The sequence below is a fragment of the Antechinus flavipes genome, chromosome 3 (assembly GCF_016432865.1).
Source record: "Antechinus flavipes isolate AdamAnt ecotype Samford, QLD, Australia chromosome 3, AdamAnt_v2, whole genome shotgun sequence".
In the NCBI taxonomy this organism is placed as follows: domain Eukaryota; kingdom Metazoa; phylum Chordata; class Mammalia; order Dasyuromorphia; family Dasyuridae; genus Antechinus; species Antechinus flavipes.
In genome coordinates this window covers 161,954,812-162,098,990 of record NC_067400.1, presented here as the reverse complement: position 1 = coordinate 162,098,990, position 144,179 = coordinate 161,954,812, and the positions used below count along the sequence as shown (strand labels likewise).

At 33.7% G+C, this 144,179-nt stretch overlaps 1 long non-coding RNA gene across 2 annotated transcripts; it reads right to left on the bottom strand.

The window, feature by feature from the left end:
• Positions 1–36,346: 36,346 nt before the first annotated feature.
• Positions 36,347–94,988, bottom strand: LOC127553446 (uncharacterized). 2 transcript variants are annotated; one of them, XR_007951742.1, is made up of 3 exons: positions 94,926–94,988; positions 39,034–39,119; positions 36,347–38,626 (listed from the first exon to the last, which is right to left on the bottom strand). It is a non-coding gene; the product is annotated as an uncharacterized LOC127553446 (long non-coding RNA). The 2 variants fall into 2 exon arrangements; XR_007951741.1 differs by lacking the exon at positions 94,926–94,988 and adding an exon at positions 79,840–79,936.
• Positions 94,989–144,179: the final 49,191 nt, after the last annotated feature.

The following is a 144,179-nucleotide window of genomic DNA, read 5'->3' as shown; positions in this document are numbered from 1 at the left end:
CTGAATGGATAAGTAACTTGTCCATAAATACAAATGTGCCAATATGTGTCATATGTGAGATTTGAAACCAGTTCTTTTTTACTTTAAGATCAGTTCTTGACTCAAGAACTTTGCATTATGGAGGCATCAGTTTGGAGGCTAAAAAAATTCTAGATAGCATGCAGATCCAATTCTAATATAGGAAACCATAGAGAAGGGATAGTTGTGGGAGTTGGCATAGGAAAAATTTGAAATGTTACTGGGATCATATAGAATTTTTGTATAAAGTTGGGGACGACATAGAACTTTGGAAAACTACATGAGCTTCAGAAGTGACTCATGAGGCTAGTTTGTACTAAGATTTTTTGCTTCTGTTTCCAAAGTATTTATCTTCTTTATTTATAAACCCAATTTCTTTAGTAAATTTGCTGGGCTTAGTAAATTGGCAGCCATTCTGAGGTTCAGAACTGAAGTCAAATCTATAATCCAGTGACCCACAAAGATGCTCTTTTAGTAAACGAGTTATAGAAAAATAATACATTTTCAGTCATAGTTAAAATTTACTCCAGCAGGTTAGGGTGTAGCAAAAGTAAAAGGGAAAGGAAAAGAAATAGCCAACTGAATGTAAAATTCTAGAAAATAACAAGGAGAGATAAAAAAAGATTTTCTTTATTGATCAGTGAAGAAGAAGATAATAAAATGTGAAAGACAAGAGATATCTTCAAAAAATTAGGAATATCAAGGGAACAATTCATGTAAAAATAAGGATGATAAAAATGGTAGGGACTTAACAAAAGTAGAAGAGATAAAGAAGAGGTGGCAAGAATATAAAAAATATATATATATACAAGAAAGCTTATCAATAACCAGGATTGTGTGATTACTGATTTATAACCAGGCATCCTGGGAAATGAACACAAATGTATCTTAGAAGTATTGATAACAATAAGTTTAGTGGAGGTGATAAAACTCCAACTGAATAAGTTAAAATTCTAAACGTTGCTATGCATTAAACATGTCAGAAAATTAGAAAAACTCAATAGAGATTACTAGGTTGGAAAAGACCAGTTTATATTCCAATCCTAAAGAAGGGCAATGTCAAAAAATGTTCAAATTACCAAACAATTATGCTCATTGCACACATCTATAAGTTTGGTCTTATGATTCTGTGAGCTAGGCTTTGGCAATATGTGAACTGAGAATAACTTGGAAAAGCAGGTTGGTTTTCAGATAGGCAGAGGAACTAGAGACCAAATTGCCAACATTCGGAAAATTCCAACATTTTGGAAAAAAGCAAGCAAGTTCCAGAAAAACATCTCCTTTTGCTTCATTAACCACACTAAAGCCTTTGACTCTATGGATTACAACAAAATGTGGCAAGTCCTCAAAGAGATGGATATCACAGTATCTTATTTGTCTTCTGAGGAACCTGTATGTGGGCCAAAAAGCAACTGAACTGAACATGGAACAACTGCTTAGTTATGGAATAACTGGTTGGTTTAATTTTTTTTAATATTTTATTTTATTTTATTTAATAATAACTTTATAGTGACAGAATCCATGCCAGGGTAATTTTTTTTACAACATTATCCCTTGCACTCATTTCTGTTCCGATTTTTCCTCTCCCTCCTTCCACCCCCTCCCCTAGATGGCAAGCAGTCCTATATATGTTAGATATGTTACAGTATATCCTAGATACAATATATGTTTGCAGAACTGAACAGTTCTCTTGTTGCACAGGGAGAATTGGATTCAGAAGGTAAAAACAACTGGGAAGAAAAACAAAAATGCAGATAGATCACATTCGTTTCCCAGTGTTCTTTCTTTGGGTGTAGCTGCTTTTGTCTGTCATTTATCAATTGAAACTGAGTTAGGTCTCTTTGTCAGAGAAATCCACTTCCATCAGAATACATCCTCATACAATATCGTTGTCGAAGTGTATAATGATCTCCTGGTTCTGCTCATCTCACTTAGCATCAGTCCATGTAGGTCTTTCCAAGCCTCTCTGTATTCATCCTGCTGGTCATTCCTTACAGAGCAATAATATTCCATAACATTCATATACCACAATTTACCCAGCCATTCTCCAATTGATGGGCATCCATTCATTTTCCAGTTTCTAGCCACTACAAACAGGGCTGCTACAAACATTTTGGCACATACAGGTCCCTTTCCCTTCTTTAGTATTTCTCTGGGATATAAGCCCAATAGAAACACTGCTGGATCAAAGGGTATGCACAATTTGATAACTTTTTGGGCATAGTTCCAGATTGTTCTCCAGAATGGTTGGATTCATTTACAACTCCACCAACAATGCATCAGTGTCCCAGTTTTTCCGCATCCCTTCCAACATTCATCATTATTTTTTCCTGTCATCTTAGCCAATTTGACAGGTGTGTAGTGGTATCTCAGAGTTGTCTTAATTTGCATTTCTCTGATCAATAATGATTTGGAACACTCTTTCATATGAGTGGTAATAGTTTCAATTTCATCCTCTGAAAATTGTCTGTTCATATCCTTTGACCATTTATCAATTGGAGAATGGCTTGATTTCTTATAAATTTGAGTCAGTTCTCTATATATTTTGGAAATGAGGCCTTTATCAGAACCTTTAACTGTGAAGATGTTTTCCCAGTTTGTTGCTTCCCTTCTAATCTTGTTTGCATTGTTTTGTTTGTTTTCTATTTTGTGATCAGTAATGGTCTCTAGTTCATCTTTGGTGACAAATTTCTTTCTCCTCCACAAGTCTGAGATATAAACTATCCTATGTTCCTCTAATTTTTTTATAATCTCGTTCTTTATGCCTAGGTCATGGACCCATTTGATCTTATCTTGGTATGGTGTTAAGTGTGGGTCCATGCCTAGTTTCTGCCATACTAATTTCCAGTTATCCTAGCAATTTTTATCAAATAATGAATTCTTATCCCAAAAGTTAGCATCTTTGGGTTTGTCAAACACTAGATTGCTATAGTTGACTATTCTGTCTTGTGAACCTAACCTTTTCCACTGATCAACTAATCTATTTCTTAGCTAATACCAAATGGTTTTGGTGACTGCTGCTTTATAATATAATTTTAGATCAGATACAGCTAGGCCACCTTCATTTGATTTTTTTTTCATTAATTCCCTTGAGATTCTCGAGTTGGTTTAAAATTGAAAAAGGAATATGACACAGTTGTATACTGTCACTTTATTTAATAATTATTTAATAATCATATGAAATGTCAGGTTGAATAAATCAAAAGCTGGGCTGCTGGGAGAAATATAACTAATCTCAGATATGCCTATGATAGTATTCTCATGGCAGAAAGTAAAGAAGAATTAAGAAGCCTCTTAATGCAGGTAAAAACGAAAAGTATAAAAGCTGATTCAAAACTTAATACTAAATACAAACAAACACTAAGATCATGGCAACTGCTCTCATCACAGGGAAAGAAAACTGGAAACAGTGATTATAGTCATTATATTAAAGGATACTTGCTCTTTGGAAGAAAGGTATATAGCATACTAAAAAGCAGAGAAATAACCTTTCTAAATAAAAGGGCCATAAAGTCAAAACTATGATTTTCCCATTTGCAACATATGACTGAGAAAGCTAGACTATAAGGACAGCTGAGTGCTACTTTCAAATTGTGGAGCTGGAGAAAACTTTTGAAAGTCTCTTGAAGAACAAGGGGATCAAGTCAATCAATACTTGAATTAATTCAGTTTACAATTCATGTCAGTAGGGCCCCTAGTCCAATTAGAAACAGGACATTTTAAAATTCAAAGTTATAAATTTTAAATTGTATCTATAGAAATATATAAATAAAAAATAATGATAGAGAAAGAGAGATAGATCTAGACTCAAAGAGAGAGAGACAGATACACAGAGAGTCAGAGAGAAGTAGCCTGTGGCAGTGGATTGAGAAGTGACATCTTAACTCTGACACCCATACACACACACACACACACACACACACACACACACACCCCAGCTGTTTGATTCTAGGAAGATCAGTCAACTTCTCAGTGCCATAATCAACTTTTTAAGATTATATTTAGAGAATATTTGGGGAACTTATATGTACTGGTAGAGTATATTTGCTCTCTATTTATGACTTTATGCTTACAAAGCACATAAAATAATTTATTTGACTATTATTGATGAATCAGTCCAGTTAAGTGATTTTGCCATTACCTGCATTTTAAGTTTTCGTTTTACTTTTGAAAGGAACTCTAGAGTAATTTCATTCCTTTTGCACTAAAAATTTCCTTTTACATTTTCCCCCTTACTAATAGTGCTAGTATCTCAGTGATGAAAATCTTAAAAAGCATTTTTCTAAATAATTCAGTGGTATAGATAATAAAGAACTTTTTAAAATTAGGCTTTGTATATACACACACACACACATATATGTATATATGTATGCAAAGCCATTGCTACTTCACATTGTCCTTATTTTTTTTAACCTTTTATAATATCACTTAAGATTACAATTTATCCTGCAAGGTGATTTTTCAGTATTTTTAATTGGAGAAAGATTTTGCATTTTTAGTGCAAAAAAAATACAATCTGGAGATACAAGTTCTGATATTTTTGTGTGAGAGGAATTCATAATGATGCAGTTAGCACTATTAGTAAAATATTTCTTACTTTGTATGTATCAGCTTTCAGAGACATAAGTGAAGCCAATTCATTTTTCATCATTACTATGTATGAAATATGAATTGTGATCAATCTTTCAATTTTCATAGACATTCTTCCTCCCTCTTCTCATTTCCTCCTTCCTTTGTTCCTTCATTCTTTCCTTCATTTCTTCCCTCCTTTCCTCTTTCCCTTTTTTCTTTCTTCCTCCCTCCCTCCCTTTCCTCCTCCTTCTTCTTCTCCATCTCTGTCTCTCTGTCTCTGTCTCTCTTATTCTCTTTCTTTTTTTTTTTTTTTCCTGATTGCCTATCTATTGTAAAGGAACTTTAAAAAACAGATATTTGCAAACAATGTATGCCTAGGATAACATGTTCAGAGTCATTTGACAGAAGAGACATTATTATACTGATACTAGGTGATGCCTTCAAGTAAGTGGAGCATGTTGATTTAGTAAAAACAAAACAAAACAAAACAAAAAAGATTACCAAAGCCCTTCTTTTATGTCAGGAATACTAAAACCACTTAATTTACATTTTTGGAGAGAGGTATAGAATGAAATTTCTTTGAACCAGCTATTCAGTTGTTGCAGGAAGTTATTATTTTGATCAGGCTGTTAGTTTCTAAAGTCTCTTGGCAATAATACAAAAATAGCTTTCCCTTGTTAATAAAGAACGACCTGCAAAAACAAATTAGAAATGTGTTAAGAACAAAATAAACAGACATTTTATTTTTCAAACTTCGGAACCTCTAAATTCACAGACTTCTGGAATCTGTGGGGCTCCACCCAATTACTTCACATTTTACTACCCTTTTGGTAGTCCCTACTATTCCTTTTTGTACTTTAGCACAAGAGAAAGAATTTTCCAAATGTTGGAACAGTGTAGATTCACATTTTTTCCAGAGGAAAAAGTCTCTATCTTATGTCTTAAATTCCTAATAGAGAAATAGTGTCTGTATCATTCTTCCTGTTTTATAGTGGAATTTGAGATCCTAGGGGAATATGGCATATCAGTTTATAGTGGAACCCTACATATGGTGAAAGGATTTCTAAATTTGTGTAGAAAACTCAATCCACAGAGCTAAATTCTCCTGGTCTGAAGTCCCAATATTATAGTCCCTACAGGCCAGTCAGTCACTTGGGATTTGTTGAAATAGGACTTAAGTCTAACTTGTGTGTGTATGTATGTGTGTGTGTGCATATACACAATGCATACACACACACACACATACACACACAGAGCTAACAGCTTTGTAGAATCCTGACATAAGCCAGTCTTAGAAATATCCAGTTGCTTAGAATTTATCCTAGGTGACTAGAAAGTAGCACAGATTTAATATTACAATGACTATCTTTTCTTGAGAGATGCTAGGTAGGTGAAAACAATTTTTTAAAAAAGTAGCTTGTCTATTTTTCATCCCTACATATATGTTTTATGCATATATTATGCAAAGGAAAGTAAGTACTCCAAAAAGCATTCTTCCAATGTATGTTACAGAAAATAATAAACAGCATGTGGTTTTTCTTCAGATTCTATAAATTGTCTGTTATGATAAGCTAAATTGTAATTTTACCTGGGTATTTGGGAAAACAGAATAATAATAAAAATTCATACTTAGAGCACTTTGGAATTAATAAAGGGCTTTCCTCAAAATAATTCCATGATATAGGTCATAGGGAAAAGACTTAGATTTCTGATTTCACTGGTACTACAACTGTAAGGTAGTAATTAGACCTAGGCTGGGGAAAAAATTCCCTCTATTAATGCAGGCAAGGGCCTTCTCTGCAGTTTATAGTCTTAGAGAATTGCCTGGTGCATTGAGAAATTAAGTGTCTTTCCTGGGTTTTGAAGCTAGCCCTCTAATCTACAATGCCATGCTACCTGTCAATTAGCTGTGCTGTTATTATTCTTATTTGATAGAACCACATATACTTTGTAGTTGGGGAAACTGGAAGGCACAGTGGATAGAGTGCTAGGCCTGGATTTAGAGAAATTCATCTTCCTATATTCAAATTGGGTCCTGGGCAAGTCATGTAACCCAGTTTGCCTCAGTTTTCATCTCTGTAAAATGAGTTGGAAAAGGAATAGCAAACCACCCTAGTCTTTGCCAAGTAAACCCAAAATAGAGTTACAAAGAGTCACACCTGTTTGAAAAACAACTAAACAACATGCTGTTACGTCCCTTAAAAAGATAATTACACGTGACATTTATATCATGCTTTTCTGGTTTTTCTTCTTGGATATTATCTCATTTATTCCCCCAAAACTCAGAGGTAATGGTGCAACTATTATCATACCCATTCTACAGATTAGGAAATTAAGGTTTAAAGAGATAAAATAATTCATCACATAACTACAAAGTGGTACAGTTGAAACTGTAGATATCAGGTTTTAATCACTATATTATTATAACATACTACTTGTTTTTGCTAAGTACTACAGATGACCCCAATTTGTGTAGCCTTTGGACAGAACAGAATGTGAATATATGACCCTATGAAACTCCATTAGTTTCTAAGGATAATTTTGTTAGTTCACCTATAGGACTGAAAATAATTTTGTATTTTTGAAAACATTTTCTATAAATTACTTCATTTGTCCTTCATGACCACCCTGAAAAGCAAGACAGGTTTCAAACTGTAGTAACAGATGTTCTTGATTTCATTAAACAATAAATAATTAAAAATAAACAAAAATTATTTTTGGTATTGGATTATTTGCATTTATTCATGATTGTTAAATTCAAAACAAAAAGAAATTACATTCAGAAACAAAAACCAAAACCTACATTATAAAAAGGGAGGCAGGATGTGGGATTTCATATGAGAATACCTAAGTTCAATTTCACTCTCTGACACTAGCTAAGTAAGCTAGTAGTAAGCTAAGGTAATATATTGTAGCTAACATTTATGTAGTGCTTATTATGTGTTAGGCACTGTGCTGAGTGCTTTACAATAATTATCTCATTTTGTCTTTACAACTCTAGGAGGTAGGTGCTATTATTATCCCCAATTTACAGATGAGGAAACTGAGGCAAAAAGAGGTTAAGTGACTTTGCCAGAATCAAACAGCTGGTATTTGCTGTTTTTGAGCTGAACTAGATTTGAATTCAGGACTTCCTGATTCCGAGCTTATACTCAAATAATCAAAATCAGCAGGGCCAAGGCAGAACCAGAAGCTGTTTCCTTGTTAAACTTAATTCAAATGAATGGTTTAGGATCTTAGGCTAAAGATCTTCTAAAAGAATGTCAAGGACAACAAAACCCCAAACAAAACAAAAACTCAGCAACAACAAAATGCAAGAAAGAAGAATATCTGGAGGTTTTTAATACCTGGCCACACTTATTGATATTTGCTCTTCCAACTGGAATACTGCAATGTAGATTTTAGCCAATGCACCAGCCCACTGGTGTCCCTGAAGGTTCTCAGGTTCTGAAATTGTTAGTCAAGGTGGAAAAGCCACCTAGTGACCAATGTGGAAAGCTCCTTGTGATAAAGTCGGCTTTGATAGGGATAATTTATGGAGATAGATGTTAAATGATTTGCCCAGAATTACACAGTTAGGACGTGTTTGAGGTAGGATTTGAACTCTGTTGCAGACTCTATGTGTCCTTAGTAACACTATAGATTGTTGTTTAGTGATTTGATGTTATATCTGACTCTCTGTGATCCCATGTAGTTTTTTCTGGTTTTTTTTTTTTTTTTTTGGTGGTGGTGGGTGGTTACTGTTTTATATTTGTTTTTGTTTCTTTAATTTTTTTTTTTTTGACAAATATACTGGAGTGCTTTGCTGTTACTTTCTCCAGCTCATTTTAAAGAGAAGAAAACTGAGGCAAATAGCACTTAAATATTAAGTAACAGAGGGGTTCTGAATGGGTTCCCATGGTGGGAATCACATACCTTCTCAATACTCTCTGAGAGTATTGTAAAGATGAGAAAATTGAGGCTCAGAAAAGTTAGGTTTGCACAATGAATTGGTATCTAAGCATCTAGCACTCAATACAATGCAGCATTAGTTCTCAGTAAGTTTCTGTTATTTTAATTTATTTGAGTTAACATCACTTCAGGATGCTTTTATGTGTCAATATGCCTAAGGATGTAGAATTATCAGTGTATATGAGAAAAGTAATGATATTACATCTGCTGCACAAGTGTGTTTTCTTAAGTACTTCTATACAGATAGTGAACCTCTCATCCTTCATTTTATGACAGGAGACATGTTCTCATTCATGGATGACATCCGCGGTTACTGGAATGCTTTCTCCATGAGTGAACAAACTGGTTTCTTTCTGGCATGACCTCCCTACTTTTACACATCTACATTTCTGCCTCTGTTCTGTATCTGTTTTCTCTCTCTCTCTCTTTTGTGTGTCTCACCCTGGGTCCTTCATCTCCTCCTTTCCCACCCTCCCTACTGAGCTGCCTTTACTTCTTTTGGTCTCTTGTCTGCTTCTCTGCTGCCAGCCAGCCTGCCTGCTGCTGATGTTGCTGAGAGTGCTTTCCTCATATTCGTCATAGCAGGGGGGGCTTGACTCAAAGTACCACTCCTGCTGTGAAAGACATGAACAGTGCATTGTTAGGTGTATCAGCGGCATGCATTCCATCCAGCTGGGAACAAGGAATAAAGTTAGAAGCTCTGTGATGAAGATGACAGGTCACAGAGGGGAAAAGCAATTGAGAGAAGAGATTTACTGAGTTTTGAATTTTTTCTCTGGGGAGGTAGGTATGGTTAATATCACAGATCTAAAAAGTGTAAGAGACCTCAAAAAATTAGCCAGTCGAGCCCCTTTCTTCAGTTAGTTTAGCTATTATTATCCCCATATTACAGATGAGATAACTGAGGTTAAATGAATAAGATAATATCCCACAGTTTGTAGCAGGGCTGGAATTATTGCTCATTTCTCCTTCTTTCCTTCCTTTCTTCCTCCTTCTCTTCCTTCCTTCCTTCTTTCCTTCCTTCCTTCTTTCCTTCCTTCCTTCCTTCCTTCCTTCCTTCCTTCCTTCCTTCCTTCCTTCCTTCTTTCCTTCCTTCCTTCCATCCTTCTTTCCTTTCTCCCTGTCTTCTTTCCTTTCTTCCTTCCTCCCTGTCTTCCTTCTTTCCTTCCTTCCTCTCTATCTTCCTTCCTTCCTTCCTTCCTTCCTTCCTTCCTTCCTTCCTTCCTTCCTTCCTTCCTTCCTTCCTCCTTCCTTCCTCCATCCCTCCCTCTTTCCCTCCTTTTCTTCCTTCCTTGCTCCCTCCCTCCGTTCCTCTCTCCCTCCCTCTCTCTCTTCCTCCCTTTCTTCCTTTCCTTCCTCCTTTCCCTCCTTCCTTGCTTCTTTCCTTTCTTACAATTCACATTCACTTTTTTAATTAACAGAAATCTATTTTCTCTCCCTTTCATGTTACCCTCCAAACACACACACACACACACACACACACACACACACGAAAAAGAAAACAAGATTTCTAAAGAAATATGTAGAATCAAACAAAACAAATTCCTTTCTTGACCACAATAATATACGTGTATGTATATACATACATATATATATATATATTTAAAATTTTAAAACAAGTTACTGAATCTTATTTTATTTAAATCGTCTTCACATCCCCAAATATTTTTCCCTTTCTTCATTCTAAAGAGCTATCACATATAATAAACAGTATTTTTAAAGATACAAAGAGGAAAACAATCAGCATAACTGATCATGACATCAGTTACAACTAAAAATACATCCATACATTTGAATGCATCAATATATCTGACAATATATGCAATGGGCAATACTTGTGGACCTTTCACCCTTGTAAAGGGAGGGATGGGAATATCTTCTCATATTTTCTTTCAAGTCATGCTTGTTCTTTATAATTTTGCCTAATCACTTTTGGTTTTTGTGGGTCTGGATAAAGGGTTAGAAAACACACACACACACACACACACACACACACACACACACACACACACTCCCTTTTCCCCAGAACTCCTTCTGTCTCTCTCTTTCCCTCCCTTTTTCCCTTCCTCCCTTCTCTCTCTCCCTCCTTCCCTCCTCTCTCTTTCTTCCTTCTCTCTCTCTCTCTCTCTCTCTCTCTCTCTCTCTCTCTCTCTCTCTCTCTCTCTCTCTCTGTCTCTCTCTCTTTCACCTCTTTTCCCAGAGCTATAACAACTATTGAGGAATGGACCAGCCAAGACCCTTTTTCTGAATCAAACACTAGAAGTGAAACTCTAGCCTTGCACACTCTCCTAGGGAAAGATAACACTGTTCAATTGGTGGAAGTTTCCCTTATACTTGAGTTGTCCATGTCATTATTTATTACTAAAGCATCTGCCTGGAGTAAAAACCTCCATTTTCCTTCTCCAATAAAACTCCTAACAAGCCAAACAAAAAGTGAATAAAAAGATGAAGACAAATAAATTATGTTTTCTTTAATACCATTGACCTATTGTTGATTCAGCCCACCCTGATTTCATTCTATGACCTGCCAACTAGGCAACCACTAATTTTCATGGTGGATGTGGATCTAGATTTCATTTACTCCTCAAAGGGATAATTCATAACCTGTATAAATAAAAAGGCATTCAAGAAACACAAAGTACTTTCACAATCCTTTATTTACAAGCCCAGAATAGTAACATCTGGACAAGATGGAAGGAAATCAGGAAAGAGTCTTGTGGAAAGAAAGCATTGCTACAGATGCCTGAAAAAAATGTGCTAGTGAAGTTGTACTTTGAGAAGGAGAGAATTTTTTTAGCTATGTATTTCACTTTAAGATGATGTATCTACCAAAACAAGTTTTAATCCAATTTCATTCAAAGCACATTTATTAAGTGCCTACTATTTGCAACACACTGTGTTAAGGTTTGAGGATACAAAATTAAGATGAAAAATGGTCTCTCCTCTTAGTGAATTTATAATCCTACAAAGTGGAGCATACTGTAGGAAGATAAAACATGTGAAAAGAGAAGTTTCTACTTGTAAAAATAAAGTCATTAGAGATTCTGAGGAAAATTCCAATATAGTGTGACTTCTTGATAAAAATGAACTAATACTACAATCTATAGTTAATAGAAGCAAAAACAAAGGGAAGAAAATAGGTTAAATTGTGTTTCTTCTGCTGTTGGTGATTAATATAACCTATTAGATAAAAAAGATGCTTTCTATTTTTCTTATTCTCCCCCACAAAAATGTCCTTTTCTTGTTACTTATAAGATAACATTTAGAATACAGTACACCACTCTATCATATTTTTAGGTGTTAGGAATGTCATATTAATTGTAGCCAAGTAACAAAACTGAAGGTATTGATAGATGCAGAAGTGTAAAAGAACCGAAATAAATGCTCTAAACAGACTATTTATAAGAATAGCAGTATGTGGCTATTTATATGTATTTAATTTTTACTTATTTAATTTTTAATTCATCAAATAAAGCAAGCATGTTCAAATCATAGTATATAAAAATGATTATACATGAAACTTCATATCTATTATTTGCAATTTGCTATTCCTTTTAAATATATTATAGTTATGATGAAAATTTCTTTCTTTTCTTTTTTCTTCATACCCTGCCTCCTGATCTAGAGATGGCTACTATTAGACACAAATATGTATATAAGTAAAATCATTCTTTATATAGTTATATTTATCAGTTCTTTCTCTGAGTGCAGATAGCATCTTCCTTAATATGTCCTTTGTAGTTAATTTGAATATTTATAATAATCAAAATTACTTAGTTCTCAAAGTTGTTCTGAAACCAATATTGCTTTTGCTGTATACAACGTTCTCTTGGTTCTGCTTGTTTTGCTCTTCATTGTTTCATGAAGGTCCATTCAGGTTTTTCTAAGATCACTGAGGTGGTCACTTCTTAAAGCACAGTAATATTCACTCAAAGTCATATACTACTCACAATCAGCCATTCCCCAATTGATAGACATCCCCACAATGTCCAGTTCTACACCACAACAAAGAGTATGTATTTAGAAGTTGAAACAAAAAATCAAGAACTTTAGGTTCAAGGGACATTTTTAGGAGTAATAAGCGTAAATTGGAAAATAGCAAATGTATGTCAAAGTAACAGGGAAGTTAATTAGGTTGTAGAATAGTCTCCCAAGGAAGAAGGTATTCTCTAGTTAAAACAACTAGACTGAACATGGCATTTTAGAATTTGGCATAATTGTAGGATGAAGGCAATATACTTTCTTTTTCTGACTCACCATTCTGGTGTAATACAATAGGAATTCTATGCCATTGTTCATAAATAATAGCTAAGTTTGAAAGAAGAAATAAGGAACAATTTTCCCATATTTGGAGATTGGTAATTGGTAAAAGAGCACAACTAGCACTTAAGAAGAAGGGTAGGGGATTTGTAATAATAATTAAATGCTTCTTACTCACCTGAAAGCTAATGCTTCCAACTTCATAGTGTCACCTTGTGCATGGCATGGAGAAATCATTATTATACAGTATTTATATGGCATATCTCTAACATTCATCAAGCATTATTTTGCCTGATGCTTCATGCTTTATGTGGGTCACAGTTCAGCATGATGTTCTTTTACAAAATAGTTTTACCCATGACTTTTGTTTTCATATTACATTCTTTTCTATTCCTACTACCTCACCCCACTTCCTTCTACCCTACCATTCATCCCTTCCCAGTGAAAGAAAACAGTTAAGTGGAAATCATCATAGATATTGCCTTGTCTGACAATTCATGCTATATTCCATAACTGTAGATCCCACCTGTCTGCCCAGAGGAGGGAGATACATTTCATTATCTACTTCCTGGAACCAAAATTGATCATTATGATAACTTGGAATTCAATTTCCTTTTAAGTAGTCTTTTTATTTACATATTGTATATATTGTTCTGTCTTTTCCCACTTAAGTCTGAATTACTTCTAATGGGTATGCTAGCAAATGTTTAACAATAATATCTCTAGAAAAAAAGTACATTGCCCCATATATTTTTAAATTTAATCTACATTATTAACATATTCTTTAGTTTAGAAAATTAACAAAATAATCAATCAAGACTTGATTCGTAGCTTTGCCAATTTCTGAGGTATAAATTCTCACACTGAAAATTTAACAGTTCGTTCCCATGAAACAGTTTGAGCTGACTCTAGGATACCTACCCTTGGTTACTTCACACAAATCTTATATTTCTCTGAATCTCTCATAATTATCAAAGTACAATGCTAATGTAACATGTTCTTATACTCACATGGCACAATTGATTCAACCATTACTTGGTCAACAGGAATCCATTTTGTTTCTAGTTGTTATTAGAAAAACAAAAGGAAAACTTTTTATGACTATTGGAATGGCCTTTTCAAGTATATCTGGCTACCAGTGAAATCACTAAGTCAAAGTTTATGACTAGTTTGGTGAACTTTCTGGCACAATATATATAAAAATTAGTTTTTGGAATGATTATACCAGTTCACAGCTCTATCAACAGTGACTTAATACAGCTCTCCTTTTTGAAGGAAGTCAGCCAACAACTCCATTAGAAGCAGGTCTGATGCAAAAGATGCCTTTGTCTAAGCATTACCTAGTCTGGATAAAGCTTAATTTGTAAGCAGTGATTTTCTCCAAGACAAGGGGTTAATCACCAATTTGTAAGGAAAAAACAAAACCTAGTATAATAGTAGGTGACTAATTGGTATTTTTGAATTAAAAAAAAAAAGTCCTTCAAGTCCTGTTCCTTGATTCTTGATTGCAACATTTCTCTGTTTTTGCCACTTCCTTCAGTATCTGTGACTTCCTTGCTGGAAAATCTAATTATATCTGTGGTCTTTTCAGTCAGAATATTCCAATGTGAAATATGTCCTCATTCTCCAATTGATGAATTTTTCCTAGGACCTCCATTTTTGGAGAGCCAAGGTTGACCTTTATTCTTTTGTCAGAACTGTTCCTGAGTTCATGACTTCAAAGCTATGTGCCCACACTGGGTACCCTCATTACCCTCCACTCCTTTTTGAATGTTGTCTTTTTATTAGAATGTAAGGCCCTTTGGAAATAAGAAGAGTGTTTCTTTTTTGCTCTTAATGTTATCAGCCTCACTTAGTACAGTGCCTACATATGATAAGTACTTAATAAATTCTTCCTTCCTCCTTCCTTCCTTTTTCGCTCTCTCTCTTTGTTTATTTGTTTCTTTTCTTTCTTTCTGTCTTTTTTCCCCTCTACCTGTCTACCTGTCCCTATTACTACCTTGTTATAATAATTAACTAATGTTAAGCTTGGATATACTATTGTGATCTTCCTTTCTCTTTCCCTCCCTTCCTCTTCTTCCTTTCCTTCCTACTTTCTTTCTTCCTTACCTCCTTCCTTCTTTCCCTCCCTCCCTCCCTCCCTTCCTTCCTTCCTTCCTTCCTTCCTTCCTTCCTTCCTTCCTTCCTTCCTTCCTTCCCTTTAATTATAGTACCTTTTCCTAGGTAGTTGATTAAGAAGTTTATGTTTCTCAGAAGATGTAAGGAAAAAGAAAATAGTGAAAACTTGTTTTAAGAACAATTTATTATATATAATATAGAGAAGTCTTCAATGGAAAGTATATAGTTTTGAAATTCAGAAATAAAATCTACAATCAACAGGGAGAACAAATCAAGCATTTGCCTTTTTGTTATAATTGTTACCAGCATTCACAATGTTTACTGTATTTATGGCATGAATTTAATTAAAAATAGTGTCAACTAATTACTTTATGTAGAACAAATTCATTAAAGTAAATGGTGTTTTGTAGAATCTTGGTTTCACTTGAAAATCATATTATAGGTTATAGTTTAGGACCATTCAGGAGGATCTATTAAGTTATTTTAATTTTTGCTCAGATCTTTATTTCTTAAGGAAGAAAACTACTATGTCCAGAGTATGGAATAGGTTCCAAAGTGAAAGGGTTGAGAGACTAGCAATTACACTCATTTAAAACTAAAGCGGATAAAGCATTTGAGATTACTATAAAGGATATTTCCCTGCAATAAAGGATGAATCAGATGCCCTAACAAGTTTTTTTTCCTTTTCTGGTTTTGTAATTTCCTATGCTATCACAATTCCTAACTTTTCTGATGAAAAAAGAAAGGCCAATATGTAACAGTTTTGTCAGTACAGATTTTATTTATATATTAGAAAACCTACCTGAATTATAGACTACAGATTGGTTTGGAAATATGATCATTACATATAAAACAGTATATCCAAGGGGTGGGGTGGAAAAAGATGACCACTGAAGATTTAGCCTAAGAATATTATGTTTTAAAAGTCCTATTTCATTTGATTAAAAAACATTCCAATGTTCCTTTCCCCCTTTTTTGGTTAGGGGAAGGTTTGACATCTGTACCCTGTTAGTTCAGGTTCAATTTTGGTAGGAAATGAAGTACTCTTAAGTCATTTAACAACAGTTAACAAAGGGAGGTGGACTTTGACTAATAGCAAAGATATATTGTCTAGGGTGTGGTGATTCAAATTATCTTCAGATTCCCACTAAGTAGAAGTGACTGAATTCAATAAGGGAGGGATTATTTTATGATCTTAGATGATCAGGAAGCTGAAAATGAGGCAGGCTCCAATAAAATCTCTGGGACAGGTTTGTCAACTTTTAGTTATTTAGTTAATAATTAAGTGCCTTCTACGTGCCAGTGCTGGGGATATGGAAATGAAGGGGACATCATATGAAAGCAACTATTTAGAATCGATAACTATATCTATGTCTATAGACATTTATCCTGTGAATAGATATAAACATGCAGAATAAATCTGAGATATTCAGTAGAGGGAAGGTACAAGCATTAAGAGGGAATCAGGAAAGATTTGTTGGACATAGGATGTTAGCTAAGATTTGAGGGAAGGTTTGGAATCTGGGAGTTATAGATGAAGAAGGGAATATTCTTGCATGAAATACCTCAACCAAATATCTTTAGAGAAACTAATCCTTGGTTGAGGATGTCAATACAAAGAGAACTTTAGTAGAGATTGGTCTTGTCATCTTTATTAACAAATTAGGATACATAAATACACATAATATTTATATGAAATTGTGCAAAAATCTCATAAAAATCGTGTATCATCTTTACTTGCCATGCTCTTTTTTTGGCCAGCATTTCTATGAAAGCAGTATTAAATAAAATACAATGGTTTATACAATATTTCAGGTTATTTTTCTGTAGCTACATTGTAGGAACTATTTTATAATAATAGCATCTTAGGTACTAGACCCTATTATGAATGGAAATATCCCTGGTGGAATGTGTGTGAAATAATAATTCCCAGGGAGAATACAATTTCTACCATGCCCTGCAATATTTGTAATTTTTGCTTTCCTCATTTTTATCAATTTATACTGGTTATTTGCACACTTCAATTGTGGTAAGACTTCCCTGCCTGGCGATAACAGCATTCCTGTGAAGTATAAATAAAGATGACACATATACATGCAAATATTTATACTTACCTCACTCAAGATTTTCCCCATTATCACAGCTAGAACAAGAAAGAAGATTTGGAAGTTTTCGAATCATCAAATTTTAGAGCTGGAAAAGTTACTAGAAATAACCTAGTAAAAGTATTTCATTTTACAGATGGGGAAACTGAGGCTCAGAGAAAGTAAACAATTGAAAATAAACAACTATGTGAAGTCACACAGTTAGCTCTTTAGCAAAGCATGGACTAAATTCCAAAGCTCTTTCTATCATGTAGAACTGCATTTATCTCTTCCTCTAATTAAACTGGAATCCCATTTCCCAACTAAAATGCTGTATTACTTTGTCAAGAAGAAAAAGGCACTCAGCAACGGTAAATTGCTGGGCTATAATTCAAGAGGAAAAAGGAAAAGAAATATGTGAACTAATCTTGCTATTCAAAATGTTTTGGATTTTAGTAAGACATACTGCTTTTATATCTTTGAGTGCTACCAAAGCTTTCTGGCACTGTGTAATTAACAGTAAATGCATGGACAACTCTTGTACTTTGGCCTTTCCCCTACTCTCTTTGGCTGAAAAAAGGCACTTCCTCCTGTGATCCTCAACTATGCATTAGTGAAAGGGTCAATGTTTCTTTAAGAGGAAGAGGAAGTTGATTTTGGAAATGGACTGAGCATGGAGCTGGATTGTTGGACTACTACCTAGTGAGGAGTGCTCTCTGCTGTGCTGGAATCATATGAGCTCTTTGTAATGGGTTGAAATATTCATATTTTGGCCTCTGGTCATGGTTAAGTTTTCCTATAACTGTCAAGCTCAATCTAATTGAGCAAATAAAAATATTTCCGTAAGCCATATAAAATCTTATTTTTTTTTTTTTTTGCTAATATTGCAGCTGCTTGTCAGAACTATCCCTATAGTAATTGGCTCCTAAAATATTTTTAGTTCTTTGCACAGATTATTATTTTTTTAATTTCTGCATGTAAATTAGTTTTATGTAGATTGTGACTTTTGGAGAGATCAATCAAATAGCTAAGATACATAAACTTGATCTATGTGTGTATGTATATACATATTACATATACATATATGTGTGTATGTGTGTATATGTACATAAATGTTCGGTTATCTATCTATCTATCTAACAGGAGGCAAACAGACAAGTGTCTGTCACTCTCTGCAGGATATATGTAGCCCACTGGAAGTGATCCAGGGGTCTGGATATCAGGAGCAAGGAAAACTCCTACCGTGATCTACACAGCTTCCTTGGTGCTACATCTAATGGGCCACATAGTCCCCTAAATCAGGGGGCTATCTTGCTTGTCCCCATTGTATAAAGGTTGAGCACATAGCCTTCAGAATACCCCATTCTCAATAAAAAAAGTAATATCACCAGTACCTCTGACAGACAGTTACATAATATCTTGGGAAGTATGTTATAACCTCAATGTTTCCTATCAGACTCAGTTGCCCCCTCTTTTATTCCTGTGAATGCTATCCTATTTATATTTCTTATCTATATTGTAAGCTAGAAATGGTGTTTCCAAGCAGACATTTCTACACTGTCATAAAGGAAAAAAAAAAACAGTGTCAGTTTGTATCATCAGGGGCTGCTGTAATCTACCATGTTGACAGTTACACTTGTTAATGGACTGATGCTGTTATTGTAGGAGGGGCCAAAACCAGACCAGCTATTCAATCACTGGCAAACCAGGCAGACAATTGAGAAGAAAAAACAGAATGGAAATGTGTCGACTTGTTTTGCCTGACTGCATTGTATTTATTTGTTATAATGTAGCATTTTAGTGTGTATGTAAGGAGAGGGTGATGAAGGGAGGAATGAGTCATTGGAAAGAGACAGTAATGTTTTTTTAAAAGAATATGAATAAAAATATTAATAGAATAGAGATTAGATTTGGTTTTTTTCATTGACAAATGGATCTCCCAAATTACCTTTTCATTCTAAGAGGTTTCTAGCATATAAAGGATCACTTGCCCAGGATTAGACAACCAACAGGAGTCAAAAGCAGGGTTTGAATTTAATCTTCCTGACTCCAAGGCTAATTCTCTCTCCACTATACCATGGCAGATTCAAATTTTCATACATAAACACACATATATGCAAATGTTTGTATATTGCATTGTATATATATATACATATGTATGTATATACAAACATATATATACACACATGTTGTTCAGTTGTTGCAGTTGTATCCAACTATTTGTGGTCCTATTTGAAGTTTTCTTAGCAAAAATACTGAAGTGGTTTGCCATTTCCTTCTCCAGTTCATTTTATAGGTGAGGAAACTGAGGCAAACAGAGTGAAGTGATTTGCCCAGGATCACATAACTAGTAAGAGTTTGAGGTCAAATTTGAACTCAGGAAGATGAGACTTCCTGACTTCAAACCCTATTCACTGTGTAACTTAGCTTCTATCTATATCTATATCATTTATACTTTTATCCATAAAAACAGGGTAATAAGTTTGATTATTTTCTTGACTTCTTTTCTTTCAGAGTCATTTGGCAACCAAGTATTTCACACTCTTCTAGGAGTTTTGAGGAATTGAAAAGTTGGTACAGTTAGCAGATGTGGTCCTTTCTTTGAAAAAAAAAATGCTCATTATCTGAGAGAGAAGAAAATAAGATAGAGGTCAAAATACTAAGGAAAAATAAATAAACTGAAGAATTGAAGGCAGACATATACTAAAGCATTGCAGAAGTAGGGTTGTAATAGAAGGACAAGGGAAGTCAAGTGAGATTTTACTGATAGTTGACTTTATATAGGAAAGTGAGGTGGATCTGGGGTGGGATAGAAGGAGTAAATAAAAAGAGGAGGGGAAAGTTACATGGTAAGTTTATTATATATTGTTATATATAATTGGATTTCAGTTTCATGTGCAATCATCTTTTTTTCCTATGCCTCAGAAATGCTTGTTTTATTTCTTAAGTTCAGAGTTCAATAAATAAAATTTAAAAAAGAAGAAAATGCAGAGGGAAGACCCTTGCATTTGTAATAAGAGGACATAGACTTGAATCATGGCTCTCCCACTTACTTTGTGATCCTGGGGAAGTAATTTAACATATCAGGGGCTTATTTTGTTAACTGTAAAATGGGGGTATTGGATTGTGTGACCTCTTAGACCCCTTCTAGTTCTAAAGGATGTGGTTCCATAAAGAAGAAGGAAGGAAGACCAGAATAGGAAGTGCTGGAGATTCATCCTGAAGAGAAATCTCTCCCTTAATGAGAGAAAAATGAAAAGAAAAAGTCTTTTTGACTATTGAGATTATAAGATATCCATCCTAAACAAATGTGGTTACAAGAAAAACATACAGCTTTATATACTTGGTATGGGAAACCCACTATATATTTCAAAATGTATGATTTTAAGTATTTCGTGTGTGCATTGACTTCCACATGAGGCCCCTGTTTAAGCTTACTACCTCTCAGTATCTGTTTCTAAACTATGCATTCTGGGCACCTTTTCTTTGTTAGAAGGGACATTAATGATTGTTAAATGGGTTGTATAGTTGAAGGCAACTTAAATATCATCTATTAAGGGTAGCAGAATGGCACTGATTCTGAAGCAAGAGAGGCTGAAATCCTACCTCTGACACTGATTTTAAACAATAATAGTAATTATTTTTAATGATCATGCCAGCAAATTATTTTATTAATATTATTAAATAATATAATGATTATAATTATTATTTCATTACAACAACTCTGGGGAGGAGGTAGCTGCTATTATTATCCCCATTGTACAGAAGAGGAAACTAAGGCAAATAGTTAAAATGATTTGCCCAGAGTCACACAGCTAGTGAATGTCTGAGACAGGATTTTTTTTCCCCTGAGGCAGTTGGGGTTAAGTGACTTATCCAGGATCACACAACTAGGAAGCTTTAAGTGTCTGAGACCAGATTTGAACTTAGGTCCTCCTGACTTCAGGAGGTAATCTATCCACTGCGCTACTTAGCTGCCCCTCTGAGAGAAAATTTGAATTCAGGTCTTCCAGACTAAAAGTCCAGATCTTTCTCCCATTCTACTACCTACTTGTGGAATCTATTGGTGCTGGTTCAAATTCTTCACTTTATGAAGAGAGCAATTCAGAGGTGTCCAAGCTTATATGGGCTTCCTGACTCTCAAGCCAGTGTTTTTTTTCTGATATCATGTCAAAGATATAATAAAACCTATTTGGGGCTTATTAATTTTGGGACAATAGTGATGGGATTAGGTGACACAATGGATGGAATGTCAGGACTGGAATCAGTGTCCTGAGTTCAAATCTGTCCTCAGATATTTAGTAGTTGTGTGACCCTGGGTCTTGTATGCCTCAATTTCTTCATCTGTAAAATGAGCTGGAGAAGAAAATGGCAAACTACTATAGTATCTTTGCCAAGAAAACTCCAAATGGGGTCATGAATATTTGTACATGAATGAAAAACAACTGAATAATAATCTGAAATATTTTGTACCAGGAATGCTGAGGAAATTCTGTATTCCTTTTTCTTCATATAATTGTTTACTGAGTCATGGTTCTAAGTACAAATGAATAAGTACAGTTTTTTTCTCTTCGCAATAACTTGTGTTTAAATGAGCATGGGTGGGAAATGAAGCAAAGTGTCATTTTGCTTCTTTCATGAGGTCCTGAACCATTGAATAAACTTGCCAATTAAATCTGAGCCTGTGGATAAGTCATCCCAGTTTGCTATCTCTAACGGAAACAATGTCAGAGCCATTTCTCTGCCCTAATTTCAGATGACCCTAATTTCTGGAACAAGAAATAACATGGCTCCCATGAAAGTCAAAATTACTTTAAATATAGCTAGACAAAAATATGTACAGAACAGATTTCTGTTTCAATTTTTATCTGCCATCCAAGGTGCAAAAGAGTTGTGATTTCATCTCTCCTTTTTATTTGCTTATAAGAGTAATTTGCAGAGTGAACCTCAGGCCTATTATCCTGGAACAATTTCTTTTGCTTTACTCACAGAGATTCCATTGACTTCAAAGGAAACTCCACTTGCAGATAGATGTCAGAAGAAATGGACCCCAGATGGGGATGTTATCATTGTGCAAGTGTATGCATCTCTGGAAATGTGCATGGTTTAAAATAGATGAGGGAAGAGGCACCAGTCACCTTTTTGGAGTGCTCTTTGAGGTGTATAGTTCAACTATTAATTCTCTACTTCAAAGAGCTTGCTATTCACAGAGGCAGCTGTATGGCATTTAAAGTATTATGCCGACCACTGTGGTCTCTTCCTTCTTTTTTTCCCTCCTTGTTTAAAATGATCAAGAAAATCAAACGTAAAATCTATTTTTATGAAAAGATAGTAACATTTCAACACTCCAACACCAAACTAGCCTGTTACTTAATACTGAAAACACCAAGATATGATTTTAAATAAAAGACAATGTCCTCTTACATTTGTGATTACTTAAGAAACCATTCAAATCTGTTCCCCCAAAGTAAAGTGACCAAGAGAGACCCTAAGAAATAAACAATCTGAAAAGCATCTATGGTCTATATTCATAGAAAAAAGTGTGTGGGAAGAAATGAAAAGTTGGGCTTTTAATTTTTTACAAATTAAGTGCCTAGCTCTGGTTTATATAGGAGTGAAGCAACAGTAACCAAAATAGAGGGTTAAGAAATCATTTCTTTTCTAAGGAATGTGTATTTATATGAGCAAAAACACTATAATTAATGTTCAGAACAGTGCATTATTTCCCAGAGCACACTTTTGAAGAGTTCAAAGGCCTTACAAACTGTCTCTATCAGCCACACAATATTAAAGTTCTCTCATGTTTGTCTTCATGTTGGCAAGAATATAATTACATATAGGCTATACAATTAGGTAACATTGTCCTTGGATAATAAAGAGCAATTGTTACTGAACAGTAATGTGAAAAAAAAAAGCTAGAGACAAGAGAAATATTATTATCAAGATGCTTATGGATACTTAATGCTGCAAATATATAATAATTCTGACTAACTAAAAATAGAGGATTAGATTTAAGTTAGAATCTGTAGATATATTTTCAATTTAGAAGATGAATATTATATAGTCATGAAATAAAAGATGATGAAAAGTCCAATAGAGAATTTTTTTTTTTTATTCTGGAAAAAGTAGTCCAGGGGTTTTACACAAATTGGTTTGTCATATGGTTATGTAACTTTCTTTTCTCCTTTTCTTTTCTCCCAAGAGATAGGAGGGACGGAGAGCACAAAACTCTTATAAAGACAAAAGAAATAGCTTTCCTTTTGTAAATTACCAGTGCTGTTGCTAGTGGGGTTGAAGTATCTAATAGAAAAAAGACTGCAGTCCCACTGACATTTTGTAAAACTGTAAAAGCTAAAGTGGATCAAATGATTATATGACTTCTAAATTTTAGCTTTCAATCAAAAAAAATTCAAGATGATTAAGCATGAAGAGATAGGAGAATAAAACAAAGCAATGACCAACATCAGTTAAATATTTAGAAAATAAAATACCTCCTTGTGTCTAAGCTTGATATTTCTTTAAACCTTACTCTAAATTGTGTGCACTCTATTTAATAATACTGATTAATATTATTAGTAAATATTCATAGTATATTTCTTAATAGACTTATAAATATGAAAATAGTAAATTGTGTTTTCATCATAATCAAAAGACTAATATCTGCCTGGTAGCACTTTATCCTAATTGCAGGCAGAGGACCTTGAAGAACATATCTTGACTACTCACATAAAAACCAAGTCTACAAAGTGTAAGATAGAAAACATCACACAGTTTTTCAGATGAAATGAGAAATGTTACAAGATTTTTTTTCCTTTAATTTTAGGGGAGGAGATAATAAAGAATCAGAAAAAATTTGGAGCTTAAAATAATTCTTGGGAGAACAAGCAGGAAACAGAATGTGACATTAAATGAAGAATCAGAATACAAGGGCCATGGTGGGACAAGCAATAGAGAGGACTAAAGATACATTTAATTAAGTTGGCAGTTTTGCATAGGAATAACTTGGATCAGAGGGGAATTATAAGCACAAATTCTCCATTTCTACATGGAATAAAATTAATGAAAATAGTCTAAATTATTACAGAATTTTAAAAGTTCTAAGCAGAAATTAAATCAAGCAAACTCTTTAATTGTTAAAACTATGGAATTATTTTAAAGGAAAGGTTAAAAATAATATTGGGAATGTCTTAGGCAGAAGTAGATGCATTCCTCTTTTTCTTTCATATTATTATACTTATAAAATGCTTTGGTATCTCTCTGAGGCTTTATTCATTCTTCTTTCTGTTTTCATCACTTTTCTACATTTTACCTTTTTCTAAGATAGATTATTATTTAAGTTTTACTTTTTGATCTTTTGGTATTTCAGCTTTTTGCTTTCTTTCCACCTCTGGTGATATTCTTTAGTTTTAAACCTCTACTTCTGTTACTATGGCCCAGACATGTGTGTGTGTGTGTGTGTGTGTGTGTGTGTGTGTGTGTGTGTGTATACATATTTATATTTATATTTTTTTGGTCCATGTATATATTGTTGGAGTCCAGGTTCTTGCCCCGAGTAACTTTAGAAAATAGGACTATTCCCACTTGGATTTTTAGTCCCCCTTTCCCTGAGATTCACCCTCATTGTGCCTTTGTTGTACCCTGTTCGAGTTTTTCACATTCTTCCCGCCTCTTTCTCTTCCTATGACACAAGAAAATAATAGCCTCTTTAGCTTCTTGTTCAATTGGCATATATCAGGTTGAACTAAAGCTGTTGGGGATCCTTATATCTGGGACTACAATCACAAGCCTGTAAACTTTCTTGATTTCACTACTTTGGTTTTATAGTATATGTGGGATTAGCTGCTGGAGCAGTCTAAGTATTTACATTGTCTAGTGTTAATTCATAAGGTTTCTTTTGTTTTTCCCATAAGTTGCACGATTCTGAAGAATTTAGTTGTATTAGTGAACCTAAATCCTTTCTTTTGAGATTATAAGATTAAAAAAGCTTGCAGAAAAAACTATTCCACCATCTTGCTGGCCTTGTGGTTTCTCTACTATCTCTTTTTTTCTTAATACAGTTATAAAGATTCAAGTATTAGGATCTGAATTGTGGTTTAAAAGAAACCTACAAAATGTCTATCCTCAGAACTCTTTTAAATTTGAAGAGATTGTTATTCCTTTTGGATGATTATATGCAATATTGCTAGGAGGCAGGAGAATGAGCTACTTGACTTAAATATGTTTCTTTTAGATTGTGATCTTATCTAGTTGTGCCATTTTCCTTATTCATTCCATGATTATTCAGGGAAATATTTTCACACATGTCCAAGACTTGCCAGGAACCCACGTAAGTTGGTTTTCCCACATTTTTTAAGATGTCAAAACAACCAAAGTAATGACCCTAAAGCCACTTGCAAATATACTAATGTAGTAAGATATCCAATTGTAGGTCTCCTTATATTTCACAAAATAAGAATTATAATTGCATTAAAGGAAAATTAAAGGAAGATGTATACTCCTTTCATTCAACCCAGATGATAATTTTCTCTCAAGAAACTAAATATTGTACACAGAACAATTTATTAATAAAGGGAAACCCTTCTTGAACATAACTACCACATGCCTAAAGCCAACCAGAGCATTACCTTCATTTGGGGATAATTGAATCTCAGTGGTGGTAGCTTATCCTATCAGGGTCACATCTATGTTGTTAAAGAAAGGAAATTAAATGTACTAACCAAAAAATCATTCAAAGTACATTAAGGTTGTGACAGAAACTAATAATAAGGAAATTCACAGTTCAGGCTGACCTCCAATACATAGACTCAAAGGAACATATAAAGGAAGTGGTTAAGAAGACACCCTGTTGTGCCTAGGTATTGGAAGTCAGCTTTAACTATAAATTTCCTTGTTTTTATTAGCTTAGGTTACAACCTGAACATTCTTTAAATGCCCTTTTTGGTGAATGAATTTCCTTTGTTTTTCTTACATGTTTCAAAGCAAGCAAAGGAGGTTCTGTAATCAGTGGCTGCACATTTTATTTATATTTTATGCAATTTCATAATGAAAGACAACCTAATTCACTATCTCATAATGACATATCTTGCCTGATACAACAATACTTTCTTTGTGTGACAAAACATTCTTTTTTAGTTTTAAGGGAAACCAGTTGAACAGGTCTAAATCCAGCAAAATCGAATTAGGACAATAGTGAAAAATGGAATGAAAAGTATTTATTTTTAGTTGTGAATGTCAATTTAATATTAAGGATATAAACACACAAAAAGAGATTTGTTTCCTTTTCAGAGAGAAATACTTGTACGGATGGCATGAAATTAATATCTGGGAATAAAGGAAAAAAAATCAGGGATTTTAAGAATCAGTCACAACTGAAAAATACAGTACTGCAAAATTTCATGACAGAATCTGATCTCCTGAGATTTCAGACTAAATAATTGTGGATACTTATCTGAACTGTGCTTTGTTGAGTGTATTTTGGAGGTTTACCTGTGACTAGCGATGCTCTAGTCTTTGACTATTTGTTAGATAAGATGACTAAGCACTGTTTCAGTAAAGACATTTATTTATTTTTAAGGAAAAGATGCAGATTAAATACATAATTTGCAAACCTGACTGAGGATTATCTAACTTATTCTGGCATTGGATTTTTTTATTTTTATTTTTTCTATTTACAAGACCATTTAGTCATCATTTGAGTCCTGATTGACTCAGATTGAAGATAAATACCAGTCATTGCTGCTTTGGCCAGAAACCCTGAGTATTACCCCTCCCAGTTTCATTCATTCATTTATTTATTTAGATTTTTTTTGATTTTTAGACTAGATTAAAGAGGAGATTCTTTGCCTCGATTGCCAATTAGCCTTAATCACTTAATCAACCTCAATCAAACTGAGACCTGTTGAAGATCTTAGCTTAAAAAAGCCAAGGTCTCGCGTCGCATCCAGGACCATCTCTAGTGGTCTTGGTCTATATCTGACTACTGGACAGCTCCAGAGGGGAAAGTAAGGCAGGTAACTCTGCACAGCCCTCCCTCACTTCAATGCAATTCACTTACATGCTATGATATCATCTCTCTGATGTCATGGTTCTCTTTGAGAATGAAGGACAAACAACAACCTGGTATATATGTGTGTGTATCCCTGTATAGATTGTTTTTCTTGAATCATTTCAATAGTGTCTGATTCTCTATGGCCATTTCCTTCCCCAGCACATTTTACAGGTGAGGAAACTGAGGCAGACAGGATTAAATGATTTACCCACAGTCACATACATAGATCCAGTTCCTCCTGACTCCAGGGTCAGAGCTCTATCCACCACAGTAACTAGTGCCCTCTAGATTGTTAGACTTCTTGATCTCTTTTGAATAATTATGGCTCTCATTAAAAAAGACCTTGTAACAGATAGATGGTTCAGTGACTAGAGCACTGGCCCTGGAGTCAGGAAAATTAATCTTCATTAGTTCAAACCCAGCCTCAGGCAATTACTAACTATGTGACCTTGGACAAATCACTTTACCCTGTTTGTCTGTTTTTGAACTCGAGAAGGAAATGGCAAATCCTTTCAATATCCTTGTTAAGAAAACTCAAAAGGGATCACAAAGAACTGAACATTTCTGAAAAATGACTAAACAACAACAAAAATATTCTGAGGCTTACTGTAGTCAGCATACTATTATCTATAAACAAAAGCCTTTAGGAGACTGCTTTCTATAACAAATTTCTTAATCTTGAATCTAAAGACCTTCTGGATTCTTGGGGGATTCATAGATATACTTCAGGGAAACCATGAACTTGGATTTTCAATATTCACCTTTGCAAAATCTTATGTTTCAATTTTTTTTCCTTCCTTTCCCCTAGATGGCAAGTAATTCAATATATTAAATATGTGTAATTCTTCTATACCTATTTCCATAATTATCATGCTGCACAAGAAAAATCACATCAAAAAGGGAAAAAAAGAGAAAGAAAACAAAATGCAAGCAAACAACAACAAAAAAAGTGAAAAAAACCATGTGGAGATCCACATTCAGTCCCTGCTGTCTTCTCTGGCTGCAGATAAATCTCTCCATCATACGACCATTAAAACTGTTCTGAATCATCTCACTGTTGAAAAGAACCATGTCCATCAGAATTAATCAGTGTATTATCTTGTTGTTGCTGAATCACAGATGTGTTCATATCACATTTCAGCTGTTGAAGATATTTCAGCACATTATTTAAACCTATCATAATTTAGAAATAATTGTAGTTACCAGACCTGCTGCTAAGTATATTACTTTATCACAATTTTAAAAATACTACTTCATAATCACATGTATTTTTTATTCATTTAATTCATTTAAAAATTATTATTCTGAAAAAAAGTCCATACTGCCAAAGGAGACCATGATACAAAATAAAGTCAAGAATGCCTGATATGTAGGAAATCCTTTTTTCACCCATTCAAATCTTTTTGCCAAACAGAATTATCACAATTCTTTAGCTAATAAGAAGCAGTGTAGTCAATAATGTTAATTTTTATTATGAGGATAAAATATTGAATATCTGCAGAATTCATGTTCACTTAATTCAATATATGGGGAAATTTTGGTGTTTATAAATTATTTATGCATTTAGTCTATTTTAACCAGATTGATAGTCCTTTCTATAAAATAGGGTAGGAAATAGTAGCAACATGAGCATTGATCTCTTCTATCAAGAGGCTGTGATGGTTTCTTCACTTATATTTCTCCTGTGAAGTTTTCCTAAAATGTCAAAATTCTAGGCATTTCTATCCCTCCTGTTCTTTCCACTGCTGTGAATTGCACTGCTCGTTATGCAGGGTATGTGTACCATTAATGCAGTAGCTGACTTTGATTCTATGTTTGTCCTCATTGAAGGTATTCAACAACATGGCTGAAAATATCATATTAAAAAGCATGGTAGCAAGCATATAGCCTTGTTTCATTCCATTGTGACTGATAGACTGAGCATCGTTCATTGTTCAGAATCTGGGCAAGCATGGTATCATAAAAATGACATAATATACTGATGAGCTTTTCTGGGCAACCAAATTTTGACATAATTTTCCATAAACCTTCTCAACTGACAGTATCAAAAGCCTTAGTCAGATCTATAAATGTTTTATATAGAATTCTGTTCTGCTCTTGGCATTTTCCCTGCAGTTATAGGGCAGTAAACATCATGTATATATCTGTGAAATCTGGACAATATACTAGCGCCATGCCAGGAAATTAGATCACTTTCATTTGAATTGTCTTAGGAAGATTCTGAAGATCACCTGGCTGGATAAGATAGCAGACAGTGAAGTCCTTTTTCGAACTATACTGATAAACATTTTTATTGCAGAAGCACAACTGCATTGGGCTGGCTACAAATGCTCAAATACCAAATTTATGCCAAAAAGATTATTTTATGGAGAACTCACACAGAGCAATCTCTCACAAGATGGTCAGAAAAAGTGATATAAGGATACTCTAAAGGGTTTCTCTTAAGAACTTTAGAATTTATTGTGTAACCTGGGAGACACTGGCATAGGATCACTCATCAATGCAGGCCCTCATGAAAGAAGGTGCTGTGCTCTATGAGCAAAGCAGTATTGAATTGGTGCAAAAGAAACAGGAGATGCACAAAGTTAGAGAGTTCATCCCAAATGTTCATTTTTTGTGTCCTAACTATGGCAGAGCATTCTACATATATGTGTGGGTGCTTGCAAATGTGCATACTTCAATGTGTATGTGTGTATATATATGTGTGTATGTAGTGAGATTCTAGACTTCCTTTCCAAAACCCAAACATGTCCTAGAAGGGTAGATTCCCAAAGTGAGGCTGCCTTCATTTTTTCTCTTAGAGTTCTGGGATTCTTGGATCAGATTTAGTATCTCTCTATAATACTGTTGGCTTGAACTCCCATTCTAGTGTGTTCTCTTAATATCAATCACCACTAATTACTGTCTCAACATCATTTTCCAGTGTCAGTGTATTCCCAATACTATTGACTGTTTAAGTTGTTATCTCTTCAACATTACCAATGTCATCAACATCAATTTAATTTTACAAAAGGATACTTGAAAAGACAGAGTAATAGCCAAAGTACAAACCAGTGCATACTCTTCCTCACCACTCTGGTCCCCAGGAAGAGTGGGTTCAAATTTAAAGTAGTTGCTAGTAAACATTTCCTCTTCCCAGAAAGCAAAAGAAATTAGACTAATGGCCCCTTTACTTGCCAGATGTTATGTATCAGTTTCTGGGATAATCCATTGCTGAAATGGCTTATCAGGAACAAGTGCCACAATTATGTCATGGACCTTAGCAATTGGATATCTAGTAGTTCTTCCAACATTTTGCATCTAATAGGGTTGTTCTATCTTCAGTACATGCTCACCTAAGTGAAGGAAAGAATGAAACACAGCAGAGATCAAAAAGCAGAAGTGCCATGTGATCTAGGTTCCACAAGGACTGGGCAAGAGAGGAACTGGAATTTTTTTCCCACCCAGAGTAATTTGTGCCTTTTGTAAAAATACTCAATTTATACCTACCCAGATATTTAACATCTTGGCAAAATAGATATTTAATACCTGTTCTTTCCTTCCTTCCTTCCTTCCTTCCTTCCTTCCTTCCTTCCTTCCTTCCTTCCTTCCTTCCTTCCTTCCTTCCTTCCTTCCTTCCTTCCTTCCTTCCTTCCTTCCTTCCTTCTTTCTGCTTAATGGGGAAAAAAAAAACAACACCAATGGATTTTTAGTTAGAAGAGACCTTTTTGGTATAATGAAAAGAAAACTGTATTTGGGGGTCAGAGATTCTCAGTTCAGATATGCTTTATACTCTATCTGGTTTAGGTAATCTTGTAAATCTCAATGATTTAATCATTTTAATCAACACAATTTTAATCAACACACAGTAAGCAGACAGAAAACTGCTATAGTAATAAGCACATGTGTTGAACGAAGGAACAGAATACTTGTGCTGCATTTCATCAGAAGTAGGCTCACCAGTGCTCCTGTTAGGTATAATTCTAGGTCTGGGTTCTATTGGCCAGTCCCTATATATTCATACTCGCAATACACAACATGTTTATGTATACATTGACATATGTATGTATGTTTATTATTATGCATACACATATATAAACATATTGTGTGTAGGTATATTAAAATTATATTTGAGATCTACTATAGAGGTCATTAAGTATTGGCTTTGGAGTCAGGAAGACCTGAGTACAAAGCTGACCTCAGAAACTTATTAACTGTGATCTAGGACAAATCACTCAATCTTTTATTTGCCTCAATTTTCTCAATTAATAACATTGAGACAATCACAGTGATTATATATCAAGGCTTTGTAAGAATTAAATGAGAAAATTTGCAAAATACCTACCCAGATAGATATTTAAAATCTTGACAAAATAGATATTTAATAACTGTTGTTTTAATAACAGTCACACAGTTAGTAACAGGGTTTTGTAAGGAAAAGACTGTAAACTTAAACCCTATAAAATGTATCATTACCATTTGGTTCATTACATTGTAGGGTTAAAAAGAGTAAAATATAAAACTATGGAAAGAAGTCTTCTGCTTAGATATCTTGCACAATGAGTATCAAAGATGCCATTGTGATAATGGTGAAAAAGTAAGAAGAAAAATGGTTCCCATAAAATGTAAAAGTATAACTCTTATTGGCTAAAGAACATTACTAGGATGTGTTAGAAAAGGACATTTCAGAAGAGAATTTAGGAATACACTAGAAGACTAGACATTTAGTCAATGTAGTCACTAAAATGAATGTAATTCTATTTTAAAGAAACTCCAACATTTATTCATAATCTTTGGGGGAAATAAATGAGCACCCCTATTTTAATATGCTCTTTAAAAATAAATAAGCAGTTGCTGGACTTTAGCAACATTTAGAAGTTTTCTTGCATTAGAAGAAAGTTTAGTTATAAAGCCAGTAGTACCTATTGATTTAGTGTCTCTGGAAAATGAAGTTTAGAATGGCATGTGTTGAAAGAAGATCAGTATTGAATGATGTAGGTGAGGTTAGTTCCATAAACCAAAATACAAGTTACCCTTTTTAAAGATGAGGGAGAAGAAGAAGGAGGAAGAGGAAGAGAAGAAAAAAGGAAGAGGAAGAAGAGGAGAGGAGGAGGACAAGAAGAAAGAAGAGAAGGAGAGCAGGAGGAAAAAAGAGGAGGAGAACAGGGGAAAAAGGAGGAAGAGGAGGAGGAGAAATACCAGTAGCAGTAGTAGTAGTGATGGTGGTGATGGTGATGGTATATTGTTCTATTTATGCCCTGAATTGAAGATGGCTTAGCAGCATTCCATATAGAGTAGGCTCAAGCTGCCTTTACATGCAAAATGTTCTCAGAATGTTGACATCACAGGAAGAGTTTTAGGAAGGATGGAAAGTAGTACTGGAAACATCCTTAGTTAAATTAAAGCAGAGGCAAATTTACTTATTGTTGCATAACCATGGATAAATTATTTAATCTCTGAAGCTCAGTTTTTACATCAACTAAAAGGGAATAATAATACTTTTGATACTCAACCTAACATAGTGCTGTAAATACTTGATAAAAACTTGATAGAAGAGCTATCTAAATAAGGGTTTTATGTAATAAGAATAACATAAGAATAAGTTTTATAGTGGATAGAGTGGCAGATTTAGAGCCAAGAAGACATGGGTTCTAATTCTATCTCAGATACTAGTTGTATGGCCCCGGGAAAGTCATCTATCCTGAGTTTCCATCTTCTCATTGGCAAAAATGAAAGATTTGGACTTGATGACCTTGAAAGTTCCTTCCAGCTCTAAATCTTTTTCTATGATTTTAGAGAGCAGAACCTTTTGGTCTTAAATGACTAGGCTCAGATATTTTCAGTTTTGATGATTTGTGGTACTTTGAGCACATAACAAAGTTACAGTCACATCTTCAATGGCTTCAGGAGATATCATCTATATTGGTGACAGAAAGACCCAGAGGTATCCTGGTTTTTAGGGCAAACTCATTCAGTGGTAAAGTTTGAGAAGATCATTATTTATTGACTCACTTCTGTAGGTTTGTGAGCTGACTTGGCCCTTATCTGTTTGCTATTGTACTATGACAAAAGTAAAAAGATATCTTGTAGAACTCTGGTGAAATTTTCTTAGCAAATGTTTCTAGTTTGAGATGATAACAAACTACCTAAATCCATTTTCTTTATGGATACTCAAGAAATGTGTACTTTCTTTTTCAGGCTTTCCCAAATACTTTCAGGACCAGAGGTAAAAGGAGTTATTATGGGTACAAATGCTCAGTATTATTATTTCTTTATTTAATACTTTAAGCCATTTAACTTGCATTATTATTATTTTCCTCTGATCATTCAAGAACTTAGTCATGTCATTGATGCCTTCATATTATATTTATAGTGAGCTGATATATTAGTTATTAAGTTTTTATTGTCATATAAAAATTCCCATTTGTCTAAAAGAAATACCATGTATATAAATTTAGAAGTGAGTAAAATTATGATCATAATGTAATTTATTAATATTGTGACATTAATTAGCTTCTTCATAAATGAGTAGGTGAATTACACAATGATTACACCTGACAGGGCACAATAGTTTATGTTTGCTTATCTTAAGTGTGTTAGAATATTAGGCAAACACCTTACTTCAATGAATCCATCTATTTATTGGCTGATAAATGAAATCATGCATAAAAGTAACTTTCAATTAAGTTTGCTCAAGCTTTGAACTCACTAGACAATACTGATACATATCATCTGTTACTAAATAGATTACTAAATGGTGTGTTTTTGAAATATAAGTTTAAATGAGCCACATTATTACTATGTGCTCTTTATGTTGCTCCAGTGTCAGCACACCTGAGGGTATTAGCTAAGGAGGGAGTACACAGAATGAAAGATATGGATAGAGAATCAAAGGAAGATATAACCTGAGTTCAGATCAATTTGAAGAATTAATTTCCTTGATTAAGAAACACTGTGAGACCTTTTACCAATCCTATTAAACAATGCTCAAGGAGTTCTTTAAAAACCATCTTTCCCAAAACCTATAAACATGCTCAGATATCCCCTACACTTAAAAAAAATAAAAAGCTTTCCCTGTATTCTATTACTCTCAAGTTTTGTATTATATCTCTTTCCCACTCATTTCTAAATTTCTTGGATGATGATTAGTCTACACTTCCTCAACACCCACTCACTCTTTATCACCAGGAACTACTTCCTCAAGGTCACCACCAATGGTCTGACCAAAGCTGCATTTTCTCAATCTTCATCCTCTTTGACATTTCAGCAACCTTTGACACTGCTGCCCACTACCTTTCTTGCTATCTTCTTAGTTTCTTGACATTGTTCTTTCTGGTGTCTACCCTAGTCAATAGAAATGAGGCTGCTGCTCTAATGTGTTTCTTTCCCACACTTAGTGTTCCCATTTTTAGAGAAGCAACATGATATAGAAAGAAAATTAGATCTGAGTCAGGAAGCCTGGCTTTAAGTTACAGCTCTGCTATTTTTATCTGGACTACAGGCAAGTTCTATTAGTTTGAATGTTAGTTTTCTCATCTGGAAAAGAGGAATAAATTTTGCAATATTTGCCATAAAAGTGTCATTTTGAGAAAAGGCATTTTATAAAGCATAAACAGCTGCTCAAATGTGAGTTATTGTGGTTGTTGTTCTAATTATGAAGAACAGATGAGGTAAACTGAGACCAGAAACACAAAGTGAATTGTACAAGCTTTCACAGGTTGCAAGTGGAAGAATCTGGGGTTAGAATTTAGGTGCTCTGATTCCAAATCTAACTTGCTTTCTATTTTGTCGGTCTGCCTCTCAAGGAAGCAGCTTTAACTCTTTCCCCTCCTTTATATTTATTCAACCAAAAGGTAATAGATCTAAAGCTGAGAGAGATCTTAGAAGCCATCTGTTCAAACTTTAAAAAAAATATCAGGAAACTGAGACCCATAGATATTAGGCAATTTGTTGTGAAAAGTCACATTTAAACATAAGACCTAGAATTTGAAGCTAGGTTCTCTGAATCCAGACTCTATTCTTTTCACTGCCATGGTACTTTTAGTCAGCTTTTCCTTTTTGCTATTTTATGTATATATTCAATCATTTTGCACATTCCTTTTAAAAAATATTTTATTCTGAACTGAAGAAATAAAGCAAGCATTTCCATAAAATAGAATAGAAAAAATGATTGAATATGAAATACAATTTCTATTGTATATCATTGTATATTGCACCTATTATATACAACTTGCTATTTCTTTTAAAATATGAAGTTAACCTTCAGTTTTCCTTTTTTTCTTCTAACTCTCCAAGAGCTTCTCCTCTTCCCCAAGACTACTATTAGGCACAAATATGTATGTATATATGTGTATACATACATATGTAATACTTTTCAATACATCTATTTATCAGTTCTTTCTCTGGGTGCAGATTGCATCTTCTTTCCTGTCATTTTTCTTTTGGCTTTGATTGCTTCAGAGTAAATGTAAATAAATAAATAAATGTTTTGGCCAGAAACACTGAGGATCTCTCCCAAATTTATTCCTACTTTTTATTTTTTGACTAGTTATAAAAAGCCGTTCTTTATTTCATTTATCTCTTACCTAGCATTAATCACAGAAAGAGGTGATTGCCTTAGTCAAATTGAAACTTGTTAAAGGTTTCAGTTTAAAAGGACCAAGTTTTCCTATTACATCCAGGACCATCCAGGCTACTGGACTCAGATTTTCTCTGAGGAGAAAACGAAGCTTGTGACCTTGCACAACCTTCCCTCACTTAAATCCAATTCACTTGCATGTCAATGGCATCACCTCCCTGATTTCTCAGTCATCTTCAGAACAAAGGGCAAAGAATAAGAAGAAGTTATAATTTGGGTATTCAAAATAGTTAAAATGTTTTTTTCATGCAAAGTTATTCTTAAAACAATATTATTATATTTGTATACACTATTTTCTTAGTTCTGTTCATTTTATTATTATTATTTCAAGTAAGTCTTTTTTCCTAAGAACATCAAGCTCATCATTTCTTATATCACATTTATATACCACAACTTGTTCAGCCATTCCTCAAATGATGGGCATCCCCATAATTTTCCAGTTCTTTGATACCAGAGAGAGAGTAGTAATAAATATTTTAGAATATATGCATTCTTTCCCTTTTCCCCTAATCATCGTGGGAAACAGATTTAGTAGTGGTCCCAATTTTTACACATCCTCTTCAATTTTCCTCTTCAATCATTTTATTCAATCTGATAGATGGAAAATGATATCTCAAAGTTGTTTTAATTTGCATTTCTTTATCTGTGTAATAATTTTAGGGTCCTTCTTCTTTTAACTTTGACTACCATCATCTTAATTCAAACTTTTATTACTTTTTACTTAGATTGTTCTAAGAATCTATTATAAGAGCATCTTAATTGATCCTTCTGTCTGCTTCTCTTCCCTGTCCAGTGAATTTTTCCTGTCTGAATTTATAAATATGATCATGTCATTCTCCTCAAGAGCCTTGAGTGGTTCCCATAAATTAAAATTCAACATCTTTTATATCATATTCATTGCCACCAAGGTACTTCTCCAATTAGTGTTTCACTTATATTTTATAGTTCTTGTTCCAGTCATTTAGTTGTGTCTGACTCTTTGTGACCCTATGGACTATTATTTTTTCCGTGGGATTTTCTTGGCAAAGATACTTAGAATGATTTGTCATTTCCTTTTCCAGTGATCCCCCTTCCCCTTTTTGTCAGAGCTCTCCATATGACCTTTCCATCTGGGTAACCTATAATAGCATAGTTCATAGTATCATTGAGCTATATAAGTCCTGCCTGTATAAAGCAGAGATGTAGGAGGAACTTTTCAGGCAAATAAGGTTAAATTGCTCAGGGTCCCAGAGCTAGAATGTGTCTAAAACTGGATTTTTACTCAAATTTTCCTGTCTCTAGGACCAGGACTCCATATACAATTTATCATTTATTTTATACTACAAATCTTCAATATCTTCATGCTTCAGTCTTCCTACTTTTAAGTGTAAGCTATCCTGTTCCATCCCATTTGTGTTCAGTTGCATATTTGTCTCTCATGTCTGAAACATATTTTTCCCACAATTGGACCTTTTGAAATCTTATTCCTTCTCTATTTTGTTAACCCTTACCCCCGACTTTTACGTCCTCTTTCCTACTACCTTTTTTGTACCTGCTCACAATTGAATATTACTGAAGAAAATCACTCAACTCATTCCACTACACATTTGATATCTAATCTCATCCTCAAAATTTGATGGCAATTTTTTTCCTCTTTTCTGGCTCTATAGGATATTTCCTACTGCCAAACTGTTTTTCTCAAGAAACCACCTATACAACAACCACCTCTTCTCTCTTAAGAGAGGACATCAAATTATATTTCATAAAAAACACTGAGATAATACATTTGATACTCTATTTTCTTCCCATTTCCTAGAACTAAAATACTCTCAACATCACTCCCCACTTTTCTTTTTTCTTTTAGTTTCAAATGGACAGGTGTTTCTGCTTGCCAAGCTCAAATCAGCACCTTTGATTGCATCATGTTCTATCTCCTCTAATAGCTTACTTCTTCAACCATCCTTTCCCAAATTCTAATGTTCCTTCATGCAATATTTTCTCTTCCTACTAATGTTCCTTCATAGTATTTTAATGTACTTTATTTGTCAGGTTTTGCTAATTTTTTCCTTCAATCTTCTTTTCATTAATTTCCATGTGTCTTGAATTTGTATTAAGGCTTTCTTCATTTTTTTTTAGTTTTTCAGATCTTATCTTATATTGACCTTCAGTTACTTGACTATGGGATCCTCTTTATCTTCCTTGATCCTCTTTTTTTTTTTTTTTTTTTAAATACTTCTGCACAGGCCCCTAATGTGGAACCTCAAGAAGGCCTCCTCATCTTCTTGTTGAGGGATATAAGAATGATGGCCCAGGATATCACCCAAAAGGAAAATTATGGTTAGAGGATCTGATTTGGTAAAAGATCTAGCAAAGGAGACAGAGAAGGAGCAGTCAGTTAGGCAGAGAGTAGTGTAGTAACAAAGAAAGAAGAGAGAATTAAGGAGACAGTGATCAACAGCTTCAAAAGCTTGCCACATTTTTTTTTTTTTTTAAAGCTGATACCAAGAGAATTTACATAGAATTCTTTGATAGAACAAAATGCATGTTATATTCTTCGATGTCATTCTGTAGGTTTCCCAAGAGAAATTCCAGTGGCTTTAAATTAAATAACCACCAATATTAGTATTTTTTCTGTCTTTGAAAATAGTCTGCATATGAAACATCATCCTGCACCACAAAGGATCTGAAGAAAACCATAGTGGTTATTTTAATTTTAAAAAAAGATAATAGGAAAAAAAGAAAAAGAGAGAAAAGGCAAATAAAATAAAACAAAACAGAACATTGACATGTGCTTGGTCTCAGTGGGGGAAGTGCAGGAATACAGCCACCACAGTGATGTGAGATGAAGATGAATCTGGTTGTGCCTCTGAGAGAGCCTTCTCAGTCTTCAGTTCAGCTCCAACTCGTGGCTTCTTCTGACTTGACGCTCTTCTCTTCATGTAATTTGGCTGAATTCTGTCCGAGAACCTCTGTCTGTTTCTTTTATACGAGAGAGAGGAATTGTGGGATATGAGAGAGAGAGGGATTCTGGATTTTCTCCGATAGTGCTCTCTGGCCCTAAGAGCTTCAAGGGAGGTGTGAATTCACAAAGTTACAGTTTACTTTGTGAATCTCACATACTTGTGAACTCCAATGAGTAAAGGTGTGAACACAAGCATTGTATCAATTAGTTCTACTTAGTACTTTGTTTCAGGTTCTGGCCCAAAACATCTTCTTGTAAGATCAGATCAATAATCTATCAACTCTAATGAGTTAGCAGTTTGTAAAGATTCCAACAGAATATTAAGGAGGATTCAAAATATATCACAATAAATTATCAGTTCAATAAAGGATATATAGTAGTGGAAGAGATTACATTCATGAATATGACTCTTTTCTCTACTTACTTGTAGGTTCTTTTGTTCTCTGCTGCACCCTTTTTTTAGTTTATTCTTTTTTTCCCCTTTCATCATTCCCATGACTCTCAAACAGTCTGTAGGTAAGCACAAATAAATTTATATATACAAATATAAATATGCACATATACACATATATGCGCTCCCTCCCTGCTACCCTCCCCCTACATTGATACATATACATTTACAACTATCCCATAGACCCGCATATATATACTCATATCTAAATACATATATTCATAGAACAACATGCAAACATGTCTACACATGCTTAGACACACCCATATACATATGTATATGTATACATACTTGCCCACATGCCATCCAAAACGATATTAGTATGGCTGACATATAATGTAGATTTCTCTCTTAATTAATCTTTAAGTTTGATTTTGTCTAAGACTGATGATTACTAGCCATACTTTTTTCCCTAATACATTCTATTCCTGATCCTTGTTATAGTATTTGTGTATATCTCTTATTTTTATCTCTGTTAACTCTTCTGCTTTAATTCTGCTCCTTAATTTGCCTTGCTACAATTTAAACTCCCCCACCCATGGATTCCTTCCTTGTCTTCTTCCCAGACTCTTTGCTTCACCGCTACTTATTTTTCACTCCTTATTTCTTTATAGATTTTGGAGGGTTCTGTATCTTTCATGGTATATATATAATGTTGCCTATTTAACATTCCTGATGTGAGCAGGTTTTCAGAACTATGAGCCCTCCCCCCTCGAATGCTTCTATGTCTGTTCTTTCCCAGCATCTTATTTATATAACATAATTGCTATTTTTACCTTTTCCTAGGCAGTTTCCCTTTTTAGAGACAGATTATACTCAATTTTGCTCCAATCTTTCTTTTGAGCTACACGGTTAGATGTCAGTCTTAAACATATGGTATATATTTCCATGTAAAAAACATAAACAATTTGTCCATGTTAAGTTCTTTGAAATTGATCTTTCATGTTTGCTCTTATATGTTAAATTTTCTATTGAGTTCTGGTTTGGTTGAAATAAAGTCCTGGAAATCAGCATGTTCCTTGAATCTTTTTTTTTTTTCCCATTCAATATTATGGATAATTTTGCTAAATATTTTTGGTCTCAGGTCTAGTTCTTTTCATTGTCAGTATTTATGATTATAGGACATGTGGTCTTTTATTGTGGTTGCTGTTAAGTCCTGTACAATTCTAATTGTAGCTCCAGTATGTTTGAATTGTTTTTATTCTAGTTTCTTGAAAAATTTAATCTTTGATCTGTTGTTTCCAAAATTTGGCAATAGTATTCCTATGCATTTTTCTCAAAGGATCTCACTGAAGTGATGATAGGTGAATTTTTTCCTATTTCTACTTTCCCCTATCATTCCAGGACAATTTTTTTGGCTTATTTCTTGCATTATTATTCATTGTTATTTTTTGGGGTCATAGCTTTCAGGTAGTCTATTTTTATATTTTATCTTCTTGATCTGTTCTCTTGATCTGTTGTTGTTTTTTAATGTTTCATGTTCTGTTTTTTATTTTTTATATTTTGTTTTGCTATTTTTTGATCTCTTATAGTTTTACTGGCTTCTCCTTTTGCTAATTCTAATTTTCAAAGAATTATTTTCTTCTTTAAGACTCTTATTTTCTAGTTGATTAACTTTCTTTTCTTATTTGCTTATTTATTTATTTGTTCATTTATTTATTTAGATTTTCCCTCAATCTCTCTTGTTTGATTTTTAAAGTCTTTTTTGAGTTCTTCTATAAATTCTTTTTGGGTAGCTAGCCATTTAATGTTACTCTTTGGGGTAGAAGAGTTGTGTGTATGTGTGTGTGTGTGTGTGTGTGTGTGTGTGTGTGTGTGTGTGTGTGTGTGTTTACTTCAATATCCTCCTTTGAAGATGAAACCAGATCCTCCATATTCCCATAGTAAGTTTCTATGGTTGGAATCTTTCTTCTTTGCTGGTTCATTTTTTTAATGAGGAGTATTAGTGTAAGCACCTCTAATCATGGAATGATTAGACTTCACTTCAGGTCTCCCCTCTGACCTGAAATGCCAAACCAAAAGTTCCTTGCTCCTGCAAGGGTCCACAGCCAGTAGCCTCCCTTCCCTATTGCTTCTACATTCACCAGGTGTGCTGGTTCCTTCTCTCCCAAGATTGGCTCTCTGCAGCATAGCGGGAACTGTTGTTCCCAATCAACTGAGGTTCCTTCAGTCTTCTGGGAATCAGAAGATTCCTTCTTCTCCTGGAAGAATCTTCTTCCTACTCCTATTCCACATATAGTTTGGAAGGTGAAAGTTCCTGTGGTTCCTGCTGAATCTGCAGCTAATTCCCTAGGCCTAGTGGTTTTCACTTCAAACTGATTAATCCCATGTCTGGGGTCTTTCTTCAGGTCTTCTTGGATTGTGCTAAAAGTTACCCTATTTTTCTCCAAGTCTCCTTAATTTTTTCATCAGTCTATGTTTGCCTTGAGGCACATTTTTTTTTCTTCTGTTTGTGGGGGAAATCTGGGGATCTTGAAATATACTGATTTACTCTGCCATCTTCCTCAAATCATTCTCCAACTGTAGTGTTCTATATTATAAACTACAAAATGCACCTTGGAATTCTACTGTTTCAATTAAATTTAGTAGTAAACTTGGCCATATCTCTCTCAGTTGGATCTGAAGCCTGAATGTTTTTCAAATTTTCTGGGGCAGAAAGTATTCAAGTCATGGAAGCATAACCCTGAAGAAGAAAGATTCCAGATCATTGCCCTTGTAGGTAATTAATGAACAATAATTAAGTTTGTATATATTATATATATATGCTTTCAAAAAAGTTATTTGATGGGGAACATCTATTATGTAACAGCAGGTATGGAGATTCTAGATAAATTTTAGATTTTTCTGGTAATAAGAGTTATTAAAAAGTGAAAACTACTTATTGAAAGAGATTATAAAAATCTTGTTTGGAGGTCTTTAATGATGATTTAGGAATAGTCTTGCCTGGAAGCTATTCTGTTTTATTTATGAAGTGATATATTTATGAAGGTTGACTTCAGTAAAGTACTTTACAAAGTCTCTCTTCTGCACAAAGGGAGAAATGTAGGACATATGATAGTAGAGTGATTTGGATTTGTAGTTGAGCAACTATGCCTAAGGAATGTTGATTAATGCATTGGAGTAAAAATGGAGATAGATCTCTCATTGTGACATAAGTTTCTATCCTTGATGCTGATCTTTGTAATAATAATTTCTCCCCAATGTTGTTGATCTTCTAAAAAACAGGCTTATGAAGTTTCCTGATTTCCAGAATCAGGAAAGGGAGTTAATATGTAAGATTCAGAATCAGAATCAAAATAGGCTTCAATAGGCTAGGATGATGTCCCAATTTTCAAAAGAGAGAAAAAAGCTGGAGAAAGAGTAAGTTGGAAAATTAGGTTCCTGTTTCCTTCATAGTCAACTTAAATCAATTTAGCAAGTGCTTATAAAGAATTGTCTTAGGAAAATTCTGAAGGTCACTTAGCAATATAAGGTACCAGATACTGAGATACTTTCTTGATTTGAACTGCCAAGCATTCAAACTCTATTGTAGAGAGCATAATACTTATGGGCTGGCCACATATTTTGAACACCAGACGTAAGTTTGCCTAAGAGACTATTTTACCGGGCAGCTAGGTGGTGTGATGGATAGAGCTCTAGGCCTAAAGTCAGGAGGACCTGAGTTCAAATCTGACCTCAGAAACTTAACACTTCCTAGCTGTGTGACCCTGGGCAAGTCACTTAACCCCAATTGTCTCAGCAAAAAAGAAAAAAAAAGACTATTTTACAAAGAATTCACATAAGTTCTCACATGAAATTCAGAAGAAGCAATACAAGGACACTCTCAAGGTTTCTCTGAAGAACTTTGTAATTAATTGTGAGACATGGGACACACTGGCAAAGGACTATTCTGTGTGCTTACATCAAAGAAGGCTCTATGAGCAAAACAGAATTTCAGTAGCTGAAAAGACACATGAGATGCACAAATTTAGAGACATAGGAATAGTGGATAAAGCACAGGTATTGGACTCAAAAAGATTTGTGTTCAAATATGTTCTCAGACAACTGACATTTGCTAGCTATGTGATGCTGGGCAAGTGACTTAACCTCCTTAATTGCTTCTCCTTGGCCTCTACCATTTAGAGACATCTCCACTCCAAATGTTCATATGCACTATGTGTTCCTGACCTGTGACAGAACCTCCAAGCTCTTAGTGGTCTTCTCAGTCACATTTAGACACACTTTACTTTGACCCCAACATAGTGATGTAATTTTGGTGTATTGTGAGCATGAAGAATAGAAAGCAACCAGCCAACTATGGGCCAGGGACTGTTCTAAGAGCCAAGGATACAAAGACTAAAAATAGACACTGCCTTCAAAATTTACAATCTAATGGGTGGGTGAATGGGGGAGGATATAGAAACGAATATGTATGAACAAGATAAATTGAAGCTATTCTCAGAGGGAAGGCATGAATATTAAGAGGATCTAGGAAAGACTTCTTATGGAAAGTAGGGTTTAAGCTAAGACTTGAAGGAAATCAGAACATATGGATAAGGGAGAAGAAAATTCCAGGCTTGGGGACAGCCTGTGAAAATGCACAGATTGCAGCAGATGAGGGTCTAGAGAGAGGAATAATAAGGAAAAGAGGCCAATGTTATTGGATTGTAGAGTACATGTAGAAGTGTTAAGGTGTAAGAAGACTGGAAATGTTGGTGAGGACCAGAATATGAAGAGTTTTAAAAGCCAAACAGAGAATTTGACAATTTCTATTATTGAATTGGGGACAAGGGAAGTGCTATGGTTTGATTTGTTCTTTAGGAAGATTACTTTGTTAACTGAGTTGAGGATGCCTGAAGTGAGGAGAGATTTGAGTCAAGGAAAGGAACCAGAAGGCTAATGCTATAATGCAGGTATGAGATGATGAAAGTGTTCATTGTTAGAGGAAAAAAAGGGATTATATATGAAAGATATTCCAAAAATAAAATCAAGAGATATTGGCAACAGATTGATAACTATGTTATTATCTTGGGTACCTGGGAGGGTGGCGATCATTAATTCAGAAATTAGGAAAATAGAAGTAAAGATACTGAATATAGCTTTGTATGTGTTGCATTTAAGATGTCTATCTTCCATTTAGAAAAGAAAGTCTTGATTAAGATCAGGTTTTGACAGAATAAACTGATTATTTTTTTTTTTTTTTATCAAGGTCAATAGACTGCTAGGTCAAAGGAATTCTAATGAAATATTTAATGAAATAAAGTGCTTGACAAAGTCTACCAATATCTTTATAAATTAGATAGAGAGACATCTTTATATCTTTTTATCATGGGCTAGTAAATATTTAAAAACTGGTACTTTGAAGAAAAAAAAAGCTCCAAATACTTTTAAATTCAATCTGTATTATTAACATTTTCTCCATTACTTCCTCTAGAGAGTCAACGAATCAATAAGCTTGTCCTGATTTGTAGCATTTACTGATTTCTGAGGTGCAAATGCTCATGCTGAAAATTGAACAATTGCCTCTCAAGAGTTGTTTCCTTTATACCAATGTATATAGAGAAACCAGTAGTGAAGTTAGGTGGATTTAGAATTGTTTGAATAACTTAACTTAAAAATAGTCGTTAGTGGTTTGATTAAAGTTGGAGAGGAAATTAACATAGTGCCCAGGGATCTGTACTTGACTTTGTATTAGTTAATGCTTTTGTCAGTAACTTGGATGAAGGACCACATGGTATATTTATGAAGTATGCATGATAACCAACTCTGATTCTTATTATATTTGTGACAAGATAAGTTATCTTCAGGTATTTAAAGGATTTCCATAAAAGAAAGATAATAGGTTCCCTGCTTGATTCCAGAGAATATATCTAGGTGCAAATAGATATGAAAGTTACAGAAAGGCAGATTAAGGTAAAACATGGAAACATTTCATGACAATTAGAATTGTTCAAAAATGGAACATGCTACCTCAGGAGGTGTAGGTCTGATCTTGTTACTTTGTTTCTGTGATGTTTAAAAAGTTTGAGAAAAAGAAAAAAACTTTTTCTAGAAAATTAATTTTTCTTAATAATGCTCAGCAACACTCTTGAATACCAAAGACTGCTTATAGTAGTAGGTTCATATTTTATACACTCCTAAGGGTGGCAGTCAACCCTGACTGGTTAATGAAAAGAGGTAGATTGTACAAAGAGAAGTGGGCTCACTCCAATGAGTGACTAGAAAAGTGACATGTCACTAGACTATTTCCATACCCAGATCACCCCCAACTTGGGGTAATCTATACAAAGAATCTATCTCCACTCAAATATGATTGAGTGGAATATAATGGACAGAAATTCACCTTATTAGATTCCTGGTAAGGCTGGGTAGAATCTGACCAAGACTGAGGAGAAAGTTAATTCAAACTTCAAAGACTGAGCTCAAAGACTCATTTCAAAAATGAGAACTTTAGAAAAAGTTTGGACACTACCAAAATCATTGGTTATTAATAATTATTTCTTTCATTCCATTCAAGAAAACCACCCGGGTTCCTTATTACCTCTGAGACCAAATAAAAAAAATCCTCAGTTTGGCTTTCAAAGTCCTACATAACTTAATTCTTTCATACCTTTTCAGGCTTAGTTCTTACTCCCTCCACATACTCTGAGATCCGAAGATATTAGTCTCCTTGCTGTTTCTCATTCACATAATCCATCTCCTGACTCTGCATTTCTATTAGTTTTCTCTTAAGTCTGGAATTCTCTCTTCCTCCTCTCTGTCAAAGCTTCTTTGACTTAACTTCAAGTCTCAGCTAAAATCCAGTCTTTCTGCAAGAAACCCTTCCTAGTCATCCTTAATGGTTGTGCCTTTTCCCATTAGACTGTGAGTTACTTGAGAGCAGGATTATTTTGCTTTTCTTTTTATCTTTAGTTCTTAGCAAAGTGCCTGGCTCATAGTAGGGGGGTGTTTAATAAATATTTGTTGACTTGGCTTGAGGTTTCCCCTTCACTAGAAGCTGCCCAAGCATAGCCTGGATGGTAACTTGATGGAGGGACTCTATATGATTCCTATCCAGGTATTATGTGACTGCTGAGGTTTTTTTTCTAACCCTGAAATTCTATGATTCTCCCCAGAATGTACAGATTACGTTGGGGATGGGGGTGGGGGAAGAGGAGGTCATCTACTTGCCATCACTTCCTGGAATTTGTCTCAGAATCCAGTACCATCCATTTGCTTCTGTCCCTGGATTCTCATAACTCTTAGCACTTTAGATTTCTGTACATTTCAAAGACATTTTATGTTTGCTTTTTTCATTCCTCACTCAAACAGCTTTCATTCCTTTGGCAGGGATTGCTCTTCCCGAGATTTCTATAGTGCCAGGATGTAAAATTTTCAGGGTTCTTTATTTTCATCTCTCCTTTGCTTCAGTCACACTTGATTTTGTATCATACTGATTTATGTAACCATCGGCTTCCCTTCACCTTATCCCTGACTTCAACTGCTTGCATTTTTCCCCTTTGTATTTCTGTTACCTAAGGATGTATTGCACATAGTAGGCATCTTAAAAATATTTGCTAAGTTAATTGAAATCAAGTGAAAGAAGATGCTTTGATCTTTAATTCTTACATAATTTCTCCAGTATATCTAGTTCAGAGTCTTTGCCCAGTAAGCAATCTATAAATGCTTCTTAAGTAATAGTAGGTTTTACTGTGTTTGGCTGCAGCACAACATTCAGAATACCGGAGATATTGTAGGGAATTTAGTTTTTCCTCAAAGATTTATTAAGTATCTTTGTGCAAAGAACTCCCAGAATTAAACTCATGTTTTGGGATTATAAATCCCATAAATATTTCATTAATGAACTGAGCATAAGTAAATGTAACAAAGTTATGAGAAAAACGGCAAGGTTATAAAACCAACATATTTGAGAAGGAAGTATCCATTTAGAGAAAGAGTTCTCTATTTTCAGTAAATAAGATTTATATTAGATCCATTCTTTAGCAACTAGCAATACTCCCAGGAATGTGGTAATTGCGTTGACTTGTACAATTGACAGTGTATTGTAATTATTACCATTTGCTAAGTGCTACCATGTGCTGATTACTAAGCTAGACATGTTAGATAAAGGCAGTATTCTTCTTAGATACCTAAACTGCTTGGTCAGTCCTAAAGCTTGCCTAATTTATTGCCATTTTGTGTATTATTTGCAGATATCATCATGCATAAATGTTTAAGTAATGCTAATACATGTACTTTTGATGTGGTAAGTTCATTTTGGAAGACTCCCCATCTTTGTGACTTGTTGGACTTCATCAGCATTTGCCAATATCCCAAGTATAAATGGTCACACTGAAATTTTAACAATTAACTTCCTAGAGCTCTTAGATCTGGTTCCAGCAGGAATTTGCAGTGTATAAAAGGCAGTCCTTGAAATCAGGGAGACTAAGTTTCAAATATTGTTTTCTACAAATTACCTGTGAAATCCTAAGCAAATCACCAAACCTCTCAATGCCTTAGGTAACTGTAAGATTCTGTTACAGGGAATTTGATGATTTACAATAGTGCAGGGAGTTTCCACATCCAGAGTTCCCTATGATGAAGTCATAGAGATGGAAAGAGACACATAGAGACAGAGACAGACAGAAACACACACAGAGACAGAAAACACAGAGACAGAGCCAGAAAGACAGACAGAAATACAAATATAGACAAAGAGTGAGAAAAAGACAGACACACAGACACAGAAAAAGATACAAAGACAAATAAACAAAGAAAACATTACCTAGGGTCATAAGATTTTGATTTAAAATCCACTTTCCAAACCTATTTAGCTATGTAATCACCAGCAAGTGGTTGAACATTCTTAGCCTGAGATTCCTCATCTACAAATTATAATACCCATAGTCCAACCTCACAGGTTTGCCATAATTCTTAAATGAGTTGATATATATAAAATGCTTTGCAAACTTAAAGAACTGTTTAAATAGCCCATCATAAAATATACAAGCATTTATCCAATTTATAATAATTTGAATCCTTTCAGGATATGCGATTGCCTCTTTGTAGTCACCCCTTTCCTGCCTTGTATGAATAAAGATATCTAAATGAAAAAAGAAATCATTTGTATTTTTTTAAAGGACAAAATGCAAGGCTTTACCAAGTAATTGGTAAAGTAATGAAATTCAAGCCTCCAAAGTTTTATATCCTAGAATAATAATGACAAAAAGGTGCCAATAAAACTTTCATTTTTATATTTTTAGTTACTGTAAGCAAACGACTAACTAAACTAGGGTCAAAATGTAAATGGCCATATTAATGTTATTTACTAGTGTAAAAGCAGATTTTGTGCAATTTTCACTTAGAGTGGTTGAAACAAAATTGAAGGGATGCTTTGTTTGGTTAGTTAATCCATTTTAGAGAACATAAAAGAATGTTATCATTAATTATAGAGAATAAAGACTAGGGGGTAAGTTTCAATAAATACACATTTAAAACCAATTACTTTTAGGTTTTAATTTAATTTCATTCTTTGCTTGCAGCAAAAACTTTGTCCTAAACTAATGGATAGATACTTCACTTGTGAAACTTTTAATTGCTTGGTAGACCTCTCAGAATAGAAACAACCTAATGTTTCTTAGGCTCTCATCATAATCCATGGATAAAGGCATTCTGGATCCTTTTGAGAGACTGGGCTTTTGAAGGGAAATGCATGTTTAATTGTTTGTGTGGTTTGGATGAGGAGGAAAGAGCTTTAAAAATTGGTGGGTTTCATTTAAAGTTAAAAATGCATGTTTTAAACATGTTGTAGATCATAAAAGAATATAATAAGGGTCACTGCCAATGATCAATTGTAGGATATGTTTCAAGTGTGTTACATTATCATTGAAGCTTGTTGCTTTAGTTAGATTTACTATAATTATGCAGGAGCAAACCATCAGTTGAAATATGATCCAGTGACTCTCCAGCTGAGATAATTTTTTTTTCCTTTGCTTAAAAGAAGAAAACAACTAACTTCAGACATCCTGATTATCATAGCATTTTTTTCTTTCAGAAACAATGAAGCTTTAACAATGGAATGCTGCATTTTAGTATTAATCTATAAATGAATTATATATCCTTTTGATCATCTTTAAGATAGGAAAACCAAGTCATTATTTGCAAATAATCTCTCATGTTATTTTTTGGTTGTTGTTTCAAGAAATAATACTTTCATTACCATCAATATTGCCATGAATTGCTGATTAACTATTAGAAGCAAATTTTCATTGTTACTTCAAAATGAAAAACATTTTTGGTAGGTTTTTTTTTTTTTTTTGGAGGGAGAGGTAAAGCTTACAATAGTAATCCCTGTAGTGTTCCAACATTATTATTATCTTTAGTAGTTATGTTTAGCATTTTATTAAGCACACTCCCAAGTAGTAGATATTATGTTGAATATATGAGTCACAGATTTTACTTTTAATAAATTGGATGACTTTGCTGAAGACTTTGAAACTTTAGGGTTTTTTTCTTTCTTTCTACTCTCTCTCACCCATTTTTTACTTTGTGAATTTTAACAAAGCAGGATTCTAACTTAGTTTGAATGAACATCAGAGGAGAGAACTAGTTCATAATGAGAGATAACTAGTTGAACGAAGTGTGGGTGTAACTTGTCTTGTGTGGGAGTGACACAGAGGGACAAAGAGGTGAGATCTGAATTACACTGCAGGTGGTAAGATAGAAGGCATTTTGTTTTAAAACTAGCAAGTGAACAGAATGAAAATCAGGAACACAGCCCAGGCAGTAACTTCCTGCCTTGGCAGGCTGAAAACTTTTAATTATAAATGTTTGGTTTGCTGTGGGAATGCTGTCAGAAAGGAAGTTCAGACTGATGAATCTTGACCTCAAGTGTGAGAAAAATGGCAGCAAAGGAGAGTCTGCTGAATGAGCAGCTGCTGAGGAGAATTTTCTGTGATTCTTCATCAGCTACTCTATAACCCTTATGCTGTTTACCAGGCTAATTAAAACATTCAAAACAATATTTCTAGTGACCTTTTTATTAAAATTATTTGAATGTGATGGTCTTTTCAACCTCACCCTAACCTTAGGGAACTTTCCAGGTTTAAAAAGGTTTGTAAATAGACACATAGAAACAGGGGCCCTAAGAGGGTGTGGAAAAGGGTGTGTGTGGGGAAATTGGGATGGAGGCCAAATGAATATGTACATATGGTATCCTTGTTTGTGCTATTTAGTTAAAAGCTTATAAAGCTAGTATCTACTGAGTAGTCCTAATCCTTTTTATAAAAGTTCCAGGAATTTGGTATTCACTTACTTGGAATGATTTATATCCTCTAAATGAAACAATATGGAGCTAGAACTGGAGAGATTGGACCCAGTCTTAACTCAGTGTGTAATTTGGGGCTTATCATTTGATGTGTCCAATAACATGCTCATTGGATTTTAGATTTAGAGCTGGAACAAGGTCTTTGAAGGTCATCTCTTTCAACCCTGTTATTGTATGAATAAGGAAAATGAGGTCCATAGAATATTAACTAACCTGTCCAAGATCACACAGTTAATAAATGGCATACCTAGAATTCAAACAAGCCCTCTGTCTCCAAATACAATGTGAATTCCTTTATATGACCTGGCTTGCTTAGAAATTGGACTACACACTGTTAAATGCTTGCCAAACATTTAACTTTCTGAAAAAGAAAAAAAAAATTAACTCTCCAAAAATGTATACAGTAACACTTTTAACTTTAAGCTTCATTATTGACATTTTATCCATTATTTTATCAGGTTTAGACAATCAACAAAATAAAACATTGATTTGTAACATTTATTGATTTCCAAGGTGGAAGTCTTATACTGAAAATTTAACAATAGATTTTAGAGAGCTGGGTTCATTCTTGGACTCTATACCAATGATTCTGAGCCTGAAACATACATTTCAAATGTAAGACATTTTATTTTAGCATGATATAATATTATGGAATATAATTTCAAGATAGCATTTTTTAAATTATTGTATTGGGAGAATTATATTAGAAATTTGCTTTTTTGCCCCAAAATTTGTCCAAATTAACTTCAAATTGATCTTCTTTTTCAAGTTATCGATGTTTAGTTATATAAATGGACTCTTTTCTTGTTCTTCAATTGTTTTATTCCATTTGAATATTTTTGGCAGTGATATTAGAGTGGTTTATCATTTTCTTTTCCAGCTCATTTTGCAGATAAGAGAATTGAGGCAAACAGGGTTAAATGACTTATCTGGAGTCACATACTATTTATACAAAGTAAATGAACTCTAAGAACTCAGATTTTCCTAATTCCAGATTCAGTTCTATATCCATTATACCAACCAAGCTACTAATATGACTCTTAAAATAGGCCAAGGATACAGATCGGAATATGTATTTTTTAGTTAGTCCTTGAACTGAAATATAACTTTGTTCGAATTGCTACATATTAAAACAAAACAAAACAAATACCCTAAAAACAAAAGTGTCTTTGGTGAATTTATATTTATTCTTCAAAAAAATATTTTGTCTTTAGCTATACTTTAAAAAAAAATAGTTCCCTCTCCCCCCCCCCCCCCCCCCCACCAAAAAAAAAAAAAAATCCTATGCTTTTAAATGTAGGATAGAGCACTGGAGTCAGGAAGGCTCATTTTTCTGAGTTCATATCTGGCCTCACACATTACTATCTCCATGACCCTAAGCAAGTACTTAATCCTGTTTGCCTCAGTTTTCTCATCTGCAAAATGAATTGGAGAAGGAAATGGCAAACCACTCTAGCATCTTTGCAAAACAACGACAACAACAATAACAACAACATAAAGCCCAAATGGGGTCACAAAGAATCAGACACTACTGAAAAGGACTGAACATACTTTTTAGCAAGCTTTTCAGAAGTAACTTGTGGAATACAAATCAGATATTTTGAGAGATGCTGTGAATTTAATACGGTCAACAAATAGCGATTAGGTAATATTAACATAGGTCTAGTTTAGTGACTGGATTTGAGACTGGAGCTAGGTTTTAGGCTATTGCTTATATTTTTAAGATTTTAAAAATGTATATTAGTAGGTTCTTCATCCTTTGAAAAGTGTATTTTTTTTATTTTTTTATTAAATAGAACAATTCAACTACTAAACTCAATTTGGCATTGCTTAACTTCAGTGTATTTATAAGTATGTATATATCTCTGTGTGTGTTGTGTGTGTGTTTTACTACAGAAATAAAAAAAAAAAGCCTAGATTTCTTTCTTCTTCCATCTCTTTGAGTGTTGCTTTATAGAGGAAGTAAGGCATTATTTTGTTTATAATTAAAGACTACATACTAAAGGGCAATTTGAATAAGGAATGTTAATTAATCAAGGGGGAAAAAAGTCTTCCATGCCCACACTTAAGTTTCTAAGACTGAGTATAAAAGAGTGGGTTTTTTTCCCCCTCCTCTCTCTCTTTTTCTAGTTTAGAAGCAGGTCAGGTCAGTAATTGGAGCTGGCTAGTTCTCAGCTGGTTTGACCTGCTAGACAGGCATTTTCTTCACTGGGGGTGTGAAGGTGGTAGGGAAGGGAAGTGTAATCAGAAATCCAGATGTATCCCAATAGTGAGACCATCATGTAATGGAAAGCAGACAATTCATTTCTTTCCCTCAGAACCTTCAGATCTTCATTCAACCATTTGGGATTTAACAGAGAAACTCCAATGATAACCACTATTTAAATGTTTCACTGCAGGGAGAAATAGATGTTTAGAGTTGACTATTTGAGTTGCCTAGAGTCTCTCGTTTCTTTTGAAAGCTAATAACTGTCTTTGTTTTTTTTGCCTCAAAACAGGTGAAAAGTTGGAGATTTCAAAGACATGAAGCTAGGCCACCCATCATGCATGCATTTCCTGGCATAATTCTGAAAACGATTATTCTCTTGAGATCCTACTAGATTATTCAGTTTCTGCTTTAAGTTTATCTGCTCTACTTTTCAATCTCAAAGAAGTTTGTCTGTTCCCTGCTTATTTTCTTAAATATTTACATTTATCCCTGCATTCTACTGAGTTGAAGTTATGTGGCTCGGTGGGTATAGGGTTAGCTTTAAAGTCAAGAATATCTGGATTTGACATAGGTGTGTACCTTTGATATATATTAACTGTGTTACCATGGGAAAGTCTATAATTTCTCTCTAAGTACCCCAGGCAAATCAGTAAGGACTATATGTTACATAGGAGTTCCAGCTTTGTATCATTAGGACAAATTTTCATGCTCACTGTTCTTTTTACTGATGAAAATTACAGATTTAGACTAAAAAGAAAATTCTAGTTGACCTACCTCTTTACCTTTCTTTCCCCCTGCCATAAAAAATTCATCTAAAGAAAATTTCTTGTTAATAGAAAATAGCTAAGAAGCCTTAGGCAAATGATTTTCTTTCTTTAGATGTCTGTTTTCTCATCTGTAAAATGAGACTAGACAACAAAATAACTGTGCATCTACCAATGTGGCAGAAGTATTCCCACATATTTTTTATTTTATAGAAATGTTTTTAACAAGATACAAATTGTTTTTAGACTTCAGCTGGCCATAGAGTCTATAGCTGAAAAAAATTATTTAATGAATAATTTAAAAATTTTCGCAAGCAATTGACCTTTTTGGCAGGCTTTACAGACCACAATTAAGGGAAATTCTTTGACAGAATTCCAGAGGAAAGTTACATATTAACTTTAGAAAAGCATCATCACTTGGCATGAAAAATTTATACTACTCTTTCACTTTCTTCTCTTCATTTACAAGTGAGTAAATAAAAAAGATGAGCTAGCAGGAAAACAAAGTTCTTAGGTGCTATAATAGAGGTGGGGAGACTAGAGTGGTGTCTGGGAGAAAAAGGCATTCTGGAATTCTTATGTCTCTGGGTTTTAATGTAGAAAAGGTGTTAAAGGAAATTAGGGGAGTTGTGTGGGCTCTCTTCTTTTATGTGGCTTGGATATAGTTTAAAGAAGGGAGAAGGTAAGAAAGATGCAAAGTTCCAAAAATGAGTTCAGTAAAATTTGTTCATGAAAACATATATTCTCATTGAATTTCTCTCATTTCAGCAATGCAGACATTGTGTAGACAATTCTTCTATAATGTATTTTTTAACAAAATAGAATATTTTAAACATTTATATCCTCATTAGAAATCTGTAATGAATGATTCTTTTTACTATTAGATCTTCACAGGGTATGTTACTTGAAATTTAGTTGAAGAAAGAGGGGAAGAATATAATAACTAGGGGAGGCAGTATGGCACACTGGAAAGAATTTATATATACATACACATATACACACATGTATACATATATACACATACATGTATACATACATACACATATATTCATACACACAAATATATGAGTATGTATGTGTGTGTTTGTGTTTGTGTATATATAAAATCAAAATACTGGGATTTCAATCTCAGCTTGGCCACTTAACTTGTATGGCCTTGGGAAAATCATTTTACTTCTATGTTCAGTTTATTTATAAAATGAGGAGCTTGGACTGGATAAGTACTAGAATTCGTTACAAAAATGATAAAAAAAAATTGGAGAAAATGTTGGAAAATTGTAACACTAATGCATTGCTGGTGGTATTGTAAACTGATCCAAACCATTCTGGAGAACAACACCTAAAGGGCTATAAAACTGTACATACCTTTTTTAAAAAAAAATTTTTAATTTTTTTATTAAAGCTTTTTATTTTTTAAAACATATGCATGGGTAATTTTTTTTTAACATTGACCCTTGCAAATCCTTGTGTTCCAAATTCCACCTCCCCCTTCCCCTCACTTCCTCCCCTAGATGACAAGTAATCCAATATAACACACATACCTTTTGATTAGCAATACTATTGCTAGGTAGATCACCAAAGAACATTAAAAAGGGAAAAATACACACACACACATACAAAAATATTTATAGCATCTCTCTTTGTGGTGGCAAAGGATTGGAAATTGAGGGAATGAATGTGTCTTAATTGGGGAATAACTGAACAAATTGTAGTGTAAGAATGTAAATGAATACTATGGTTCTATAAGAAATGATGAGCAAGCAGATTTCAGAAAAACCTGGAAAGACTTATATGAACTGATGTTGAGTAAAGTAAATAGAATAAGGAAAACATGTCCCTCAATTATGAAATGATTGAAAAAATTATGGTATATGAATGTATTGGTATAATACCATTATTCTATAAGATATGATGAGCAGGCAGATTTCAGAAAAACCTGAAAAGACTTATATGAACTCATGTTGAGTGAAGTAAGCAGAACCAGGAGAATATTATATGCACTAACAGCAAGATTATATATATGATGATCAACTATGATAGACTTAAATCTTCTCAACAATCAGTGATCCAGGACAATTTCAATACACTTGAGATAAAAAATGCTATCCACATCCAGAGAGGGAAATATGGAGATTGAATGTGTATTGAAGCATGGTATTTTCACCTTTTTTTGTTTGCTTGCTTTTCCTTTCTTGTGTTTTTTCCCCTTTTGGTCTGATTTTTCTGGCATAACATGGCAAATATAGAAATATGTTTGAAAGTATTGTACATGTATAGCCTATGTTGCATTGTTTGCTATCTTGGAGAGGGGACAGGTAAGGCAGGGAGGGAGAAAAAATTGAGAATATAAAATCTTATAAAAATGAATGTTGAAAACTATCTTAGCATGTATTTGGAAAAAATAAATACTATTGAGAAAAAAAAACAAACAAAAATATTTTTAGCAGCTCTCTTTGTGGTGGCAAAGATTTGGAAATTGAGATAATGTCTCTTAATTGGGAATGGTTGAACAAATTGCAGTATAAGAATGTAAAGGATACTATTGTTCTATAAGAGACGATGAGGAAAGCAGATTTCAGAAAAATTTGGACTTACATGAACTGATGTTGAATGAAGTAAATAGAATCAGGAAAACATCGCATATAGTAACAGGAAAATTGTGTGATAATCAAAGATGATAGATTTAACTCTTTTCAGCAATACAATGATCTAAGACAATTCCAAAAGTTTCATGATGGAAAATACCATACACATCCAGATAAAGAACTATGGAGTCTGAATGCAGATTGACGCACACTACTCTTTTTCTTTTTTTTTCTTTCTTTCTTTCTTTCTTTCTTTCTTTCTTTCTTTCTTTCTTTCTTTCTTTCTTTCTTTCTTTCTTTCTTTCGTTGTTGTTTTCTTGTAGTTTTTCCCTTTTGTTCTGATTCTTCTTTCACAACATTACTAATGTGGAAATTTTTTAAAAGTCCTTTTCATATCTTTGATAAAACTATTATTCCTCTTCAATTTCCCTTTCTGATTTAGAATACTGGTTTGAACTCCTCATGAAGCCTATGTGTAGGAGAGAGGAATACTTGCTCTCTCTGAAGCTTGGCATATGGTCTTAAGTTCATTTTTCAAGGCCATGATCTTGGTAGGAAAAGAAGTAGGAGTACAAAATAACTACTTCCCTGTTCAGTCCTGACTCTTTTAAACTTCAAGAGATTGCAAGCCTCCACAAAGCTTGTGGTTTAGCCACAAAATGATTAAACAGGGTATGGCTAATTAGGTTAAAAAAATCCTAGAACTTTAGAAATGAAAACTTTAGATATCACCTAGTCTGACCTTATTTCACAGATGAGGAGAGACTGATACTTTACTTATTCCTTGGAAAGATAATTTTTTTAAAAAATTGATTATAAAAACTGGCCTGAAATATAGAATCTTAGATTATAAGTTTGAGCAGGGATCTAGATAATGTGCTTTTTACATTCCTCTTCTGCTATGAGTCAGAAAAACAGCAAAAGAAATGTTGGGAAGGGTAGGGAGAAAGGAAATGAAGGGAAGAAGAGAAATATGGAGACATATCAGCATGTTTTCTTTTGATGACTTTCACTCTATCTCTGTACCCATCCCACAGATATAAGAGCAGTACCCCTTTTCTCCTACCCTTTCTTCTTTTCTTCCTTTCATCTCCCCTATATTTTCCTTCCTCCTGAGTCCTAAATTTCCTTGTCATAAATGAGAGAATTGACTTAAATGGCCTTTGATTTCCTCTTCCAGCTCTGAAACTATGAATCTACGCTCCTGTAATCCTTTTCATCCTTTTTCTAATACCTAAAGACACAGACAGGTGGGAAGGAGTGGAATTTTCCCATTTTAAGTGCTTTCTCTGTGAGTATGGTTTTGGGTGGCACTGGAGTCAGAAGACAATGGGTTTGGCTTGGCAAAACATTTTGGTTAACATGCTTTGGAAGGGTCCTTGCTTAGCTGTGGCTAAGGGATTTAAGAGACAATTGTTTCCTTGTAATGGCCCATTACTGTCTAGCTGCTTATAGTTTCTTGCTTGCAACCACACTCTGACTTCACTACTGGACATGCCCAGCCCTGTCTGCCAGTTTCAGTTCTTGATGAGGTTCAGTGGAAAAAAAGAAATTAAGAGAACAGGAAAACAAGCTAAATAAACCTTAAAAAAAGAAAAAGAAAAGAAAAGAAAAAGAGACTAGAGGCAATGGAGTAGATAATGAAACATCTCTGTGAACAGATTTTATGCTCCAGACAAATTCCTTTTCCTCAAGTCAGCTTCAATCCCAGCATTTAACCAGATGTTTAGTTCTAGGGTTAGCCGTAGGTAAAATTATTAGGTATTTTGAGTATGTCTTTGGTATTCAGATTGCCCAGGACCCTTTCCACTTTAGCACCTTCACTTCCCCAACCCAATGCTTAATCAATCAATGTTTTCAGGAGCCTTATACTTATTCCTTTCTCACTTATCTGACCCTCTTTCTTTCCCTTAATTTCCCTTTAATTTATTAGGGGATGAATTCTTATTCAAATGATGTTGCTTGTTAATCCATATCTCCACCCTTGGAATATTTGGAAGCAATACAAAATAATAGATAAAAGCCTGCCTACGCTCCCTTAGGACCCTTTCCCATGACAAAATGCTCTATTGTATTAGAAAGTTTTCTTAACAAATAAAGGTTCTTGTGGGAGGGTGCCTTACTTGAAAATGAGTGTAAGATGAAATGTCTACAGACTGGGGCTGTGCCCTTGGAAACATGCACACTTCCCAGTAGGGGCGAGTTTGTAATGGAGTTTCCGTGAAAAGAGATGCAGAAAAACAAATTTGTGCCTCTTGTATTGTCCATATAATTTCCAAATTTTTCTTTCTGATTAAACCACACAATCAAAATCTGATTGTCAGGTACCTGATAGAAAATTCATGCTGTTTTATTAATAGAAAACTCGGTCATAATGGTCAACCATCTCCTACATGAGAACTAATACAGACATTTTAACAGTGGCCTTCTGGAGATAGCATCTTAACCCAAACTCTGTTTCTAAAAGAGATTGGTTTTATTGCACTGTGTCAAACTAGTAAGGGAAATTTTCTCCCCCTTGAATTACACCATGGAAACAGCTGCCTTTGCCACCTGTACTTAAAGTCAGGCCTACTCCTTTCATCTTCCTACCTCCTCCTTCCTTACTTTTTTCTTCCTTACATCCTTTCTATCCATCCTGTCTTCATACAAAACTATGAAAATGAAATTGAATTATTACATTAAAATCTTTTGTTATGAAAATCATATTACATTCAATAGATCATTGAACTGAGAGAAATACCAAAGTTTCACGGCATTTAAAATTTGGAGGAAATAAAAATAGGATTGTGTTTCCAGTTATTTCTGATTTGGCAATTCAAAAATGGTTTCCAACTATCTTCTGTTGATTGTCTCCAATTTATCCTATTTAGAACTTGTTTATACATAGTTGTTTGCATGCCGTCTCCCCCATAAGTCTGTGAACTCCTTGAAAACTGAGACTGATTTTTGCTTTTGTGTTTCCACTAGTTATCACAGGGCCTGATCTAAATAAATGCTTATTGGCTGACTGACCTTGACATTTAGGACCATAGATTTAAAGATGGAAAGGATTGAGGTCATCTAGTCTATTGTGCTCAGATGATAGGATAATAGGAGTGAAAGCCAATCAAATTAAATGACTTGTCTAAGGTAACAAAGGTAAGAGACAAAGGTGGAGTCTGGACCTCATCCTTGAACTTCATTGTTGTTTCAACTATATCATGATGCTGCTTTGATTTGGCTTAATTTCTGTTGCATTGTAATTTCAGTTATTATAATGCTGTGAGGAAATTAAATTTGTCTTTTGGCTTCTGAAAGTAATTAATTTTTACTATCCGCAAAAACTTGTTTTTAATCTATGGAAATCTTTAAAAAATGCTAATTATTGATTTTAAAGATGATCAAGTTTGGTTAAGGATGGACGTATAAATGATTCAACACTACAAAACTGAATGGGTAAGATTATTATTTCTGTAAAAAAGATCTTATAAAGAAAATAAGAGGAAGACAGATTTTTCATAGATTTTGTCTGAAAAAATGTAATTAGCTAAGTGGAGTTCACTGATATCAAATTTTGATTTGGTTACTGAGAGTAACCAAAAGAAACTATTTTGTAGTGTAATAGCCTGCTTTAAACCTTGAGCTTTAAGATCTATCTAGAGAAGAAGTAGCTACCAAAATTCTAGAATTTCTTGATACTGTTTTTCTTGGCTGGTGACACAACAGGTCATTAGATGTGTACCATATTTTAAGTTTTCTTTCTAATTGTGTACTTAGTCCCTTTTAAATTAAGCCTTATGTATTCATCTCAGAACAATACCAAAAGAGCTCCTTTTGCCTTCATTTCAGATATCACTGTGTGTGGAAGAATATACTAAGGAATTAATATTAGAAATAGCATATCAAGGGCATCTTTCAAATTTGTAAGTGTAATCCTGTTTTTAATTAATATGATAATTAATATATAAATAGCAACAGTGCCATACTTGTGTCAGAGTGTTAGTGGTAATGATACTACTATAAGCAAAATACTAGTTGGCAAAAATTCTTTTGATGTCAGCAAAATAAAATAAGCAAGGCCAAGAATTGAGGGAAAAAGTCAAAAAAGAAGACAAAAAGACCTATAAGAAAGGCCAGAGAAAAACATCATAAATCAGAATCTGAAATGGTCATGGCCTTTTAAGGTCTTATGAGTTTTATTCTTATTATAATGGAGACTGAAATAAGAGCAAAGATATTTTCAAAGTTGTTGCACTACTTTAGTGAGGAGAAAAACAGCTTTTCCCATATCTATTCCAGGATTTTATTTCTTAGTATCAGTTGTCTCTATCCATAATTCTCCATCAACCACTTGTGGATGTTTTGAGCCTGAGCAATAATAAAAACTGAAATACCAATGGAGGAAAGGGAGGAAGTCAGTTAAAAGAAATACCACAGCCATTGGGACTCTAAGGGAGTAGGAAAGAGAAGAGGAGAGGATCTATAGAGAATAGCCTGTTGTATACAATACTAGTAATCATAAGGGAACAGGTCAATCTAATGCTTTGCAATAAGTTCACTTCATCAGCTTCAATATGGTATATAGCTTAACAAATAACTGATTGTAAAAATCCTTTGTAAATACTATTGACTGGAAAAATTCACATGTTTGTACTTGGATTTATTGAGCTAGAGATTCAGAGCACATTTCTAGTTCTGGTGATAAATTTTGAGTTTATGGACCCAGTAAGAAAAATGTTCCTAATGTATCTTTTCTTGGTAAAGAATTGTTATATTGTCCAAGATTATGCCGTGTTTTAATCTTTCAAACTGTCAAAAATCTGTTTAACTGTTCAAATGGGTCTGTATAACTTCCTTTACATGGGTCAAAAAAGAAAAATAATAGAAGAGTTGACATGTATTCCCCAAATGTTCTCTCTGTGTTATATATATGAAGTGGGACCATGAGGTAAAGGCACTGATTTTTTCAAAACAAAAAATGTTCATCCATCTAATAATGAATGCTGTCCTTTAAAGCATTTTCCTAGGGAGGCCATTGCTCATTCAGTGTTGCCATATACAAAATAATATTAGAATTGGAGAAAAAGAAACAACAACAAAAAAAGCAAAATCTTAGATGTGATCTCTTCCAATCTTCTTCTTTTACAGATGAAGAAACCAAAACCTCAAAAATAATATGATTTGACCAAAGTCACACAATTATATGAGTACTATAGCTAGGATTCAAACATAAGTTTTCTAACTAAAATTCTAGTTCTTTTTTCATTATTGATCAAAACAACTGGAGTATGTGTGGGAAAACTGTCTTTTTATAAACTATGTTTCTAAAAAATTAGTTGCATTATTTAATAGCTACATAATGTTTTGAAACACAGACTGCAATGATTTGGTTTTATCATACACTTTTTTCACCAGTCTTAGCCCCAAATGACTTTAGACTATTTCCAAAAATAAAACCAAATAAATCAAATATTTCTTAAGCACTTACCATGGTCAAGCAATGATTTGGCTCCAAGAGATACAAATACAAAGAATGAAATGATTCCCTACTCTCAATCCCTAAGAATATTTCAGAGAAAATATCACTAGTTTTGAAGGTGTTTCTAAAATAATGGTGACAAGAATGGAAAAAAAAATACATTGCTTCTCAAGATCCTCTCCTCTTCTCTTTCCTATTCCCTTAGAGTCCCAGTGGCTGTGGTATTTCTTTTAACTGACTTGCTCTCTTTCCTCCATTGGTATTTCAGTTTTTATTGTTGCTCAGGCTAAGAACATCCACAAGTGGTTGATGGAGAATTATAGATAGACAACTGATATTAAGAGATAAAAAATATATTGCTTCTCATTCCCTATCATGAAAGGGACAACATTCATTTGTTTATATGATTTCTGATGTTTTTGTTAAAATATCAGTTTCATTGCTATGGAAAGAATTTTTCTATGCTAGAAAGAAGCTCTAGATTGAAAGTAAGGGGGTCTTGTTATGCAATCTTAGGCTGTAGACATAACTATGACCTCAGTTTCCTCATCTACAAAATTAGTAGATTATCTTTAAAGTTTCTTTTTTCTCTCAAATCCTAAAATATTATATATAAATCGACACACATATGTACAAATGTATACACAAACATACTCATAATATGAATTTATCAATACATGGATGCTGATATTTAAATTATCCATCATTCCAAGAATCCCAGACCAATTAGGGGAAAAAATGGAAATTAAATGGAAATTAGAAAGCCTTTAATCTAAGTGGAACACATTCCAAAGTCCAGTGCTGGTGCAATGTATCTGGAGTTGGAGGACCTAGCTTAGAATCCTAGTTTTGTTATTTATAACCTGAATGACAAATTATTTAACTTTACTGGGGCTCAGTTTCCTCATGTGTAAAATAAGTAAGTTAAACTAGATAACCTCTAAAGGCCTTTTCAATTTCAAAATATAAAATTGAAAACCACTTAAGAAAGCCTAGATAATAAAAATGAGACAGTTTGTTGTAATGGTTAGAACTAACCTCAGAATCAGAAAAACTTATATATATTGATGTCCTGTCTCTGCAAAAACTGGTTTCTTAACACTGGTCACTGAATCTCCCAATACCCCTAATCATTTTTCTAAGACTATATATACATTATAGAGAAGGTGCCTCATATGCTTCGGTAGAGGAAGTTTCTTACTGGGAACTACTTATACCCATAAAATCTCAAGTATGGTTTGAAAATCATAAAAATCCAGAAAATATGACATTATCCATAAGGAAAGAAATAGACATTTTATGCTATTAGTTTTGGAGCCTTGGGAAAAGTTTCAGAAGCTTTTTTTTATTCTCCATCCCTCTTAGCATATCACAGAATTCCTCTGGATTGGCAAACAGCTTCTAAAAATTTTGATTCATAAATGACTTCTAGTTTGACTAAGTGAATTATGGGCCCATTTTATATAGATATAGCCTGATTAAAAAAAATTTTTTTTGAAGCTATACTCTGAATGATCCTTTTGTAGAATTTTACATTAGATTCATTAGCTTTCTCTATATATGTCATATAGATCGGCATTTCTCTCTGTGAAATATTCCTGGATTGTACACTCTGACATGCTTATAAACTAAATGCAGCAATGGCGCTGCAGAAATAATTATTTCATGCACAACATCCGCAACTTATTTCCACTGTTTAACCTCAGACACATTGTTCTCATTTCCACTCTTCACAAGACATTTGTTCTTTTCACTGTTCTCTACTTTAAGTGGATGAGGTTCATCTGGTTTGTTGATGTTATGAAATATGGAATTCTCATATTAATGGTTCTAAAATCATATGGGAATACTTTGCACCGTGTCTTTGTCATGATGCAGCATTACCTTGTATCATATAGAATGAGTTAACATGATATTAAATTACTCTTTTTTATGTCATTCGCATTTTTAACTTTCTAAGGACCTTTGTCTTGCTCCCTATTTATGGAGTGTGCAAATACGACATTGAGAAAGGAAATTTCTTAACTTTTATTTGAGGTTTGACCTTTTTTATGAAATATATTTAAATCAGCATACTTACTTTGGGAAAGCTGGAGTCTAAAACTGGAATTTTAAATTTCAAAATCTTTCAGTAAGATAATTGACTTAGGTTCGTTCAACTAGGTAGGAAAAATACATTTTGCAACAAAAGGAAATATATTAGAAAAGAAGTTAAAATTTCTAAATTGTGTCAGTTGATTTTTTTTAAAGACTGTCAGCACTTAGCTGGTCTATATTTATGATTTCAACATTGTTTAAAACTTCCAAGTGAGGAAATTGTCCCTACCAATGCAGATCAATATCTTTTCTACAACTTAGCATCTTATTAAGTTGCTAGAGACACTGAAAAGTTATATGACTCAATTAGAATCATATAGTCAATATGTTTCAGAGGGGAAATTTGAATCTGAGTTGTCCTATTGGTTTGTTCTCTAGCTATTACTTGAGCTATTATCTTTAAGATAATTTTTAGCTAAAAATGAAAATATAGAAGAACTAAATGACTAATTAATAATAAAGAGAAAATCCTAAAACATAATTTTAATCCACCAAAAATCCCTATACTTTGAAAAAAATTAGAGCATAACCAAATTAATGGGTTTTAATACCTTGCAATTTCTTTCTTTACCTTTTCATGTATTGGATATAAAAGAGTAGTAAAATGGACAAAAATCAGTCCATGAAAAGAAGATTTAAGGTAAGTAAAGGAGGAAGATGGCTGCTTCATTGAGAGGAAGATTGCCCAGGTATCACATAACTACTCTAGAAAAATATAAAGTTTTCTCTATATTAAATAATGGACAAGAATTCCAGTGAGAAAATAGAATCACTTCTTCCATCCCAGAACTGTATGAGTAATGGGTCAGCAATTGAACGCTACAAAGAAGAATGTTAGCTAACCCAGTGCCAGAGTAGGGTACCTTACCAGTGTGGCTTAGAGACATGTGCAGCCTACAAGGCTCTATGTTAGAAAACAGCAAGAGAAAAGATTTCCTCCAGAAAGTTCCAGTATGAGACCTTAGGAGTACCAGAGATTCCTAAAAAGGTCCTAAAAAAATGGCAACGTTTTCAACTTCTGTGATTCAGAGGGAGGAGAAGTTTTATAGAGGTGATCCGGAATAAGACTAAGTAGCACCAACCACCCTAACCAAAAGTGCAACAGTGGAGGGAGCTTGGCAGGATTCAGGAATTCAGGAAGATGGAGGAAATTCAGGAAATTCTAGAAAAAGTTAATTCAGGAAAAGGTAAAGCAGAAAAAAGAATTAAATCCAAGCAAACATCTACTTGCATTAAAATTATTGGAAATATCTTTATTTCCCATCCAAGAAATAGAAATTCCACAACAACTTTAAATAGATACTTAAACAAATGAAAAAGAAAAGACTTTCTAAAAGTAATACCTGAATATTTAGAAGTAATAAGACAAATTTAAAAATGAACTAGGAGCTTTTGAAGAAAGAACTGAAAGAAAAGTAGTTTAGAAGAGAAACTTTACCCAATAAATGGACTCCTTAAAAACTAGAATAGATAAAAATCAATAACTTTGTGAGTCAGTAAGAATTATTAGAACAAAATCTAAAGATTCAAAAATGCAAGAAAATATAAGATGCTCAATTTTATTAAAAAAAAACTATTTTGGAAAATTGGTCAAGAAAAACTAATTGAAGAATTATTAGATAGTAAATAATGATCCAAGAAGGAGAAAAGCCTCTGGAATATTTCAAGAAATTATGAATGAAAACCATACAGTTATTTTAGAATTGGGAGGACAAAGCCCAGACAGAAAGAATCCACTGATCACCTTTCAAAAAAAAAATCTTAAAAGGAAAAAATCACAATATTTCATAGTCAAAATCTATGTGCCTATACCACAGAAAAGAATTCAGCAAACATCCTAAAAGAAGCAGTTCAGGAACTAAAGGAACACAGTAAGAATCATACAAGACCTGGCAGCTTTTATTGTCAAGAAGGAGAGGTCTTGGAATATGACACTGTAAAAGATACTCTGAATATAAATATAGGTTTACAACCAAGAACTTCTTAGATTGATAATGTGAATATTATCATATAGAGAAAAATATGAATTTTTAATGAGATAGAAAATTTTCCAACATTTTTAATGAAAAGAATAGATGAGTAGGAATTTTGCAATTCTAATGTAAGAGTCCAGAAAATTTAGAAAGATAAATTTATTCGACCAATTGGAAGAATCTGTGTGATGAGGTAGTGCTAACATCCTAATAAAGCTATGTCTCTTCTATACTTTGATGTTTTCATGGGGTCTAAGTAAGTTAAATAAGAAAAAAAAAGCTCTTGATGTTGTATTAGTTTTGTTCTGAGAGTTTGAAGAAGAGAAAGAAGAAAGGATATATTAATATAGAAAGGAGAAAAGTATGCAAGTATGGAGAAAGGGGTGAATCTGTTATCTGAAACTGACAAAGGAGGATTGAAACAACACACACACACACACACACACACACACACACACACACACAGAGTTTGATGTGGAATACATCAGACTTAATAGGGAAACAAATGGTGAGAAGGAGGGAGGTGGTTTTAAGAGGGAAGATAATAGTAGGAAGAGAAAAGTTGCAAGAAAAATACATTTGCTTTACTAAAATGTGAAAAAAAAAACCCAATGGTCTCAACAAAAATTAAAACAAAGAATTGGAATTTAAGGAGATGACTTAGATTACCTAATACTACTAATAGATAATTGGGGAAAGGCTAAATTATATTGTTAAAGAATTGATTTCAGAAAATCAATTATATATCAATCAAATCAAATATATATCAATTATACTGATTATATGTGTATAATTAGTATCAGATTGCTAGATGCCTTGGGAAGAGAGGAGTTTGTAAAAAAAAATAGTTTTATAGTTATATTTATTTTATATTTCTCTAATAGTTATTTAAAGCATTTTTTCATGCTTTTCATTTTTTAAAATTGTATTCTTATAAATTTGACTCAGTTCTCTATATATTTTGGAGATTAGACCTTTATCAGATATACTGGCTATAAAAATTATTTTCCAGCTTTTTGCTTCCCTTCTAATCTTGGCTGCATGTATAAAACCTTTTCAATTTAATGTAATCAAAATTATACATTTTGCATTTTGTAGTATTCTCTATTTCTTGTTTGGTCATAAATTCCTCCCTCCCAAGATCTGACAGGTAAATTATCCCTTGCTCTCATAATTTGCTTATATTATCACCCTTTATGTCTAAATCATGAACTGATTTCAATCTTAAATTGGTATAGGGTGTGAGAGGAAGTCAGTTTTAAACGACTTAAGGACTCTTTATCAATTCAATGACAAATATGTTTTAGAGAAACTAAGCTGAAGCATGTTATCTATTTCCTGACATGCTATCTATCTCCACATACATTTGAAACTAAGGAGAACAAGTCTAATACTCTTTGTTCCCCCACTCCCTAATGATACCCAAAGCCCACTATCTGATAACCTCCCCTATTTTCTCTTCCTCAGGTTAGACAGCCAGGCAGAATAGTACAGGGGATAGAGTTAGAAATGAAAAGACAAGGGTTTAAAGTACACCCCTGATATTTCCAAGGAATATAGCTATAGGCAAGTCACTTGCTCTTTGGGCCTCAGCTTCCTTATCTACAAGAGGGAGATAATAACCTGTAGGATGTTAAATAACATGATTTCAAGCTATGTCACCAAACCAAACATATTGTAATTATTTTTCCATTTTTTCTTACCCTTTCTTTTTATTATGCAGTGATCAGAATTGACCTCCACATTCTAGATGTGCTTTGAAAGGGATAAAATATAGTGGAATTATCGTGTGTCCTTTTTAATATAAAGAGTGGGATAGATTGCATTTGGAAAATTATTTTAATAGCCCCAACTTTCCTTGTCTTTTTATCCCCAAGTTTCTTCTTATGATGCTTTATGGCTTTGAATCATGTAATATGCCTGTTATTCAGGCATCTTTCAGTTATTTCCCATTCTTAAAATCCCATTTGAGATTTCCTTGACAAAGATACTGCAGTGATTTGCTATTTCCTTCTCTCACTTAATTTATGGATAAGGAAACTTGACTTGCCAAGGTCATTCAATAACAGTCTTCCTGATGCCAGACCTGGTACTCTATTCACTTGCACCACTTAGCTGCCATAAGTGGGAAACTGAGGTAAATAAGGGTAAATGAATTGCTAAGATCACACAGCAAGATTTGAACTCAGGAAGATGACTTTTCCTAGCACTCTATTTACTGCATCACCTAGTGACCCTAAATCATGGAATACTAGTCTCCAAAAAAATTGCAATTGCAGGTCATCTAACAGGCATTGGAGAGACATATCAGCTTTGAGCAGAGTGCAGCATGTTACCACTGAAACAGTATAGGAAAAAAATAATATAAAAGATATCAAAGAAAATGACTATAAAAGGAGATCAATGGGTCAAGTAAAGTGGAAAGGATAAAGGAAGAAACCGACTGTGTACTCCATTGTTATGTGGGAAATATCAAAAAATATAGAAGGAAGTCTGTTCCCAGCTTGTTGGGAGGACCCTCGATGGAAGATTTGTGGAGGAACAAAGACTCTCAAAAGGTTAGAAGCAAGAGTAAGTTATGACTTACATATCTTATGAAGGAAGTGTACACTACAATGAGATTGCAGATCACTAAAGAATGAATATATCACATCCTTGAAATAGTCCATTAAAATTTCTATTCATAAAAATGGTTGTGTATCCATACTATCCCCTCTCTGAGTGTGTGCGTGTGTGTTTTTTTAATGGTTTGGAACTTTTCATTTATCCCTATTCAGTTTTCATGTTCTTCGGTTTAGCCAATAACTTTAGACTGTCACCAAACTAGACATCCTGTTCTACACACTTTTCTATTTTTCTTACCCTTTCTTTTATTATGTAGTGGTCAGAATTGACTTCCATATCCTAGACAAAATGCAGTGGAATTATCACTTCTCTTACATGTTTTTTTTTTTTTTTGGTCAATCAGCATTTATTAAGCATGTAGGCCCTTAAAAGATGCAAGAACAAAAAAATAAAGCAATTTCCACTCAATATGAACTAACATTTTCAGGACATAGCATTGCACTGTTCTTCCATGAAACTTTATTTTTATTTTTTTAAAAATTATTTCTTTCTTTCTTTACAAAGTGTATGCACTGGTAATTTTTCCAACATTGATCCCTGCAAAACCTTTTGTTCCAAATTTTCCCCACCTTCCCTCCACCCTCTCCTCTTCCTGGCAGGTAGTCCAATACATGTTACATTATATGTTCTTTTTAATGAAAAAAGAGGGATAGGTTGCATTTGGAAAATTGTTTTTCATGACCCCAATCTTTTCCTTTTAATATGTGCTGCTCTTTATATCCCCAAAGTTCTTCTCATGATGCTATATGTCTTTGAATGGTGGAATATTTGTTGCTGTTCAATCACTTTTCAGTTATTTCCAACTCTTGGATTCTGACTCTGAAGTCTACCATATTAAAACCCTTCCCATCTTTGTGCCAATTTCATGGGTATGTCTTTTATAGTTTCTTCAAAATCATTGATAAAAATGCATAACATAATTAGAATCCTAGAGCATTTCACTAGAGACCTTGATTAAGGATTAAATTAACAGCATTGTTAATTTGGCTGGAAGGTCCCTCAAAGTTAGTTTGTGGCTCCTCTTGGGCAGTCAGGTGGGTTCCTCTATTCCTCTAGTAAGTCAACTTCGGTTAACTGAGCTGGCTGGTCTGCTCTGGATAAGACTGGCTAAGCATTGAGCAAAACCATGAGGTCTTCCTCCCTCCCCACCCTCTTCTTTCCTTCCTTCCTTCCTTCCTTCCTTCCTTCCTTCCTTCCTTCCTTCCTTCCTTCCTTCCTTCCTTCCTTCCTTCCTTCCTTCCTTCCTTCCTTCCTTCCTTCCTTCTTTCTTTCTTTCTTTCTTTCTTTCTTTCTTTCTTTCTTTCTTTCTTTCTTTCTTTCTTTCTTTCTTTCTTTCTTTCTTTCTTTCTCCACTCATTTATTTATTTGTTTGTTAATTTTTATTTTAAGAAGGTGGTAGTTATGTGTAAGAGGAGGGTTTGGAGGATTTAGTGTCTGGGGTGCACATATAGCGTGAGGTTAGGCAGTACCTTGGAGCCAACTAAATTCATCTATATGAAACATGTCTAGAGGATATAATCACTGGATGCAGCCATCATTAGTCTAAAAATATATGTTTGTAAGCATTGCAGAACAGGAGGGGTATGGGAGTGTAGGGGTGGGGGATATACCACTTTTACATTGACAGATAATATGAGGTCTTTAGAATTTAATTAAATTATCATAATAATATCCTATGCTATGCCCATTTCTCTGCTTTTCATTTCCATAGTCCAGGCTTTATACATATATTCTTTATAGACGTTTTAGTGTCTGATTGTCAACTCTTGTAGTGAGAGGGAGTAATAGATTTCACACTATATACAGTCTCACCATGCTAATTCAGCAATTCATTTCTTGAATGGACTATTGTGGTTGCTTAACTGTTTTCCTCAGAACTAGTCTCTACCTTACAAAACTATGCTATAGGATAATGCCAGATTATCATCCAATCTTTGAAAACCTAATTTCCCAACCCAAGTGCTTTAATATCTACTTTTTATTGAATAACATGCAAAGTTCTTATAAGCCTTACTTTACTATACCCCAACCTGATTTTTATTTTATTTTTTTTTTTTAGCCTTAATGGAAAATTATTTCCTTTTCTGGATGTCACACAAACTGAACTAATTGCCTTTCCTGGAAAACATTTCTTATTTTCGTGCTTCTGTGTCCACTTAGAATATCCCTTTTATTTCCTTTCTCTAACTGTGGAACTCTAACTAATTTTCAGGCCCAGCTTAAATGGCAGCGCTTCCATACAGGTATCTCTGATTCTTTCATTTACAACTGAACTTTTCCTTTGAACTCTCAGGATTTTTGTTTATTTTTGGTATTTCTTTTATTTGACTTTACATCTTTGTTGTTGTTTGTTTTCAAATATTGCTTTACTTACTAGATTGAAAGCACAGATCTCTGACTTCTTTGTTGTAGTATCTTCTAAAGAGTTCATGTCTTTTAAGTAAGATGCAGTTGATAAATGATAAACTAATTCATTCATTCAAATAAAATAATTTAATTAAATACTTTTCTGTATATAAGGTAGTGCTATGCTATGAGCTTTCGTCCCTTCCCTATCTTTTCTGTACATTTTGGTAGGCAGCTAAAATCATGGGGCCTAATCAGAGAACTTTACTATATCTTTCTATTGAGGTCACTATCTATGTATAACTCTGTGGGAGATATTCCATTCTAATAAAGGTCCATGCCATTTAATTCCAACAAGTGGATTGGGAACCCATCAAATCAGAATTTCTTCTCTATCTGCATCAAACAGAGATAGATGTCAGTTAAGGATAGCATCAGCTTGGAATATACATTTTTTTTGGTAAAATATTAAAGAGAATAAGTGAAAGATTATGACCCTATAAAAAAGCAAGAAACAGCGGAGGCAAAATAAATTTGAAATAAGTATGTTAAAATCCTAATTAAGCAAAATTATTTTGAGGGAAATTTAAGAATGAAATTGGAAAGAAGAAAACAGACCAAAAAACATAAAGATTCTAAGAAGATTTTTATAAAACATATTTCCACCATCAAGAATAGTGGAACTTCCATAATTAGAACCCTCTACACATGCTATATGAGGAAATGGAAATGACACTAAAGAAAACAAAAATGGGACTAAATTTAAACAGAGTAAGTTTATAATGAGAAAGGAGGAAAGCCTTGCTATAGGTGAAACAAATTTGAGGAAGTTGAGAGATCTATTCTCATGATATTTGAAACAGATAAGGATATCAAAGGCCTGGGAAAACTTTCAGACATTATAATCCCAATACACACACACACACACACACACACACACACACACACACACACACCCCTACTTTCCCAATTGTTTCTTCAGCCCCAGTATCCCAGGTCTCTTTCAAATTTTCTGCTCTCCCCTCTTCCTACTCCCCTTCTGCCCTAGTCTACCTCCTCAACTGAGGGTGTTTCATGTTGATTGCCCTGGGCACAAAAAATTTCTGGTTATGGTACTGTATTGAAAACAAGTTTGAATAGCTTATAATTATCTTGAGGTCAGTTAAGAGCCATGAAAACCTTTTGATCTGTGGAGTAAAATGATGAAAGCTGTGTTTTCAGAAATTTAATTTTAAGGTACTATATACAATATGGACTGGAGAAAAGAGAGACTGGAGAAAAGGAAAGCAGTTAAGATACAATTGCAATAGTCAAAGTATGAGGTGATAAGAGTTTGGATTACAGTGATGACAGTGTAAATTCAAAGAAAAGATGGATGGTTAAAATGTACTTGGTGATAGAAATGACATAATTTGATGACTGCTTAGCTATGAAAAGCTAATTGAGTTCATAATAACTACGTGTGAAAAAAGTCCCTAGATATCATCTAATACGCACATTTTGCAGATGAGCAAATCTAGGTTATGAAACCTTGTGACTTGCTCAGGTCATATAAGGAAATGGCAGGGTCAGAATTCAAGCCCAAGCTTTCAGACTCAAAAATTAGCACTGTTTCTACTAGACCAGGGCTCCTTAAATTTTTTCTACTTGTGATCCCTTTTTGCCAGAAAAGTTTTAACATGACCCTGGGCATATAGGTATATGAAATAGGTATACAAATCATACATTTGCTGCTAATGAATCATAATTTTGCTACCCCCAAATTCAGTTACAAGACCTCATATAAGCTCTTAAACCACAATTTAAGAAGCTGGGCACTAGACCATCCTGTTTTTCATGAGCTAAAGAGTCAAAAGTGTTTAGGAAGTTTGAGCTTGAAGAAATTAAGAACTGGATGTAGGAAGAGGTTATGAAAACTGTCAAACTGATAGAACTTTTCTGCCATTATCTTCACCATCTTATCCATCTCCTTCACTGGAGTCCTCAGGTCATCATTATTGCTAGGATCCATCCTGGGTTTCTTTTCAGAAGTTAATACACTTATAGCAATAACTCATTTTTTAATGAGTTTTTTTAAACCATATTCTCAATCAGTCACTTGAGGTGCAGGGAATGATGGGCAATGGCAAGCACAGAGATCATTTTTCCTATTTCATCATGGATTAATTATGGTTTGAGCTCTTGGAACACTTGTAAAAAAAGGAGAGTTGCACATATGTCTGTACTGAACCATCACAACTGAAATAGTCAAGAAAGCCTCAGGCAAGATGGAAAGAGTATAAGAAAAAAAAATGGAGGGGTGTTTATAATTTATTGTAATGACACTTGAATTGAACACAGAATGGATAAAAGAGGCAAAGAGACTAGGTTAATAAAGAGATTCTATAAATGTCCAGGCATATGTATATTATGTGTGTGTATATTTTAATAAATTTATATAATGGATAAATGAATATTTCATCTATTATCAACTTCCAAGACCACTCTTTCAAGATTAGTTTTAAGAATTCTATTGATCTAAGAAAATCATGTCTACATATGTTATACTGATGCTTTTAATAATGCTTAAAGATTTAGAAATATCTCCATTAAGACATAACCTGTAAGGTAGCTAGAAACTTTAAATTTTCTAATAGCTGTGTTCACTTTTGCATTAATTTAGTTTATAACCATTTTAACTTAGGAAAAAGCCTTATTTTTCGACTGGTACTGCAGCCTCATTTAATAGATCAAGAAGCTGAGTTCCAAACAGGTAAAAAAAATATGCAAGGTTACAGGGAATAAATGATTGAGTCTAAAGTTGTGAAAGTAGGTCCTCTGTCAAAGGAAAGCATATAGATTGTAAAGAACATAAACATCTAGAGTCAGAAGACTAAGATTCAAATCTGGCTCTGTTCTTCATATGAGTCTGGGGGCAAGCCACTTTGTATATCTAGGTCTTAAATTCCTTATTTGAAAAATGATAGAGGTGAACCAGACATGCTTCCAACTCTAAATCCTAAAATGTCATGATTTGGAATACAGTGTTGGCCCCACCCTCTGTCCTTGGACCACTAAATTTAACAAGTTTGTTGCCTCCTTTATATAGAGTGCTATTCTAAGAACTGGAAATATCAAATGTTGTTGTTGTTCAAATGTTTCAGTTGTGTCCAACTCTTTACAACCCCATTTGAAATTTTCTTGGCAAAGATACTGAAATGGGTTGCTATTTCCTTCTCCAGATCATTTTATAGATGAGGAAACTGAGGTCAATTAGGTTGTGATTTGCCCAGGTTCACACAGCTAGTGTCTGTGGCCTGTTTTGGACTCCAGTTTTCTTCACTCTTGGTTTGATGCTCTATCCACAGCATGATGCTCCATATTACATAAATATTACTTGGGAAGTAGAATGAAGGAAATTGCATTGGATTTGGAGCTTGAGGACCTGTTTCATCTTGAACAAGTTATCTTCTCTGTCTGTCTCTGTCTCTGTCTCTGTCTCTCTCTCAATGTTTTAATGGTATCTCCCCCCAATACATGCAAAGATAGTTCTCAACATTTACCTTTGCAAAACTCTATAGTACATATTTTTCTCCTTTCTATTCTCCTCTATCCCCTCCCCAAGCCAGAAAGCAATCTGATATAGATTAAATGTGTACAATTCTTCCAAGCACATTTCCATATTGGTCATGCTGAGCAAAAAAAAAAAAAAAGAAAAAAATCAGATCAAAAAGGGGGAATAATATGAGAAAGGGAAAAAAACCCAAGCAAACAACAATAACAAAAAGTGAAAATACTATGCTCTGAACCATATTCACATTCAGTCTACATAGTTGTCTCTCTGGATGCTCATAGCATCCATTGCAGAGCTTATATCTTTCCTCCATCACACTGAATCACCTTAGCGTTGAAAAGAGGTATTACTTGCCTTCTCTAGTCTCATCTCCTCATCGGTAAAATGAGGTCAGATTCAAAAGAATCTTTGGCCCCTATTATTGTTTAATTGTTCCATCATGTCTTATTCTTTGTGACCCCAAGTACCATGACATGCTAATATAAGGGGTTTTCTTGGCAAAAGTACTAGAGGGGTTTGTCATTTCCTTCTCTGGTGGATTAAAACAAACAGTTTAAATCATTTATCCAAGGTCACACAGCTAATAAGTGTCTGAGGTGAGATTTGAACTCAGGCCTAGTACTCCATCCATCGAGCCACTTCAATGTCCCATATATGAGATCTGAGAAAAGAAAGATGGGGGTAAGAGACAATGGGAGATCAGGAAAGGTCTCAGATTCAGTGACACATGAGTTGGATTCTATTGAGAAAGAAAGATGTTTTCTAGATTCATATTTTTGTTGTTGCTCCTGTGGTTTTCTGTAGCAAAATTACACAGCATTTGCAGAAGTAGCAGGTCTACTCAGGCCCCAAGAGTTTCTGACATTTATATTCATATTGTATCACAGTTACTAGCAAGATTTAGAGTTGTAAAGGACTACAAAGTCCATCTAATCCAACACTTCATTTTACAGATAATGAAACTAAGGCCCAGTGACTTAAGTTAATAGTAAAGAAATCTCTGGATAGCTTGTTCCTGGGTTCAGCCAGAAACTGAGCATCCATCTACTCTAGAATTTGATGACTTAACTCTAGCTGGCCACCTGGAAATTAGTGGAATAACTAAAGTGATATGGCTAGGGGTATGCTGGTAAAAGTTTAATAACCAGCTGCATGAAAAAAAAAAAAACCCACACTATTGAGTTTAGTTCACATTATTACAATTTTCTCTTATCACTTTTTGAAGTTTAGGCAGTTGAAAAAAATTAATCAAGCCCTGATTTTTAATGATTTCAGAGGTGTAAATGCTCATGTTGAAAAGTTAACAATTCTTTTTTTCTCAGCACTTGTGAGAGAAGGGTCCAGCTTATCCATGGGCATAACTTAATGTTAAGGAAATTTTGTAGATAAGTCAGACCATCTGACCAAATCTTATACAATCACCCAAATAAAAAAAAAAAAAAAAACAACCCAGATATGTTTGCAAATTTTTACAGTAAAATAAGCAATAAGAAGTTGCCTGCAAATGTGCTAAATTCATTCATAGATGGCCTACTTTCTCTCTCTCTCTCTCTCTCTTCTCTCTCTCTCTCTCTCTCTCTGTCTCTCTCTCTCTGTCTCTGTCTCTCTCTGTCTCTGTTTCTGTCTCTCTCTGTGTCTCTCTGTCTGTGTGTGTGTCTCTGTCTCTCTGAGTCTCTATCTCTGTCTTTCTGTCTCTGTCTCTGTCTCTGTCTCTGTCTCTGTCTCTCTCTCTCTCTGTTTCTGTCTCTCTGCGTCTCTCTGTCTCTATGTGTGTCTCTGTTTCTCTCTCTCTGAGTCTCTATCTCTGTCTCTGTCTCTCTGTCTCTGTGTGTGTCTCTCTGTCTCTCTGTCTCTTGCTTTTTCATTTGGGGCCTCTTTCTTCTGTTCCCATTTTGCTATGTGTAAACAGTTATTGCTATGCACTGCTGCCTGTGCTAAATAGCACATTTCCACTGGGTTTAAATAAAACAACAAGGAAAATCAGAACTGCCCTGAATACAAACGGAAAATATTCTCAGTGTTCCTTAGGTTGATTTGGTATTCTACTGAGGGAGACTGACTTTAAAATGAGAGTTCCGATTTCCCAGCCAAGGGAAACAGGGTTATCTTTTGCCTGAAATATGGAAGTAAAGATTTAGGTCACTTTGAAAGAAGGAGAGTAGGGAGGGGTGGGGGAAAGTACAGAAGTGGTAACTCTGTGTGACAAGCCAGTCATGGCAACAGCTGAGGAATCCACACCCCAGGGTGTGTGCAGTCCGCAAACAAAAGTGTTATATTGTATTCTGTGAACAAACTAAAAGGGGGGGGGGGGGCTTAAAAAAGAGGAGTCTGGCCTTTTATCTCTAAAAAGTTTCTGAGACAAAAGTAAGAATTTTTTAAGGTCAAACAAAGGAGTGGCTTTTTTCTTCCCTTTCACAGACACAAGAGGAGGTGTCTCCTAGTCTTTTCTGCAAGCCCTCCATTTCCTTTTCCTCCCTTATTCTTTTCATTCTACTGGCTTATATCTCTCTCCATCCTCCTGGGGAGCCAGGTGTAGTGTGTCCAATATAGCTTATTAGCATAGCACTCTAGGATATCCACCGCTTCAGGAATTCAGGCAAACCAAAGGCAAGTTGATTGTTTCTTTCCATAAGCCTGGCTGAGAAGTGTACTCACATTTTGCTTGTGGAACAAGGTATTTAGCCCAATAGGGTGTAAAAACCAGGATCTTCAATTTACCTGTGATAAATATCAATCTCTGCGACCGAGTCTGTCTCTGTCTTATTTTTTCTCTCTCTTCCCCCTTCTTCTTCCTTTCCCCTCCCTTTCCTCTCCCTTCTCTTTCCTTCCCTTTCTCTTCCTTTTACTTCCCTCTCCTTACTTTTTCCTTTCCTCTTCCTTTCCTATCCTTTCCCTCTCCCTTCCCTTCCCCCATTTCCTCTTCCTTCTCCTCCTCCTCCTCTTCCTCCTCCTCTTCCTTCTCCTTTTCCTCCTCCTCCTCCTTCTCCTTTTTTAATAGCTATCTATTTCCTCCCCTTCTCCTTCCACTCTGCTTTTTAAAAATATGATAAAAATGAAAGGCGACATGGAAAGATAAGCAAGCAAAAGGCTTAAATAAAATCATATAAAGTCATTCTTTTTCAAAAATAATTGAAAACTATGTGTGAATGTCCTCAAAGGATCAGAATTATTGGCTCTCTCCTTGTCACCCCTCAAGTTAGAAAACAGGGTAGCTTTCTTTTCTTTTCTTTTTTTAAATTTTTATTTAATAATTACTTTATATTGACAGAATCCATGCCAGGGTAATTTTTTTTTTTTTTTTACAACATTATCCTTTGCACTCGTTTCTGTTCCAATTTTTTCCCCTCCCTCCCTCCACCCCCTCCCCTAGATGGCAAGCAGTCCTTTATATGTTGGATATGTTGCAGTATATCCTAGATACAATATATGTTTGCAGAACCGAACAGTTCTCTTGTTGCATAGGGAGAATTGGATTCAGAAGGTATAAATAACCCGGGAAGAAAAACAAAAATGCAGATAGTTCACATTCGTTTCCCAGTGTTCTTTCTTTGGGTGTAGCTGCTTTTGTCCGTCATTTATCAATTGAAACTCAGTTAGGTCTCTTTGTCAAAGAAATCCACTTCCATCAAAATATGTCCTCATACAATATCGTTGTCGAAGTGTATAATGGTCTCCTGGTTCTGCTCATTTCACTTAGCATCAGTTCATGTAAGTCTCGCCAGTCCTCTCTGTATTCATCCTGCTGGTCATTTCTTACAGAACAATAATATTCCATAACATTCATATACCACAATTTACCCAGCCATTCTCCAATTGATGGGCATCCATTCATTTTCCAGTTTCTAGCCACTAATAGGATAGCTACAAACATTTTGGCACATACAAGTCCCTTTCACAGGGTAGCTTTCTAAATGGTTCAGTTTTGCATTTCATAAGCTTAAATGGACTATCTGCTTGAAAAAAATCATAAATTAAAAAAAAAATCTCTTTCCTTAACCAAAACTCCTAACACCTGTTTTTATCTTAATTTAAATCTTTTGCAAACCATGGCCACTGAACTTTCATTCTCAGTGCTTCTCTTTCTCTTCCCCACCCTCTCTCTCCCCTTTTCCCCAAAAAACTTTGCTCAAGCTTGCAGATGCTTAGCGTGTTTAGTTGTCACGGACCAAGAGGATATGAAATGATGAAAATTAATGTTATTATTAAAGGATTTTTCAATTAAATGTGTAGTTTAGGGCCAGATGCTGCTCTCCTAAAGGAAGAGAGGTTTAAGTAAAAAGGTCTGACAGATATTCATTCCATATAGCATAGCAGAATTTATAGTAGATTACACTCTTTGATTTTTGTGGGTCTGGGTTGTCAGGTCTACTTGCAAATGGGCTGTGGGAAAGGAATTGCACTTCTGCCATTTGAAAACATATGGGCCATATGGTAAATATTAGTCCAGTAACTGTTACTGGGTTTTTGTTTCTTTAAGGTCCTTTATACTTTGAATATGCTGTCCTGTAGATTATTTGCAAAGATTCCAATGGCCTTCCCACTTCTATTACTCCCTAAAGTATGATTTGTTGTACCTAAAAACCTTAGACCCTATTGAATAGCTTAAAAAATGTTTCTCCAAAGGTATCTAAATGAATACTTATGTCATAGGAATCTAAGGTCATTTGCCTTTGACCATGCAGTGTTCTTCTGCTCTCTCTGCTGCAAGGTTAATGCTGTATTAAACCACAAATACTTATTAAGTGTCTAGTATGTATGGGGCATGATGTTATACAAATAAGAAAAATAGCATAGTTTCTGACCTCAAACTTACAATTTAGTAGGAGAGAGGCTAAGATCTATAAATGGATAACTCTAATAAAAGTTAGAATGTGATATGCACAGGAGTGTTGTAATGGAAAGAATGGTCTAGTGACATGAGCAGCCCACCTTTTTTTCCAGTCATACATTTCCATAATTTGCAGCCATACAGCATTATAGGGAGAACATTGATGTTTAAAAGTTGGGCCATTTTTAGAAGGAAGGCTAGAGTTATTAAAAGTACTGTGCAATTCAAATATAATCCAAAATTCTTTCTTCTTCTTCTTCTTCTTCTTATTTTTTGCTCTCTTGAACATTTATTTACAAAGCATACATCAACATAAAACTTCTTTACTCTTTTATTCATTTCTGGATCATTGTTCTGTTCATTTAACTGCATGTCATAAGCAAGAGAAAAAAAAAGCATACTTGATTTTTCCAGTGTGTATTATTAGGCTGAACCCCCTTTAATGGCAATACATCTCATTTAGGATGCTCTGTAATCCTTCTAGGATTTCATATCTATAAACAGGAACTTCTGAGGGAATCTCATTATTTCTGGATAATTTATCTTCCTTTCGGATTCTGCTCTAGACACCATCCATGACAGCAACAAATACCTTTGGGAAAATTTACTGGATCCATGTTTTATATCTTCATAGATAGCAAAAATTACAGGGTTATCAACCAAAATGATCTCTTTGGATTCTTTCAGAGAATCAATTTAAAAAACAAAAAACAAAAGCAAAACAACAACAAAACCTAAAACATAGAAGTCACCTTAGTGGAAAAGAGCCTTTAAAAAGAGATTATATTCTACCAATTTTTTAAAAAAATTATTTTAATCCTAGTTAATCAAAAATAGGATACCTAAGTGAATAGTGCCAGGACTAGAGTTAGAAAAACATCCTCCTGAATTCAAATTTGACCTCATACATTTGCTGTGTGACCCTGGGCAAATAACTTTACTCTGTTTGCCTCAGTTTCCTTACCTATAAAATTAATTGACGAAGGAAATGACAAACCACTAAGATATCTTTGACAAGAAATCCCCAAATAGGATCATGAAGATTTGTACATACCTGAAAATAACTGATCAACAATGGCTAAAAATAGGCATAAAAGTATCTTTTCTTCACCTTTTTGTCAGGGTTTTCGTCACTAACTTTTCAGTTGATTCTAGAAAAAAGCAAAATGAATGAAAAATGCAAATTTCCCACTTTGCATATACTTGGATGGGCAGCCTATTATCCTATATCTTTTCTCCCTTTTACAACCAAACTTCTAAAAAGAGACTTTTGTACTTGTGACCTCTACTTCCTCACTTCCTACTAACTTCTCTGTCTCTTCTGACAACCTGTTCCTCACAAAATTTACTGAAACTATTCTTTCTGAATTATCCTTCACCAAAAATCTCTTAACCTACTAACTTCAATGCTCTTTTCTTTGTTTTCATCTTCCTTGAATTATCAAGGTCTTTTGATACTCTTAGACACTTCTCTATAATTTTCCCTCCTTTGGATTCCATGAAATTATCCTCTATTGATCTTATTTGTTTGTGGGCTCCTTATCGATTAATCAGCTAATTAATCAATTAATCAATCCAACTTTTGCTCTATCTTCATGTGCTTCTCATCTTACAAATGTGAGAAGGTTGTTCTTTTGGTGATTGTTCCTCAAGTTTCTGACCTATGACCTTATCTCTTATTTCCGTATACTTCTCTTTAGGTGATATCATTTAGTCATACAGGGTTTAATTACCATCTCTATATAGACAACTCCCATATCTATAAATCCAGCCTTATTTTCTCTTCTGAGCTTACATTTGCCCTCAAGAGCTCTGTTTACTACTAGATGCTCCATTAGCGTCTCACATCCATTATGTCCTAAACTAAATCAATAACTTTTCTCCCAAACACTAGTCCCCTTCAAATATTTCAGTTTCTGATGGGGCAGTATCATATTAGTCACTGAGTTTCATAATCTTAGTCATTCTTTTCAACTTTTCTTTTTTCATATCCTAAATTCTTGATTTATTTACCTATACATTTCTTATAGCTCAGTTCTCTTTTGTAAACTCAGGTAGCCACTGTGCTAGTTGTCCCTTTTGCTTCTAGTCTCTCTCCTTTCCAACTGGTCTTTCACATAACTACCAAGGCACATCTGACGATGTTATTTGATCAAATGCCTCCAGTGACTCACTGAGGTCTCTGGAATTAAATATAAAACCCTCAGTCTGGCATTTAAAGTTCTCTGTAATCTGGCTCTAAACTACATTGCTAGATATTTTATATTCATCCCCTTGGTATACACTCTGATACATCCAAACAGGACCACAAACTATATTTCCCAAATTTAGCCTTCCAAATCCTGTCTCTGGATCTTTTCATAGACTGTCATCAAAGCAAAGAATGTCTTCCCTTTCTACTTCTCTCTCCCAGAAATCATAACTCCTTCAAACTTCAAGTTAGGTATAGCTTCTTATGTAAAACCATCACTACATCTTACTTTGTTTTTGTTTGCTCCTTTCTCAAGTTAGTTTTGTATTTACTTATCTGGGGACCTGGTGTATCTCCCTTAGAAGTGAAATTTGTTGGAGGTTGAAAATTTTGCCTTCTTTTTCCTTTCCCCTTCCCCTTTTCCTTTCCTCTTTCCCCTCCCCTTTCCCTTCTTTTTCTTCTCCCCTTTTCCTTCCCCTTCCTCCTCCCATTTCCCTTCTTCTTTTCCTTTTCCCTTTTCTTTCCCCTTCCCTGTCTCTTTCCCACTTTACTCCCTTCTCTTTCTTTTCCCTCCTCTTCCCCCTGCCTCCCCTTTTCTTTTCTCTTTCCTATTTCCTTTATTTTTTCCCTTCTACTTCTCCTCTCCATTCTCTTTCCCCTTCCCCTTTCTTTCCCTCTTCTATTTCTTTTTCCTATTCCTCTTTCCCCTCACTTCTCTCTCTGTTCTACCCATTCCTTGAGCATAGCACCATGGAAAAGACACTGGCTCTTGGAATCAGAGATCTATGGTTCAAATCCTACCTTTGATGTGTCTCATATAATAGGATACTAGGAAAGATTTAGACAACTTCTCCCACAAATTAAGGAAGTATTTTAAGACCGCTGAGATTTGTGGATTTTGCCAGTCTAAATGCTTCCAAGAGGACTTTGGATGGGAGGCTTCCAGAAACCTATTTACTACCTATGTGCTCATGTATAACTTAATTTCCTTGGACCACATATTTCTTGTCTATAAAATGAGAATTTAATTAGTTAAGCTTTAAAGTTCTGATAGCTCGACATGTATACAATAAGTGTTTAATACATATATATTTTAGTCAATTGCCTAAGATATGATATAAATCTAGGTACAAATTCCATCCATTCTATTGGATTGTAACACAGTTCACTATGGAAGACAGCAGAATAAAAAAAAAAAAGTAAGAGAAGGAAAAAAATAAAAGAAAAATGGAAGTTTTTTTCATCAGGCATGACTGTTAGCATGACAAAGGCAAATAAATCTTGATGGTTAGCAAACATTTAACCATGTTAAATAGTAGCTCCCACTTATTCTAAAGAATCAACTACTAAAAGAATGGGAAGAGAATAAACTGAAAAACATAATCCCTAAAAGGAAACAAGTTTGTGAAATAATGATCACAACTGTGTGAGGATTGCTGTACATATTTATGCAGATTTGTTCTTTGAGACAAAAACAACAGACTTGTCTGGACTTTTCTTTTCGCGCTTCCATTGCAAGCAATGGCTGGCTCAAATTCCACAACTGTCACAGTGTAGGGTTTTGTTCTAAGTGGAAAGTGTGATGACATCAACTTGGTTTTTACTAATGACTGGAAAGAATGAATTGCATCCCTTTTAGAAGCCTTCTGCTTGTGTGATGTTAATACTTTTATGAATGGTAGGTTAGACTCACCACATATTCAAAAAGGTTGCTTTTAATTTAAAAATACTGATTTTAATTAATAGAAAAATGTCAGAAATTGACTTCAAAAGCTAGTCAGAGCATAATCCAGAAAGCTTGGGTTTGCCACTTTCTTTAATAATTATGTCCCTTTGGACACATTGTTTGATTGCACTGAACTTCTTAATTGATTTGAATTGTTTAAAAAAGAGGTGATCATATCTGTTCTATTGATTTTTCAGGACTGGAGGGAGCTAGGTGAGGCACTGAAAAGAGCTCTGGTCCTGGAGTCAAGAAGCCATGAGTTCAAATTTGACTTTACACCTAACTGTGTAAACCCAGTCACTTTGTTTGCTTGTTTTCTCACCTATAAAATTGGGACAATAACAGCACCATTCTTTAGTGTTCCTGTGATGATCAAATGAGATATTTATAAAGCACCTAACATAGTGCCTGGCATCTAGTAGGTCCCCTTTTTTTCCACTTGGAATGGGATGGGGATTCTAGGCACTTTCCTGTTCTCCTATGTTTAGCCATGCCTTCATCTGCTTTTTGCCTTCTATGCCCCCATGGTGAGGAGTGGGGTGGTCAACACTAGTTGCTTGATAACATGAGGAATTTTGAATTTTGAGGCAATTGGAATTGAATGACTAGTCCAGATAATAAGTGTCAAAGGCCAGATTTTCACTCAGTTCCTCCTAATTCTAGGGCCAGTGTTTTATCCATTGTGCCACCCAGCTGTCCCCACAGGAGGAATTTTGAAGAAGGAATTTTTAAAAACCCCTAGGTCTAACTCATGAGCTTTTCTTCTTCAAAGCTCCCACACGTTCTTTCATTTGACATCAGGCTTTTCTGTCCACCATATGGATCCAGGGTGGCAAAAGGTACATGCTATTATCATTATCCCTTCAACATTGTGGCTTTCTCCATTGTGATTTAGATATATCACAGGTTGGCATAAGAAACTAAATAGAAATTTGGGGGGAGTTTTGGGGAAGGTACAGATGACATGTCAGCACAAGACAGAAAAAGTTTAAAAACTCAGAAATGCATGAAATATATGTATAGTATTGTATGATATTCACATATTTTATTTTTAATGCCATAATAATTCAGACTGGTGTGGAAAACCAAAAATTTTTGTATGTGTTTTCCAGATTATGGAGGGGGAACGATGGATAGTGGGGTAATGGGAGGTACCAGACCCCTAATCTTTGTGATGTAAAAGAAATAATTTTATATTTGAGTACTGACAAGGAATTAGGATGTACCTCTTATAATAAGGTCATTTGAAATAATCATGTAAAGCCTTTTGTAAAATGTAAATAAAGTATTATGTAAATAATAATAACATTAATAATGATTTTATATGTGCTTTAAGTAAAGAATTTTATATTTATTATCTTATAATAGCATTATGATAGATACTACTAGTACCATTATCCCCTTTTATAGATCTAGAAACTGAAATTCAGAAAAGTTAAATGACTTGTCCATGATAAAACATTTATTATTAGAATCCAGGTCTTCTTAAGTCCATATCTAGAACACCATTTATACCATATTGGTTATATCAGTAGGAAAAAGAGTTCATTTCTCAAAACTATGAATGGAACTATATAAATAATTTCATTGCATCTAATATTTTTATTGGGTTTTAGAAACTTAAGTATAGAAATTAACCAGATACTTCTGAACAGAGCATATAAGATCTTTGTTATTTAGGATCTACTTTATATAGATGGTAGCTACTATCTATTTATACAGAACTGCCTTTGAAAAACAAAAAAAAAATCTTGATTTGTGCATCTTGAAACACATAAGACTATGAACTACATGCAGAAACTTTGAGGTTATAGATATCAATGAAGTAAATATCAGATTTTTTCTTTCTTACATAGCCTCTGATCTGGATTGTGATTTAGCCTTTGCCCCTATTGCTATGGCTCAATTTAAAATGACTAAACCAGACCTAAATTCATGTGCTTAACATATTTCTAAATGTTATAGTTTCAGCCTGTTGTGATTGCTCGCACATCTTGAAGCTAGTTGGAGCCTTTTGGGCAGTGTCTCTTTTCTTACAACTTTTTCATGATCTTTTACAACATCTACAAAAATGGAGGCTGACTCAAAGAACAGCTGCTCCTTATTCAATTCAATTCATTTACAATTTATTGAGTGTCCATACTATATATGGCACTGTACTAGGTGCTTATTGTATGGGTGTGACCAACTAGAGAGTAGCTACTGGGTTTCCTTCTGTTTTATATTTTGTTTTTATTTTCCTGTTGGAATATAGTTATTTTTTCCCTCTATAATAGTTGCCTTATGTTTTTCCTGGTCTGTTTTGATTTTCCATCTTTGTTTTATATGTGTGTGTATGTGTATATTTTACATATATATTTACATGCTTGTTACATAACATAAATCTCATGCTATATCAGAAGTCAAATCACCTCAGTGTTCTGCCTAGTTATTCTATAACATCTAAGTCCTATCCACTGTTACCATAATTAAAGAGGTTTTTAGCCTAATCAGCAATATATTTAGAATTGATACCTTATATATTATATATATGTATGTTACATATATATGTGTGTGTGTGTGTGTGTGTGTGTTTGTGTGTGTAGTATGATGAGAAATATGGTGACCCATTACAAAATGTTTGTAATAGATTTTCAAGGAATCTTTAAAAAAATCTTATTTTTTTTTTTCAAATGGTACTGCATTTAAAACTATCCAATTTAGATTTCAGGAATTGGATGATAAACATTTTTGATGGCACAAACCACCATGGAATTTTTTCTTCATACTATCTCTAGATATTATTTTCAACTTAAATCTAGTATCTAAAGGGACAATTACTCTTTCTACTTTTGAGTCATCCATAGTCCCTCTGAAATCTTTTTTTTCCCAGTTGCAGCCAACTCTTCATGACCCTATCAGGAGTTTCTCAGCAAAAATACTGAATAGGTTTGCCATTTTCTTCTCCAATTCATTTTACAAATGAGGAAACTGAGGCAAACAGAATTAAGCGACTTGGCCAGGTGTAGGGGCAGAGGGTATTCAAGAAGGACTAACATCTCTGGTATAAGGGCTTGTGGAACTCTTTTCAGGGCTTCTTAATATGTTCATTGTCTGCTTATCACCTAACTCACCTATAGCTACAAGAAGTTGGATATAGTAGCTACATTGCAGTAAGATTGTCTTGGCAGATGGACTAAATCAGAATGAAGATAACTAATAGAACTCAAAGCCATTGCTTTACCCCTATTGGTAATAAGCTGGCAGAAAAGGTAACAACAAATTGTTCCAATGGTTATAGAAATGACTGAAGCAGATACTGTGGAGCACTTAGAGCTTGTTCATACATCTCTATCTTGTCCTGCCTTGTCCATCTACGGTTGAATTGACTTTTGTCTTAAAACTGGACTTCCATGACTCTGGGAAAGGGAATGAAGCTTTGTGCTACTCTGCTTCCCTTAAATCCAATTCACACACAAGTCAAGTGATCACCCATGTTATTATCATTGATCTTTGAAACAAAGGATCAACAACAGCAACAGCCCCTCTGTATCTACATGGATAAGAAATGGACTAAGGATGGACATCAAATCTTGCATTTGAATATCTAACTTCCCTGGCAGAGGTCTTAAAGCATATGTAGCTAGATATTTACCTAACCACTACACTCATGAGAGGACTGAAGAGCATATGTTATTTTGACATAGGCTGGAATTAATTTAAGATCAAAGTTGTCCCTCCATCTGCCTTTTTTTCCAATGGTACAGTATGATTTAGTAGTGTTTTTATTCATCATTATAAGTTTGGTTCAAACTATACCCCTATTTGGAAACTTATTGGTTCTGTGACTTAGTGCCAACCCAGATGAGGATGCTGTGGATCTGAGGATGTGCCCTATTTGATCTTCTTGCCCTGCAAATTCAGCGGCTGTTTCAATACACTAAACACACTTTTCAACAAAACTCAATTTTGGAGATATGCAGTGCAGATTTGATGGTAGCATCTGCCCCCCAGACTTTAACTGGCTGAAGATTGGTTAGGTCATTCTGAGAAAACAATTTTACGGGCCCCACAATGTAATGCACATTTATTTTCTTCACTGTAGTAAATTTGCTGTTTAAAAATTGAGTCTTCTAGTTATTCTCCATTTTTGAAATCTCTTTCTTTTCTCTTTTAAATATACCTTTTGGAATATGACAGAATCTTTTGAATTTCTTATATTTATAAACTGTATTTAGCTACTAGGATCTAATTTTTTGAAGCAAGAAATTGCCAGGCAACCACAAAAGTAGAGGGAAAATTTGTGTTATGTTAATGAAGTCAATGCATTCATTAAATCAATTAGAATACTCTTTCTATGTCTATAAATCCATTATGTAAGTTGGGAGTCAAGATCCTTGGGGTGGGGTGAGATGAGGCTCTATTGGAGAGCAGGCTCTATTGGAATTCTAAATGATAGCAGAACTGCCAAGCTCCAAAGAAAAGTCTGGGAGCAGTAATCAAAAGGGGTATATTAGGTGGGTGCTAAATCTATTCTCAGCTTTTAAGAAATATAATGTTATTGCAATGATATTGAGACTTTGAGATCTAAGACCCATTTCATAGGAGTAATACACAGAGTCTACATTTTGGAGTCTACATTCCTATCTAATTAAATCCCTTAGTTTATATGTTCCTATTACTCCTTATTCTACCAAGTTGGTAATTTGCCATTTTCCTTAGTGCTTTTGCTATCAATCTCCATTTCTACTACATTTCCTCCAATGCTGAATAAATTCACAGCCTTAACTATGTTAACATAAGACACTACTGCTAAGATTTCCAGGATCTCCAATTTGATAGCGCCCCACTTCATCCACAGCCTTTTTACCTGTCACCACTCAGACTTCTGCAATTATATTTAGTTATATTCCATCTTCACTAAGACAAACTTTTCCATCTTACCTACATTGTTGAGATTTTTAACCTCCTCCTTTCTGTGTTGGTCTTTCCCTTGTAGATATTGCAGTCATGCTCATTTAATTCATCATACCTTAATTAGCAGCAGAGAATAATTTGGCATATTCAGCCTTTTGAAATTTATCTTGCTAATTTTTGATCCTATATTTTATAAACAATTGTACAACAATCTCATAAGAGAATTTAAGCATAATGTTGTTTTAACAATTTTAAGTGATACTTCTTGTGCATATTAAGTATTTCCATAATTTTTTTCTGAAAAGATAACTTTCAAAAAATTTTTATCAAAATGCTTTTGCCTTAAATTATTTTTCATTTAAAACATATTTTTGAAAGAATTTACTTCTTTAAAGAAGCAAAAGTTTATCATTAAGAAGATATGGTCTGAAACAGCTAGATAGTACAATGAACAGAAGACCAGCCCTAGAGTTAGGATACAACATTTTCCACTTGTGTGACCCTTGGCAAGTCACTTAAACCCAATTGCTTTGCAAAAAAAAAAAAAAAGAACATAAATAAAAGTATATATGGTTATAAAAAAGGGTAGGACTAGTTATATAACAAGAAGAAAGAAGTTCCAAGGCTTCTTGAATCAAAGATTCAAAAAATCAAAGATCCACTTTAAGGAAGATTCCCAACTATCCATGTTGAAAGTCAACTGGTAAACAGCTACAGTTTCTTACTCCAACACCCATAGAAACTCAGAATTTTAAATTTGGAGTGGACTTCACTTCTACTCCATCTATCCATCTATTCCACCTATCTATAAAAAGGAGCTGCCTCTGCATCAAGCAGTTATCCAGCCTTTGTATGAAGACTTTGCACAGCAGGCAACTTGCTGCTTTTCTGTTTGATCTATCAGCTCCCATGGACTTAATTATCCTTTCTGTACTAATGATTCTCATATCTACTTTGTACCAAAATCACTTCTGATCTCTAATCTCATATTTCCAACTTCCTTTCAAATGTCTCAAACTGGAGGTCCATCAGGCATCTAAAACTCAACATGTCCAAAGTAGAACTCGTTATCTTCCCCCCTAGATCCTTCCCTCCTCCGATCTTTGTAGAGGACAACATTATACTCCCTGTTCCTTTGGTTCACAACCTAGGAGTTATCTTGAAAACTTCTTTATCTCTTATTCCCCATATCCAAACTATTGCCCAAGGCCTACTGCTTTTACCTTTGCAGCATCAAGGTATCATCCATCACCCATACTCATTAAACATATCAAAAATTCAAAATATTCAAACCAGAACTTGTGATCTTTTCTCTCAAACGCTTTCCTTTCCTTTTCTTTTTTTTTAATTATAACTTTTTATTTACAAGATATATGCATGGTTAATTTTTCAGCATTGATAATTGCAAAACCTTTTGTTCCAATTTTTCCCTTCCTTCCCTCAAACCTTCCCTCAGATGGCAGGTTGACCAATACATGTTAAATATGCTGACGTATAAGTTAAATACAATATATGTATACATGCCCAAACAGTTATTTTGCTGTACAAAAAGCATTGGACTTTGAAATAGTGTACAATTAGCCTGTGAAAGAAATCAAAAATGCAGGTAGACAAAAATAGAGGGATTAGGAATTCTATCTAGTGGGTTAATAGTCATTTCCTAGAGTTCTTTCGCTGGGTGTAGCTAGTTCAGTTCACTACTGCTCTTTTGGAACTGATTTGGTTCATCTCATTGTTGAAGATGGCCATGTCCAACAGAATTGATATAGTGTTGGGTTGAAGTATATAATGATCTCCTGGTCCTGCTCATTTCACTCAGCATCAGTTCATGTTTAGTCTCCCCAGGCCTTTCTGAAATCATCCTGCTGGTCATTTCTTAATGAACAATAATATTCCATAATATTCATATACCACAGTTTTTCAGCCATTCTCCAATTGATGGGCATCCATTCATTTTCCAGTTTCTGGCCACTACAAGCAGGGCTGCCACAAACATTTTGGAATATACAGGTCCCTTTCCCTTCTTTAAAATCTCTTTGGGATATAAGCCCAGTAGTAACACTGCTGGATCAAAGGGTATGCACAGTTTGATAACTTTTTGAGCGTAGTTCCAAATTGCTCTCCAGAATGGTTGGATTCGTTCACAATTCCACCAACATGTATCAGTGTCCCAGTTTTCCCACATCCCCTCCAACATTCTGCATTATCTTTTCCTGTCATTCTAGCCAATCTGACAGGTATGTAGTGATATCTCAGAGTTGTCTTAATTTGCATTTCTCTGCTTAATAGTGACTTGGAGCATCTTTTCATATGGCTAGAAATAGTTTCAATTTCTTCATCTGAGAATTGTCTGTTCATATCCTTTGACCATTTATCAACTGGAGAAAGGCTTGATTTCTTATAAATTAAAGTCATTCTCTATATATTTTGGAAATGAGGCCTTTATCAGAACCTTTGACTGTAAAAATGTTTTCCCAGTTTATTGCTTCCCTTCTAATCTTGTCTGCATTAGTGTTTATACAAAAACTTTTCAATTTGCTATAATCAAAATTTTCTATTTTGTGATCAATAATGACCTCTAGTTTTTCTTTGGTCATAAATTCCTTCCTCTTCCACAGGTATGAGAGATAAACTATCCTATGTTCTTCTAATTTATTTATAATCTCATTCTTTATACCTAGATCATGAACCCATGTTGGCCTTAACTTGGTGTACAGTGTTAAGTGTGGGTCAATGCCTAGTTTCTGCCATATTAATTTCCAATTTTCCCAGCAACTTTTGTCAAACAGTGAGTTCTTATCCCAAAAGCTGGGGTCTTTGGATTTGTCAAACACTAGATTATTAAAATTATTGACTGTTTTGTCCTTTGAACCTACCCTATTCCATTGATCAACTAGTCTATTTCTTAGCCAATACCAGATGGTTTTAGTAACCACTGCTTTATAATATAATTTTAGATCTGGTATAGCTAGGCCACCTTCATTTAATTTTTTTTCATTAATTCCCTTGAAATTCTTGACCTTTTTGTTTTTCCATATGAACTTTGTTGTTATTTTTTCTAAGTCATTAAAATAGTTTTTTTGGGAGTCTGATTGGTATAGTGCTAAATAATTAGATTAGTTTAGATAGTATTGTCATCTTTATTATATTTGCTTGCCCTATTCAAGAGCATTTAATATTTTTCCAGTTGGTTAGATCAGACTTAATTTGTGTGGAAAGTGTTTTGTAGTTTTGCTCATATAGTTTCTGATTTTCTCTTGGCGGATAGATTCCTAAATATTTTATGCTATCGGTAGTTACTTTAAATGGAATTTCTCTTTGTAATTCTAACTGTTGGATTTTGTTAGTGATATATAAAAATGCTAATGACTTACATGGGTTTATTTTGTATCCTGCAACTTTGCTAAAGGTGTGGATTATTTCTAATAGCTTTTTAGTAGAATCTCTGGGGTTCTCTAAGTATACCATCATATCATCAGCAGAGTGATAATTTGGTTTCCTCATTACCTACTCTAATTCCTTTAATCTCTTTCTCAACTCTTATTGCCAAAGTTAGCATTTCTAATACAATATTGAATTGTAATGGTGATAGTGAGTAACCTTGTTTCACTCCTGATCTTATTGAGAATGGGTTGCAGTTTATTTCCATTACATATGATGCTTACTGATGGTTTTAAATAGATGCTACTGATTATTTTAAGGAAAAGTCCATTTATTCCTATACTCTCAAGTATTTTTAATAAGAATGGATGTTGGATTTTATCAAATGCTTTTTCTGCATCTATTGAGATGATCATATAAACCCTTTCCTTTTCTAAGTTTCCTTATTAAGGAAACTTAGCCATCTGCCCAGTAGCCTAGACCCACAACTTCAATGTCAATTCCAACTTCTTACTTTCTCTTTTCTCACATATGAAATAAATGATTGTACCCTTATTTTATCCCAATCAGCCTTAATCTGCTAGTGATATCATAATATATTAATAATCATTATTAATAATATTAATAATATATTTAATCAACTAATGCATTACATTCAGGAATAATTAAGTAGGATAGGTTTGTTCTTATAAAAGCTCCGAAATTCTTATAAAAGGACCCAAACTGTAAATTACAAAATCATAAGTTGACTATAAGTTCACTTGCTTGTTATGAAGTTTACTTACATCATCATAGGATGCAAAATTAGAGGACCTCTACCATTTCCTCCTTCTGAGGAACAGACTAAGCCCAGCTTGATGAAAGTGACTCAATGATATAGAAAACTATTTCATTTTCCCTCTGCCTTTTGTCATTACCCTATTGCCCAACATACGGTGATAGCTATAAGCATTTGGCCAGTGAGTGACCCTGGATGCTGGCCCATGGCGTGACTGTCTAATAGCCCATTGGGTCATGTAGATATTTTGACATCTGTTTATCAGCCCAATTCATGGATCTGTTCGACAGCTCCATAAGACCCCCTCAGAGGTCAAGATAGGTCTATCAACATCTGTTCATAAGCTCATTTGTCAACTAATGCGATTTAGTATTTTGTGTAGCCTCTCCTAGAGTATTAATAAGGCTCATCCACCAATGAGAGTTTGTCTTTTTAGTTTGCTTCATCTATATTGCCTGGGTATCATGAACTATAAAATTAAAGTCTCTGAGAAAGGGAACATCTTAAATTGTGATCTGGGCTATAATTCATTAAAGGGGTCCAGTTCCCTTTAATAATGATTATTTGCTCAGAGCTCTGCCTCAATGTTTTTTTTTTTCCCCCTGTAAATTGGCAGTTGATTCTTGTCATTTTACCTTTGCAGATTTTCTTCTCTCTATTCACATAGTCACCTCCCTGTTCCAGATGCTCATTATCTCTCACCTTGTACTATTGCAATCACCTTCAAATTTATCTCTCTGTTCCAACTCTCTCCACACTTCAGTTAATCCTTTATTTCCTAAAATTTAGGTATTACTGTATTACCCCCAACTCAATAAATGGCCTGAGCTCCCAATTACCTGTTCCATCAAATAACTGTCTGATGTTTTAAGTTCTCCACAAAAGGATCCCTTCCTACCTTTTTGATCTTCCTTAATTTTTTTTACTTACATCTATCCACTCTCAGATTCAGCTTTTCTGGCCTATTTGCTATCTCCTAACTCTGTCTTTGCACTGACTCTCTTCCATGCTTATTTTAAGCATTTTTAATTTTTTTAAATTTTAAGCAAATTTTAAGTATTTTAAATACCTTTTCTCACCTTTATCTCTTTACTTCATTTTATTCAAAACTTGTACATCTAACTTCTTGGACAGAAAGCTTTTCCTGGTTACTCTCAGCTGCTAGGGCCTTCTCTCTGAGATTTCCTTCTATCTATTCAGTATAGATTTTATATATACCTAGTTATTAACAGGTTGTTAACTCCTCCCCCTCCCACTGGAATATATGTTTCTTAAAGATGGGGACAGTTTTGGTATTTCTTTATATCCTCAGACTTAGCACAACTCTTTTTTTTAATTTTTTTTATTTCAAAATTTAATTTTATTTTATAATAACTTTTTATTGACAGAATCCATGCCGGGGTAATTTTTTTTTTACAACATTATCCCTTGCACTCACTTCTGTTCCGATTTTTCCCCTCCCTCCCTCCACCCCCTCCCCTAGATGGCAAGCAGTCCTATATATGTTAGATATGTTGCAGTATATCCTAGATACAATATATGTTTGCAGAACCGAACAGTTCTCACAGGGAGAATTGGATTCAGAAGGTAAAAATAACCTGGGAAGAAAAACAAAAATGCAAATAGTTCACATTCATTTCCCAGTGTTCTTTCTTTGGGTGTAGCTGCTTCTGTCCATCATTTATCAATTGAAACTGAGTTAGGTCTCATATATAGGACTGCTTGCCATCTAGGGGAGGGGGTGGAGGGAAGGAGGGAAAAATCGGAACAGAAGCGAGTGCAAGGGATAATGTTGTAAAAAATTATCCTGGCATGGATTCTGTCAATATAAAGTTATTATAAAATAAAATAAAAAATATATATAAAAAAAAAGAAACTGAGTTAGGTCTCTTTGTCAAAGAAATCCACTTCCATCAAAATACATCCTCATACAATACCATTGTTGAAGTGTATAATGATCTCCTGGTTCTGCTCATTTCACTTAACATCAGTTCATGTAAGTCTCTCCAAGCCTCTCTGTATTCATTCTGCTGGTCATTTCTTACAGAACAATAATATTACATAACATTCATATACCACAATTTACCCAGCCATTCTCCAATTGATGGTTAGCACAACTCTTGATAAATAAAAAGAGCTTAATTGATGCTTGTTCACTGGCTAAAGTGACAATATCAAACACTAGCAGTGATAATGGTTTTTCTCTATGTCTGTCTCTCTCTCTTTCTCTCTCCCTGACTCTGTCTGTCTCCACACACTGAATACTTTATATATTATATATATTTACACATATATACAAAACATATTTAAAACTACAGTTCTCTTTTCCACATTGTGACTTTCCTCTTTGTGGTTTTGGTATATTGCATAAGAAATTATTATATAATTATAAGGTTAGCATAAGAAATTGATTAGGAATTTTTGGGGTGTTCTGCAAAAGCTTCAGATAACACATGAAGAATAATAGATGACACAGAAAAAGTTTAGAAACTCAGAATTGCATAAGATATATGTATAGTATTATATAATGTTAACATGTTTTATCTTTTAATAGCATAATAATTCAGACTTCTTTTCTGGTATAAAGTGAAGGCCAAAATATTTTTCACAGATTTTCTTGATTACAGGGGTGTCTTACTCCTAACAACTGTAACATGGAATGAATAACTAAAATATATATTTTATTATTTAATTTTATTACAAAGATGTACATTTAAAATTATATATCTATAAACATATGGAAACAAATAGATATAAAATTATATATGTTTAAGTATATGTACATTTATATAAAATTTGTATCTCTAAAATCTGTATTACCAATTCTATTAGAAATACATATAAATATAAATGTTTGTGTATAAATAAATTTGATAAATGTATATGTGAAATATAGGAATTAATATTTCTAAATGTAGGAAAAATATGTAGGTATACAAATATATGTGTAAATACATATTTTCCTATCTAATTTTGCTAATATATAGGAAACTAGGTAATAAATATTCCATTGGACGAGAATACAAGAATAGATTTTGATTTAAATTAGTGGAGGAAGTTCTCATACTGATAAAATATAATGGATCCATTAAAAAGACAAAACAAATCAAACCCCAATCCTATACTCTACTCCTCCCCTCAAAAAAGAATGAGGGGTCAGATACTTACTAGGTTGATGTAAGGCCAAAACTACCTGATCAAGGCAATGTTCTTTTGTCGACTTCAAAGAAGAATTACCCAAATGAATGTTATTCATTACTTATTAATGTTTTATAAATAGAAGCTATCACTCTAGGACTAAGGTCCTTTCCGAGTCACTCCCTTCTCTACTTATCAGATAATATATTTTAAAATGGAGTAAAACTCAAGGGCAGAGTTAAATAGGATGCAGGACTCTCTATAGGTTGAGAACTTTATCAATTAACACCTTAACCATTAAGCAGAGCTTGAGATTTGCCATTTCTTCATTCCTATTTCCTCCTTCAAAGTAGTATTATCATTATGTTGTGAAAGATATGTCTCTTTCCTACTCTAACCTATATTTGCAACATACCCTTTGGAAATCTCCCCATTCCTTCCTGCCTTGTTAAGAAATTGCATTTTATATTATACCTGTGACTTTCCCTCCCAAAATTACTTTATATGAATTTCAAACAATTCCATTTGCAAATATTGTTTCCTGAAATCAGAATGTAAGCTCCTTGAGAACTAGAAATGTTTTGTTTTATCCCGGGTAGGTAACATAATACTTTGAACATAGTAGACATACATTAAAATGCTTGATAAATTGAAAGAAATATTTGATATTGAACCTGTCAAAAGAATCTGTCATATCCTACTTCATTTACTATTTTATTTCCTATATGCATAGATGCTATTAAAAGTTTTGACCCAAACTTTCAAAAAAATAAAAAGAGAAGTTTTCTTGTACACAAAAATGTAAATAGAATAAGTACTTGCTATAATATAATTATATGCACAGTATATGTCATATCTATAAATGTTTCTTGAGGGAAAATTAGCTTTTTATGTTAGTATATAACATATACCTCATGCATAAAGCTTCAGTTCTATGGTTTTATTTTTCTATGAAGACATGAAATAATTGTTAGAATGGCAGTATGAAATTCTACTTTATTTCTAACTTTGGGGCTAATATTTAATACAATAGAATTGCAATATGGATAGCATTTTATATATTAAGTAATAAGTGAAATTATGCATATTCTAAGCATTTATTTAACTATGTATGCATTACATGCCTTAATATAAAACTTTTTTACTTGGAAAATGCAGCAGTAAATCAATATAGTTCTTGGTAAGCTGAGAATATTTGGTAGCCAAATTATATAATTTTCTAAAGGAGATAGACTTTTTCATAACCATGTGATTTTTGACCCAGTTTTCAGACTCTAAAATGACCATTCATTTCTATGCCTTGGAATAGTTGCATTCTTTACACCTTCTCAGACCACAGAACAAGTAAGCTTCTTGGTTTAGTTGATACACAGCTGGTAAAAATGCAATGTTTTAAGCAAAAGGTAGATAATACCCAGATGCTACAAAGATAAAAGCAGTATTTTAGGAAATATATGTGTTTCCAAAATATGTTTAATAATACATATTCTCAGATCCAGTCTCTCTGTCAGTAACAATATTCTGCAGCATCAGAAAATAATGCATAAAATCCTCTATAACAATAAAATATATTTGTAATTACATATTTTTAACCTTTCACTATATATTATAAAGTATGCTATGGATTTTTTTACTGTATCAAAAAATGCCTTTGTCATCCTTAATATTGATAAATATATTGAATAATTTATGAATCAGTGTGGGAAACTATTTAATAAGAATCATAAAAATGGGCAGATTGGATATTTTAGTTAATTATAAGTTACTTTAGAAGTCAAGCAAGCCTTGAGCATTTGAAGACATTTCAGTTAATTTTGGAGAATGATCCTTATAGATTGGCAAAGTATCTTTTTGGTACTAGAAGAATATGTAAATTGAAAATTTAAATTACAATCTATAATATGTGAAACATGATGATATAACTTCGATAATTATTTTGACTAATTGGTAACATCTTGACATTTTGTGTGAGAAGAGTCTATAGCTCATAGGATCGTGGATTTAGAGAAGATAAAGATCTCAGATATCATCTATTCCAAGTCCTTCATTTTAGAAATGAAGAAAATGGAATCCAGGAAAGTTAAATGATTAGCTTTTGGGAACATGGCTAGTAAGTGGAAAAGATAGGATTTGCTCCCAGAAGCTCTAATTCTGGAACCAGCACTCTTCCCATCACTATAACTCTGTGTGTCCTACATATTCCTCAAAATACACCTTTCATCTGGTTGTCCACTTGGGCTGGGGCAAAGTTCCTTTATATGTTTAAACAAATGAAAAAAATAATTTACTTCAAAGAATCATGTTCTACTAACCAATCTTAGAAAAGGCCAGATTTAAGAAACTAGAAATTAGCATTTTGAATCAAGTTTTCATAGAAGAGAATGAGATCATAAATCTGGAGCAGGAATCGACCTCAGAGGGTGTCTAGTCTAACCCTTTTGTTGCCAGATTAGTAAAGTGAGACCCCAGGAAAAGATCATACAAATAGAAAATGGCAAAGAATTTCAATCTTCTGACTTGAATCAATGCTTTTTCCTACTGTGTCAGATTACCTCTTCTACTCTTAGTAAAATTTATTGGAAACTTCACATAATTCATTGTTATAAAGTACATTTGTACTGTGATATATGTGATATATGAAGTATATTTGTATATGTTTAATATTTATAGCAAAATATTCTATTTTTAGGTCAGCAAGGTGGCTAAGTGGCTAGACCAACGAGTCTGAAGTTAAGAAAACTCATTTTCCTTAGTTCAAATATGGCCTCAGACCTTATTAGCTAAGTGACCCTGGGCAAATCACTTAACTGTGTGTGCTTCAGTTCCTCTTTTGTAAAAATGAGCTAAAGAAGGAAATGGCAAAAGAGTCCAGTATCTTCCAAGAAAATCCCAAATGAAGTCATGAAGAGTAGAAAATGACTGAAAAAAAACCTCAATAATACCAACAACATTCTATTTTAGTGATGAAATTAATAAAAAATGATGATAGAAGTTAAAGATGGAGATAAAAAATACTTAATAAGCTCAAATATCTTAAAATGAGTGCCCACAAAACCCTGAAAACACCTGGTCAAACCTGCTAAATTTTCTTATTTTTTGTTTCAGTACCACCTGCCAATAAAATATTGAAAGTCTGTTAAAAAAATACATTTTCCTACTTTGTACTTGTCATATTAAGGTACTTTTATACACAGCTATGAAGTTGGGTCATCCGATGATTTGCGTGTATGGTATGGTAGTGGTAAAAGGGAGTGATGTAGAACAATTAAATGACAAAAATTTGCCTGAGTTCATATTATCTTTGGCCAGTTCGATTATACAGACATGAATTTATATGCCCTTCAAAAGAGTAAAGAATCGAGCTCATTATTTTCATTATTAGCTAATCCAGGTGTAATAGATTGGTTGTTTTTACTGATTACAAATGAAAATAATTTGTAACATATTGCTGATTAGGACAGGCTAGTTCCTTGTTCTAACTGGGTGATTTTTTTCTTTCCAAAATTATAACAGCTTGAAATCTTTTTAAATCACAAAGAATTATACTTGGAAGGACATTCTTTAGGCACATTGTACTGAGCCATTTAAGAAAAATAAATTTCTCTCAACAAATGGCAAATTTCTAAATACTGCTGTAAGAATTAATATAAGGATCTGATATGATCCCAGAATAGTGGATTTTCTTATGAATGAAAGCAGATATTTGCAATGAGATAGAAGAAAGTCTTTTAGCATCATCTGTCACAAACAGGACTTTAAAAAGTTCCTGTTAAGGAAATTTGGGACTGAAAGCATTTTCACAAGTGTCCTTACAAGAAAATGCAAGAGAGGCATTGTTTTAAAAAATTGAAATTCAAGTTTATTTCTCAGTCATAAATAATAAGTAGAAAAACAGGGCTCTTGTCAAATGACAACTGAAAAAAAGTTTCCAAGCAGGGAAAGAGAATCAATTTGCTCTAAGTGATCAAGGTGTAACATTACATGTGTTAAAATCCAACTGGGGAGATTTGAATATGAAAATCCATGGATATGAGGAAACTGCCAAAGGTTCTTTCTCTAAAATTGATTTAGAAAAATGGAAGTATATAGGAATATAAAAAACATCCAAGAAACAAGACAATTTTTTTGAAAGGCAAAATGGAGCAAAATTTGGGAACTTTTAGGAACTATCTCTTTACATAATTTACTAGGTACTAAACATAACTGTTCCCTCAGCTTTAAAAAGTTATCAGGCATAGATTTTTTTTTCTTTTTACATATCTAGTACCATTTACTTCTTAACTTCTAAAATTCTCTGTGATGTATCTTACTAGGTTTTTCTAGTGTGATTTGGACCAGCCCAAAACATAAATGTATTTATACAAATTTTTAATTATGTAAAGACCTCAGCACTCTCAAGGCAATTTTATAAGACTACAGTCTTGAAAAATACTTTGTAAAAGTCAAAATTGTGACTAGGCAGAAGAAGTGGTTAAATACTTTGTGGAAAGTGACCTTTTACCTTCCCTTTGATGATTACAAAATATGGCTCATTCTGAAGCTGTACAAAATAAATATAATAATGTTAAAAAGTCAGCATGGAACCACTATTTTATGCCTGAGTTTGTTGATGTTCCAAAATATTTGCCTGCTTCAGACAAATCCAACGGAAGTTATTTAATTTTCCTTTTAACTTTCCAACACACAAAACGTTCTCCTAACATTGAATAGTTTTTTTTTAAATTTTTTATGAATCACCCCCCTTTTGTATGCTGTGGAAAACCACAGTCACAAGAGATACTCTGAAAGAGGGTACAGAAATGGATTATCCTTAACAAAGCTTTCCCTGAAATATCACACATAACAATGAGTCTAAAGATCTTGTAACTCTTGAGGAGAGCCCTCCATCAAGTCATGTTTACTGTCATCATGGGGTTGGGTTTCAGATGAAAGCAGTAGGAGCTCTAGCATTTGGAGTCATGCATGTTAGTTAAGTGAAAGGCATTTCACACCATCTGCTTTTATCAGTTTATTCATGCTGATAGGTGCTTTTAGAGTGAATTCACAGCTCCTGAAAAGGCATTGAATGGAGAGTTCCAATGAAAAAACTCTTCTGTTTATCTACAGAATGGGCATCAGAAGCAATGTAAGCTTTCCTTCCTGGGCGAAGACAAATGAAGAGCAACTAAGACTTTTTTCTTTTTTTAAAAAGATGATTTCATTTTATTAAATATTTCTTGTGGATTTTGCTACACAATGACAGGGAACATATTTAACATTGGTCCATTTTATAGAAGAAGTTAATTATGCTCTAGAACATTTGTCAGATATTTAAAGTTTTCTTAGATGCCTGGAAATTTAAGGATGAATCAGTTTAAAATCATTAAGTTATTCCAGACACACTCTTCTGCAAATGCTTCAAACCAAGGGAAAAAAAAATCAGAGTTGCGCCATGTATTTATCATTTACTCCTTTACCATATATGTCTGAACAATCTGATAAAACATCCCGTTAAGTTGCTTTATAGCCTCAGAATTCCTCTCACTTCCCATTCATAGGTAGCTTGTCTTCTGCTGGTTTGCTAATGAATAGCTTCCCCTCAGCTCCACCAGTCCTAAATGCTGTTCTTTCCTTTTCTCCTACCTTGAAGAAAGGAATTTAAATTTAGCAATGAAGTCTGCCTGAATTGAATGTGAAATCCATGCAAACTAAAGCATTGGGAAAGAATTAATCATTGCATAGTTATATCAGAACTTTTACATTTTAAACATCCTAACATTTAAGTACTTTAAATGTATTAGTCATTCTTTTGTTTAATCTCCAGAGATTAAGGGCCAGAGAATTATTGAGGAAGGAGATAGTCAAGTATGATGATATATTAGCCAATATACCATCATACTTGCCATGCCTATCCTATTAAAAGACTAAAGACTTCTCTGAATTTAAATCCTTAGTATGGAGTTTGTACTTGTTTGATTACTATTGCAACTAAACAAATAGAACACCTGCTACTTGGCAAGGCAATAGGATAGGCCACTGTGAAAACATAAAATGTAGGTGAATAAAACTTGGCCTTTGCCCATAGGAGATTAAAGTTCGTTAAAGGAGATAAGACATGTACACTTTTTTCAATATTTTACATTAGTGATCCTGTTGATTTCTTTATCTTTTCCATTACTATAGTTAACCATTCATTCAAGTTTCCTCATATTATATAATTCCATTCTATATTCTATAAATCTTCTATAAAATCTATATCCAGCACATTAAGAGGGGTAGGGAAGGGGTACATTATCTGATATTCCATTGTATCTAAGGTAGCATTCAGGCTATTTATCTGCTAAACTCTTTTTTTCCCCCTGAATGATTGGCACATCTCCTTTTCCAATTGTAGATATATAGGATGTTATCTTTTCTACCTATTCTTGATGCAACTCATTATTGGCAGTATACTACAGACTACTTACATCTTTCTTCTTTCATTCTTTCTTTCTTTTTTTTTCAGGGGCCATCTGAAACTTTTTATCTCCTAAAACTATGGTATTCTGTGATTTATAGCTATATAGAATCACTAGAAAGATAGATGTGTGTGTGTGTATAACAAAAGTTTGAGATTTTTGAAAATTTTGGACAAATATAGTAAATTTTGTCTTCTTTAATTATGTCCTATTTGAGGGCAGACTAACTCTGCAATAGCTGTTTAAGGTAGATATATTAATTCAGTGGGATCATAGTTCAGAAGACAGTTTACCTGCAAGAAGCAATGCTGTGTGTGAAAAGTTTGACTTTTTAACAACTCTTACAGGATTGAAGATCAAAACATTTCCTCTTCTAGTGTCAGCATATTTGTGATCAATCCTGGGGTGGTAGCAATAGGTAGCCCAGGATTTTATTTGCAGCTCTTCATATTCATAATTAACCTTTTTTTTTTTTTTTTAGCTTAAAGACCTCCAGTGGGAGTTCACTATCTCTTAAAGCAACTCACTTTACCTTTGCATATTTCTAATTAGTAGGAAATATTTCCTGACAAAAAGTTTAAATTTGACTCTTTGTAACATCCATCTATTGGCCTGAATCTTCCACATCAAATCAAAGAAAATAAGTTCCTTCCCCCTTCCACATAATAGCTTTTCAAATTCTAGAAGAAGAAAGAAGGAAAGAAGAAGAAAAGAAAAGGAGAAGGAGGAGGAAGAGGAAGAAAAGGAGGAGTAGGAGGGGGAAGAAGAACAGAAGAAAGAAGAGGAGGAAGAAGAAAAGGAGAAGAAAGAAGAAGGAAAAAGATGATGAAGAAAAAGAAGATGAAGAAGAAGAAGAAGAAGAAGAAGAAGAAGAAGAAGAAGAAGAAGAAGAAGAAGAAGAAGAAGAAGAAGAACAAGAACAAGAAGCAGCAGCAGTAGCAGCCAAGGATGACACTGACGACAACAAACATTATGCTCTCCCTGAATCTTCTCTTCTCCAGGATAAAAATTCCCTATTCCTTCAAAGAGTTTCCAATAGCATGAATTTGAGAGCCTTTACTAAGCTGTTTTATCTGCTTTGGATGCTCTCTAGCTTATCATTGTCTTTCCTAAAACAGACCCTAGAGCTGAACATGATATCTATGATAGAATATAATAGGATTCTCATTTTCTTATTCCTACAAGCTCTACTTTTCTTAATGAAGCTCTTATAATATTAGCTTTTTTTGACCACTATATTGTATCCTTTTATTAAGTTAATAAACATTAATAAACTATAATAAACATTGTGTAATATAAGCAAGCATTGTGTATATAATTGTGTATATATTGTGTAATATAAGCATTGTGTGTATAAGCAAGACAATCCCTGCCCTCAAAGAGCTTACCTTCTAGGTAAAGATAAACTGTGAGAAGAAAATGTGAGAGGGTTGGGAGAGGGAAGAAAGGGATTGAGAAAATCTGAGATTGTAGCCCGGAAAATAATGTTTAATGATATATTCTATACTTTCACAGATATGACACTATGTCTCTTTTAACGATCATAAGATCATATGAACATTTTTACTTGTCAACATTTACACAGTTGGTGTACATTGAGCTTTACTGAGTGATCAGGAAAGATTTCATGAAGGAGGTAGCATCGGAGCTGGGCCTGCTGGGATTCTCAAGGATTTTACCAAGTTGAAATGGATAGAAAGACATTTTAAATATTATTTATCTATTTGTTTTGGATAGTGACTGAGACTAATGCATCAATTAAAATATATTGCATAGCAAACATATAGGACATATGCAACAAATATAATAGTATATATAGCTTGCAGTTAAATATAAAGGCCACCTAAGCACTTCAACAAATGGCATAGTTTGATTAGTTGTATAGTAATTTCTTCCATTCCTCCTGAAGCATAATAATTAAGAATGGTCTCTGGACTGATAGATTTGTCACTTCTACAATTAACTTTTCCATTTGTGCATGAGTATTACAATCTGTAGAGCTACTGGTTTGTAGTCCCAATGGAGAACTTGTAAAGGGAGACTTTTTGTATCTCTAGACCAATTGGCCTGTATTCTCAATTCTGAAAGTGTGGATGGAACAGGCTTGCTATCAGCATCTCTAAATTCTATAGATGCCCTTTGCTTAGATACAACAATCCACTCAGCTTTCCATTCCAGCCTGTTACCCATCTCTGGAAGGCATTTCCTCTTCATGTCCCTTCTTAACAGCACAAATGCTGATTCCTAGAGGAAGTCTATAGCTGCTCTCCTTAGTTACTAAGTTACCTGTCCTAGAAATGATTTTACAAATATTCTATGTTCATTCATTCATCTATTTATCTGTTTCTTTCTTTTTTTTTTATATTCATTCATTCATTCAAAAATTATTTATTTGCTTTTTAATCTATTTAGTTAGTTGTGCTTTGTCTTTCCCAACAGAATGCATGCTGCTGGAGGGTAGGGATTCTTTTATTTTTGTCTTTCTGTGCTCAGTGCCTCACAAGGTAGATATTTCATAAATAATTGATGGACTGAATGGAACAGGCAGCAATTTCCCCAGTGAAAATAGAAAAGGAGAGGAAATCTATAACCATAAAAGATCTTGAGTTATATTTTCTGTTTTGAAAGATACTAACCAAATCCTTAATATTTATTCAAAATAAAAATGAAAATCCCTCACTTGGCTAAGTATTTGTATAGCACTTTTCTGAGAAGTATCTACTTCTTTAGATAGTCATATATTTGATCACCCAAATACTTTTCGGGAGAGAGAAAAAGATTCTTTTCTTTCCAAAATAGAGTCTACTTTAGAGTCAGTCCTAAAATCCATCTAAATGATAATAATCATTCCTTGAATTTATACAATATTCTCTTCTCTAAAAATCAAAATACAACTAAAGCAATAGATAAGCAATAAATGGATATATACATTTCTATTATATTGCTTTTACATATTAACATATCTTTTCCATGTTTATTTTTTATTTGAAAGATTTGCAAACTCAAAAATAATCTTGTTTGACCTACATAAATATAATATATAAAATCATTTTATTTCTTGACTTATAAAATCCTTTAACATACATATCTAAAAATACTTATTTAAAAACCATCCTTTATCCCCAAAGATCACCTATACCAAAAGCACCACCAAACAAACAAAAGAATCAAATACTTCTGTGTGGGTTAAGAAAAGTCTCTACTTTCCATAATTTTTATTTGGTTCTCTTACTTTCTTCCTCTCTTCCTCTCCCCCTTTCCTCCTCTTCTTCTCCCCCTTTCCTCCTCTTCTTCTCCCCCTTTCCTCCTCTTCCTCCTCCTCCTCCTCCTCCTTTTCTTCTTCTTCTTCTTCTTCTTCTTCTTCTTCTTCTTCTTCTTCTTCTTCTTCTTCTTCCTTCTTCTTCTTCTTCTTCTTCTTCTTCTTCTTCTTCTTCTTCTTCTTCTTCTTCTTCTTCTTCTTCTTCTTCTTCTTCTTTTCTCTCTCTCTCTCTCTCTCTCTCTCTCTCTCTCTCTCTCTCTCTCAGAGTCTCTTTCTCTACTCCTCCCTATGCTTTTCTTCTACTTGGCTTGCACATTAGCATTTTTATTTTAAAAGTTATTGCCTAACACAGACAAATAATAGTAATGATGATGATGATAGTTAACATTTCTATAGCAATCTAAGGTTTTCAAAGCACTTTACAAAGTTTATCTCTTTTATGTCTCTCAGCAACCCTGTGAAATAGTCACTCTGGACATATTGATATTGTCTCCTGCTCCTCCCCCCCTTTTTTCCTTTTTAACGAGGAGAGGTAGTAATGTAATGTTTAGGATGCTTGTCTTTGTCATTAGGAAGACTATGGTTTAGGAAAGTCACACACAACAAGTAAAAAGTAAACCAAGATTTAATTACTTTTCTTTCAAATTATTTTTGGAATCATAATAATTAGAAACAAAAATACAACAGTGACAAGAGGTGGCAGGAATCTTCAGGAACTGCCACTTTTCTATGAAGCAATAGAGTCTGTTAGAGTCCTTATTATCATCACTTCTAATTTGGCTTATAGAGGCAGAAATTCACACCTTGAGAAAACTTGAAGAAGAAAACAAGAAATGGAAGAGGAACACCCTCAACTGAAGGGGGGGGGTGGGGAGCATTTGTCCCTATTTACCACTACTTTTTAGTCTTTCTTACATTTGTGACTTACCCAAAGAGCTACCTCCCACAGTTAATTTTTTCTTCATTTTTTCAGCTTTGATTATCCCCCAGCCACAAGAAAAAATATTTTACCCTCTTCCCCCACTTAATAGTATTTGGTTTTTTCCAATTAAATGTAAAGATAATTTTCATTATTCACTTTTGTAAGATTGAGTTCACCTTTTTTTTTTTCCTCCCTCCCTTTCTTCCCTCTTCCCTTCCCAAGGCAGTAAGCAATCTGATAAAGGTTATATATGCATGTACAATCATTTTAAATTTTTTTTCATTAGTCGTGTTGTGAAAGAAAAATCAAAACAAAAAGGAAAAACCATGAGAAAGAAAAAATGTTGGAAATGACATGTTTCTATCTGCAATGAGTCTTCTTAGTTCTTTCTGAATTTTCTGAATTTTCCATGCCTGGTCTATTAGAATTGTCTTGCACCATTATTGCTAGAAAAGCTAAGTCTGTCATAATTGGTCATACAATCTTTTTTTTTTTAATAGCTTTTTATTTACCAGTTATATGCATGGGTAATTTTATAGCATTAACAACTGCCAAACCTTTTGTTCCAATTTTTCCCCTCTTTCCCCCTGTCCCCTCCCCCCGAAGGCAGGTTGACCAATATATGTTAAGTATGTTAAAGTATAAATTAAATACAATATAAGCATACTTGTCCTAATAGTTATTTTGCTGTACAAAAAGAATCGGAGTTTGAAATAGTGTACTATTAGCCTGTGAAGGAAATCAAAAATGCAGGTAGACAAAAATAGAGGGATTGGGAATTCTATGAGTGGTTCATAGTCATCTCCCAGAGTTCTTTCGCAGGGTATAGCTGGTTCAATTCATTTCTACTCTATTGGAGCTGATTTGGTTCATCTTGGTCATACAATCTTGCTGTTACTGTGTACAATGTTCTCCTGGTTCTGCTCACTTTACTCATCATTAGTAAGCCTTTTTAGACGAGAAAAATTCCTTTGTATTCAATCATCTATGTACCTGCTGTTTATCAACAGGAAAGGGTATAAGCTCCTTGAGAGAAGGGTTCAAAACTCATTTCATATATTTACTAGCAGCATGACTGGACAAGTCACTAAACCTTATTAAGCTTCTATTTTCTCATCTACAAGTGGAGATAATAATAACTACAGTACACATCTCACAATTTTTTTGGAAGAATCATTTCAGATAAGGAATGTAAAACATTTTTTTATTTACTGACAATCTATTCCTTTGTTTCATATTCTGTGTAGATATTACAGATTTTATCATATTTAGTTTTATGATTTCAACTATGCCTTTTTACTTATTTATCATATCCCAATTTCTGATCATGGAATTTTTCCTTGTTTTCATAAAGTTTTTACACCATGCATTTTTTTCTTTTTGATAAGATATTTTTGAATCCCTTCTCATAGTTTGTTCTGGTATATAACTTATCCCTTCAAAAAAAACTTGTATTCCTTTTATTAGATTTCTATACTTTGATATCGCTGTTTTTATATCCTGTTATGATTACTAAACTCCTATCAATATTTAATTTTTCCCTTAATATTTATTAAAATGTTTATTTCCTGGACTTTGTCATTATTTTATTTATTTATTTTTGTTTAGTTGGTGATAGAAAAACCCTGGGTTTTCAGTTAGAAAACTGAGTTCATATCCTAAATTAGCCACTTAGTATCATCATCATCATCATCATCATCATCAAAATCCCTATGGGCCTCAGTTTCCTCTTGTGGAAAATGAGGCTAGATTAGGTGATCTTTAAGTATCCTTCCTATTTTAAATCGAAGATTATATTTTAAGAACTATGGTATTCTATGTTTTTACTTACATACCATGTTATCGTGTAGAATAAGAAGTAGCAAAAATTCTGGCCTGATGTTAGTACCTTCCACCCTAATTTTTGTTAATGTTAAAGAATCAAATTCTCATTCTTGAAGAATTTTCATTTTAAGCACATGCAGCTTTGGAAGACTTTTTGATGTTTTTTTGTAACACTGTGTGTGTGTGTGTGTGTGTGTGTGTGTGTGTGTGTGTGTGTTTCCTAATATCCCATCTTTCTCAGTCCTTTTGCAGCATTAAAGTTCATGTTCAATCACTTAGGTATAGGTATATTAAAGGACTTTGTGCTGGAGCACCTGTATTTCTATATACTTGTTTTTATGGTGATGTCATCAGCTCCCAAGGATTAAACTCTTCTATTCTATGCAGATGACTCTCTTCAATTTCATTCCCTCATTTTCAATTGCCCTCTGCTCCTGCTACTGACTCTTCAATTGGGATATCTAGCAATTATCTCAACTTTAATATTTCTGAAAGTAAGAACATCGTCTTTCCACTAAATTGACCATTTCTACCAGTTTTCCCATTTTTATTAAGGTTGACAACGTTCTTTTAGTCCCCTTGATTCATAATATAAGAATGAACACTTAATTCTCATTCATTCCCCATATCAAATTAGCTGCCACTATTTTCCATATTTTCCTCATCTATTTCATTCACTGAGCAGTTACTAGTCTAGCCCATGATCTCTCAGCTCTATTGCAATTGGTCTCCAGTCTTCCTTTACCAGTGCTTCTTCCATATTCTTATACACTGACATTGATAAGAGACAAATCTGACCATGTCAGTCTTTCTTCGTAACAAACTTTATTGTTGTCATTGTTTAATCATTTCATTCATGGCCATGTCTTTGTGATGTCATTTGGGGCATTCTTGGCAAAGATATGGTTATCATTTTTTTTCCTTCAGTTCATTTTACAGATAAGGCAAACAGGGTTAAGCTACTTATTTGTAGTTATACAGTTCACGAGGATCTGACACCAAATTTGAATTCAAGACTCCCTGACTACAGGTCAGGTGCTTTATTTAATGAAACAAGAAGGTTCCGTCACTTCCTATTGTCATTACAATAAATTAAAAACTATGCCCTTTGACATTTAAAATCCTTGATTCAGGCTCGTGTGGTGCTTCAGATTTGGAACTGGAACTAAATGAAATACTAGTAGATGATCAAATAATTACAAAAAAGAAGTTTGCTTTGTCATAGCTGAGAAAGGATATTTAATAGGGATATTGCACTGGACAGTCAAATGAAGCTTTCTAACCTTGGTGATAATCAAATCTGCAAATACTTAGTTTCAGATAATATATAAACTGAATACTAAGGTCTCAATTTTTAAACATTAACCAAATGAGAAAGAAACTGACCCACTGAAAAGTATTCTTTTTAGAATACTTGATTGTGTATGAAGAGACATTCATTCTAATTCTGTTTCTACCATTAACTTGTTGTGTGACCTTAGGAATATTCGTTCACCTTTCATGTTCTCAGTTTCCTCATCTATAAAATTAGATAGATATATTGTATTCAAAGTTCCTTTCCAGCTCTGAATTTGTATATAGCCCTGATATATGAGATGGGGAACATTTTTACTTTAATCTTCTCATAGTTTTAAGTTATTTTGATCCTTTATGATATCCAAAAGTATTCTTATGAGATCTGAAATGAGGCTGATAGGAAGCAATGGGATTCTATAAAGTTAGAATCAGAGTAAGATACTTAAAAATATAATTAATTACCTTATAGAAACTGTGAACATATATTTTGAATCTTTCTTTGATTTCGAGACAGAAAGAAAATCTTTGAAGCTATTCCTTCCTTATTTACACCCTGGAAAGATATGCTGAATTCTCCCTCTCTTTTTATTCATCTCTTTAGGGTTTCTAGTGCCAACATAAAATGAGTACAAGAGCTAGATGGGGAGTAATAATTTAACAGTGAAAAAGTAAACAAATCTACTGTGTGCTTTTCATTTTAAATAGGAAAAAAAAAAGATATCACATTAAAAGTCGTTATAACTGTTTCCTAAATTAGACCTAAAGTAATTAGAAAAAAGAATGCTTTTCTAGCAATATTCGAATCATTGGTGAATAATCCAGAGTTATAGAGCTCAATTCAATTCATCAGTCATTTATTAAATACCAATTATATTCTTAGAGCTAGGATAAAAAATGAAACCATTTCTCTTTTTTAAAGAAATGTAGTAAGTACATAGATAATTAAATACAGATTAATTTTTCTTGTGGCTGGGGAACAATCAAAACTGGGAAAATCAAGAAAGGGTACCTGTAGGAGGTGGCTCTTGAGGTAAGGCCTAAATAGCTCTTAAGGTAAAGCAGAGGTGAATAGGGACAAATGCTTATTTCTTTTTTTTTCTTCAGTTGAAGAGTAGTCCTCTTCTATCTCTTACTTTGTTCATCAGATTTTCTCAAGGTGTGAATTTCTGCCTCTATAAGCCAGCTTAGAAGTGATGATAATAAGGGCTCTGACTATTGCTACATAGAAGGGTGGCAGCTCCTGAAGATTCCTGCCACCTCTGTCACTGTTGTATTTTTGTTTCTAATTATTATGATTCCAAAAATACTGTGAAAGAAAAATAATTAAATCTTGGTTTACATCTTACTTGCTATGTGTGACCTTCCTATTCCACAGTCTTCTAATTTCATCAAATTAAGATCTTTGTGAAATTCCAATTTGAATTTCTTCAGTATTAAAAATCTGAAACCTCTCCGACCTAATTCGATTCCCTCTGCCTAGTCTTTTTCTCCCCTAACTACTCTGTTTCTCTTTCTCTGGTCAGTGTTTCTCACAGCTGGGCCTGTCTTCAGACCACCCATATAGATTGAAGGTTTCCCCTTTCGTTTCTCTCCATACAGTCAATTTAACATTTAATTGATGAGCCAGATGAGAGGCAGATTCTCATATGATTAATAAATCCACTGAAATGCATTTCAACGAAAACTTGCAAAGTCCAACATACCCTGGAAAACTCCTGCTGATGAGAAAGGAGTGGGTTATCTTAGATCTAGATCTCATTTACAGAACAGCATGCTAAGAGTGGCTTAAAAGAATTAATGATATTATGGCAAACTGCACTTGAGGTCATAGCTAAGAGTGATGTTATACTCCTTGCTCAGTGAGCTGCATAGAATTAGTCTAAGTCTAGGAACTGTTCTACTATTGACTCAATTGAATTTAATCATCAAGCCTGAAATGTTACATCCCAACATATGGAAGAATTTGTGAACTTAATTGCTGATCCATTGTCAATGATTAAATGAGATAATTTCTGTAAAAATCTTTACAAACCTTAAACCTTTGCTATGTAGATTCTGGATAGTACTTGTTAATGATTATTTGGAGTGTTATATGGAATAAGGAAGGTACTAGTGTCCTGTTTTAGGAAAAAAAAAAGGTAGGAGGCTGAGTTAGAAGATGGTTCATCATTATAGATTTTTAAGCCTGATTTCAGGAGAAGAATCACAGAATAATTAAATGTTAAAGATGAAGGAACCCCAGATGGTCATCTAGCCAAAATTATATCTAAGATGAACATATTTGGCAAGTGGTCATCAAGCTTCTGGTTAAAGACCTTCAAGAAAAGGGAATCTATTACCTTTCTAGTCAGGTCATCCCAAATTTGAGCTGTTATAATTTTTGTTGTTGTTCCTGCTGTCAAGCCTAAAATGGAATTCTTGAAATGACTTCCTATTGTTCTTGGTTCTGCCCCATTAGGTGAAAAGGAAAATTATTCAATCCTAATTCTATAGGGCAGTTTTTCTAAAGATAGTTCTTTTATCTCTCTTAAGTCTTTTCTTCTCTGGCCTAAACATTCCCAGTTTCTTCAATCAGTTCTTGTATAATGTGGTCTGAGAGTTTTTCATAATCTTGCTTGTTCTTCTCTGGACACATTTCAGTTATTTAATGTCCTAAAGTTGTTTTGCTGTGATGCTCTGAATTAAATATTTCACAATTTCTGGAATAATTTTGACTATATTATTAAAGGAGTACTTTGTGAATCCTTAGAAACTAAATGCAGAAAATTTATTAAGATGAATCTGGCCAATCCAATTTTCTTTATTTAGTAGTAACCAAATTGATTGATCAAAGAAATATATTTTAGATGTACCTGGATTTCAGCAAGCTATTTGATAAATTCTCTCCTGACATCTTTATAGACAAGATGGAGAGTTTCAGACTGAATTATAGTTAGGTAGATTAAGAGTTTGTTGAACATCCTGACCTAAAGGGTGTTGATTGATAGAATAATGTTAAATTAGAGGTCAGTGGTTAGTGAGATTTCAGAAGGCATTGTCCTTGGCTCTGTTCTGTTCAACATTTGTATCAATTACTTGAATGAAAGCTTAGATGATGTGGTTATCAAATTTATGGATGGCACAATAATAGCTTTCATATAGTGCTTTGAGGTTATAAAACATTTTCCTTAAAATAATCTTTAGCTGAACTTTGGTAATGTAATATAATAGTATCATCATTTTATAGGTAGCTAAAGGGTCCAAAGGGGTCAAGGAGACCTTCATCTCTCTGTTTGCAAGTGTCACTGGTAAAATTCCAACTTGGACTCCACATTTAATTCTCTTTCCAATAAATCATCCTGTCTAAAAAAGGAAATAAAGCAAGAATAAGAAAAATATATTGCATGACAAAATCAGGATCTGATAATCTAGTAATATTGACCATGTGACAAATTTAAGAGATTTAATGTAAAATTTCATGTAACTGCTGTCTTTCAGTCATTTTTCAGTTGTGCCAGATTCTTTAAAAACCCCTTTTGTGGTTTTCTTGGCAAAGATACTAGAAGGTTTGTAATTTCCTTTTATAGATATTTTATGGATGAGGAAACATGGGTAAATAGGAATAAGTGAGTTGCCCAAGGTCAAACAGCTAGGAAGTATCTGAGGTCAAATTTGAATTCAAGTCTTTCTAAGTCTACATCTGCTGCTTTATTTACTATGTTATCAAGCTGCCCAAATCTTGTTCTTGGGTTTTAAAAAAAAGCCATCTACAGGATAGGAGAGATAAGATAGGAGGTTTCAAAAAAAATTTTTTTTAATATCACATATTATCATCATCTAAATTGTTAAAAAAAATACACCTTGTATTCTGCATCAACTTGTATAAGCCTTCCCATGTTTTTTCTGAATCAGTCATATTTGCCATTCTTATAGCACATCTTTTTCTTTGCACCATATATGTATATATATAATATTTTAAAACAACTTATATAATAGAAGTTGAATTTCTTATGCATTCTTCTTGTATATTGCAATATTTGTGTTGATTGATAAGTTCAAAAATAACCTTAAAATATTTTTATTTGATTTCAAACTCAATAAAAGTCAAGAGTGAGAGATGGTAGCAAAAAAAAAAAAAAGAGTTTATATGTTCATAACATTGGTTTAGTCTCCAGAATGATATATGATACTCTCTACCGTATAATCTGTCCTGAATAGTTCCTACAATATACAGTTCTTTCCACATTTTTGATAAACTGAAGCAAGTCAAAAGGTTCATGGATTTAGAGCTGGAATGTGTCAATTCCATATACATCCTCTATTTGGGGGATGAGGAAAGTGAGCCAGTTCAAAGTTAAATGGTTTGGCCAGGGATGCACATCAGCAAACATCTGACATCTTTTCACTTTTCCATGATCCCTCTCAGATACAGAGTTGGGATGTAAGAGACCTTGAAATCAGGCTTGAGGAGATCTGGTTGGAATGTTTAGCCTGAGGAAGAAGAGATTTAGCAGAGAAATGTTTTCTTTATATATCTGAAATCATGTCGAAGAAGGATTATATTTGAATCCAGAGGATAGAATTAGGACCAAAAGGCAGAAGCTACAAGAAGGAAAACTTTTGCTTAATATATAGAAAAATTTCCTAACAACTAGAATAGTCTGAAAGGAGAATTGGGAGATTGTCATTGTAGGGTGTGTATTTTAGAGTCAGAGATTACAGATGATTTAGGTAGAGTTGGACCATGATGACTTCTAAAGGCCTGTTTATATCGGAGATGTTAAGAGTCTGATTCTATGATGCACTAGTGACATTGAACAAAGCACTGTATCCCTCCCCTCACCACATTATTTTTTGATCAACCAATGATTATAAAACTACTAGGTCATGATTACTCATTTTCAGGGTGAACATTTATACCTCTGTAATGACTACAAACTATAAATAATTTATTGTTTTGCTGATTCTCTAGATTTTAAAAAGTAGTGGAGAAAATGTTAATGATGTAGATAAAACTTAAAAGTATTTTATGTGCATATCCCCCTCCCTACTCACCCCTTCCTCCAAGAGCTGATTATTAAACATTATCAGCATACTACTAGTAAAGAACATTCACAAAGAATGTAAAATAAGTTTGCCAATATAATTCACTTTTTAGTAGGAGTTGATTGAGAATGTTAGTTCTTGCTGAACTAACAAAACACTTCAGAGTGCCTAAATCTGTATCATGCAATGAAAATTCTGAATGTTTTTATTTTTCTGTCACTCTTCTAGCTGTTTGAAACTGAAACCTAGCTGCATTGATCACTAGGACAGTTTGAGAGTGCTTGACTTCCTCAGGAGGTGGTGTGGAAAGAATTTAGAATCAGAAGAACTACCTAGTTATCCTATACTTTATTATTCATGTGAATTAATGCAAGTGAAGTATCTTCTGAGTCTTATCTATAAAATGGCAAGTTTGAACCTAATAGATTCTCTTTTTTTAAATATAGCTTTTTATTTACAAGATATATGCATGAGTAATTTTTCAGCATTGACAATTGCAAAACCTTTTGTTACAACTTTTCCCCTCCTTCCCCCCACCCCTTCCCCCAGATGGCAGGTTGACCAGTTAAATACAATATACATATACATGTCCAAACAGTTATTTTGCTGCACAAAAAGAATTGTAGTGGTTCATAGTCATCTCCCAGAATTCTTTCACTGGGTGTAGCTGGTTCAGTTAGTTACTGCTCTATTGGAACTGATTTGAACCTAATAGATTCTTAAGTTTCATTCCAGTTCTAACATTTTAGTGTTATTATTGAGAGGCTCAATAGTCTCAACTATGGACTCCTTTCCTTTCCTTTCCTTTCCTTTTCCTTTCCTTTCCTTTCCTTTCCTTTCCTTTCCTTTCTTTCCTTTCCTTTCCTTTCCTTTCCTTTCCTTTCCTTTCCTTTCCTTTCCTTTCCTTTCCTTTCCTTTCCTTTCCTTTCCTTTTCCTTTCCTTTCCTTTCCTTTCCTTTCCTTTCCTTTCCTTTCCTTTCCTTTTCCTTTCCTTTCCTTTCCTTTCCTTTCCTTTCCTTTCCTTTCCTTTCCTTTCCTTTCCTTTCCTTTCCTTTCCTTTCCTTTCCTTTCCTTTCCTTTCCTTTCCTTTCCTTTCCTTTCCTTTCCTTTCCTTTTCCTTTCCTTTCCTTTCCTTTCCTTTCCTTTCCTTTCCTTTCCTTTCCTTTCCTTTCCTTTCCTTTCTTTCCTTTCCTTTCCTTTCCTTTCCTTTCCTTTTCCTTTCCTTTCTTTCCTTTCCTTTCCTTTCCTTTCCTTTCCTTTCCTTTCCTTTCCTTTCCTTTCCTTTCCTTTCCTTTCCTTTCCTTTCCTTTCCTTTCCTTTCCTTTCCTTTCCTTTCCTTTCCTTTCCTTTCCTTTTCCTTTCCTTTCCTTTCCTTTCCTTTCCTTTTCCTTTCCTTTCCTTTCCTTTCCTTTCCTTTCCTTTCCTTTCCTTTCCTTTCCTTTCCTTTCCTTTCCTTTCCTTTTCCTTTCCTTTCCTTTTCCTTTCCTTTCCTTCCTTTTCCTTTCCTTTCCTTTCCTTTCCTTTCCTTTCCTTTTCCTTTCCTTTCCTTTCCTTTCCTTTCCTTTCCTTTCCTTTCCTTTCCTTTCCTTCTCTCTTTCTCTCATAAACAGATGAGTTTATCAGTTTATGAATTAAATTATGATCCATTATCTTTTCAGGGAACAATTTGGTGAGTGAGTGAGTGAGTGTGTGTGTGTGTGTATGTGTGTGTGTGTGTGGTGTATATATATGTAACACATAATATTTCCTTAATAAAAGGCTTCAGCCTACTTAAATCCACTCTCTTTTTTTCTCACTTGACTCTTGGATACCTGTAACTTTTAATCTGCAAAGATTGTAATTTTCCCTGATTGACAGACATATAGCTGGATTCTTCCTTCATTTGAAATCTTTGTAAAGTACAAAGTATTATGTGACGTTAGTTGTTGTTGTTAGTATTATCCTTTCCCTCTATACATTCTTACCTCGTAATCTCATCTGCTCCCAGTAGTTCAATTACCATTTCTATGTAGATGATACTCAGATCTATTTATCCAGCCCTGATTTTTCTCATGACCTCCAATCTTATATCCCTAACTTCCTATAAGATATCTTTTATAGGCTGTATTGTGGATACCTCAAACTCCATTTATCCACAAAAGAAGAATTATTTTTGCCCGCATACGCCCTTTTTCTAAACTCCTTCTTTCCTACTTAAAGTAACATCTTTCTCTACAGATTTTACCATGGACATCATAGATTTGACATGTCCAAAAGTACTTATTATCTTTGCCCTCAAACACTCCTCTCTTCCAAATTCTCCTTTTATTTTGAGGGTAACACCATTCTCTTAGTTACTCAGGCTTAACACCCTCAGTGTTATCCCAGATCCTTGTCTCACACTCATTCTATTTATTTGTCATTTCTATCTTCCCAGCATCTCTCTGGTATATAACCTTTCTCTGTTCATAACTGCCATCCTGTGCAGAACTTCATCTCATACCAGGACAATTGTAACAATTTTTTTGTTTGATTTCCCTGCCTCAAATCTCTGTCCACTTTAGTCTATCCTCCACTAAGCTAACAAAGGGATTTTTAAAAAAGTGTTAGACTGTGCATGTCACCCTCCTCTTCAATTCACAATGGCTTCTAATTACTTTCAGCATCAAACATAAAATGCCCTGTTTTACTCTTAAAATACCTTTACAGCCTGATCTCTTTTTGTCTGTCCAGTCTTACACTTTATATTTCTCTCAGTGTTCTCTAATTTAGCTTTTTTATTTTTTTTTTCTCACCTTCACTTCTCTGTACCAAAGTTTTCATTGTTTTTCTGGCCTTTTTCTATACTCAGAATCTACTCTCCTTCCCCCAGTGATTCTTTCTTCTGCAAGAGTTCTTTCTCACATTATCATCAGTGCTAGTGATTACATCTCAGGTACACTGCACATATTATGTATATAATTGTTTGAACATTATGTCCCAATTAGAATGTGAACTCCTTGAAGCCAGGGACTGTGTTTTGCTTTTTTTTTTTTTTTTTTTTTTTTTTTTTTTTAAATATCCCTAGCAGGGTCTTTCCTCTCAAGAAGCCAAACATAATATACCTCCTATTGAGTTAGTAAGATTCTAGAAGATGCACATAAGTAAACTGTTTACCAACAAGTCAGCTATGAGTAGACCTTCCACAAAAATAAGAAAGCCATTTCCCCAGTAAGAATTAATTTAGAGAAACTAGGCAATACATCCATAATAACTACTTTTTTTTGGCCTTTATTTCCTGTCATATGGACGCAGGGTTTTCATAGGCTCATAGATTAAGAGCTGAAAAGGATTTATTAAGTCATAAAGTTCAAGTCACTCTTATTTTATGATGAAGAAACTATGACCAGCTATGTTGAGTGATTTTCCTAATGTCACATTGCTAGTAAATAATTAAAGAAAGATTCCCCGGTCTACTATCCAAATTGAGGTTAGTAGCCCAAATTAAATCCACAAAACTTTCTAGGAACCTAAAAAGGCTTTCTGTAATGTTAAAAAGCAAAGATTACCTCTCCTTTTAACTATTCTACTAAGATATAATTTTAACATGTAATGTAATTTTAAATGTAATCTGGGTAATATACATGGTAATTTCTTTTTCTACATAACCCAATCTATCGCTATAGGGAAATATCTTAGAGGCTAATTACCTAGAAATTGGTAAAGCTTTTCTTCCTTTAACAATAAGATCAGAATTCTCCAAATAGTTGAAAGGGAATGAGAAACTGTGTCAGTGGCGGTATAAAAATACCAAATACATTATCATGAGTTGCCCACAGTTAATTGTAGAATGCCTACAGCTCACCGGAGCATTGCATGATTCATTTGTGGTTGCTAGGAGAGAGGGAAGAAAGGGGAGGGAGAAAAGAGAGGAGGAAAAAAAGAGTATAGAGTGATTTTTAAAATGTGATTATTTATTTTTTTAAAAGATGTTAGTTAAATAGTCAGAAAAGTCACTTAGGCCAGAAATGTAAGTATACTTAAATAGATCTAATTGACCTTCAGTCAACCATTATATTAACAAAATACTATCTTAATAAGGTTGTGGCCATTTTCCAGATCACTTATTATAGCACTGTTAGAAGGTACAATACATTTCTCATCATGCAGTGTAGTGGAAGGTGCAGTGACCTTATCATTAAGAGAAGAGGGGTCCAAATATGAGTTCTGACATTTATTAGCTAGATGAGTTTGGGTAAGTTATTGCATTTCTCTAAGCTTAAGGTTCCTTATTAAAAAGGGATCCTTATGTTTTGGGTGGTTTCTTAAAGGCAGTATGTATATGTGTCATTATTATACTCTTGATCAGAAGTTGGATTTATAATTTTAATTTATGAGTAATTTTTCAATTAAATCAGCTCTCAATATTTCTGAAGAGTGTATATAGATTATTTCCCTACTCACTATCCCTGTAACTTTCTGGTTCCATTTATAGAATCTATGTATCTATCTGTTTGTCTATTTATCTATCTACCTATTTCTATTGATCAATATCTATCATCTATTCTTTTTCTATTGATCAGTAGTTATCTTGTAGCTCTATCTCTATGGATCAATATCTATCTAACCATCTATCTATTTATCTAATTACATATTGTATATAAAAGTCCTGCTAAATTGTTTCTGACACTTACTGACTTTTTGATGACCTTGGGTCAATTATTTAACTTCTCAGTAGCCCCAGGCAACTCTCTAAGATTAGTAGTTTCAGAGCCAGTTTGTTGATCTTCATTGGCAGAAAGAGTTTCCTTGTTGGGATTTCTCTCTACTAAGCAAATTACAGGTCTCATCATGCTCCTCATCTTTGCTTTTATACATATTTTTTCCTACAGATCCAATCAATTGATCAATTAACTAACTAGTGCCTATTGCTGCATCTTTGATCTGGAATAAAAATCTAAAGTGATATTACTATTTCAATGGAAAACAAAGTCCTGTCATACCACAGGATACTGTTTCTTAAAATAACTCTGCAGTGTGAAAAGTAGTGGACTCTTTGTATGTGCTAAGTATAGGACATAATTGACCTCAGTAATTCCCAACATTTTTTGTGTGAAAAAGGCTTACTTTGTATGTCTTCTTGAAGATTTATGAACACAGACAGCAACTGTCCTGAAGGTGAAATTCTGAAGCAGGATGGAGGAAGAAGATAAGTGCCTAATGTTCTTGCATTTACTTCTCTCCTCACTAAGGATCCTGGCAAAAATAAGGAGAACAGAGTTTATGGAAAGAGGAGTATACAGGAAATCCTTAGAAATGCTCTAGGAAAATAATCAAGTTTTACTAGTAGGTCTAAATCTATTGTTTAGGGACTACTACTGATGCATACATGCATGCATTTATGCATGAATAAATATATAAGAATTTTTTAAAACCAACAACAAAAAAAGCAAAAACAAACAAACAAACAAAAAGCAGTATATTGCTGGAGAATACTAGGTTTTTAGTCAGGAAGCTGTAGCATTCAAATCCAAATCTGATAATTATTAACTGTAAGATTATAACCTCTCAGCCTCCATTTCCTTATCTCTAAAATGGGAACAATAATACATGTATTTCATACTTGCAGAATTGTTGTGAAACTCTAATGAGATAAAATGTGATGTGCTTTTCACTTTGCAAATACGCGTTGCTTTCCTATATTTATAAAAGCAAGGAGATAGACAAGATGACAGACAATTCCTTTCCAAAGTATTATGATCTCTGCATTTGTATTTCTTTGGTACTCAAATATGTTGCTGTTGATATTTCTTATCTCATATTTCCCACCACCATCAGTAGGATTTATGTTTGAATAATGGCTCATATCTAAACAGCTACATTATCACTCATGACATGTACTATTATTCTAATAGCATGTCAAGTGACATGACTTTCTCATATAGTTGAGTGAAATAATAATTTAAAAATAAGAATGGTAACAACTTCCTCTTAATCTCAAGGCAATTTTCCCCTAGGGAAAATGTTACTGATAGGCTTCCCACAGGCATTTTAAGTACTAATAAAGTAATTCTTGCAAAGTATGATCCAATTCTTATTTGATAAATGTGTGACAATTTAAAATATTTTTTAAAAAGAATGTCCCCTTATCTATTAGTAAGTTTATTTTTTCCAATTGACCTATAAACAAAACTTAAATAAAAGCTAGCTGTAATTGTTACTAAGACATCTTGTTATTCAATTTTGTATTTTTAAAAATTCGTATTTTACTTTTTTGCTTAATGTAAATGGTTGATGGAAAGTCACTATCACATTTTTTTACAGAAAAGAAGGAAAAGAAAAGAAAGAAAATAAACATCAAATGTTGTAGACATATTTATGAATGTTAACTTAATTAACATACTGTCAAAAAATGTGTAAATTACTGTATTGTTCTAGGGCTTGTGTACTGACTTTGCCAATCCCTCTGGGGTAATGCAGGGTAAGATGTCATTTCAGGTTTATATCCCAGAAGACTAATTCTCAAACAAATATATGCATGATGTAATTGTTTAAAAAATTAGAAAGACTGAAGTCTTTCATCACCCGTATTTCAACAAGGTTTATTTCGGGCATTTGACCTTTTCTCCTTGACCCCCCAGAGTTTTGATTAAGTCCATTGCTTACTCAAAAGTTTTACTGACTATAGCAACATTTGAGTTTTGCCAGGCTTTTTCTGAAACCAAATGGAACAGCACTAGTACCCATCAACAGTTTCTCTCTTTCTGCTAATTAGGTGAGTCTCTAAAGAGATGTGTCTCTAGTAGATGAGACATATGTGTTAACTTTAATGAATATTTTTAATAATTAGAACAAGAATTCTTCAAGCCTCTGGAGCCTTTAGTAACTTGCATTCTCTAACAAGAGCTATGAAGCTTAATTCTCTGTTTCAAGTTTTAGAAGATGTAATACATTTCCTCCCAGGCACAAATCTTAGGAGCACATATTTAGAATTCAAGGAGCCTTAGTAATAATCTATTCCAATCAATTTGCCTAAGGTAAACAAAGTTTAAAAATGGCAGTGATATGATTTCCTACTTCTCTTTTTTTTCCCCCTATATTTTCCTGTTTTTCCCTTTCCCCCCTGTATTTTCCAATTTTCTTACCCACTAGACTTATTCCCACCCGAATAGAATGATTTCCCTAAAATAGATGACTTCTATACTTATGGTCAGTGCAGCTTGCATCTTAAGAGATGTTAAGAAGGCAACTTTAGGAAAGGCATGAGAACAAACAGCTGTGGAATAATCATGAGACTACCATGTTGTACTCCGTAGTGGGTACTTGATATCACTAGGTACCTAGGAGCAGATTTGTACTTGCATTGCATAGTAAGTAGCAGACAGCTTATCAATGATGGTGGTAAGAGATTTTCTTATTAATGTTCTTCTAAGTATCTAAGCCAAGATTAATTGAGAATAGCAATCCTTTTTAAAACATGTATCTTTCATTTAATACACATGCACAGAACATTCTGGGGCCCTGATGAAGCCCTTCTCAGAATAATCTTTTTAAGTGTATAAAACAAAATATATAGGAATTTTTGAAAATTTATTTTATTTTTAATGTCTGAAGTAAAATAAGCATTTCTATAATAATTCAATACAAAAGATGACTGCTCACAAAACTGCCAATCTGCTATACACAACATGCTATTCCTTTCAAACATACAGTAAACTTATATAAATTTCTTTTATTCTATTTCCTCTGCCTCTCCATGGCTACCTTTACACACACACATATGTAAAATTATTCTATACATACTTTTTTTTAATCAGTTCTTTCTCTGGATGCAGATAATATTTTTCTTCATTTGTCCTTTATAGTTAATTTGGACATTTACAATAGACAGAATAACCATTTCACTTAAAATTGAATAATAGCATTATAAAGGAAAGCAATCACATTGACATAGTTAACAGTCAGGAGTACTTGAGTTCTAATTCAGCCTCATGTATTTAGCTGTCTGACCGTAGGCAAGTCAATTAATCTGAATTGACTAAAAAAAAAAACCACATTTATCAAAATTATTATTATGATTTGAAGTTAGTAAAACTCTTGCTATAAAGTACAAAATCAATGTATGAAAATAACACAGCACCATGGATAGAAGACTAGTTTTGTATGGAAGGAAAGATTAGATTCAGGTCCTGATTCATCCATAATAGTTCTGTAACCATCAGAAAATTACCTAAATTCTTACTTAGAAGTCAATTGCTAATCTGCACTGGAGCTGATGAAATCACAAGTCAAGACCAAAAATAAATATCTCAGAATTTAGTGTCTCTTCATAAATCATGTCACATACATATGGAGTCAACAAAGCAATTCTTAATTTCAATATACCTTTTCATCCTTACTCAAGCTTTAAGACAAAACTGAAACATTTTGCTTATGTGTCATTTATTTATAGCTGTTTCCCCCCTTCCTTCTCCTATGATCACTGAAGAGAAATCTATATAAACAGGAAATGTCTCCCTTTAATTCCTGCTAACACCTTTGTTATTTATACTAGCCATCATAAGTCTCTCTTCATGACACACCATCTGTTGCTGGAAGAATGACTTAGTTGGCAGAAATGTGTAATGTATTATGAAATAACCAAAGGAAGAGATCAATCATAGATGAGAAAAATAAGCTTGTTACAGATGCTGGATGTGCTTGTGATCATACACATACATTTGCACACCTCTACCAATAACATTAAACCCCTTTAACTTACTTGCAAAGGCAAAAGGAATTGAGAGGCAGTACCCTATTCACTTTTCTACCTGACTTTGAACCCAGTGTCACCCAGTTGCTCTATAGAATCTCTAACAGTTATACTATTCTAGATGAAGTACTTACTCCAAGTTATACAAAATCAGGCTTGACTTTATCAAGAAAAGTCTTAAAGGGGTGAGGTTGTATCCTCCATTGTAATTCAGATTTAAAAGTTATTTTTATAGAACAATTAAAGTGCTAAACACTATATGCCAGGTATATAGTAGGTACTATAGAAATACTAACAATTGGGAGGGAGAGATAGAATTTGGAACTCAAAACTTAAAAAAAAATTATTAAAAGTTTTATCATGCAATTGGAGGAAAAATAAAATGTTATTGAAATAATTGATAAAATAAAAAATTACATAAACATACACATAAAACATACACATATGCAATATATAACACACACAAATAGTAATGAGTGATGAACTGAATTGAGAGACAGAATCTGTTAGAATTCTAGCTCTACCACTTATGACCCAAATGACAAGTCACTCAATCTAGTGATGCTTACAATGTAATTTCCCTGAGAATAGGGATTAGGCTTTGTTATTAACATAACACTTAGTAAATATTTTCTGACACTGAAAAACAAAATAGATCTTATTGATGTTGTGTTAGCTTTCTCTCTCCTCCTTCCGCCCGCCCCCCACCCCCAAATGGAAGAAAACGTCTATAAATGTGATTGGTACTCAAAAGGCTCCTATTTATGTATCAGAGCACTATTGACATTTTTAACATGTCATGTTCACCCTAAAAATGGAATTCCTTCTCATTTTCAAAATAAATAGATATTATGATGGCTTACTGACTTTTAGTCCCAGGAATATATTTTATATAAAGATTGTTGCTGCTCTTGACAGAGCAGTGGCCTGGACTATTTGGCTTTTGGGGTTACCTTTGTCCTTAGTAGCTTCCTAAAACTAGAATTTGATCATAATGAGAACTGTCAAAATTACTTGAAGGTAGAAGAGATAATTTTAAAAGTCATTTTTATTTAACTCCATGATTTGCAAGGCTTGGAGGGGAAAAAAAAATTAATGCATACCTCCAATAGCACCATTTCACAGACCAGTCACATTTTGCTGTTATAATTGTCAAATGTTGCTTGAGATTTACAAATCCCATTAAGATTGCAAAAGCATTTATAGTACCGTAAGATTTGTTTTCCAAATTGAAACATTACTACAGGTTAAAATGATTTCATTCAAGAGTGAAAAACAATCACATTATTTAAACATTATTTTGGATACTCTTTTTGAGTACTGTATTAGAATGAACTACTTTGTTAATTACCTTCTCTATCTTCCAATGCCCTTTTGCTGAAGAGAAAATAAGTGGTCTTATAGTTGTCATAAATAATCTATATACTCAATGAGGTGGAAAAGGAAGTAAAGCATGTAATATTTTATTTACTTGAAGATTCAGTAAATCAGAGAAAATAAATATAATTGAGACAACTTAAAACTTGAAGATGTTTAAAGGGTAAAGACAAATTGTAAACCAAAAGTTAGTATATAATACAGTCTTCATACATACATTCTTTAGACTCTAGTAGAAATACTGCTCAAAAATGTAATGTTCTAGGGCAACTAGATAATCCACTAGATAGAACACTGGCCCTCAAATAAGGAGGACGTGAGTTCAAATTTGACCTCAGATACATAACACTTCTAGTTGTGTGACTCTGGACTACTCGCTTAATCCCAATTGTCTCATAAAAACAAGAATGATAATAATTTTAAAAAAGAATGTTATGTTTTTTCTTGACTTTTTTTTCTTCATTAATTATGTGTCAACTTGTAGCAGAGAAATGTAATGATCCCTAGAAACATATGAAGTAGGTATAGTTAAAAATCTACTCCTTCAAATGGTATCTCTCTTGGTTTCTTGAATACTGCACTATCTTGTCACTTTTCTAACTTAGAAAACCTTGCATTTTCCTTCTTCTGTGATCCACTTCCTCTTTGTTTCACAGGGATATATGGGCAAACTCCAAAGCTTTTTGCTCTTCTAATTTTAATCATCCAACAAATAATTAGTAAGTGACTACTATTTGGTGGATTAGGGACTAGAAGCTGAAAGGTATTCAAAGCTGAATAATATGCCTTTAGATACTTATAATAAAATTAGGGAAAAAAAAGATGAGCGTTATAAAAGAGTTTGTCAAAAATGAATTTTCTTCGATATCTTATTTAATTTTATGATTAGTCAACACTTCTTTATCAATGGGGGCAGGTTAGAAGACTCATCTTTTTGAGTTTAAATCCAGTCTTAAAAACTTGTTAGCTATGTGACCCTAGGCAAATCATTTAACCAGCCTCAGTTCTTTGTCTGTAAAATGATCTAGAGAAGGAAATGGGCAAACTATTCCAAATATCCTAAATGGCAACACAAAGAGATGGATATGATTGAAATGACTGAACAACAACAACTATGTCACTGTTTCCTCCCCCAAGTTTTGGTTTCTGAACTTTCCCCCCAATTTTAGTTTTTTATATCCAAGTGTGTGTTGGATCTCCAATTGTCACTGGAATATTTTATTGAAACTCTAAAGTCGGCATGCATAAAACTTTGGCTTTGAATCACTTTATTTTTCTTCAAGCTTTGCTCTTTATGTTAGCAGTACAATTATTTTTTCCAATAGCTTATAATCAAAATATAGTCATTCTTCACTCAGAATTAAAGAACCTTGTAGTTAAGGGCTTGCAGAGATAATTTAGGACAGTTGTACCTAAATAGAAATAATTTCCACAAAAATCCCCAAAGAATGGTCATCAGATATTTTCTGAGGCTTTTCAGTGAAAAGAAAATCACCATCTCACAGAAGTCATTTCATTTTTGCATTATAGAGAGATCAATTGATAATACATTCCTTAAGCTCTTACAATAGTAATGGTAACACTAGGAAATGTGTTAAACCTTGAGGTACAATTATAAGTAAACAAAACAATCTATGCATCTGGTTAATATACCATTTATTGGGAGAAGACAGCATATAAAGGGAATTAGAAAGCAGGAATTTGGGCAACATCTCACCTATCAGAATTGGAATCTAATTTTCTATTAAGAAGAATGTAATGAAGGAGTATAGAGTAGAAATGGTGTGCTTTGGAACTGGTCATTTAGAAGTTGATTATTAGGAAGTTTTTCCTTACATGGAACCTAAACTACCTATTTAGAATTTCCATCAACTGTTCTTAGGTCTATTTTTTCTTAGTTCTCTTTCTCATTTAATAATTTCATTACTTTTCATAGGTTCAATTATCATCTCTATTTAGATGCCCTCCAAATCCATGTATCCAATCCTATTTTATACAATGCTATAGATATAATCTGACTGAAGGGCATTATATTAGGAGAACAATCTCATTCATTATGGATAACATTCTTTTTCTTATGCAGCTTAAAATGAGGTTTGCTTTTTTTAAAGATGCCTAATTATATGGTTGACTAATATTAACCTTTCAATCCAGTAAAACATTTATGTGTTTTCTACTAGAAATGTTTCTCATTTTCTTACTATAAGCCTAAACCAATACTTATACACCTGTATAGCACTGAGCATTTATCCTAAGATTAAGATTAAGATATAATCTAGAAGTGACTTCAGAGGCTAGTTTGTATTGCTCCTTCATTATACAGGTAAGGTATATTGAGTGATTTGGCCACAGTTACACAGATAATAAGGGCCAAGGTGGAATTTGAATCTGTCTTCTTACTTAAGCCAGTGTTCTTTCCACTGGGTCATTAGAATAAGATCATTATATATGGTCCATTATTAAAATTTATTGAGCTCTTTTTAGATAATGACCATACCATTCAATGTAATAGCTAGTTTTTCCAACTTTATATCATCTGAAGATATGAAAAGCATACTGTTTATACATTGATAAAAATTTTGAATGGAGAGCGAACCTTAAATTTGGAATGAATATATGGATAAATCTGGCTATCCATATATCCCACTAAAAATAGAAAATAGAAACACCAAAAAGATGAGAAATTTAGATTTAAAAATTTTATAAAATTTAAAAGAATAAAAAATCTTAATTAATTATTTATTTAATAATTATTATCACCATTTAATAAGACAGTATTGGAAACCATGTTTTCCTGTATCTAACCAAGGGGTCTGCTGGAACTAGCTCAAATTAGTTCAAGCAAACCAATTGTTAAATTTTTCAGCATGTGCATTTATATCTGGGAAATTGACAGGTTATAAATCAAGCCTTTAGTTACTGTTTTCTTGATTGTCTAGACTTATGAAAATGTTATTTTTGTAGATCATTCTTAAATTTATAATGCTTTAAATATACATTGAATAAACACAAGATTAAGGATAGATATCCAGAGCACTTCAATAAACATCTATCTTCAAGTTCATATAAACCCATTAATTCAACCAGTTCTTAGTCTACTTGGCTGTAGGTGATCCTTTATCTCCATTTTGTTTTTAAAAATAGTTTGAAACAATTTTGTGAAATCTTTTACTGAAATCAATGGCATAATAGATAGAGATAAAACTGAATCTGAAATCAGGAAAAACTGGCTTTGAATCCTATCTTAGACACAAGCTTTTGAAAGATTCAATTAATTTCTAAGTTTTAGTTTTCTTACCTAAAGAGGATGATAATTATAGCACCTACCTCACAGGGCACAATGTAATTGTGAGCTTCCTTTCTCACTTACCCTGATTTACCAGTCTAGTAACCTGTCAAAAAAAGAAATTCAGTTAGTTTGACATTAACTTATATGCTGACTTTTACATATTGACTTTTAGTGATCACACACTTTTCTTTTCTAAATGCTAAAGCCTCCCTTTAAAAATCCTTTCTAGAATTTGGTAAAGAATTGATTCAAGTTCATGAGCCTATGATTTGAATGAAACATTGCATCTCTTTTCCCTTAAAAAAATTAGAAAATAATTTATCTATCTTCTATCTTGTTATCTTTTCCTGATTTTTCAAAAATCCTTTGCCAATGGCCCTTCAGCCATTTATGACTGACTGATGTTTTTCAGTTCCTTGAAGCAGTTTGTCTGAGACTGGTGACTTGAACTCATGCATTCAAAGAATGGTTAATTTGCATTTGATTCTGACAAATATGTAATAACAAATAATTGTGATGAGAACCTTGGGGAAAAAAAAAGTGAAAGAAGGATTTGTAGAACAAATATGTATTGTACCTTTAGGGAAAACATATTCAAAACATTTAGAGAATAGACTGATGTGATCTCATAGAAAAAGACTCTAAAATGGAATGTATTTGGAAAGAAATGGAAAGCCTTTATAAATATACAATTGCAAAAAAAAAAAAAAAACCTAATGAAGAAGCATCTATAGAAACTACCAATGAGCTGTCTAGTGAGCTTTTATATATATATATATAGTTCTCTTTGATTTGGTTTTCTTTGGGGTCTCCAGGATTATCACAAGTGCAGCCAGGTGTAAAAGTCCAAATCCTTTATTATCTTCTTGCGTGGGGCCCCAGACCAGCTTTCTTGAAGTCCTCCTGAATGTGTCTTGGTTTTTGTGGGGGAGGCAGGATGACCACCACCACTTCTCTGTCTTCCCTAGTTCTGTCTGGCTGAGTTTGTCTGAGCTTATATGCTCTCTTATCATAGGTGTGAATCTTGCGGAACTATATTAAATACTAAGTACATGTACTGAACTACCATTGTCTTTATCAATCCCACTGAGTTAACACCTTGTAAGAATCCTTTGTTTCAAGTTCAGAGTTCTGTCCCATAACATATATATATATATATATATATATATATATATATAAACCCTAAATGCCTCACCAAAATATACATATTTTTTGCTGAGGCATTTAGGGTTAAATGACTTGCCCAGGGTCACACAGCTAGGAAGTGTTAAGTGTTTGAGATCAGATTTGAAGTCAGGTACTCCTGTTTTCAGAACTGGTGCTCTATCCACTGCCATCTAGCTGCCCAATAATGAGCTTGTAGTTTAAAAGAATTGTGCTAAAGATAGAAGGTGGGCCTTAACAATGATGAGTATAAATTACATGTATCCGTAAGAATACCCCAAAATAAAAAAAATAAGAAGCCCAGAATGAGCTGAAACTTAAAAAAAAAAATGCTTAAGATGACAAGCTTGGTTGATAAAGCTTATTTGTTTGGAACAGGAAGATAAATTAAAAAAATTTTTTTTCACACAACTCTTGGGAGCAGAACTACTCAACTCCATCCTTAAATTTAAATTCTTGATGAAGGGAAATTGGAAAGGCAATTTCAAAATAGTTGTTTGGACTTGGAAAAATGTATCTGGAGTCTGGAAGATCCAAGTTCAAATTTTGCTCAAATACTTAACTAGTTGTGTGACCTTTACCCAAAATTCTTTGAGAAATCATTTTTCTTCAGTTTGCCTTCATTTTCTCAATTACAAAGTGGGGATAATAGCACTTAACTGCCAACATTATTATAAGATCAAAGGAAATGATATTTGTAAAGTGCTTAGTACATAGTATACTATCAGACATGATTTGAGGATAATGACACTAAAATTGGAGAGAAGATAGCAAAAGAACATTTTGCTAGTTTTCATGAGTATGTTTCCATTTAAAAAATAATATTTCATTAAGCAAACATTTTCAATAATCATGAGAAAACGTGGAGGATAGAAAAGGTATAAAAAGCAGAAGACTTACACAGTTCCAATTTTCAAAAAAGATATATATATATATGCATGTATATATATTCCAAAAAGGATACACAGAAACATTCCAAAATGAATGATTAAAACAGATGACTTATATGTAATCATTTTTTTTTTCTTTCATTAGAACAGACAAATGAGAGCATTGTGAAGAAGTCAGCCAAATTGGAGGCAGTGAAGCCTCCATGAGCAAATATCACATGAGCAAAATAGAAGGAATTGGTTATGTTTCAGTTATATCTCATATACTATACAAAAACCATCTTCAAACATTTAAAGAATTGTTGTAGAGCAAGAGGAGAGAGTTTCTTTGTATTATTCCAGTAGGGATACTAGTGGTAGAAGTTTCAGGGAATAGGAATAGATTAAATATAAGGAAAAATGAATTCTGGAAGACAGTGAAATGGACTTTTTCAATCCCGGGAACTCATCACTCAAATATTCAAGCAGAGTTTATATGACAATTACAGTTGTGATTCAGGAGGAAGATTTAAATAGATGACCTCTAAGTTTTTTTTTCTTTTTCCTATCCCTTAAGATCTCTGATTTCTCCTTATATCTTTTCTTTTTGTCATTTTCTATTCCTACAGCAACAAGTCCTCATCATCTGCCATGATTACATGATTACAAATTTTTAAAAATTGATTTTCTTGCCCCGTTTTTAATTTTAAAGATTCTTAATGAATTATCTTGTTTTTACTTTGTCTTTATTTTGGAATATCCTTCCCTAGTCACCTTCTCTATCCACCAATTCATCCCTTATAACAAAGAACATAAAAGAACCCCCTATCTCTCTTATATTAAACCATCAAATTTTTTTGAAAAGGTTTGTTAGGAAGCTTGCCAAGCCTATATTTTCCTTTTTAAAATTTTGCCTAAAATTTGACCTATTATTCTTAGTTTAGTCCTCTGACACTGGCTCAAGAGAACATATATCTCTCTTCCATATGCTGGACCTTCAGCTATTTAAAGACATTTATCGTATTGCTCTAAAATCCTACCATCCCTATCTTCTCAAGACTACATTTTACTAGTTCCTTCAACCCATTCATGACATGAAATTTGATATATACTATTTACCCTCCTCTGGATGATGTCACTGGAAGTCTTCAAGCAAAGAAAACTGGATCGACACTCATTAAATATGTGTAAGAGGGATTATTTTTTAATTACAGGTTAGACTACATAGATAAAAGGATCTTTCTAATTGAAATAATATTCTGATAGGCCTAGTAGGTATTTTCTAATAAACATTCTCTTCCAACAGGTAGATGCTTTTACTTCCTAATGTTTTTCCTCTTGGTGAAAGTCTTCAAGCGAAACTTAGATGACAGTCACATTGATCTTGCTTAAATATATACTGACATAAAAACTTGGATCCACTTGCCCTATACTTCTATTGTCTTTAGATGTAGGAAAAAAATTCTAAAGAGATAATGATATGATGTTGAGACAGTGCTGAGATGACTGGGTAGCATGAAGGGTTATACATTTAGAGCTGGCAGGAATTTTGGACTTCATTTAAAACAATCCTTCATTTTACAGTTGAAGAACTGACTAGCCCCAGGTCACAGAAGTCTTCTGATTCCACATCTTTAGATCATAACACCATAGAATTATAACTAGAATGGTCTTTGGAGATTTTCTAGTCTAATGCTCTTACATTAGAAGTGAGTAAAGTAAGAAGTTAATTGAACTGTTCCATAAATGGCAGATCTGATATTTAAAGAGAACTTAGACCTGGAGGGAATCTCATAAATTATCCATTTCAATTCCATCATCTTTTTGATGAGGAAACTGAGGCTCAGAAAGAATCACCAAATTGCCCTCAATCATACCTTGGAAGGTAGCCAAACCCCAATCCTTTGTTTAAATATGGTACTCTTAGCATTGGACCACACGTAGGCTGGGCATAAGAGATTGATTTAATTTTAGACATACCTATGGCACTACAACTATCTCATACTTAATAGTTGTTATTTACAAATATCCTAAGTTTAAGGACTTTAAAATAACAGCCAAATAAGGAGGAAAAAATATTAAATTTGAATGTCTTGAAAATAATTAAATTTTTTCTAAATAAAAATTCTAAGAAATTTTTTAAGCTGCTTGTAATGGGCTCAAGTTGATGCACTGAGGTCCCAAGCACATGAGGCTAAATAGTAATTGGACCATACTCTATTAATATACATACTTGGAGAAAGAATGTTGCCCACCCACTCTTTGTGCAAGTCCTGATGTGTTATATAGGAAATGACAATTTTGGTGGGTGGAGGCAGAGGGGAGGGAAGGGAAGCAGAAAGAGAGACTGCTGGCTGGGGTCTTGTTGCAGCTGCACACATGCTATCGTGACCCCCTCTTCACCTGCGATCCCCCTTCACCTGCGATCCCCCTTCACCTGCAATCCCCCTTCACCTTCGATCCTTCTTCACCTTCACTAAGAATAAAGATCGGCTATTTTCCCCTTATCTGAATTCTTGGGCTGACTTCAAATACACGGTCATCACAGCTGGTAAGATAATTTTCTTTCTTTAGATTTCATTCAGGGTGAGAAGGGAAGGAAAAAAGAGAAAAAATAAATTTGCATGATAATTTTGTTGTATTTGTTGAAAGAAATAGCAAGTTGTGCATAGTAGATTTGAAGTTCTATGTGCATTCATCTTTTTTATTGTACTATGTTATGGAAATGCTTGTTTTATTCTATAAATTAAAAATAAAATAAATTTTAAAACATTTTGTTAATTATTCATTTATCATACTTTTCAATAATGCATAGATGTTGGCATTTCATAGTTAGACAATCTTTTAAATCTCCCATCTTGTAATGCGGAATGTTGAAAGGGATGTGGGGAAAACAGGGACACTAATACATTGTTGGTGGAACTGTGAATATATCCAGCCATTCTGGAGAGTGATTTGGAACTATGCTCAAAAAGTTATCAAACTGTGCATACCCTTTGATCCAGTAGTGTTACTACTGGGCTTATATCCCAAAGAAATATTAAAGAAAGGAAAGGGGCCTGTATGTGCAAGAATGTTTGTGGTAGGTCTCTTTGTAGTGGCCAGAAAAAGGAAACTGAGTGGATGCCCATCAATTGGAAAATGGCTGAATAAATTGTGGTATATGAATGTTATGGAATATTATTGTTCAGTAAGAAACGACCAACAGGATGATTTCAGAAAGGCCTGGAGAGACTTACACGCACTGATGCTGAGTGAAATGAGCAGGACCAGGAGATCATTATATACTTCACCACCAATAATATATGATGATCAATTCTGATCATCCATCCAATTCTGATGGATCTGGCCATCTTCAACAATGAGATGAACCAAATCAGTTCCAATGGAGAAGTAATGAATTGAACCATCTACACCCAGCAAAAGAACTCTGGGAGATGACTAAGAACCATTACATTGAATTCCCATTCCCTGTATTTTTGCCCACCTGTATTTTTGATTTGCTTCACAGGCTAATTGTACAATATTTCAGAGTCCAATTCTTTTTGTACAGCAAAATAACGGTTTGGACATGTATACTTATTTTGTATTTAATTTATACTTTAACATATTTAACATATATAGGTCATCCTGCCACCTAGGGGAGGAGGTAGGGGAAAGGAAGGGAAAAATTGGAACAAAAGGTTTAGCAATTGTCAATGCTGTAAAATTACCCATGCATATAACTTGTAAATAAAAAACTATTAAAAATAAAAAAAAATAATTCTCTCATCATGGATTTTTCTGAAAACATTATTCTAGTAACAATGCTATGCAGAGAGAGATAGGTAGTAGTTGCAATTTTTGTTTGCTTAGAAAGAGTCATTAGTTCAAAATACAGTTCAATGATTAGTGTATCATTGACGGGGACGGGGAAAGGAATCCTAGTCTAAAGCTGCTCCCCTCTTTCTTTGTTAAGAAGTTGAAGTTTCTAGTAACTTTTGGCTTAACTTGAAGTGTTCTGCTCATTATAAAAAAAGGACTGAGGCAAATTTTCTCTTAAGTATGTCTCAATTCTTCTCTCAAATGTTGATGCTGAGCACTTCTATATCAGGGCAGAATTTAGCAAGTGACATTTATAGAATTTGTTACCTGAGCTATATTTCGTTTTCCTTTCTCTTTTATTCATATATTTTGATTTAAACATTTTTAAATGAGGGAAAATGTACAATGAGAAAGAATAAGAAAGATTGAGGGACTATATGATTGTTAATGCACACAATGACAGACTATAATGAGGAGAAAGAAGAATGGAACTTTGATTGTTAATAGATGCTTAAAGACTCTGAGATTGTTGTTAAATGTGGTTTGGGGTTGTATGTGTAGAAGCTTGAATTTTTATTTAAAAGAGATGTGTTATATGTGTGTGTGTATGCACATGTACTCCTGTATACACATGAATGTTCATAGGTTCATGCATGAGCACATGCATATAATATATGTATATGCCATTCTATCCCATAATTTTAGTATTTTGGGGGGAAGATGGACTACTGAGTTGCTCAAAGCTATTCTGGCATCTGATCACATCAACCAATTTGTAAATATAAACTCACTCAATTCTAATTTGCTTAATTTTCTAGGGTTGTAGATTTATAGCAGAAAGAGGAGTTTCTAGATTTTCTTATTTACAAATGAAGAAACAGAATCCTAAGGAATTGTTCCAAACCCATTGCTCTTTTCACTGCACCACATTTGTTTATTATTAGATTTTAAGCTCCATGAGAGTATGGTTCATATCCTACTAAATGTTGCATCTTAAATTACCCTGCTCTTTGGCCTACCATGGTGTTCTACATGTAACCAACATGAAGGCAAAACGACAAATAAAACATCAAATTGAATTATTTTCTGATTTCTAGAATTGAGGCAACACAGGGCAGTTAAAGTAATTAAGGAAAAGTTAAATTTGAAGAGTATAATTACTATTTTAACTAACAAATTCAGATTTATGTATAAAAGCAACAAGTACCTTTTTTTCTTCTTTCAAAAAAGCGGTGGTGGAGCACATTTGAGAAATCTGCATCTCTTTAACTATGAATGGGGAATTTGCCAATTGCCACTAAGAACCAATCTTCCACTTAAGATGGAGAAAACACTTTGGTGAGCTAAAAGCTGGAATTGCAGGAGAATGAGTAAAGGCAAGCTTGGTAAAACATCAAATGCATATCCAACTTGTATTCAAATTTTAATAATGAAAAATAGATTTAAAACTGGTTTAGATTGAAATAGATTTAAATCTGGGACACTAAAATGTTCATAAAGATCCTTGTGCCCCATATAATGACCTAGAAAACCATGTATTTTATATGTGTGTGTGTGTGTGTGTGTGTGTGTATGTACGCACGTATATATATATACACACTTTCATATACATATATATACATACACACACTATATACATGTATACATATTTACCAATATCTTATCACATTAAATCTGATAGGATCTTCATCTTAATCAGACTCAGATGGCACTCTGCAGTATCATAGACTGCTTGTTTGATGATTCTGATCTCTTTATTTTAAAGATAAGGATCCCAGGGTTTAGAGAGATTAAATAATTTGCCTAAAGTTGTATAGATAATGACAGTGCTGAGACCAGAACCTAGCTCTTTTAATTCCAACGTTAGCATTCTTTCCAAGGTACTATGCTAGCTTTTTTTTCCCCGCAAAGTATTTGGAGAAAAATGGCATGATTTACAAATGAACTTCACAAAGTTGTATGATTGAATTCTAATCATTCACATTTCTGTCTGGCCAGTGGACCCAAATGGCTCTGGATGGGAAAGTGAGGCAGGTGAGCTTGCACAGCCCTTCCTTACTTGAATCCAATTTACTTGCATGTCACAGCATCACCATCCTGATTTCATGGTCCTCTTCCAGAATGAAGGACAAACAACAACAAATAATTGTTATAGAGACCCAAAAGTCATTTCATTGTGTTAGGGATCTCACAGGTCAGGAAACTATTATCAATTCAGTCAATCTCTTCTCTGAAACTTTATGGTTTGGAACCCATTTAAGTACTTTTTCCAAGATTCAAACAGCCAACACATATCAAGAAGCATTCAAACTAACCCAGATCTTTCTGTCCTCTAAGCTAGCTTTCTACTATACCATATTCTTTTTTGTTATATAATAGCTTATATTTTGAAAAGAAAGTTATCTTGAGACTGTATCCTTTCTTTCAAGATTGCTCAGATTTAAAATTATATAATCCTAGAGTTGGAAGGGATTGGTTACAGCATTCAACCAGAATTCTTTCTTTTTACAGATCTTTTTACAGTGACATGTGCCGAGTCACTTCTTTTTACTTCCTTTAATTATGTAATTTATTTTAAATATGCAAATATTATATTATGTATCCATTCCTATTATAATTTATTTTTATCACATTTGGTTCATCATTCTCCCTTTATGAGATTTTTGGATCCTGATTCTGTCATCCAATGCAATGAAATCATCGCTGCTTTATTTCATCTGAAATTTAATGTTTAATAATTAATTCATTGTTTTATGGATATATATATATATTTTTTTTACAAAACCAACTTCTCTATATGCACTCTTGATAACATTCCTCCTATCTTATCTACAAAATGGTCCATGACCTTCTTGCCACTTTATCCCATCGTCTCTTCTTTTTCTATTATCTTCAATTTTACCTTACCTTTGGCCTCTTAGATATTTTGAGCTATATTTCTCAGAAATACCTAGCAGTAAATACATCCAAAAGAGTAATAGCTATCTTTTCCCCAGATCTACTTCACTTCTAAATTTCTCTATAACTGTTGAGGGTACCACATCATTCTAGTCACTCAGGTTCAAAACTCAGGTTTGGAAGCTTCCTTTAATCTTCAAATTCTCATTTTCACTCCCTCCACATATCTATTCAGGTGTCAGATATTGTAGCTACCTCCATAGCCTTTCAGGTCTCTTGTCTTTTTCATTATACTCATGTGGTTACCACTCTATTTCAGTACTTTATCTCATATTGTCAGGACTACTAAAATAGCCTTTTAATTGGTTTCCTTGCTTCACATCTTACTCTACTCAGATGTGTTCCCCACTAAACTGCTGAAGTGATTTTGGCAGGTCTGACTATGTCACATCTCCATCTCCTATTCCCCCCCTCCCCCACTCCAGTAGTTATCTATTATTCAAAGGATCAAAAATTAACTTCTTTTGTTTGTCATTGAAAGATCTTCATGGCTTGGTACTATTTTGCTTTTTCAGATGTACTATTCTACTTCATGAATTGGTCTATTATTCATATTGGTATTATTACATATATGCCTTTGTGTATTCTGTCCCTCATTCCTGGAATGCCCTTTGTCCTTAAATCTTCTGGAATTCTTCCTTTATTTCAAATCTCTGCTCAAATGATTCTGTCCACATGAAAGATGCCCTCATAACTCTTCCCCTTTCCCAGCTTCCAGTGCCTCATCCTGCAGATTATTTTGTATCTCCTTTGCATAATCTCACAAATGCACGTCTTCCACCACTAAATTGTGGATTCCTTGATGGGCATGGACTATATTCCCTTTTGTTTTTCTACACACTGAGTCTATCACAGAGACTACCATATAGCAGACAATTAATAAATAATTGTTGTCTGACAGATTTTGGCTTATAAATTATGACTGAAAATTTGCAGTTTCTTTGGGTATTATGTCTTAGAAAGTTTCATGGGTCACTTTAAAGTTAAATTTCAGGTCTTTCTGATTCCCATAAAATATTTCTATCTGCTATAATATGCTATTGTCATATAATTTTAAAGGGTTAAGGGAAGATTTGGTTTCCCCTCCCCCTATAGTTGATGTGGTAACCAAAACCAAAGATTATATAACATAGGTAATGAGTTGTTGATGTGTTAACAAAAAGGGAACACTTGGTGATCCCCTTTTGAAGTGTAAACACCTCTCTGAATAAATTGGAAGGAAAAAAATGATTGACTGAGTCAAAAATGGGCCATGACCTTGTGGACTTTAAATAGCTAAATTCTGGAGAGTGTTTGGCATTTTGGGTGGACCAGAACAGGGGTTTCCTATAGGAGAGATCTTTGTAGAAAAGGACAGATTTCTTTTTGTTGCTCTTGCATTTAAGCAGCAGTTACTTTTCAGGAAGGAAATACTCCTACTGGGAGCATTTAGGGAGTCAGTTTAAGATAGTTCAAAGCACAGTTCAGGGAACAGTGACACAAACTCCAGGAAGACATGATTATAGAGAGGCAGTCACTTGAAGGGAAAATTTTTTTTAAGAAGCAGGATCTCTGACGTCAAAAAAGTGAGCTGGTTATGGACTCAAGAAAGAGTTATGTCTTGGCAACTGAGGGCTGAATTGCAGTCAGGAAGCAGAAATTCCATACATTGAGAGGCTCTGTGATGATTCTGATGATCAGAAAGAACTTCTGATCTTTGAAGTTTTGGATTTTAAATTGACTTGTTCACATATAATTCTTACATGAGTGCCTTACTAATACTATATTATTATAAGTTTGCAACCACTGTTCCTTAAAAATTTTGTACATGTTAATGAGAAAGTTTACCTCAGCTTTATTGGAGAGAGGAGATGAAACGTACTTATACACTGCAAATACTTTTGTTAAGAGCTAATTTTATCTACTGGCTGATTGTTAATGAGAAGTATACCTATAGATGTTCAGAAGCTATAGAAAGGAATGAGAACAAATATTTATTAAATATCTACTATATGCTAGACAATGTGCTAAACATTTTTAATCAATATTTTCCTATTTGATCTGCAATGGTAGGATGTGGTAAGCAAAGATAGGGCATGATAGAACTTGAGATTAGCATCTGCTTTTGGGGAAATCCAGAATTCAGGAATAAAGTGAGAAAGTTATCCAGATGGTATGTTTAGGCTTGGATAATTTTTTCCCTAATGTCTTGAAATATAGTCTGGCTTATTTTTTGAAAGCTCTGTTCCACCAAGACTAGATTGCTTTTAACTTATGAAAATCATCCTCAAGAACTAATTGATTTAGAAAGCTATGGCTTAAACACATGACATAGTTTTTTGATGGTCTAAGTACTAATACCAGGGTAAGAGACAATAATTCCTATAAGCCTTAATATTGCTTCTTCATGGACAACACAGAAGTAGGAAAACTATGTTCAGCTAAATCAGTACTGTATTCTTGTTGACTGTCTTTTCCATAATTTGTCAAGTAAACCTCCATTTCTTTCTTTCTTTTTTTAAATTATACCTTTTTATTTACAAGTTATATGCATGAGTAATTTTACAGCATTGACAATTGCCAAACTTATTGTTCCAATTTTTCCCCTCCTTCCCCCCATCCTCTCCCCACGATGGCAGGTTGACCAATTCATGTTAAGTATGTTAAAGCATATATGTCCCAACAGTTATTTTGCTGTACAAAAAGAATTGACTTTGAAATAGTGTACTATTAGCCTGTGAAGAAAATAAAAAATGCAGGTGGACAAAAATAGAGGGATTGGGAATTCCATGTAATGGTTCATAGTCATCTCCAAGAGTTCTTTTGTTGGGTGTAGCTGTAAATCACCATTTCTTAATAAGTGACTTAGTAAGTACTGAATATGAATGACCAGATCTGCCTGAATCAGGAATGGCCCACAAAATGTATCAAGAGTTGGGAGGAATTAGATCAGAATTTCTTTGTTGAAGGAGAGGAAGGGCAATATGGAAGAAGTGAACTTGAGGTGTTTGGAAAAGTTTATGACAGCAAAAAGTTAGTGAGTGTCCCTGCTGTCACTTGAGTTAGGAGCAGAAATAATGTGAATATATTGTTAAATGTTATATTAAATATATTATATTAAATATTGCTCTGTCTCTCTCTCTTATTGGCAACTCTCTTTGCAATTACACATTCTGCAACTGTTAGGCAGTCTTGAGCTAATTATGAGTTTGCCCCTACTGTTCCCTTTACCTTATAAGGGAGAGTTTCTATTACTGAGTGGAATAATCAAAGATAGAAAATTGAGCACCCTTAGGATTAACTTCATGTTCTCCCAGGGGAACTCTGAAGGACATCCTAAATCAATAAATGCCCTTATAATACAAGTTTACGAGGAACATTTCTACTGTCTCAGTGCCTTCTCCTCTTAAAGATTTTTTTCAAAAGGTTATCTGGTTGGTTGTACTCCCCATTCCACTTCTGACACCATCTTAGCATGCATATTATCTGGGGGTATTTGGGATATTTCAGGCAAAACAAAATTTTACTTTCTCCTATATGTATGCATATGTAATATACACATATATAATGTACATCTTAGTAATATGTATGCAATATATGATAAAATAAATATTAGAATATTCTTTCTTTCTATATACACACATATGTGTACATATACATATATACATATGTGTATTATATATACACTATATATACTTAGATGTGTGTGTGTGTGTGTGTGTGTGTGTATGGAGAGATAGAAAGAAAAACAGGAGACAAAGAATGTAGTCAATCAACTAATATTTATAAAGTGCCTACTAGTAAGCCTTACAAAGATAGGCAAAAAAAAGAGCCCCTAATCTCAAGGAACTCAGAGTCTACTGGGGAGAGACAGATTGTGAACAATAAGATAACAAAAAGACAGGTATAGAATGGTAAGGGCAATCTCAAAGAGAAGGCATGAAAATGAAGGAGACTAGAAAAGGCTTCATGTAGAAGTTGTGGAGGCAGAAAAGTAGAGAGAAATTTACAGATGGTGAACAGATAGTGAAAATACTATGATAGCATAGTAGAGGACAGCAAGGAAGCTAGTGTCACTCAAAACTTCAGTTTGTGGAGGGCAGTAAGATATAAGAAGGGTACAGATGATGAAGAGCTTTAAAAGTTAAAAATGAGATTTTATCTAATATATGCACAGATATACCAATAATATAGCTATATATACTCACTCAAATAAATACATTTATACAATTATGAACCCAAGAAGATCACATCCCTGTGGCATTCAACTAGATATCATTTCTCTCCAAGTTTGTATTTAATTGTTTTTAGTCTTGTTCAATTCTCCATGATTTCATTTGGGGTTTTCATGCAAAGATACTAAATTCGTTTGCCATTTCCTTTTCCAATTCATTTTACTGATGAGGAACTGAGACAAGCAACTGATAAGTATCTGAGGTTAGATTTGAACTCAGAAAAATGATTCTTAACTGACTCCAGTGCTAATATTCAATCCATTTGACCCTTCAAGTTTACAAATTCATTAATCAATGAATTTGTGTTCTTTAAATGTGTTCATTAAATCTCTTCACATTCCATTTAACTATATCATTATGAGCATCTTTTCTTCAGATTTCATCCTTAAGAATGTCATCAAAGAACCTTTTCAATTCTACACAAAAATCTAGGTGTCACAGGCTTAAATCAGTTCCTTAGTGTACCAATTTAGCAACCCTATAAAGATATCTATTCTTCATGAATCCATGCTAACTCATGGTGATAACCACTTTTCTTTCTAAGTATTCTTGGACCATCACTTTAATAATACATCCTAGATTTTTCCAGAAATGAGCATCAAACTTACTGGCTCGTAGTTTAAAGAATCTCCATTCTTTCTCCTTATCAAAATCAAATATCTGCCCATTTTCAATCCTAAGGAATTTTTCTCTTAGGGTTGTAGGTTTATAGAATTAGAGCAGAAAAGAATCTTGACTCCCTCATTTTATAAATAAGGTGATTGAGAGTGAATGTGGGTAAAGTGTTTTGTCCAAGGTCACATGGTGAGCTTGGAAGTCAGCTAGTCTGTCTCTAAATGAAACACTCTTTCTACTGCTTCACACTTCTACTTTTCAAAATCCTTGAAAGATCTCCGGCAGTGGTTCAGCAATTACAAATACCATCTTCTTTCCCTATCTTGAAATGTATTTCTTCTCAACAAGATGACAAGCTCATTAAAGACTCCTAGAATCTTTTCCTTAACTTTGAATTTTAATCCTATCTGAGTTCTCTGTTCTGTTCTGTGTCTGAGAATTCTGTTGTTTTATTCCTAGAGCAACTACTTCCTACATTGCATAATTTTACTAAGTCTAGAATCAAGAATATGAGTTCAAATCTAGTCTCAGATACTTATTCTTTTAATTGTTGGTCAAGCCATTTAATATCTGCTTGCAGAATTAACATTTATTTGCTCCAGTTTTGAATTGTAAAATGGGGATATTAATAGCACTTACTTCTCAAGCCTGTTATGAAGATTGAATGAGATAATATTTATGAAGAAATTAGAGCAATACCTACATACTCTAGATGCTTAATAAATGATTATTTTGTTCATTTATAAAGAAGACAAAAGGGGAAAGGAGAGTTGAATAGTCCTACTTTCTATTTTGATACTAGGGCTCAGTTTTTTTTTTTTTTTTTCAAAATGCTTACAATGTTCTATGAGTTGATACAAAGACAAAAATGGGACAATATCTGTCCTCAAATTACCCCAAGAAGTAGACCAATATTTTGCTTGTTTTTCATCTAGGTCTAACATAATTAAGAATCCCCCTTAGATTACTCCCAAATTTGGGGGTTGGGAAAGTAGTTGCATTATAATCAATAACTTTTCCTATTGGACATAATCTTCCTGATGTGATTTTCATAATTCAGACATATGGAAAGTTTTGTTTTGCATCAGCTGTTATTGTTATCGTGACCTGGATCTGTAACCCGAATAAATGCTCCCCTTTTAGACCCATTTCTTTTCCTACACTTAACACTAAAGGGACATATATTGACCTGTTTTTCCTGCCTACTAAAGTGAAAACAATGACTCTTGAACTTTGGTTTGGTTGGTTATTTAATGCAAGTTGGTCCATTATGACAGTGTCTTTAACAGGGTAATTTTTCATAAATTAAAATTCCTTGCAGCAAGTATAAATATGTTGCAGTAAATTACAATCACAGAGTTTCATAATAAAGTGCTAATTGTAACTTGGCTTTAAATGTTAGATTTTGTATGCAAATTGGCCTGTGGGGAGTTATTATTTGGTATAACATTGTTAAGAACACTAACATTAGTTTCTAATTTGTTTGAAGTAGAATAGCATTATTGCTAATATATCACGGATAGTTTACAAAAATAGTATTGCTTTTCCATGTAAGATAAAAATCTTTTATAAGTCAAATTTGTTGAATGTTGTTTTTGAATTCCAAAGGAAAACAAAGAGAGACCTGGGTCAGACTTGAAAGCTATATATTTCCTACGGTTTGCATTGAATGAGAATCTATAGAGAATTAGAAAATCAAGGAGGGAAAAAACATCAGAAAGAAATACTTTCCAAAAAGGACTTGTTTGCCCCTAATAATTTGTTCCACGACCTCGAGTAGAGGTTATTTCTGCATTTAATACAATATGAGTGAAAAAAAAATGAGAGAGAACAGTATTCTTTGATGCTATCTACATTGCCACATTGCTCCTTTTATTTTCTTGCAAAAATGTTAAGTAAAATCACAAACATGGAAAGTGGCCCTTCTAATTGGAATGTTTATCCAGGCAGCAGATTTGGATGCAGTTTTAATAGCAGCCGCTTCCATAAGCCCTGCCTTATGGAAAACTGTCTGTTCACTTGTTTTGTAGTTTCTGTATCATAACAGATCACATTAATACGTCCCTTTATGGTCATAAAGTATTTTCTATACTCTGATTCATTGATCAATCTATTATTCCATCATTATGGGTGCTTCCTCCACAGACGCAGATTCTAACCTCTCTTTACCTTCTCAACTCATATGAGGCAAGTGTATTTCTTTTCTTAATTTCTTAAATTTCCTATAAATGACTGAACTGTGGAAGAGCTCACTCTATGATTTGTTTATGGTCCTTGTGGGAATAACAGTTTAGAACTTGGGTTCCCTCAGATTCCTGGTATGTAGTTATAGTCAATATTTATTTGCTACCTAATATGTGCCAGGCACTATGCCAAGCATTAGGGATACAAATAAGAAAAGGAGTAGTTCCTGTCCTCAAGGAGATTACAATTTAATGCGGAGGGGGAGGGGAGACAAAGTACATACAACGGAGCTGAAAAAAAGAGGTGCCACCATTGAGTGTTTCTTATGGAGTCATGATGGATGATGTTCATAGAGTTGAAATCAAGCAGAATCACAATGGGAAATGGGAAATATATGACTGGTACATCTCTTCTTAAGATCAAATACAATATAGTTGGCCAGACCTGGCAGAAAATAGGTTATACTTATACCAAAAACCAAAATTATTTCAAAATGGCTAAATGATCTGAATATTTAAAAAAAATTAAATAGAGAAAGATCAGGTACATTTTACAATTTTGGCTGTGGGAAAAATGCTTTACTGAACAAGCAATAGAAAAGCTCATAAAAAGGAAAATAGACTATCTTGACTGTATGAAATTTAAAAGATTTAATATAAATAAAATAAAATAAACTTCAATTAGAAGACAACTTTCTTACTTAATATCATAAGACTGGAATACAAATTAAGTAGTGAAGGGCTTAAATCTTTGAAACCTAGAACTCCTGTTCTGGAGCCTTGTTGTCTAAATTGATAGTTACTTTAGTCACCTATTTTAAACCAGATCTGGCCTCTAGTCACCCTTCATTTTACTCTCTGGGCATCTTTTGCCAGCTATTTTTAAGTTTTCACTTGCATTCTTACCTCCTTCTCACTACAAGTCTTTCAGTTCTGCTACTATAGTAATATATCATAGTCATCATCATCATCATCATCATCATCATTGAAAAGATGAAAAGCCACTTTCTTGTGGCTCATGTACCATCCCTGTGACTTTCTAAATGAATATATCATCTCCTGGACACTACTCTTTCACATGGGTTTTCCTTACAAATGTATTTTCATTTGTTCATCAAATATCATTGACAAAAATCCAATATCCAAAATATATAGATAATATATTACCATTCCTATCATTCCCATGGACAGAAATAACCATTCATTTTCCAGTAGTCATATGATCAAATCATATTGATTGTTTTAAAAGAAAAAAATTACAAATTATAAATGGCCTATGAAAACAGATTCCAAATTAATAAAAGAATTGGAAATTTTAAAAATCGTTCCTCATAATAT